The sequence below is a fragment of the Lacerta agilis genome, chromosome Z (genome assembly GCF_009819535.1).
Source record: "Lacerta agilis isolate rLacAgi1 chromosome Z, rLacAgi1.pri, whole genome shotgun sequence".
NCBI lineage: Eukaryota > Metazoa > Chordata > Lepidosauria > Squamata > Lacertidae > Lacerta > Lacerta agilis.
The window spans coordinates 2,703,394-2,846,479 of record NC_046331.1 but is presented as its reverse complement, the minus strand read 5'-3'; the positions used below and the strand labels follow the sequence as shown (position 1 = coordinate 2,846,479).

At 46.8% G+C, this 143,086-nt stretch overlaps 3 protein-coding genes across 7 annotated transcripts in view; 1 reads left to right on the top strand and 2 right to left on the bottom strand.

Moving 5' to 3' along the window:
• Positions 1 to 26,967, bottom strand: part of FPGS (folylpolyglutamate synthase) — a 41,274-nt gene extending 14,307 nt beyond the window's left edge. Inside the window, exons 1-7 of one of the 3 annotated variants that reach the window (XM_033137436.1) lie at positions 26,877 to 26,967; positions 13,746 to 13,874; positions 13,495 to 13,548; positions 4,841 to 4,905; positions 4,141 to 4,255; positions 2,744 to 2,821; positions 790 to 851 (exon numbers count right to left, since the gene is read on the bottom strand). In XM_033137436.1, coding sequence (XP_032993327.1) covers positions 790 to 851; positions 2,744 to 2,821; positions 4,141 to 4,255; positions 4,841 to 4,905; positions 13,495 to 13,548; positions 13,746 to 13,874; positions 26,877 to 26,939 — 566 coding nt within the window. In that variant the 5' untranslated portion in view covers positions 26,940 to 26,967. Of the gene's footprint in view, positions 1 to 789; positions 852 to 2,743; positions 2,822 to 4,140; positions 4,256 to 4,840; positions 4,906 to 13,494; positions 13,549 to 13,745; positions 13,875 to 14,398; positions 14,572 to 24,724; positions 24,794 to 26,876 lie in introns of those variants that run through there. The other 2 variants (XM_033137437.1, XM_033137435.1) reach the window with 2 other exon arrangements.
• Positions 26,968 to 30,988: 4,021 nt separating this feature from the next.
• Positions 30,989 to 43,934, bottom strand: CDK9 (cyclin dependent kinase 9). The gene is made up of 7 exons (XM_033137780.1): positions 43,718 to 43,934; positions 39,934 to 40,015; positions 38,004 to 38,094; positions 34,680 to 34,846; positions 34,336 to 34,507; positions 33,168 to 33,316; positions 30,989 to 31,640 (listed from the first exon to the last, which is right to left on the bottom strand). Exons 1-7 carry the CDS (start codon positions 43,906 to 43,908, stop codon positions 31,275 to 31,277), a joined length of 1,218 nt encoding a protein of 405 aa, XP_032993671.1. The 5' UTR covers positions 43,909 to 43,934; the 3' UTR covers positions 30,989 to 31,274.
• A 29,440-nt stretch (positions 43,935 to 73,374) lies between these two features.
• On the top strand, positions 73,375 to 142,058 carry SH2D3C (SH2 domain containing 3C). Of its 3 annotated transcripts, XM_033137484.1 has the most exons (12): positions 73,375 to 73,468; positions 78,706 to 79,972; positions 103,221 to 103,260; positions 128,775 to 128,903; positions 130,200 to 130,648; positions 134,401 to 134,525; positions 135,681 to 136,252; positions 137,634 to 137,749; positions 138,129 to 138,300; positions 138,988 to 139,099; positions 140,051 to 140,257; positions 140,708 to 142,058. In XM_033137484.1, exons 1-12 carry the CDS (start codon positions 73,432 to 73,434, stop codon positions 140,881 to 140,883), a joined length of 3,402 nt encoding a protein of 1,133 aa, XP_032993375.1. In that variant the 5' UTR covers positions 73,375 to 73,431; the 3' UTR covers positions 140,884 to 142,058. The 3 variants fall into 3 exon arrangements, with proteins under 3 accessions (XP_032993375.1, XP_032993377.1, XP_032993376.1); XM_033137486.1 differs by lacking the exons at positions 73,375 to 73,468; positions 78,706 to 79,972 and adding an exon at positions 85,308 to 85,375; XM_033137485.1 differs by lacking the exons at positions 73,375 to 73,468; positions 78,706 to 79,972; positions 103,221 to 103,260 and adding an exon at positions 114,507 to 114,730.
• The last annotated feature ends 1,028 nt before the right edge of the window (positions 142,059 to 143,086 follow it).

Sequence of the window (143,086 nt, the reverse complement as noted above, 5' to 3'; positions counted from 1 at the left end):
ATGAGAATAGGGCTGCTGCAAGCTAGCCCACAATTCCTGCAAGTTGGTGCTATTGCGCTACATGGGGCAGGCGAACCAGCTCCAGAACTGCCTGCATTTCTCCTAGTTGCACCAGAGGAAAGGTGTACCAGCAAGCGTGGTACCGACTGTCCAATTTGGTTCCTCCCTTCCCGAAACTGCCAGCACCAGCAATCATTCTCCATCTTAAGTTACGTAATCTTGTCACACTCTGGTGCCTGAACTTGCCTGTCGTTCTCTTCCTTCACATTTGTTTTGCCTTTTATGCCATGTCCCTTAAGACTGTAAGCGATTATATATAGTAGTAGTAATAACAACAACAACAACTAGCTGATATGCTGAAAGCCAGTGTGATGCAGTGAGCAAAAGACTGAGAGTCCTGGGGCTGTATCTCCACTCAGTCATGAGCCTCAGTTGGGTGGAACTGAGCCAGGAACAGTCTCTCTGCCTAACCTACCTCACCGGGTTATTGTAAGGGTATAATGTGGAGCGGGAGGGCCATGTGTATTCATCATTAGCCCCTTGGAGAAAAGGTGGGAAAGGAAATAGATGATGATGATGATGATAATAATTATTATTATTATTATTATTGTTATTGTTATTATTATTATGAAATGGGGCACACACACCAGTGAGAAACTGCTTGGCGAACTGTGCCCACTCATTAGGGAAGCAAGAAACTGCTTAATATTCTTTTTTTCTGAGATGGCATTCCAAGCATTTCCCAGCAAGAAGATGACAACCATTTCGAAGCACACACACATGCCCTACCTGATAATATTGGTGCAGTCATATGCACCACCAATGCCAACTTCCATGACTGCTAGGTCTACCTGGGAAGAAGAAAGTTGCATATCAGCAAAGTATGTACACAGAGCAGGAAGACTCCAGGGGAAGTTGGACTACAACTTCCATTGTCTCTGACCCCTGGGTCATGCTGGCTGGAGCTGATGGGGGGTTCAAGAGATATGGAAATCCTCCAAGCTGGGGGAAGGTTGGCCTTAAAGACACCTTCCGGGACTAATGAGAGTTGGTCTCCAGCAACTTCTGGAGGATGCCATATTGGTTACCCCTGCACCATAAAGTACAGCATGGAATCTCAAGGGGCAGGACATCCTTTATCCCTCTCTCACTCTAAAAACTGGATACACCTCAACAACATTATAAGGAGGGTGGCCACATGACCTTCCCTACAGAGGACAGTCCTCTATTTGAAAGTGTCATCTGTTGGGGGGTTGTCCAGTCAAATCTGATAACTAAGGTAGAACAGGTTAGGGCCTTGAAGTTATAGTTAGCACCTGGACAGCAGACTAAGCAACCAATCAATCAATCAATCAATCAATCACACATTCACAGTCTTCCACACTAAGGTGAGTTTTCCATTAAAATTACAGCCATTATCTCTAAAATTGCACTGACTCACATAATATTTGCATGTGCTAATATGTATGCATCTGTGCCCTCTTTTGTGGTGACAAAACATAAAAACAAGGCTCCTGTTCCAGGCTGTGCAAGCCATAAAGCAGGAGTACTCTTCTGAGAGGAACAGGGAGGAATGGAAATATTTTGCTGTAAATCCCATTTACCATGACTAGGAGCCATTGACAGGCTTCCATCTTCAACTAATCCCTGCTTCCTCAACCTCGGCCTTCCAGATTTTTTGAGACTACAATTCCCATCATCCCTGACCACTGGTCCTGCTAGCTAGGGATCATGGGAGTTGTAGGCCAAAAACAGCTGGAGGGCCAAGTTTGAGGAAGCCTGCAGTAATCTGTCTGATCTCCTTTTCTTTAAAGGGCCATGCTAGCAATGCCACCAAGCTCCTAAGGAACATAGGAAGCTGCCTTATACCAAGTCAAACTATTGGTCCACCTATTTCAGTATTGTCTACACCGAGTGGCAGCAATGTTCTCCATGATTTCTGGCAGGGTCCTCTCTCAGCCCAACCTGAGGACTTAACCTGGGATCTTCTGCATGCCTACCAAAGCACGACCACTTCCTCCATGTCCGGCACAGCACCTTAAAGGCTGAGATGCCACACTACTACTACTACTACTACTACTAATCTAGCTGGGTTTCCCTAGCCACTCTGGGCGGTTTCCAACAAAGATAAAAAATATATTAAAATATCACACATTAAAAACTTCCCTAAACAGGGCTGCCTTCAGATGTCTTCTAAATATCAAGTAGTTGTTTATCTCTTTGACATCTGGTGGGAGGGCGTTCCACAGGGCGGGCGCCACTACCGAGAAGGCCCTCTGCCTGGTTCCCTGTAGCTTTGCTTCTCGCAGTGAGGGAACCGCCAGAAGGCCCTCGGCGCTGGACCTCAGTGTCCAGGCAGAATGATGGGGATGGAGACGCTCCTTCAGGTATACTGGGACAAGGCATAACTGCAATGTATCCATACACCATGAATTTAAAGCACCATGATACTACTTTAAACATGGCTTTCACCAAAGAATTATGGGAGCTACAATTCCTAGAGTTCCCTGTGAAGGAAGGACTTGTTTTTAAACTACTCAGGCAACTCCAGCTCTGTGAGAGGAATAGAGGCCTCCTAAAAACTCTCACCTTTAACGGACTACAGCTCCCATAATTCCTTGGGGGAAGCCACAGCTGTTCAAAGTAGAGTCATAGTACTTTAAACATATGGTGTCAATGTGGCTTAGACCCAAAGGAGAGTCTCACTCTGGTCAGTGTTAATGAATGAGTCTGCAAGGTGTACCTTTTCCTGCAAGAAGACATGGAAAGCCATAATGGTGAGGAAACGGAAGTAGGCAGGCATGGCTGGATGTTCAGGAACCTTCGGAGAAAGCAAGCTGCGGGTTAGGAGGACTGCAATTCACCAATGGGCAATCTATGCCCCAAAACAAAGCCTCTCTTTGTTCACCATTAATCAGCCAAACTGGGTTTCCTTGAGATGTGCACTCTGGGCTCCGTAGTGCAGGAGACTTTCAAACTGTTGTGCATAGTCCAACAGCAAAGCTAGAATTAAATTTTTTTTCCCAGACAGTAGTCTTTTATTTTCATACAGCTATCCACTATGATAAAGTGCAAGTGTCTCTGCGTCCAGTCCCTGTGTCCGTGGGATTGCGCTACTGCGCATGTGCCCCACGGACAGCCGTTGGGACTTGGAGCGCAGAGACTTCGGGCGGCCGGGCGAAACTGTTGAAGCGGCGGGTGTGCGCTTGCGTGGACGCACTTCTAAGCGGTGACTTATACGAGATAAGCAAGAGCCGCTGAGTCAGCTCTGCGCATGTCCCCGACGTTGCTAGGGCAACAGGGACGCAGAGCTGACAAAGTTCCTATAACTAACATTGAGGCAGAGTCGCCTCTGAAATTCTGTAGGACAAACTATTTTTTTTATTTTTTTTTTGGAAAAAAAAACCACTAGTGTGATCTATACCATAGACCACATACGTTCTAGTGCCCATTAATTTAACGGGCTTAATGTCTATCTAGTGTCAATATAAAACCACCAAGCACAAATCTACCAAAGCATACAATTAAAAGTTTCTGTTTATTTAAATGCTTTTACAGCAAAAACAATCACAGAATTATGTGAACTATTTTCTCACTCAAACTTTATGCAACACAGTTCCAGAAATATTTTATAGCAACATTTTGTTAACTTTTGAATACTTTTATTTTATTTTTTAAAAAGAGGAATGGCTGAGATATGTTTTAAACAAATAAACCAAGATATTTTTTTTAAAATATACAAAATGGCAAAACTGACAGCTCTGAACCCACAAAATCACAACTCTAGGCAGAAATCTACTAATGGAAAACAATCATTTTGCCTTATTATTGCTTCTATTTCTAATGTTCATGCTGTGAGTGCCGCTGATGATGTAGCCTAAACACCACCATCCATGCACAAGACAAAGTGGATGAGCAGACCTGGGGAATCGCCAAGGTTTGCAACAGTACCAAAATAAACCCCCAACACTCTCTTGAAACCACCCCAAAACAGGCCAACCAATGAGAATGACAACTGACTTGGCCGTCTGGTAATGGAATGGAAGATTCTGGGGAAAGGCCATTGCTGACCATCAGGGACAGTGAACAGGAGCCCCTCACACTGCAACACTGGTGGCCAACAGGTTCTGCTTCACTCACCTTGCTCTCCTCCAACCGATTATACACTTGCCAGAAGTACTTGCTGAACAGCTCCTTGCTGATGGGCTGCCCATTAATCCGGATCCTCTCGCGTACTTGAACCAGATGTGGAGAACTTTGGAGACAGACAGACAGAGAGACAGAGAGGATTAAGCCCTAGACTCTGTGCTAATCCACCAAGTAGAGCCCAGATTATCACAGCTGCATTGCCTCTCCTACAAACATTGGTGAAGGGTAGCTGAGGCACGAGGTGGGGCACCCTCCTGACTTCAGCAGTGCTGTCGCACGCCAGGATGCAAAGCAGTAACAAGTTGGTAACGGGTGTGAAAGCATGCACATTTGTATCTGCTGCCACCCCAAAAGCTCCCCCACCCATCCCATCCCAGTCTCAGCAAGTGGCAGCACGGCCACTTCACATGCTGTCCCACCTGCTCCCTTAACAAAACTACGATTCCCCCAGTGGTTTAATGATCAACCCTTCTTCCCAGGGAGTCATTGGAATTGCAGCTCTGAGGGGGAATAGAAACCTCCTAACAACTCTCATCACCCTTGGCAAATTACAGTTCCCTGCATTCTTTTCTGCGGGGTGGAAGCAATGGCTGTTTAAAACTGGTATCATAGCGCTTTTAATGTATGGTGGGAATGTGAACCAAGAGAGGCCTAGCCTAGCTAGCCCAGCCCTCAACTCAGCAGTACCTACCTGTAGAAGCCAGTCTTTAAGCCATAGTTGCGAAGAATACGTTCTGTGAAGGCACATGCTGAACCCTGAGGTGGGGGAGAAGCGGGAAAGAAATTACCAAGTGGGCAAAGGCAAGAAGGGAGGGTGTCCCTTTTTCTAGCAGGAAGGCAGGCTCAAGTTCTACCCACACACTGCCGGTTAAAAAAAGAAATCCGCACAGGGACACATCTGCCTGGCAAGGGGAATCTGGACAAAATTGCTGCCCAAGACAACTCAGGTGATTTGACACAGGAGCCCAAGTAATACATGTACATAGCTACTCATTCAAATGGGGGTTCATTTGGAATTGCTCATTAACTTACACTGTGGGGGGTGGGGGAGGGAGAAAACGGTGAACCATCTGGCCAGTTTAAAGCCTGTAAATCAACCACCATCTAGATGTTTTCTAACCACCCCACCTTTCTAGGACTTATCTGGTGCTTTTCCATTCATGAACTCTTCCTTTTGACAAAGGGTATTATTCCCATTTTACAGTTGGAGAACTGAGAGATAAAGATTTTGCCCAAGGCCAAACAATGGGTAGCCCTGATAATAATAATAATAATAATAATAATAATAATAATAATAATAATAATAATGTGATTCTGGTGAAGGGCCGACAAGAAATACAACACATAGCAACAATATTATATCCTGTCTTTTTGTCACCATAATCATAAAACACAACACTGGGAAAACTAGAAGCACTAAAAATGTTTGGAACGTTTTGCTTAAGAGCGGCATTTCTTAAAACAAAACAGCATCTGGATTAAAAGTCCTCCAGATGCTGATGGTTAGACATGCTGGTTGGGGCTGATGTGAGTTTTATTTTAGCAGCATCCGGTAGTATCACATTTGCTACCCCTTGTATACACACGCTTTGGAAAAAAATCCAGGTCTGCATCCAATCACATAGAAAAGCCAGACTAAGCTCTTCAGACGAAGGCTGGGCGATGTTTGGTTTTCAACATTGCGATATATAACCAGCTAAACATCGTTATATACCAACATATCACGATGTCTGAAATAAGAATGAAACTATATAGCAAGGAGGTAACCTGCTTTTTAAAAAAAGCCTTCCTTTGTAATATGGAGAGAAGCTATTCAGGGGGGAACCAACAACATAAACACCAGGAAAATAAAAACAAAAACACTCCCCCCAACCCAGTTTCATCGCTAGTGGGGGTGGTTGAGAGGGAAGAGAAGGGAAGCGGGGGAAGCACATAAAGCAGCACAGGGTTCGGGAACAAATGTGTGAGAAAGCAGAAGGGCTAGGGGAGAACTGAGGAGAGCTCAAGCGTAAGGAGAAGAAAATGGGAAACATAACGGAGGGGGGGCATAGACACGAGGGAGACACAGACAAAATAATCTTTAATAAAGGATTTCCTGTACGACCCCTGTACAGGAAAAGTTCCAAAGTGCCAAATCTGCCTGGCTTTGTGAAGACGGCCTAGGGCTCTGGCAGCATCCCAGAGCCCTTGTGACGCCCTCCCAAAACCAGACAAAAGGGATTTTGTAATTTTCCATAAAATGGCACCCTGTGAGACCCATATTTGGTGCCTCCAAGTGGATCCTCACAGTTATGCGTCTCAATTTTGCGGCATCTCAGCACCGCTTTCAGCTCGAGGGAGGCAGTGCCAGGGCTCTGGCAGCATCCCACAGCCCTTGCGCCGTCCTCCAAATGCCAAACAAAATGGACGGGACTTTCTAATCTTCCATAAAATGGCGCCCTGTGGAGGCCAATATTTGGCGCCCCCAAGTGGATCCTCACAGTTATGGATCTTCTCAATTTTGCACCACCTCAGCACCACTTCTGGCTTTGGGAAGGTGGTGCCAGGACTCTGGCAGCATCTCAGAGCCCTTGCACCGTCCTCCCAATGCCAAACAAAATGGACAGGACTTTGTAATCTTCTATAAAATGGTACCCTGTGCAGGCCAATATTTGGCGCCCCCAACCGAACCGTCTGTTTTGTGCCAGCTTGCCTCAGCACCGTGTTGATCTCCTCTTCCCTAAACAAAGCGCCTGGCTCAGGGTCCAAGAGTCACTTCCCGCCACTTTCTAGGCACCCCAGAGCCCTTGCACTGCCCTCCCAATTCCATACAAAATGAAGAGACTTTGGTAATCTTTAATAAAAATTGTGCCCTGTGCAAGGCCAATATTTGATGCCCTTGAATGGATCTTCTTGGTTATGGATCTTCTTGGAGCCCTGTGCAGGAAAATTGCAGATCTCCCGCACTGCGGCAAGCAAGGCGCCTGGCTCCAGGTAGGAGGCTCCAGGATCCTAAAACCCTTCCCTCCTCCCCAAAACCCAGTGCAAGACCAATATTTGGCGCCCCCAAATGGATCTTCTCAGTTATGGATCTTCTCAATTTTGTGAACCTCAGCACCACTTCTGGCTTGAGGGAGGTGGTGCCACGGCTCTGTTAGCATCCCAGAGCCCTTGCACCGTCCTCCAAATGCCAGACAAAATGGAGGACTTTGCAATCCTACATAAAATGGCGTCCTGTGGAGGCCAATATTTGGTGCCCCCAAGTGGATCCTCACAGTTATGCATCTTCTAAATTTTGCGGCACCTCAGATTGGAGCTGTGCAGGAAAACTGCTTAATCAGCTGAGCAAGGTGCCTGGCTCTGGGAAGGAGGCTCTAGGGCCACCTCAGCTGGGCACCCTGTGCAGGATAACTGACAGATCCCAGATCCCATACTGTGGCTAAGCAAGGCGCCTGGTGTGCACCTCAGCGCCACTTTCGGCTTTAGGAAGGCAGTGCCTGGGCTTTGACAGCATCCCAGAGCCCTTGCGCCGTCCTCCCAATGCCAAACAAAATGGAAGGGACTTTGTAATCTTCCATAAAATGGCGCCCTGTGGAGGCCAATATTTGGCGCCCCCAAGTGGATTTTCTCAATTCTGCAGCACCTCAGCACTACTTCCGGCTTTGGGAAGGTGGTGCCAGGACTCTGGCAACATCACAGAGCCCTTGCGCCATCCTTTCAATGCCAGACAAAATGGACAGGACTTTGTAATTTTCCATAAAATGGCGCTCTGCAGAGGCCAATATTTGGCGCCCCAACTGGACAGTCTTAATTTCGCACCACCTTGCGTCATCACCCTGTGCAAAGAAACTTCCAGTGCTCCAAATCCTGCATTGCGGCTAAGCAAGGCACCTGGCTCTGGGAAGGAAGCTGCAGCGCTCCAGCAGGGTCACAAAGCCCTCCGTCCTTAGGAGACACAATACACTTGCAGCAAAATAGCAGAACCACGGTTCCTGAATGAAATGCATGCGCACCCCCTCCCCTCCTGCTGCTTCTGTCCAGGGGGTAAGGATTGTTCTGTGTTCACACAAACCCCTTCCACATGAGAGACAGGTTTTGGATAAAGTGAGAGAAGGTATGGCTCTCCTGAGGTAACAAAACAGAAGCCCCTAAAAGCCCACAGCTGAAGGACAACTTTGTTTCTCAGAAACCATCTTTAGAAGAACCACAATAAAGCACAGTAGTCCCATTGTACATTTTCGTACAATTCTGGGGCTCCACCACTAGAGGTGCAGTTAGGGTTTTTCGGTGGCTGAAATAGCACAGCACTATGTAAAAATGAGAAAAGAATAGTGGACTGGAAACAGCATTAAGTACCTACAGGAAAAGCAGGGCTTGTATGTACTCTCCTAGATAACAGAGAAGGCTCTGCTACTTGAAATAGCATGGAGATGGACAGACTGAAATGAGCATCGGACATACAATGAAAAGGGCTGCACGAGGGCTGCGCGATGTCTGGTTTTCAGGATCGTGATATATCAACAGCTGAACATTGCGATATACCGATACAGAACGATGTCTGAAATAAGGAGGAACTCTGTAGAGACAGACCGGGTAATCTCCTGGCAACTGCTACTACTCAGGGGTCTAAAACTTACAAAAATTAACTTCCCTTTAACATATTGCTACGACTGTTATTTTATAGTATAGGTGATTTTTAAATTAGCACATTTTTTCAAAAATTAAAGCTGCAAGAGTACCAGTAATTAGTAGCATAGATGTCAAAGGTAAGGTGAGAAAATGTTCCCTAATAGATACGAGGGAGAGACAAACACAGAGAAGGGGAGAGGGGAGGAAGGAGCCATTGGCTGTGAAATATTTTAAACTGTTTTTTAATTGTTTCCATTATTTTAATGTAGAGATTTAATGGGGGTGTATTTCTTGGGGTGGGGGAAATTGTGAAATGCTCATATGTTAAGTTTGTATTTGTATTTCTAGCTTAGTTATTTATAACAAAATAAAAAATAAAAAAATCCTTCCAGTAGCACTTTAGAGACCAACTAAGTTTGTTCTTGGTATGAGCTTTCGTGTGCATGCACACTTCTTCAGATACACTGAAACAGAAGACACCAGACCCTTATATATAGTGAGAGAGTGGGGAGGGGTATCACTCAGAAGGGTGGTGGGAATGGGGGATTGGCTGATAGGTGTGGAAAACCTGTTGGCAACTGTTAACGACTGCAATTGGTCTTACAGGAAAAAGCAAGGGGTGAGATGGCTAATGACTTGGTTAGACATAGCAGATGTTCTTGCTCCTGCTTGTCTACCAGGTTTCTCTTATGCACAGCAACCCAGGGCATGTGAGCGGGAAGAGGGGTTGCAGTGATTTTTAGGAAGTTACCCCTTGCTTTTTCCTGTAAGACCAATTGCAGTCGTTAACAGTCGTCAACAGGTTTTCCACACCTATCAGCCAATCACCCATTCCCACCACCCTTCTGAGTAATACCCCTCCCCACTCTCTCACCATATATAAGGGTCTGTTGACTTCTGTTTCAGTGTATCTGAAGAAGTGTGCATGCACACGAAAGCTCATATCAAGAACAAACTTAGTTGGTCTCCAAGGTGCTACTGGAAGGAATTTGTTTATTTTTTATTTTGTTTTGACTATGACAGACCAACATGGCTACCTACCTGTAACTTAGTTATTTATGTTAGTTAAATTATAAAAGTTATTTAATGGGAGAGGGACAGGGCTGTCCCAGGAGTGGGTCCTAGCCAACACAATGTCTGGGGCAGTTTCCACAGGGGGGATGCATTGGGACACCCAATCTTAGTGATCAGGGCCAGAAGAAGGAGTTGCTCAAGGTCCAGACCATGTCATTACCAAGGAGGCAGGTTTAGTCACTGCATCCAGGTCTGGTCCTGACCAGAAGGATGCAGGTGTCAACAAGGGAGTCCCACATGACCTTAAGCTGCTGCTGCTGTGCGATGCCAGGTCAAAGACTCCTAAGACCACTGCCATCCATAGTTTGATCATGGATGGAGGAGTTGACCTGGCATGCATAACAGAGACTTGGTTAGACACAGCAGATGTTCTTGCTCCTGCTTGTCTACCAGATTTCTCTCATGCACAGCATCCCAGGGCATGTGAGCGGGAAGGGGGATTGCAATGATGTTTAGGAAGTTATTAGTTATCGCCAGGTGTTCTATTAGGGAGAGAGACCCAGTTTTCTGAGTGCATGTTGTAGAACTTGGGCAATAGCAGCAGTACCTCAGGTTAATTAGTTCTAGAGGTCCGTTCTTAACCTGAAACTGTTCTTAACCCGAGGTTAAGCTAATGGGGCCACTTTAGCTAAAGGGGCCTCCTGCTGCCGCCGCGCTGCCACCATGCAATTTCTGTTCTCATCCTGAAGCAAAGTTCTTAACCCAAGGTACTATTTCTGGGTTAGCACAGTCTGTAACCTGAAGCATCTGTAACCTGAAGCTTCTGTAACCCAAGGTACCACTGTACAGCATTCCTATTGTGGACCTACCTCCTCGCTATACCAAAGATTCCCTGCCAGAGCTGCTTCGGATCATGACACATGTTCTCCTGAAGACACCCTAGTTTGGTTGTCCTGGGGGATTTTAACATCCATGCTGACATAACCTTACAAGGAGCCTTCGTGTAAAGCATAGCCTCCATTGGGACATCCCTGAATAAGTTTGGCTTGACTCATAGCCATGGACATGACTTAGATCTGGTGTTTTTACCTCTGTGGACGTGGGTGATCCGACACTAAGTTCCAGTGGAACAAAAGAAGTGCCATGGTCAGAGAACTTCCTGGTGCAACTGGACTTCTCTTCGACCCTTCCCCTACGCAGAGAGGCAAGACCAATTCAAATGGTCCACCCCCCACTACTTAATGGATCGAAATGGCTCCCAGAAAGTTGATTGCCTTTCAGTTGATTCCCTGGTGGCACACTGGAATGCAAACTGTCTGGTTCTGAAATGCCCTCCGATTGCATGGAGCCTGGAAGGCCCCGTGGTTTTCCCCAGAGCTGAAGGCAATGAAACAATCGTTGAGATGGCTAGAGAGACAATGGCGAAAAACTCATTCCAAATCGGACCAAACATAGGTTAGAGCTCAACATCTAGCCTACCAAGTGGCAATAGTGAGGACCTTCTTCACCACCTCTATTGCATCTGCAGAAAACAGTACTAGGAGACTCTTTCAGGTGGTTTGTAGCCGATTATAGTCCAGTCTCATATCTTTCATTCCTGGGCAAGATGATTGGGTGTCTGGTCCCTGAACAACTCCAGGTATGTCTGGAGGATGCAGACCATTTGGATCCCTTCCATTCGGGATTCAGGCCCCATCACAGGACGGAAACCGTCTTGGTCATGCTGGTCGATGATCTCTGGTGGGCTAGGGACAAAGGTGAAAGCTGTTTCCTGGTTCTGCTGGATCTCTTAACAGCTTTGATACCAATGACCATGGCATCCTTCTGGACCATCTAGGCAGGTTGGGAGCTGACGGCACTGTTATGCAGTGGTTTCACTCCTTCCTCTTGGGCTGTGTCCATAAAGTGGTGTTGGGGGTGAGTGTTCGGACTCCTTGGCGTTCACTTGTGGGGTGCCTCAGGGCTCTGTCCTCTCCTGCATGCTTCTTAGTATCTATATGAAGCTGTAGACAGAGATAATCTGGGGGTTGGGGCTGGGTGTTCATCAGTATGAGGATACCCAGCTCTACCTCTCATATAAATCAGAACCAGGGAAGGCGGTGAACGTTCTGTGTGGGTGTCTGGACACAATTGGGCGATGGATGGCAGTCAATATATTGAGGTGGAATCCCGACAAGACAGAAATATTAGGGGACGGAGGAGGGCCAGTGCGGGAAATTCCCTGGTCCTGAATGGGGTCACTGTGCCTCTGAAGGAACAGGTGCACAATCTGAGGGTCATTTTAGATGCACAACTGTCCATAGAGATGCAGGTCAATTTTGTATCCAGGGCAGTTGTCTACTTGTTCCATTTGGTAAACCAGCTGCAACACTACGTTCCTGTGCACTGTCTTGCCAGAGTGGTACATGTTCTGGTTATCTCCCGCTTGGACTACTGCAACGTGTTCTACGTGGAGCTGACTTTAAAGGTGACTTGGAAACTATAACTAATCCAGAATGTGGCAGATACACTGATGACTGGGAGCAGCCGCTGGAACCATATAACACTGGTTCTGGAGGATCTGCACTGGATCCCAGTACGTTTCTGAGCACAATTCAAAGTGTTGGTGTTGACCTGTAAAGCCCTAAATGGCCTCAACCCAGTATACTTGAAGGAGCGTCTCCACCCCTGTCATTTAGCCTGGACACTGGATCCAGCTCTGAGAACCTTCTCTGCGAGAAGTGAGGTTACAGGGAACCAGGCAGAGGGACTTCTTGGTAGTGGCACCCTCCCTCGGGACGCCCTCCTGTCATATGTCAAGACATTTGAAAGCGGTCCTGTATAGGGAAGCTTTTTAATGTTTGATGTTTGATTATGCTTTTATATTTCTCAGAAGCCACCCAGAGGGGCTGGGACAACTCATTCAAATGAGTGGGGTACAAATATTATTATTATAATAACAACAATTGTTGTTGTTGTTGTTGTTGTTAAAGAAGCTTAAACAAGAGGGCAAGGTTTATTTCTATTTTCTTTAACTCAGAAGTAAATAACCCAGTTTATTTTTCTAGCAGCAGCTTCCAGGAGAGCCCCAGCTGAGGGCAGCAGCAGTTCAAATGGTGGGGCTGGGCAGCAACTTGGGGGAGGGGTCTGGGGAGGCAAGGCTGAAAGGCCTTCCTGCTCTTGTGAGGACCCCCGCATGGCTCGGGTGTCAGAGATAGGCCAAAGAAAGAGGAAGGAAGGAAGGAAGGAAGGAAGGAAGGAAGGAAGGAAGGGGAAAGGGACTCCCAGCGAGAAGCTTGGAGCTGGCTCGGACTGCGTCTCCCTCAACCACCTACCAGCCTGGCGCCTGCACTTAAAACAAGAAGCTCATGAGGAAAGTTCCCAGGAAGGCTGCTTTCTCCAGCACCTGCTCTTGTGATTCGCTGCAGGAGGCAGAGGAGAGTTGAGGGGCAGCAGGAACGAGGAGAGGAGCAATGATCGAACTCACGATTTTCCCCACATCGTGATTTTCGCATAGCACATGCACGCATTGTGACCACATCAAATATTTTGAAACCATTACCACGAGGTGGACTTCAGACTGGTTCTGGACAATACTGATACATCGCCAAGCCATACTTCATTCAAACACTCTGAAACTGAGCACTCTCAGTTCCCCACAGCAAACTGCCCCACATTTCCCCTGTGTGCCAAGGCCTTTGGAGCTATTCCAGGTACTGCTATCCCCCCTGCAGCCCATTTCACCTTGCCCTTCGTCCCAGTGACGTGAATGATGTTCAGTTGATCCAGGTCTTCGACCTGCCGGAGAAAAAGTGAATGAACCTTTCAGTTTAGCTGTTCAGGTATTTGCCCCCCGCCCCATCTCATTAGTGCAGTCGGCAATGGCTGCTAATAGACAGCCCTCCCTCCCCCCCCCCCCATCTGTAACCCCTGAAAAATCAAGACTGCATTGCATCACAGCCAGGGGCCACACACAAGCTTCCCAACCTCCTCACCTTCAATCCGCTTCGTTCCAAAAAACCTTTCATGGCTTCCAGCTGTGCCTGGGGGTCTCCTCGCTCCCGTTTCACTTGTTCCAAGTAGCTGGCGTTCGTCTGGAGCGTATTCAGAGTCCGAATGGCATCCTAGAAGGCATGCAAGGCAGTGGTTAATTGCTTTCTCCATTTTGGTCAGCCTTGCAAACAACCACACAGCAGTTACTAGCCTGCAAAGACAGTTGACTGGCTGGCTGAGGAGGAAGAGGAAGCACTACTCCTTCTTCCATGGGAACAGAGGGAACTCGCTTGAACAGAGACCACAGGGTTCATTTACCTTACGAGTTGTCTACACTGCCTGGCAGATGCTCTCTAGGGTGTTCCCAGCCCTACCTAATGACCCCAAGGACAGAACTTGGGACCTAGTACAAGCAAAGCACATGCCCTATCCACTGAGCTACAGCCCACCAGCTTTCTATGCTGGGCATGGAAGGGAATCAGAGCACCCCACCAACCCACTCACTCGCCTGCACACAATTCCTTGTTGGCTATTGCAACCAGGCTAGTGCCTGATTGCAAGACCTGTTTTTCAGCCTTCCGTTATGGAAAACAAGAAATCAACCACTCCGGGTCAATGCTAACAAACTCCTCTCTGCCCCACTCCAAAAATAAACCTGGAATTGTGATGCCCCTGTCCACGGTTCCAGATTCTCACTGCGCACTCCAGTGGCTGCAAGAAAGCAGGGGGCAGGGGGACAGGAACCTCTTTTCTTAACGCCTGCTTTCCAGCTGGTCCTCTGCCTTTTCATATCCGAATTCTGCCACAGGCAGGACGAGGTGGCGGCAGGTCCGCTGGAGAATCCGCACCCTATCCCTCTTGAGAGAGGAATCTGCCTTCCTTGCTCCTCTGAACGCACCAGTAGTTCCATGCACGTGGCCAGTGTTTACCCCCCCCCCCAACAAACAAGATAATGACCTTCCTCTAGCTTATGACACATGTGCCTCTCCCTCAACAGCTCAATCACATGTCATGGGGCGTAAAGTACCAGTTAACGGAAAGCACATAAAAAAACAAACCCAGAAACAAAGAAAGCACAGGCTCCTCGTGCAGGAAGCTGGCACATTGTCAACATGGCCATCAATGAACTCCGGCCACAGAGCACTCGAAGAGCCAGGAGCTGGGGTCTCAGCAAAAAGTTATTAACCCAGAGACTATTAGCAAAGCGGCTGATGTGCTCAAAATGAGGGCACATTTAAAAAGGCAGCTAAGTAATCTTGTGACTGGAAGGAGGAAGAGGGATTCAAGAGAAGCATCAGAGAGGAGTCCCTGACCGAAGACAAAACTTTTATCTTCCCTCCAAGGCACTTTGGAAGAGTTATGAGGATTTTTGCAGGATGTGTTTAATTTATTACGTTATTTATTTCATAAGATTTATACACCACTTGGTTGTAAAAAAAAACAAAAAAACCCTCAAAGCCATTTACAAAAAAAGTAAAATCAAGGAAAAACCACAGCCAAACCTTAAAAAGTATACAGAAGTTAAAATAATAACAATAAATAATAATAAAATTTTAATTATACCCAGCCCTTCCCCGCCAAACCGGGCTCAGGGCGGCTAACACCAATAAAATCACAACAAAAACATAAAACAATTCATTAAAATACAGATTAAAATACAATTTAAAATTTAATCTAGACTGCAGCCTCATTTTTAAGTAGCCCACCAATCACAGCAAAAGAATGAAACATCAGGGTCAGACTGAGCCCAACCCAAAGGCCAGGTGGAACAGCTCCGTCTTGCAGGCCCTGCGGAATGATGCCAAATCCCACAGGGCCCTGGTCTCTTGTGACAGACCGTTCCACCAAGTCGGGGCCAGTACTGAGAAGGCCCTGGCCCTAGTTGAAGCCAACCTAGCATCCTTGTGGCTCGGGACCTCCAAAAAGTTATTATTTGAGGACCTTAAGGTCCTACCTGGGACCTACCTGGGAATACTAAAACAGATTAAAATTACTTCTACTTTCTAAGCATCCGGGTAGGCTTGGCAAGCACGAAAATGAGTATGGTGAAGGATCCTGCTTGAATTCAACAGGCCGGGAGTTCCATAGCGCTGGCATTGCCACACGAAGCGATTGAAAGATGGGCATAACCGGTATCTGGCACTTGTAGCAGCGCCAATTCCACTGAACAAAGCGAGTGGGCACAGGTAGGGTAAGGAAATCTCATGAGTAAACGGGTCCTAAGCTGTTTTGCTACCCAAGTTTTTCTTCTGTTTTACAGGGCACGAATTGCAGATTTTTGTATGCTTTTTATTGTAATATATGGATCCCCCCCAAAAACCCCACACATACTTTTATGCTATGCTTTATGCTTTTTTAAGTTTTGCAAGTTGCTTGGAGACTCTTTACATGGCAATCAGTTAACAGGCTGAACATTTAATAAACATTACCTTACAGGGCTTTTGTAAAGATTATCATTGGAAGGTAAAGGTAAAGGTACCCCTGACTGTTAGGTCCAGTCACGGACGACTCTGGAGTTTTGGCTCTCATCTTGCTCTATAGGCTGAGGGAGCTGGTGTTTGTCCGCAGACAGCTTCCGGGTCATGTGGCCAGCATGACTAAGCCACTTCTGGCGAAACCAGAGCAGCGCACAGAAACACCGTATACCTTCCCGCCGGAGCGGTACCTATTTATCTACTTGCACTTTTGACGTGCTTTCGAACTGCTAGGTTAGCAGGAGCAGGGACCGAGCAACGGCAGTTCACCCTGTTGCGGGGATTTGAACCGCTGACCTTCTGATCGGCAAGCCCTAGGCTCAGTTGTTTAGACCACTCCCAAAGTCTTCAAAAGTGCTTCACGGTCTTTTCCATGTTAATTCTCTGTATGGGTAGGTCAGCACTATTATTATACTTGGGGCCAAGAACCTGATTGGGAATTGCTTGCCTGATGCTGAGATTTGTAGTGGGATTCAGAAATTATGGTGAACAAACTCCATGAAGAAGGTGGTGTTGAATAACTGCCCCCAGGTGGACCAGAAGGAAAGCTCAGCATTCATTCTGTCCTTTTAATTAGCCTGAAAATGACTTAAAATGTTTACAGTACAGCTTCCCTTTCTGTCAAAATGATGTACGCCAGGGGCAGAAAATCAGCCCCAACTCCAAATCCCATCAGCCCCAGCCAGCATTGCTTAAGATGCTGGGAGTTGTAGTCTGACAACAGCTGGGAAGTCAGTTTCCCCAGGATACCCAGAGAACTGCCTCCTCCCACATGAATGCCAAGATCATCCTAAATTTGCCATCTTAAAAGTTAAATGGTAATGGACTGGATGAGAGCCAACAAACTGAAGCTTGACCCAGATAAGACTGCCTTTGTCGCGCTGGTCGATGATCTCCAGCAGGCTAGGGACAAGGGTGAAAGCTGTTTCTTCGTTCTGCTGGATCTCTCAGAAGACTTCGATACCATCGACCATGACATCCTTCTGGACTGTGTGGTGGGGGCTGGGAGCTGGGGGCAATGTTAGGCAGTTGCTCCGCGAGATGAGGGCCGAAACCCCACCATCGCCTTTGACTGGACTTAACCATCCACGGGTCCTTTGCCTTTACCTTTTTACCTTGGAGGGAAACAAGCTCCTTACCTTCTTCCTTCAGAAAAGCAATTTAAGTGAACAGGGCTAGAAGCATATTCAGAAACAGGCTGCATATCTCTTCTACAAGCTGCTGGGTAACGGGGCCGTCCACTGCTATAATAAGCAACTTCCTCAATTGCCTTGTAAGTGGGATACTGTACTTGCTGGCACAGGGATGTGGGACCTACTGTACGCACGCTGAGCTCACGAGGCAAGGGGGGAGAACAGGCTATTCCTGCGCTGCACTGGAAAGTGGTAGGACTGTGCGCTCAGTAGAAAGGCATTGCAGGCAAAAGGTCCCATGTCCAGTTACTGGATTCTCGAGGAAGGCTGTGGAAATCCCTTGCCTTAAACTCTGGAGAGCTGCTGCTAGTCAGTGCAGACCAGGAGCCAGCAAACTTTTTCAGCAGGGGGCCGGTCCACTGTCCCTCAGACCATGTGGTGGGCCGGACTATATTTGGGGGGGGGGGAGAACAAATTCCTATGCCCCACTAATAACCCAGAGATGCATTTTAAATAAAAGGACACATTCTACTGTCCGCGGGCTGGATTTAGAAGGCGATTGGGCCGCATCCAGCCCCCGGGCCTTAGTTTGCCTACCCATGGTGAAGACCAGGGGTCGGCAAACTTACCAGGCCTCGGGCCGGTTCCTCCGGCACCGATCGAGCGGCGGGCCGGAGGATGAGGGAGCGCGCGCCGATACGCTATTTCTGGTGCACTTCCGGGTCGGCGGAGCACCGGAAATAGCTTGTGCACATGCGCACGGGCTTCCTCCGACCCGGATGTACACCGGAAATGACGCTTGCGCATGCACACAAGCTATTTGTGGTGCTCCACCGACCCGGAAGTGGGCAGCCGCACCGCGCCGGTAAGAGCGGGCAACGGCAGCGGAATGCGGGGGCTGCCATGCGCCGGATAACTGAGTCCCTCGGGCCATATCCAGCCCGCGGGCCTTAGTTTAAAGACGTCTGGTGTAGACTATACTGAGCTAGATGGAACAAATGCCCTGGCTTTGCATATGGCAGCTTCAACCCATACAGAAGCAGGAGGGCTGGAATTTTATTTTCTCTTTAAGTGAAGGGTCATAGCTCAGTGGTGGAGCAACTGCTTGCAAGCAGAAGGCACCGGTGGGTCCCTGCCTGAAACTCCAGAGAGCTATTGCCAGTCACCAGGCTAGGCAGACCAGTGGTCTGACTCAGGATAAGGTGACTTCCTGCATTCTGGGGGGAAGCTATTACTCCCCCCGCACGCCCCACACAACCAAGCAGCAGCCAACCGCTCCTTCACAACATGCCACTGGTGTAGTGTTCTCTTGTTTTCCTTCTTATCTCTCCTCCCACCACCAAATTATAGGTTATGATCAGCTGGCGTGGCCTAATAAAGAAACAGATAGATTCAGTACTGTGAACGTTGGGTTTTGAGTTTCACCTCAGGCAGGCAGTCCTTTGGCCAGATGAGGGCATGCTGAGGGCCAGGGTGCTGCTGTGTCAAGTTTAAGAGGCCCCACAGAATAACACACACTGATTTACCGTACATTTGCACTGAGGCAGAGGTGAGGATGCAACTAAAAACGAACCATCGAACTAAACAATCTATCTACCTTATTCTTTCTTACTTAGCTTATATGACGATGTTTAATGTACACAAGATCATATCAGACTGACAATGGCTCTGTTAAAGTCTGTTCCTCCACCACCCGTGTCCTTTACAAGAAAAACAACACAATTATGTAAAACTTGAAATTTATCAGGCACTGCAGCCAGCTATGTAAAATGGGTACAAAGATCTCAGGCCCCAAGCACACATCATGTATTTATTATTATTTATTCAATTTATACCGTGCTCCTTCAGAAGCAGCCCCAGGTGGCAACCAGATCAATAATAATTCTAAAGACTTTTTTAAGACTTCTAAAAACAATTAAAAACATTACATTTCACTCAACTAAGTTTTCTTGACAGCAGACACACTGAAATTGATATATCCTAGTTTAAAAGGTAAAGGGACACCTGAGAGTTAAGTCCAGTCGCGGACTTTACAGGCCGAGGGAGCCACCGTTTGTCCACAGTTTTTCCGGGTCATGTGGCCAGCATGACTAAGCCGCTTCTGGCGAAACAGGAGCGGTACCTATTTATCTACTTTCACTTTTTGGCGTGCTTTCGAACTGCTAGGTAGCAGGAGCTGGGACTGAGCAACAGGAGCTCATTCCGTCGTGGGGATTCAAACCGCTGACCTTCTGATCAGCAAGCCCAAGAAGCTCAGTGGTTTAGACCACAGCACCACCCACTTCCCTATACCCTAGTTTGTCATACCTATTGAGTAGGGCCAATATCACTCATTCTCTCAACCAGGGATTTCGGAGTTACCATGAACATCGCAGCAGGGAGTGACATGCTTATAAAGGCAAGCTGATAAAGATGTCTCAGGTGGCAACAAGCCAGGAGCAGGCAATGTGTTAAAACCACTTTTACTTCTAGTTCTGGCCACATTCATCACTTTCCCGCTTCTCCTCCACCCCACCCAATTCACATGCAGGGCTGGACAGTGCACCGCTTAAGGATGCACATTTGGAAAAATACTCATCTGTGTTAAAAAGAAGCAGGAAATAGTTTCCCAGAAGCAGGCAGGAAAGGTAAGATATAAATGTAGGAAATTAAAATAAATATCAGCATAGAATGGGCCAGGCTAGATGCTCTCTTACTGATGTGTGTAGTTTCTATCTGCGGCGAGATTTATATTGGTTTGTATCCATAGCCCTATTGAAAGTAGAGCCATTGAAATTAATGGATCTGAGTTGTCCATTAATTTCAATGCTCTACTCTCAGTAAAAATTAGCTAGCTAGTCTCTCTTATTCATTGTAATAACAGTAGCAACTATAGGAGGCGAAACACCTCTGTAAACAAACAAGAGTGTGGCGGATAATGATATATATCAAATATATACAGTATATAAAACAAAGTCTATGGTACAATAAGCCAAAGCAACAATAGGGCCAAAGACAGAAAAAATAGGATTATACTGGAGCAGCAGTGAAATTATATGAAAAGACAGAACATCCAAACAGGGAAACTAAAGTTTTAGCAACATGTACCATGTTGAGTCTTGGCTGGCAGCTATCAGCCTTCAATAACCTGGCACCCTCCGGTGTTTTGAACTACAGTACTATTCCCATCATCCTCACTCAGCATGCTCAATGGTCAGGGATGATGGGGGGTGTTATCCAGCAACATCTATGAAGCCAGCTGACAAAAAGGCTGGACCACACAGAGCTAGTAGGATGGCAGTCTGGACCTGTTCTAAGGCAGCTTCCTATGGTCCTCTGCTCCACTTGAGAGGATAACGTGCTGCTGAGCTCTGATAGGAAAGTGAGCTCTTTGCTGTGTCTGTTGCAAAATAGAGCAAAACACAAGATCTACAGAACACTTTGCCAGGTATAAATAAAATGCAAAGGATACACCAAAATCACCTGGGTCCCCCCTGACTACCAAAACTCCGCTGACGAAGTCAAAATTACCCCCAGGAAAAATTGAGAAGGGAAAAGGGACTTTCCCCACTAATTTTACGGGGCTCCAGCAATGACCTCCACACTTCCTGCTTGAGCGTTATTCAGCCCCATCTAGCATGGGCAAAGGCCAGGGATTGTGGGAGTTGCAGTCAAGCTGCCTCTGGAGGGCGCTGTGTCGGCTGCCCATTTTAAAGAGAGAGCCAGTGATGGTATAGTGGTTGGAGTGTTGGACTAGGACCTGGGAGACCAGGGTTCAAATCCTGCTCAGCCATGCAGACCATTCACTCTCTCTCTCAGCCTAGCCTACCTCGCAGGGCTGTTGTCAGGTTTAAATGAGGAGAGGGATACCATGAGCTCCTTGAAGAAAAAAGAGGGATACTGTACGAATGGAAGCAACCCATCAAGCATACTTATCATAAGGTGCAGAAGGATACAGAATACCCTGGAGACGCCATTGGCCACAGGGTGACAGCACATGACAGAATCAGGGACACACAGGTAGACAATTAGGCCTGGACAATTTTTCAATATATTGTTTTAAGTCCACCCTCTCTCACCACCAAGGGAATGCAACAAGTGAATAGTAAGAGAACCCATATAAGTAACGCTGACACAACCCCCACTAAGTAAAAGAATAGAAGCATAACCACTGTCCCCCCTCCCCTCCCCTCCCCTCTTTCTTTCTTTCTTTCTTTCTTTCTTTCTTCTTAATTGTTTAAACCAGTGATGACCAAACTTGGCACTCCAGCTGTTTTGGGACTACAACTCCCATCATCCCTAGCTAACATGACCAGTGGTCAGGGATGATGGGAACTGTAGTCCCAAAACAACTGGAGGGCCAAGTTTGGCCATCACTGGTTTAAACCAATTCATGAACCAAGAACCTGTACATGGACCACTGATAATGAAACGTATGTTGTATAGATACTTTCCCACATTTATTATGCTATTTTTATGATATACAAATGCCATGAGAAAACTTGGTATACAGTACTTGTTTGTGTAACATTATTCTTGTTTATAAAACCCAATTTAAAAAAAAAATCCACATCATGATAGCTGTTTCATAACATTCGACCTGGAGATATATTGCTAATCATGTGGGGGAAACCGTGAAGCTGATTGTCGCTTTGCTCACAATTCCCGCAAACTGGCTGAGCTATCTCCTGCCTCCTGCAGGGGGCAGCAAACCACAACAGCAGGCGCTCACAAATGCAGGCAGAATGACTGGGAACTATCCTCAGAGCAGACACCAGGATTTTTTGTTTTAGAGCTAGGCTAGGGGCACCAGGCTGGTAGGTTATGTTGTTTAACCCTCTTTTCCTCCCTTCTCTCTCTGTGTGTGAGAATGCATGCACATGTGTCTGTGGCACCGCTGTGAGCTGCTCTGATCAAATCGATTAGGAAATCCCTTTCACCCTCATTCTACCTTCCCACCCTGCTTCTGGCAACTTTGTGAAGGGAGCGGAGAAGCCGGTTAGGCTTAAAAACAATTTTTTTAAAAACCACAGATCTGCTGCCAGCTCCCGCTTCACAAACCTGGTTAAATGGTGAATGTTTGCCTAAGTTAGATGCTGAGTTGCTCCCACCAGAACTACCCACCCAAGCTTAGGATGTGGGGGTGGTTGTTCTGGAAGAAAAAGTGGGGGTGTGGTGGGGAGGGGTATGTGAGATGTGGGGGGTGTTGGGCTGTGGTTTGTGTAAATTACTTAAATTAGTTGAAAATAATTTTTTAATCATATGTCTGTAATTAACATTAACATCTAATGCCCTTAAAACTGCATAGAACATTAAAATATTCTCCAGAAATCTTTAATGGTTTAGCTGAAGCATATCATTGAGTTTATTTTCATGTATGCATAAAATTTAATTCCCCCCCCCTCAATATTTTCCCAGATTATCTGTACTCACTATGATTAAAGTAAAATGTATGTGCTTTAGTAGCAGTAGTAGCGGCTGCCAGAACATCACCATGTTTGCTCTCCATCCTTGGTATATCGCAATGTTTAGGTAGTGATTTATCGCGATGTGGAAAACCAAATATTGACCAGCCCTGTGGACAATACCTGAAAAATCCGACTGACACAAGGGTGGCTAATCAGTGGCTGTCCAGATATTGATGAACTTGGGCAAAGGTCAGGAATGATGGAAGCTGTGGTTTAACAACATATTGGGGACACCAGACTGGCTGCCCTTTGGGATACAGGGTTTAAAACGGATGGACGGACACACACACAAAAAGGCATTGAATGTTTAACCCATAGCTGTAAACCTTTCCCTTTTTTGTGGGAAATTCCCTTATTATAGCAGTGGGAAACAGCAGGGAGGGTTGACAGCTATGTGTTAACCTGAAACAAGTGGCTACGGGGCGGGGGGGTGTGTGTGGGGAACCCTATGGGGCCAATTGTGGGGTGGGAAGCATAAAATCACAACAAAATTGACCACTGAGAACAGGGATGCTTCCTTAGAGCACTACTACTGCCACCTGAGTCCAAAATGTGCTTGCTAGGGGCTGATGGAAACAGTTCAAAACATCTGGAGGGCACCAGTCGGCGAAGGCTGAGTTGTGGGGCCAGCCAGATCAACAAAGCAGCACACCATTTTGCATACAAAAGCCCCCTCCCCAAGTTCAGTCCCTAAAATTGCCCCCTAAAAAAAAAAGCGGACCACAGACACCTGTTGCTGAGGTCTTAAGAACAGGGAACGTGCAACCCTCCTGGCGCTGCAGGACTCAAACTTCCTTCACGCCCTGCCAGAAAAGCCAGCAGCAAAGGATTGTGGGATTTGGAGTCCAAAAACATGTGGAAGCACATGCCTCAAGAGAGCCAGGTCTTCCGATCACCTGGCAATATCTCCCTCTCGTTTTTAAAAGTGATTTGCCTCTAACTCACAAACGTGTGCTCCAATTTTGCTTTCTTTTGTTTGCGGTTACTGTTTTATCTGTGGAAAAACTAATACAACTACCTGTTTCATCATCATCATAATAATAATAATAATAATAATAATAATACAGTAGTAGATTCACTACTATAGTTTTGTTCCTTCACTTTCTGGCTCGGAATCTACCACTGCACAAGAAAGTACAGTATAAAGTCGGGTCCCGTCCCCCGTCCCCCCCATGCAATACATTCTGCTTGGAAGGCAATTCATTCTTGGCGTCTGCAAGTCGCCAGGGCTGAACTTGAAAAATAAAAGTAAGGTAGGGCGACAGCCTATAAAACTAACGTAAAAAAATTAATATCCAGCACTAGAATTCACGAATTCCCCCCCCCCTCCTCACATGAACACACCAATAAAACAAAACAAAACAGGACTGCAGCCTAGAAAGCTAATGCAACGGAAAGAAATCGAATTAAAATTCGGTTGCCAACATTAGAAATCACTAACCGCGCGCACACCAATGAAACGAAACGAAATACTGTATAAAACAAAGCAAAGCAGGGAAGCAGATCAAGCAGGCGTCCACGCCGCGATCTTTTTGGCGCGTGCAAAAAAAGCATTCCTGCTTACTCAAGCCTGCCCGGACGCTTAGAAATGCTGGTGCAAATTTAAAACTGGTCTTTTCGTTGGCTTGTTTAATGTTTTTTTTTAACTTTCGCATGTTTCAAAAGCGGAGTCGGGGAATTGCATGTGTGTGTGTGTGTGTGTGTGTGTGTGTGTTTTACTGCCTTTCTCCGAGGCTACCGTTCCTTTGGGGGGTCGCTTGCAGCACTCCCCCTTCACGAAACCAGCCCACCGACCAAATAGTTGCAGCAGCAGCAGCAGCAGGTGCGAGAGTGAGAAGAGGACCCCCGCCTGCCCGCCGGCTGACGCAACCCGGGCCGGGCTTGCAAAAGGGGGGGGGGGTTCTCCGGCGCCCCGAGGGTGCCTCACCTGGTACTCCATCCTAGGCGCGTGGGCCGGGCGGGCGCTGAGCCACCTCCGGGAGCCCAGACGGGGAGCCTGCTCGCGAGGCGGGGGCGGCGGCACCAGCACCCGCTGCTGGAGGAAGGCCAGGTGCAGAGCGCGGACCCGGCGCGAGCCCATCGCAGGCGCCTCCCCGCCCCCCGCTCAACTTCCCCAAGCGGATCGTAAGCCGCGGCCGCACCACGCCGCGAAACCGTCCCGGCAGCGCGCAGGCGCGGAAGCGGCCCTGAAGCCGCAGCGGCCATCTTTGCGGGTGGGAGAGGCGCCCAGTCAGTATTGCGCAGAAGCAACCAGTGAAACCAACCCAGCCATCTTTGGGAGTGGCGATTCCCTTTCTTTACCCGCCCCCCCCCCCCCGCTTTAGATCAAACCAGGCGTAGAGGTAGGAAGTTGCAGAGCGGTGCGCGCACGGGCGCAGGGCTGTCACTCCGCGAAAAGATCAGATTAACACAAACTGGATTTTGTTTCAATCAAATCCGCAGTTTCGTTGTAAAAGAACCACGTGGAAACGCAAGATCTGAGACCCGTAACACAATTTGAAAATTTATTTAAGCAAGAAGGGGGTTGGGGGAAAGAAGGGATTGGTTTTCAAATTGTAGGCCCTCAGTATAATTATGGAACTCCTTAAAAAGATATGGGGGCTGGATATTGGCACACAAACTATTCCCAGGGACCGAATTAAAATTTGGGAATCGCAACCCTTAAAATCCTTAGAGAAAACTCATTAAAATCATTACACGGATGGTATTATACCCCTTTGCAAATGTCAAAAATGTTTTATATCACCTAATTCTTGGAGGGTGATAATATTGGTACATATTATCATTTACAGGAATGTCGGTTGGTGTGAGATTTTTGGGGTTTAATTTTGACAGAAATTAAACCATTGTTTGCTGCCCAAAATTAATGTTGCCAGATATTTTTGATGATATATTGTCAAAAGAATTGGTCTTATATATGATCTTGGCAGCATGAAGAGTGGTTGGAACTCAGTGGAAAATAGCCCAAAATCTTACACTGGATGCTTAGTACCGCTCACTCTGGGAAATAGCTATAATGGAGAAAATCAGACGTAATTTGAGATTTTGACAAGGACTAGAAGCTCCACACACTTTTTAGATGATTTGGCATTCTGAGTGGCGCTGTGGTCTAAACCACTGAGCCTCTTGGGCTTGCCGATCAGAAGGTCGGCGGTTCGATTCCCCCTGATGGGGTGAGCTCCCGTTGCTTGTTCCCACCTCCTGCCAACCTAGCAGTTCGAAAGCACCCCCAAAAAGTGCAAGTAGATAAATAGGTTCCACTCCGGCAGGAAGGTAAACGGCGTTTCCGTGCGCTGCTCTGGTTTCGCCAGAAGCGGCTTAGTCATGCTGGCCACATGACCCGGATAAACTGTCTGTGGATAAACTCCAGCTCCCTCGGCCTATAGAGCGAGATGAGCGCTGCAACCTCAGAGTCGTTTGCAACTGAACTTAACTGTCAGGGGTCCTTTACCTTTACCTTTTATGACATATACACCGGAACCAGCACTTTCAATACGACCTTCATCACAAAAGCCTGGCAAATCTGAAACTTGATTTCATGACCTGATACAAGTTGATATTCCTCTCTTGGGCTTTGTTTTTTTTTTTCCATCTCATGTGCAACTACTCATTCTACATGCCTATTTGATTGTTTTTCATCTTTTAATTTTTGCCTGTTGTTATAATTGTTCTGTTTTATATACATTATAAAATGAAATAATAATAATTATGCTTTACCCCCCACTCCACCTTCTGAGGTAGCCGGTTCTGCAATTTACACTGATACAGGCTATCTAACATCTCCAGATATCTGAAGAGCTGTCACATGGAAGACAACAAGCTGCTTCTTGCTGCTCCAGAGGACAGGACCCAAACCAACTGATTCAAATTGCAAGAAAGGAGATTCTGACTAAGCATTAGGAAGACCTCTCTGAGCAAGAGCCATTAGTCAGAAAGCCTACCAGTAACTATTTATTATGACCACAATCTGTTGTTGTTGTTTTAATCTCTAGGGGCAGATTTCACAATGGTGAAGCTTTTTTAAAAATAGATTTCACATTGTTCAGACCTCCACCTAGGTAGGATGAAGGCAAATTTACCTTGTATGTTTCTTTGAACTTTCTTCTTTCCATTATGACTCTCCAGAAGGAAGGTCTGATCATTCCTTCTGCCCTGTGGCAGAACGCGTGCTGGGCAGCCTAACAGCCCCCAAAACTGGTTAAACTACAACTAGACAGAGGTCACTGGAGGTTGCATTCGGTACAGAGTCTCACCCTGGGTTTGTTTGTTTGGTTGGTTAGCCTATGACTTGGATATGCTTGAGTCATACCCAACTACAATGCTACTCAGCTGTGCTTTTTAAAGACTGTCAGTCACATCCACACCATGGATTTAAAGAACTCATGCTGCTGCCTACCCCTCCCGCAACCTCCAGCACCCTTAGTGAGCTGCAGTTCCCAGGACTCTTTTGGGAGAAGCCATTCAGATCATCTCACCTCAGCCAAAGTCTCCTGAGCAGACCTAGGCAAGCCACTCTTCTCTCAGCTGCCCCACCCCCATCTACTAAGTAATAACACTGACCTACCTTACAGGACTGTTGTGACTGTCCAGGTCACAAAAGCCAAAAACTACAGCCAGGTTGCTGAGTGGATCACCTGGACAGGTACATATTACACCAGTGCTGAGGGAACTGCACACAGGACCATGTTTCGAGATCCTGTTGTTTATGCACGTAAACCTGAACAACTGGGGTCCAGGTTACCAGAAAGACCACCTCCCTCTGTATAGACCTGGAAGTTCACTTTGATCCTCCTGGGAAATTTTACTTGTGGCACTGCAGCCGGCAAAATACTGTATCATAGAGCATTGACCAGGCATTTTTCTGTTTCTCCTGTACTGTGGAAAACCATCACCTTCTGCTGGATGTGAAGTAGCAACCATCATTCCCTTCAGACTTCTTGAGAAAACTAACCTTTTTGTTCAGGCTTGACCCTGTTTTACAGGTTTGACTCCCCTCAACTTTTATTTTAATCACTTTCATATGCTTTCGTTTTTTAGTTTTTTTCGTTCATAGCAATACAGTGTGTGTGTGTGTGTGTGTGTGTGGGTGTTATAGCTATCTTACTGGTTTTGATTTCTTTTTGTCATAATCATAGAACCATAAATGTTTTTTTAGCTGTACACAACTTAAGAGATTTTTTTAAAAAAATAGTAAGCAATTTATAAATGATGAATGAATGTGATGCTCAGATTGGACAGTCATGGTCACAGGAACAAGGTTTCTCCACCAGGACAAACACTGCTGTAACCTGCTGCAAAATTCACAGTACCCATTAAGATTGAGTGAGAATATGTGTGTGTATGTGTGTAAGAGTGAGAGATATATGACCCTTTATTTCAAAACGCTGTAGTTAAAAACCGCAACTGTCTAGTTCAACTTCCCTTTTTCATCTTACAGGAAACTGTTAACCAATATGACCCAGACATAAAACCTTTGGAACTCAATGGTTGAGATATATTTAAAAACTATTTTAATCTATTTATTTATTATTGAATTTATATACTGCCCTATACCCAGGGGTCTCGGGGAGGTTCACAGAATAAAATCAAGATATAAAACTACAAAATACCTAATAAAAATAGAAAGCTTGAAAGCAAGCATTTAATATAAGAGCATATATAATTATTGAGGGTTTTTTAAGGCATATCTGAATCCCTCACATTGCATGGCCAAGAAGTGAGCATGACTGAACCAATACTCACCAGTAAACAGGCATGTTCCAGATCTATTTATTTTATTAATTACAGTGCTTTTTTTCTTTTAAAAAAATGTTTAGGGGTACTCTTATTTTGACTCAAAAAAATAACCGGGAAAGGAAAGGAAGCAGCCATCGGATGTGGTAACAACAAAACTGACCAATCACCGCGCTAGATTCCAACTCCTACTTCACACATTAAACGCCCGCTTCCATCCAAGACTCAGGAAACACTGACAGGAAATGAAACTGCCATCAGGGGTAGCAACGGAACTGGCAATTCACCATGCTAGATCCACAGAATGTTTAGGGGTAAGCGTCCCCCTAGGGGGAAAAAACTGTTTTACATTTGTGGGCCACCTTTCTTTCAAGCAGTATAGTTTGCCTGCTCCCCATTTTATCTTCACAACAACCCTATGAGAAAGCTTAGGCTGAATGAATGATTGGCACAAGGTCAACAGGCATTTGAACCCTGGTCCCTAGGTCTCTGTCCAACACTCTTTTTTAATTTTTAATTTATTTATTACAAACTTTATTACATATTAAAAATACATGTGACATATAAGTTGCATATTACTTCCTCCCCTGCACAAGGTGAGCGTTGTCCCACATTTCTCTCCACCCTGCTCAACCTTGCAAAGCAAACCTATTTGAAATCCTGAAACTTCCCATTGGCTTTGGCTGACTTGCCCACATTTTAAAACCCTACCACCCAAAGTCCATTTAGACCATCAAGTGGCCACAATTCCCAGCTGCTTCTCTCTTTTTTTTTTTGGAAGTGACAACAGCAGGGATTTGAGTAAAATGTTGAGGCACTATTCTGTCAGAGATGTGTAAGAAACTACCCTGGTAGCTAGTTTCATGTTCTCATCCAATCTATGTTTTGACATTTCAGGGAGAAGTACAAGCCACAGAGAAAATAAGCAAATGAGAAGCATTTGTCTACAGGTGGTGGTTCATTTTGATATACATTAACAACAACATCTTTCTTATTTATACCCCTCCCATCTGGCTGGGTTCAATAGAGAGGAAGCATTTGTTGCCACATAGAATAAAACCAGATTCCGAGTATATTTTAGTGCAGCAGTGTAATCTGGCAGTTTCATCTCCACCCAAAAACCAAAGGCAGAAATTCATGCCCTTTTAAACTAATTTCAGGCCAAAGATTATTATTTTTTTGAGAATTAATATACATTTTACAATACCAAATAAAGTCTAGCAGTATACCCATACTGTGGGTTAACTCCTTTTAAAGTATTCTAGTTGTAATTCCCTTAGAGCTGTGTGGAGTAGGATCTGACTGGCTGAAAGCCATCATCTGAGGGCTGGCAGGTGGTTGGATGTGATACAGAGGGGAGCTGTGTATACCTTCCCAGCAGGCCCCCTCCCAATATGCCCTCTTCTTGGCTGTTCCACTGGGCAGAACGATTGCAGTTGTAACTTCCAAGAGAAGAGCAGACAATCAGCCCTCTTCGTTCCAAACCACCTGATCAGAATGGTATTTATTATTGATTTCTTTTATCCCACATTTCCTCAGAGGAGTTCAAGATGACATACATAGTTGTTCCATTTTATCTTCACATCCACCCTGCAAGTGAGGTAAGCCAAGAGATTGTGTGTGTGCAGGCATGAGACGCGCGTGCGAACACACACACACACACACACACACAGTTATTCAACTCCAAAAGGGAGAATTTGTACTCCATTCTCTCCACACTAATCTGAGACCTTTAACTACCACACCACTGGCAATCTAAAAATTAAAGAAGCTCTTGCACAGTACCAGATATATATGCAAATACCTTTTATTACAGTTGAGCTATTTAGAAAAAGACCAGAACATGATAAAAGTATAATACAGGTAAGTATCCCACCCATACCCAGGGTGGAAAGTCATCAGACTTCTTGCCTTGTTAGGTCCATGTAAGTGAGCATTTAATGTCTGCTGTTCGGATTTTAAAATAATTAAAAAAGCTTGAAGACTACAAAATCCCTGGCACAGCTACGTAGTGGTGCAGCAAAAAGATCAGAATTCAGTGTTTCTCAAAACTGGGTCACCACCTGCTAGACCACAACTCCCATCATCTATAGCCAGCATGATGGGACTTGCAGTCCAACAGCTGGGGGCCCCTATATAAGAAACACTGGTTAGATGGCCATCCTACAGTGGCTCAAGGATGGGTCCACATTCTTCTCTGCCACCATGGGAAGGCTACCTCTGTTACCAAAGCCTGGGAGATCTGCAGCTTGCTTCCTGGCCACCCTAACTAACCCGCCGCCACAACGCATGTGTGGAGCTTGCTGGCAGAAGTGGACAGGCCCCACGGTATGATTCAAAGTCAGCAGCCATTATTGGACACAAGACCCTACCCAGTCTGCTCCATGCTCCTGCACACCAGATACACACTTTCCTAGCAGTGCAATTTCACAGAACCAATGAATTAAAAAAAGTCATCGAGATTGTTTCAGTACTTTAGAAATCAACAAGCACAGAAAAGCTGCAATTCAGTCTGTGATAGCCCAGCTAGGCAGAACTCCACACACCTTTCCAGTGTTAAATCTAGCCCTGCAGCTCATAAAACACTGGCCAGCAGCTGTCTTGTTCTCTTCCTACCAGTTTTTGTTTTGTTCATTTTGTTTTGTTTTGCTTTGCAACAGTAAAAAACAACAACAGCTGAAACAAATCATTTTCGTTATTCCAATGGAAACCAGTACTCCATTCTTGTTCTTGGTCCACAGCCATCAGAACACTCTGTCAAACTCTGTCTGATTGGTCGCCACTGGATTCCTGCCCTGATTGGCGGGCTGCTGTGGCATATGTCCACCCCTCCTCCTGGGAGGAGCCAGGTACTCGAACATGGATTGGTTATGGGTGGAGAGCATGTTTTTGAGATCAGAGGGCATAGGGTCGGACCAGAAGAAGTCGTGATTCAGGGCGTCATCACTATCTATCCTTTGGGCAGGATCCAGGACCAGCAGCTTGTCTATCAGATCCAGAGCATATGGGTCTTTGACGTACGCCTTTAGCCGCTCCTTCACCTTGCGCTTCTGCCCTTTCGGCAGGTCCAGCTTCTCATACAGTTCGTACTTATCCATGTTTGGCCACACCTAAGGAGTTACCGGACAAGGATTAAATCAAGAGGAAGGAGACTGATAACCCATTTCAGTTTCCAAGTGTCAAAAAGCCCCATCGGGGCAGGCAAAAGGAAGCACTCCTTCGAACAACCAAACTATAGTTTATTCCCACATGATGTAGCAACAGCCACCAAATTGGATGCAAGGCAGAGAGCTTTCTTTCTCTGCGCCAGGTTTTTCTGATGCAGAAACAGCCACTAAGCTCTCCACCTTGCATGGGGGACAAGGCCCGCTCAGTGCACCGCCTTCAAAAAGGTAGGGATGGTTGCAAGCTTCTGAGCACAATTCAAGGTGGTGATGCCTACGTCACATACCTGGTCCCCAAGGATGATCTGTCTCCATTATCAGCTTGCCTGTGAAGTTAAAACCTTCTTTGCATCCTCTTCCAAATGCCCCACCAGCAAAGGTGAGGCAGATTGCAAAGCACAAGAAGAGGCCCTCAGTCATGAAACCTTAACCATGATCACTCCAGAGAATAACATTTTTTAAAAAATCCTTAGCACCTTAGAGACCAACTAAGTTTGTTCTTGGTATGAGAAGGGTGGTAGGAATGGGTGGTTGGCTGATAGGTGAGGTAAACCTGTTGACTACTGTTAACGACTGTTAACCACCCTTCTGAGTAATACCCCTCCCCACTCTCTCACTATATATAAGGGTCTGGTGACTTCGGTTCCAGTGTATCTGAAAAAGTGTGCATGCACACGAAAGCTCATACCAAGAACAAACTTAGTTGGTCTCTAAGGTGCTACTGGAAGGTATTTTTTTGTTTTTTGTTTTGTTTTGACTACAGCAGACCAACGTGGCTGCCTACCTATAACTGGCACTCCAGAGAAGTTCACATATGTTGCATAACGTCTCCGAACCTCTATATTTTACCCTCCTTCGGATTTAATTTTAAAAACAGTACACAAAGCATAATTAGCTTGAATGTTGCGGTACTGTACAGCAAAGTGTTTTATCCCACAACAGAATCTGGTTTTCTCAGAGGTAAGTCCCACTTTCCTTGGTAAAGGTTCTTCCAGGAAAGCAAGAACAGGAAGGCAACCTTAAATGCTATAAATTATCCTAGGTTAGGAAAAATCTTTTTAAAAAAGAAAAAAACCCAGAAAGAGTGTATACATCTCAGAATTAAAATAATCAAAGAGTGGGAAGTATGTGAGGGCGTCTGCTGTGCTTTGCATAGAAAAGGCACCATGCTCACTCCTCCCCCCCTCCCCCCGTAAGCATCTCCCAATAGAGGCATAACCAGCTGGACAGCCTCAGTGCAGTGAAGAAGATGAACCAATTCTCTGACCCTATATAAGGCCGCTTCCTGTGTTTCTAAAAACAGCAAAGATTATGCCAGCAGTTTAAATATGATCCAGAGATTAAAATGCCATACCTACTAAATTCAGCTCTTGGTCAAGCATGTGGAAATCAATATCCCACCATGGATGGGCAGGATTTCATCACAGGTTGGGAGGGCCTCATTTTCTAACCTGAAAGATTAGAGAAACCTACCTCCGGGGTGATGCATCCACAAAGCTGGCTGATGAGAGTGAGCTGGTGCTGTTCTGTGTTTCCCTGCATGATGGGGCTTCGGGTCCACATCTCTGCCATTATGCATCCTGCGCCCCAGAGATCAATGGGTGGTCCATAATCCCGTTCCCCTAAACAGAAGGAAACTCATTAATCTCAAAGAAACTAGGGCTGGACAACACTGCTTCAAAAAAACATTACAGTGGTGCCTCGCTAGACGAATGCCTCGCTAGACGAAAAACTCGCTAGACGAAAGGCATTTGCTAGCGGAAGGCTGCCTTGCAAGACGAAAAAGTCTATGGGGCTGCCTTGCAAGACGTTTTTTTTTTTTTTTGCGCGAAAACCTCCGCGCTTCATTGCCACTTCGCTAGACGAAAAATTCGCTCTTCAAAGACACTCATAGAACGAATTATTTTCGTCTAGCGGGGCACCACTGTAGTTGCATCCAGTGAGTAGGATTAACAACCCATTGTGTGGATCTTTAAAGCCCTAGAAAACTTTCTGTTGTATTGCATTTTAAATACGGTTGTTAAACTGTGCCAAGAACTTTGGCTAGTAGGCGGGGCATAGATTCCTCAGGTAAACAAAAAGCACAAGTAGGCTATTTCATTACAATATATCAGCAATTAACAATGCAAATTTAAAAAAAACAAACAAGGTAAGTGAGCAATTCAAAACAGTCTTCTCTTTTAACAGTTTGTCTGTCGAACCAGAGCTGCGCATGGAAACGCCGTTTACCTTCCCGCTGGTACCTATTTATCTACTTGCACTTTGACGTGCTTTTGAACTGCTAGGTTGGCAGGAGCAGGGACCGAGCAACAGGAGCTCACCCCGTCGCGGGGATTCGAACCGCCGACCTTCTGATTGACAAGCCCTAGGCTCTGTGGTTTAACACACAGCGCCAACCACGTCCCATGTATGGGGAGTGCATACATATATATAAAGGTCTCCAGTGGCTGTGTGACTGGAATATAGCCTACTGAAAATCATTTCTGTTAATCTACCTGCACTCACCTCTTCCCTGCCCATCACTGGAATGCAGCCCACATGGGAATGCGGTTTTTGGACAAAAAAAAGCTCCTTTAAGAGGTTGAGGGGGAAAGCAGAAACAGGCAATTCTCCCCCCCCCAAAAAAAATATTATTGCCTACCCAGAAGCAGCTCCGGAGGACGATACCACAAAGTCACCACCCTGTTAGTGTAGCGATTGGGCTGACTGTTCTTTGCCAGGCTGAAGGCCCGAGCCAGGCCAAAGTCGGCCAACTTCAGAACACCATCGCGGGTGATAAGCACGTTGGCCGCTTTCATGTCCCGATGCAAGATCTGGAGAAGGAAGACAATTGGGGTAGGTGTAGAAAAAAGATTTATAAAAAGGTGCATTCTGAGAAGTCACAGGGCCAGCAGGCAGAAAATTCCAAAGCTACAGTTCCCAACTTCCTTCAGGTCAAGAAGCCTGGGAGTAGGGGAAAACCTCAAGCAGAGAAGACCCCCTCACCTTATTACGGTGGATGTAGTACAGGCCGTTCAAGAGCATCTGCATGACTTTCTTGATCTCCGAAAGTGTAAACTTGACGTGGGCATTGCTGAGGAGTCCGGCCAGGTCATGCTCGCAGAAGTCAAATACCAGGTAGATGCTGCCCTTGCAGCGGTTGTACGGAGAGGCTGTAGGAATTTAAAGGAAGCAGCTGCAATCACAGTCTTGCCTTCAAAGGCTCAAGGCAGGTTAAGGCACAAGGTTACAGCATCAAAAACCATCCGACATAGAAGGAAAAGATTTAGTACTGACGGATCAACCCAAAAATGCAAAGCAAAGTGTCTATCCTCCCCACTTCCCCAAATGAGAACAGATTCTGTCCCTCACATGCTGCCACTCTGCACAGCCCTCTCTCACAGAACCACCTCCCACAGGAGGCAGGTGTAGCTAACGTGGTGTCCCCCAGAAGCTGTTGGGAATGCAACGCAAACCTGCTCCAGCCAGTCTCACCAACAATCGGGAGGGATGGGCATGCCAGTACTCAAGACCAAAACACATGCAATATATACAGATTTATTTACACACAAAGCTACCTCGGACACTGAGCACGGCAACCTCTGGAGGGCACCATATTGACTTGTTTGTGTTGGCATCCATCTTGAGAGACAATGGAGTGTGCCTCCAGGGGTGAAGCCAAACCGCTGCATTAGCAACACCAAAGTGACCTCCCCAGGGTGCAAGCCTGGGCACTTTGTTTGTTTGGTTGGTTGTTGTTGTTATTTATTTGTGGGGGGAAGAAACACACCCCCTACCCTCCACCCCCTAGTTGTGCAACTTTTATATCAATCTCGACATACAACTAAATACCTGGTGGCTTCCCTTCCACCCTTTTCCTGGTTTCTTTATTTTTCTATTAAATCGCGTATTCCAAATTTTTAATCTTCGAATTTCTTCTTCTGTTAAATTCTATTAGATTCTATTCTACTGGATTTACTCAAGACCTGCTAGGTTATTTACTTGTTTATACTGGCTCTTAAAATATGCAATAAACATTTTCCAGTCCTCCTTACATTCTTTATTGTCTTTTTCTCTTACCCTGTTCGTTATGCCTGCCAATTCAGCATATTCAAGCATTTTAAACTTCCACTCTTCCTTGCTTGGTACCGTACTCGTTGTCCACCTTTGTGTCAATTAGATTCCAGCTGCAGTGGTGGCTTATAATATTTTTGTTTTTTGTTTTTTAGGGACTTCTATTACCATTCCCAAAAAGATTGCCTCGGGGTTTTTTGGGGAAGGTTATTTTGAATATCTTTTTTAATTCATTGCAAATTACTTCCCAGAATTCCCTGATTACTTTACAGGACCACCACATGTGGAAAAAGGATCCCTCTACTTCATTGCTTTTTCAACATTTACCTTTTTCTTTTTAAAAAAATTTTCGCTAGTTTGGCAGGTGTTAAATACCATCTGTGGGTCAACCTGTAATGCGTAACATGCTGTGAACTTCCTATTTACTGTCCATAAATTCTCCCACAGCTCATTACCAAAGTTATGACCCACATTTGTGCCCACTTAATCATACTTGATTTCACAAATTCCTCTTTTGTATACCACTCTAGCACAATTTGTGTATTTTTGACAATACTTCTACTTAAATCCCTTGTGAATTGGGATTTTTGTTCTGCAAATCCATTTTTTAAATCCATTTTAAACAGTTGGTTAATCTGGAGTATCTGTTAATTTTTTTTAGTTTTTTAGGATCTTTCAACCTTGGTTCCTGTTCTGTAAAATCTAGGATTTCTTTTTATGTCAACCATTGTTTGTCCATATTTGTCCTTTTCCTTGAAGTGGCTTCAATCGGTGTTTTCTTCTAATAGATTTTTATACTTTTCCCATACTCTGTATAATTTTTTTTTCTGATCACATGATTTGTAAAAGTTTTATAAATTTTTGCCTTTCCATACCATAGGCAGGCATGCTACCCAAACTGTATATCATGTCATTCCAGATTTCAACCTCTGATATTTTCCAACAATATCCAATCTTTTTATCCACCATAAACATGATGCCTCAAAGTAGATTTGGAAATTTGGTAGGGCAAAGCCTCCTCTTTCTTTTATATCAATCATGACTTTATGTTTTATTCTGGGCTTCCTTCCCTGCCAGATAAACCTTGAAATATTTTTCTGCCATTCTTTGAAGCAAAGAGTGTTGTCAATGAATGGGATATTTTTAAATAAGAATATCATTTTTTGGAAGGACATTCATTTTAATAGCCGAAATCTTGCCCAATAACAATAGTTTCATTTTTTCCATATTTCAATATTTCTCTTTATTTCTTTCCAAACCTTTACGTAGTTATCTTGGTAAATATTATAGTTATTTGTTGTTAACCAGATTCCCCAGATATTTCCCCCCCCCTCTGCTTTCCACCCAGACATGATTTCTAGATCAGGCATAGGCAAACTTGGCCCTCAGATGTTTTGGGATTGCAACTCCCATCATCCCTGACCACTGGTCCTGTTAGCTAGGGATAATGGGAGTTGTAGTCCCAAAACATCTGGAGGGCCAAATTTGCCTATGCCTGTTTTATATCATTTTTGCTTGGTTGTCCATATTTTTAACCATCATCTTGGTTTTTCCTTTATTTAATTTGAAAACAGCTAGTTTTCCAAATCTGTCTATCTCTTCTATCACATCTGGTATGCTCTTGCTCAGTTGTTCTAAAGTTAATACTAAGTAATCCGCAAATGCTTTTAATTTTAGTTTTGCTGCCCAGATGACAAGACATCACCACCACCCCACCACCACCACCCCCTGCTGATGTGATCCAAAGGAAAGCAGAGCAATGCGTTTGGCACCAGCTTGGCTGCAGGAGCTGCCGGAAGGAGGCGTACAGGCCCCATCCAACCGCCTTAGGGACTCCACTCTGAATTTGTGTAGGGTTTCCCCCTGAGCCTTTTCTTCTCCTGAAGATATCCTGCAAGGCAGTGCAGGTTTAAGATCAGAGTTTTCCTTCTCCTGGATGGGCTACCTTGCCAGGTTGATGAGCCCCATGTGCTCCTCACTTCCCTCTACAGCACATGCAGAAACCACCAGGACCCACTCCTGATACATATCTTTCTAGTGCTGCTGTTTTTAGATTCATATATTATAAGCAGTCTTGGAACACTTTTCTTTTTTTAGTGTGGAAGGATGGCATATGCCTAAATCTAACCAATCAATCGTATCAAAAGAGTTGTGGGATAGTGATTTCTCAATGCCTTGGATTGTGATTATTATCTCCAGCTTTCGTAAGAACCTGCCAATCATAAAAACTGCTTTTTTTGCAGCCACAATTCTTACCTTTGGTCCTGCAGATCTCAATGAGATTCACGACGTTTTCATGCTTGAGTAGTTGGAGGATTTTGATCTCCCGTAGGGCTGTGATGGGGAACTAAAAAATAACCCAGACAGTCAGTTAGAAAACTTTAACAAATGCTAGAGATCTATGCTAAACCATAGCCTATTATAAACCAGCAGTGCACTGGTTCACATTCCTATACTTTGTAACATGTTGCTCTGCCCTTACAGGAGCAACGAACCACAAGCTTTGACTTACCATGATATGCAAACTAGAAAACCTGGCTTGTTTGTTTTCAGGAAAAAGAAACATCCAGTGGTTAACAAAGTTTATTCTCGTTTTATTTATTTTATCTATGAATCTCTTCCCTTGAGGACTTCCAAATGAGTTTATAGTACAACAATGTACATGAAACAATCACATACATAGGAAAAACAACAATATATTAAAACAATGATTAATATTAAAAACAGTTTAAAAAACACCATGTAAATAAAAACAATTCATATTCAAGACAGATGCCAACTGGGACAAAGATTTTAAAAGGCTTGTTGAAAGATGAATGTCTTTAGCAGGCTCCAAAAAGATTACAGAGGAGGTTCCTGTCTGATATGAAACAAGAGGGAGTCTCAACGTGCCACCAACCTAAAGACTCCATTCTGACACTGTTTGGAATGGACCTCCTTACAGAATGGCATCTTCAATGTTAAGTTGAGTATGCAAGGAAGAAGGCGATCCTCTAGGTACCCTGGTCCAAAGCTGTATAGGACTTTGTACCCCAATGCCAGTACTCTGAACTTTATCCAGTAATTAATTGGCAACTGTTGAGGGGCCTCCTCTATGGGGTTTTGGCCAAAAGATTTGTTCCTACTTCTGCAAGCCTTAGGGTTCCTGCCAAGACTCACCCCTCTCTCCCACATGCCATTTGGACAACACAAGCATCAACCCCTCTCAGCATGAACACCAGAAACAGAAGGAATTATGATACAGCAGAATAAATCCACTGCTGCAAGATGGTGAGTGTTATAAGAATTTTAAGGTCACACACACATATATATAAATTAAATGTTCATAACTGTATATATAAACCACGTGTCTGAAACCCCAGATTAGGTCCTGAATGAATTGACCTCAATATTTCTCTGAAAGGTCAAGGTGGGAAATCTTCTCATGGTCCATTTCCTCACAAATCCTGTCTTAAGGGCACATTCAAGATATGAACAGGGTATGAGCCTGTGACCTGTGACCTAGAGTCAGGAATTAAGTAGTTATAATAACAAAAGAGTGGCCAAAACCCAGATAATGCAAACAGGTAACTTGCCAGACAGGAGATAAACAACGCACTCAGATTTCTGTTGGAGACCGCCTTTTCTGTGATGTAGGTATGATGTATTTGGGGGGTGGTCTTGGACTCCAGGGCGGGGAATTTAAAATGTCTATATAAGGGCTTGCACACATGGCTCTGGGTTCTCCACCAAACTCCTGTGGGGGGTGGGGAGCACCCTGTTGCAACAGCTTTTAATAAAGATCAGGCTTAACTAGCTGCCTTGATTTTCACTAGAATTCTGGTCAGAGTGCGTTTCTCAAGTGGGATCAGTCCTAAGAGCCACAATAAAACTTTCCCTTTCAGAGGCCAGGCAGGCAGTCACCTTTATTGTACATAGCCAAAGGTCTTTATAGAGGCAACATACTGCTGAATGGTAAACACAAGGATAATGTTCTGCATTAGGGCTTCCTGGAAGCATCTGCCTGACCACTCTTTGAAACACAACACTACAACAGATGCACACACAAACACACACCCCGATCCAGGTTTCTGCACCCAATTTTGCACCCAAATCCTGTTCCAAAAATGCACCTCAAAGCTACTTTACCTCCCATGCTCATAATCACCCACACCCACCCTTATCCCCCAACACAGCACAAACTTACCCCCTCTTTTTCATTCTCCATCAACACCTTCTTCAATGCAACTTTTTTGCCTGTTTGACGATGTTTTGCTTTGAACACCTCCCTGTAGAGAAAAGGGGAAGTGTTAAGATTCACCAAGGACCTGGAGGTATTTCCATCTGCAAACTTCCCAGAGACGTCTGGCTAACTCTTGCTGGATAAATGCTGACTAGAACTCCTGGGTTCCAGAGCAACATCTCTCAGAACACCAGTTGCTGGGAGACGAACAACAGTGCTATCTTCACGTGCTCAGCTTCAGGCCTAATCCAGCAGGACCTTCCTTATCTTCCTGTGCAGTCCTCATGTAATCCAACAGGGAAAGTGCAGCTACCCTCCTAAAAATAATAAAGCCCACACAAGTGGCAGAGTCTTGGGTCTTCTTCACCCAAGGTATACACACGACGAATGGCTTTTTTCAGCACATGTACATGGAGTGAAGCTGCCACTTGATGAGGTACCTTTGGAACAAACAGGCACTGTTCAAAAAGTGCTTGAGTTTTGTTTTGGTTTTTTTTGTAAAGTATGTGCGCCCGATGTAAGAAAGTGCATGTGGGAGAGAAGTTGAATCCTATAGTATCCTGCTGATAAGAAAAGGGAAAAAAGGCTTGAAACACTGGCAGATGTGTTAAGATGGTATCCTATGTCAGGCACATGGAAGGCTTTGCAGAAGGACACAAAACAACATGAAGAATCCAAGCAAGCTGGCACATGTTATTTGAGAGCAACTGGATGAAAGAACAGGAGACCACCATCAAGAAGGTACCGTCCCAACACTGCCTCGATTGGCACTTCTAGTCTAAAATTTAACTAGTTTTCCACAGGGTTTCTCAGACAGTAGGCCAGAACCCACAGCTGAACTTTCGGGGGGGGGGGGGTTGGCTCAGTGGTACAGCCAGCCCCCTACCTCCTCACTTACCAGTCCCACCTGTGGTGAAGGTTTTTGGTTTGGAAACCAGCAACTTCTTGCATGCTAAGTAAAGGTGACTGGAGACAAATAAATATGGGAGAGGGGTCTCTCTCCTCTGAGGGGAAAGGGCAAGTTCAGTAGTGTTGAGAGAATTTAGAAAGCAAGATGAAAGGTTAATAATAATAATAATAATAATAATAATACTATCTAACTTAATAAACAAACAAACTGGGAACAGAAAGGAAGGGGATATCAGAGGCAAGCTGCTTTAGGAGCCATTGAAATGGAAAAGTACTGTATAAGAGAAATGAGATTTTAAAAACTGGCAGTCTGAGTATGGGTGGGAATAAGGTGCAAGCAGAGTGTGAAAGGAGTCTGGCAGACAAAATTATAAGAGATAGGTAACTGAGAAGAGAGAAAAATGAAAGAAAAGGTCTTTGGCACTTAAAAGCTTGGCAAATTCTGCCTAAAATGGGGAAGAACGAGCTGCAACACTCCCAGAACAAATGTCTGTATTTGGCCTGAGGAAAGCTCAGCTTTGGAACTCCTTGTCACAAGGAAAATGCTGTGGCAAGTTATTTAGATGGATCCAAAGATGGATCAGATCAGGGGTTTTCAACCAGTGTACCATGGCACCTTTCTTGTGCTTGCTGAGTGCCTGGTGCTGCCTCCCAAGGTAAGGTGCTGGCCTCACATTCACCTTTGGCCAGTGTCCATTGGGCCACTAAAGCTGGGGGCATCTTCTTCCCAGGCCCCTGTGAGCAGCTAGGAGATAAGGGGTGGCAGCAGCAGCTGCTCAGAGGACTCCCAAGGAGAGGAGAGAGAAGGAGGCGGCTGAGGGAACACTGCACAAGGGAGGGTGTTCGAGAATGTGTGAGAGGCTGCCAGCTCTTCTGGCAAGGGATAACATAACTGGGCTCCTAGGCCCCACAGTGGTGCCGCAGAAAGAATGCAGTTGGTCAGGGAAGCTGTGGACTCAAAAAGGTTGAAAACCTCTGGATTAGATGGTTGTTGTGTGCCCCCCCCCCCCGGTAAGGTGGCTCTCATGCAATTTGAACCTGGGTCCCCTAAGGCCACATTCTGCCTCTTTCTATGTACTTGGGAGTGGAAAACATCAAACCTATGGTTATGTAAAACATAATAAACACACAAGATGAAACCGGCAGTACTATTGCATAAATGAAGTACACTATTCACTGTATCATATTATAGATTTCAACGGAAATAACTCATAAAGTTCAATGGAAAAAGCAACTGTTACAATGGAAACAGCAACGGTTACAAAGTACTGTAATCAAAATTAGGTTCGGCCCCAGAAGGGAGTCCACGAACCCGAGGGAGAGCCTCAGCAGGGCTCCCCTTCTGTCAAGAGCAAAGAACAAATAGAGACGATACAGAATCTCCCAAAGCAAGGCGATAGCCCTTTATTAGAAAACTGCTGCAGCAGGGTGTTTTGCAAGCAAAAAGACCCCCAACAATGGCGCACAAGCTCCTATATAGACTTTTGAAATTGCCCCCCTCCATACATCACAAATTGGGAGGGTCTGTTAGCAGTGATCTGAGCATCCTGGATCCTGCCCCCTGCCTCCTCTTGCCCTCCACCAAAAACTCATCAATTGAAGCAAAAGATATTTACATTTCCCTATTTCCCAGCCAAGTTAATCACACCCTTTTGTCTGGCACTCAGGTATCAGGATGCCAGAGATTATCACTCAGGCAGAGGGCTGCTGAGTAGCTGGAGGGGCAACCCCCCCCCCTTTGTTCCTGAGACAAAAAAATACTTGGTCAGTTGGGAGTCAAAATGGAGTGAGGCCTGTCTTCCTGCGCTGTTTTTCAGACATGTGGCCTTATTTGTTTTGGCACATTAATAATAAAAATTATATATAAATAAAGTACCTTAAAATTCTTACAACAGTACAATGTGACAAACTTAATCCGTGCTCAGGTGTTATACAAGTAAACACAAACTCATACACAACCATCATCAATTTCCAGATCTAAGGTAATAGCAATCCACAGATACAAAATTTGCTTTTTCCATTGAACTTTGTGAGTTATTTCTGTTGAAATCTATAATATGATACAGTATACTTCACTGCCGGCTACATCTCGTGTGTTTATTCCTTACTTGGAGTGGAGGCATAGCAAAATGCTTCCAGAAGCAAGACTTTCTCTCCAGCTAATCTACTTCCTGGGGTTACTAAGGTGATAAAATGCGGGGTGGGTCTGAACCACCTATGCTGCCTTGGTCTTCTCCAAGGGAAAAATATAATATCTGTACAGTAATTAATAAAGGCTGTCCGCAATCAGTGAAGGGAGCTGGTGCGGTGGAAGCAATTCAGTGTGTGAAGCAGGGGAGTTATTTAAGAGACACGAGCGAAGAACAATACTTTCTGAGGAGGGCAGCAAGGGGGAAACGTGGCCCGTGTCTGCGTGGGGAAGGGGCACCTCAAGCCGCAACTTGGGGAGGCAACTAATCAGGAGGGGTGAGGCCTAGATCAGGAAGAACAGAGGAAGCCAACCATACTGGAGGCCAGAATGAGCGCTAGGCAATGGGAGAGCAGAGGGGAGAGGAAAGGGGGCAGCCAGCCCCCCAGGGAAGTTTGCATGAAGGACGCCTGTTGGGACCCGTGTGCTAAGAGCCCATAAGAGAGGCGGTGGGGCTGGAGCAGCCTGATGGGGCGGGAAGTGGGGGAGCCTGTGGGGAGGTGGGGGCCCCGGAGCAGGGACCTGGGGAGCTTTTTCGGGGGTGGGGGAACCTGTTGGGGGGTGTGGGGGAGTCTATAGGGAGGTGGGTGGGGTGGGGTGGGGGGCTCCCCGCGGGGGGGACGGACGAAGGGCGCCCCGGCAGAGCCTCACCCGAAGGTGCCTTGCCCAATCTTGGCCAGCTTCTCGTACTTGGAGACCTCGTCGCAGTAGGGACACTCCACCGCGTCGTACTGCTTGGCCATGGCGGAGCCGGCGCCCCTGATCTCTTCTGGCTGCCGCCGGCCTCCGTCCGAGGGGCGCAGCGGCACGTTTCCGGGAGCGCTTCCGCCCGGCCGCTCCATTTCTTTGCGGGTCCCCTCGTCCCGCCGCCACCAACGCCACTTCCGGGACGCGGGGACTCGCTGCCGTGAGGCATGCCGGGCTTTGTAGGCAGGCGGGGGCGGGGCAAGTCCCAGGGAGTGGCCCGCCCAGCCCCGCCCCGCCGGGGAACTTGCAGGGCAGCGCGCAGGCCTCAAGAGGGAGCCAAACCGCCGACTATTATCAGGAAAGGTGGGGTTCAACAGGTAAAGATGAGATGGGGCGGAATAGGCGAACCTGGTGAATTTCTGCCTCAATTATTTTAACTCGGTACCCCCCCCCGCTTTTTCATAATTTGTAGGTGCTGTACCCTCTAAAGGCAGGTTCATCCATCCATCAGACAACTCTTATTTCTGTCTCCCAACCTTTGCTCTTGATGCTTTTGAATTCTGGTGCTGGAGGAGACTCTTGAGAGTCCCAATGGACTGCAAGAAGATCAGACCTCTCCATTCTGAAGGAAATCAGCCCTGAGTGCTCACTGGAAAGACAGATCCTGAAGCTGAGACTCCAAGACTTTGGCCACCTCCTGAGAAGAGAAGACTCCCTGGTAAAGACCCTGATGTTGGGAAAGATGGAGGGCACAAGGAGAAGGGGACGAAAGAGGACGAGATGGTTGGACAGTGTTCTCGAAGCTATCAATATGAGGGAGGCAGTGGAAGACAGGAGTGCCTGGCGTGCTCTGGTCCATGGGGTCACGAAGAGTCGGACACAACTAAACGACTAAACAACAAACCTTTGCTCTGTTTACCATCCAGCCTTGATTCAGAGTTTCTGAGAATGCCAAAAGCTATTTGTGACATTTTGATGGGCCAAATCAAATGAGTTGTGTTTTTTGTTATTTGTTTAGCCTGAGGGCTGCATTTCTCTGTGGGCAACTGTCATCCATTGTAAGCAGGGCCAGAGGCAAAAGTGGGTGTGGCCAGAAGCAGATGTGGGTGGAGCAATGGGTGTGAGTAATCCCTCTACTGTAGCCAACCATGGTTGGGAACTGGAGTTCAATCACACCTGGAGGGCAACATGTTAGCTGTCCCTGCTGGCCACACAAAAGCCAGAGCCCTGAGCCATGGCCTCAGAAGGCAGCAGTTACACTGGGCAGTGATACAGTAATAACTGAAAAAGATGCAGATATACCCCATTAACCACTGCATTCATAAATTAAAATATGTAAATTTTAAAAAGAAAAGGGTAACCAGGCTTTCTAATGCAATAGTATCGTGTTCCCTGCTACTCATTTGTACAATTAAAATGTGACTGCTGCAACAGTGAATGAGTGTATGGGGCAAATGATTCCCATTAGCTGAACTCAGAGTGCCTTGCTTACTGTCCCAGCACCCTATCCGGGGGGGGGGGGGGAACCAACCCTGATATTCAAGAAGCAGCTATTTTTTTATTCCTCTTTGCTGTAAATTATTGTACATGCCAATGGCACCTAATGACGGAGTCTAAGATATCACCAAGAACTTGGGGCTTTTTGGTTTAGAGAAATGGCGAGTAAGAGCGAGGTGCGACAGAGGTGTATGCAGGTGTGTATAGTGTGGGCAAAGTGGGTAGATAAATGTTTTTCTCCCTCATAACACCAGACCTCCATGGACATCCAATGCAGCTGAACGTTGGAAGGTTCAGGACAGGACAGACTTTTGTTCCTCCTGCAACACATAGTTGAAGCTTTGGCACTCGCTCCCATAGGAGGCAATGACTGCCACTGTGAATGGCTTTAAAATAATATTACAGACATTCATGGAGAGTAAAACTAACTTTTGGCTATACCTCCACTATTGGAGACAACATGCCTCTGAACGCCAGTTGCTGGGAATAACATGTGGGGAGAATGCCCTAGCACTCAGCTTTCCCACAGGTATCTGGTTGGCCACCAGAATGCTGGACTAGATGGGCCATTGAGGGTGGGAAGTCAACAAGAAACCCTGTGAAGATACTCAGAAAGATGATCTAGCAAACAGGATGAAGGAGAGGACTAGGCAAAGGGGAAATCCACATATAGTAAGCACTCAAACAAGTGTCTCTCTCCACACACAGAGAGAGAAACACAAAGACTCAACCATCCCTTGCAGCAGGAAGACCCCGCCTGTCTTCAATAAGGAAAGTCAGAAGCTCCTCTCCATCTGTGTTATGTATTGAAGTTCTCACCCTAGGCCACTAGGGGTGTTGTGTATATAGTTCCACTCTGCCCACCGTGACTGCAGTTCTCACTCAGGTCCACAACATGTAAATGAAGGATTGAGAGTGCCGTTCGCGGATTGGGTAGCTAGAGAGAGAGCTGCTACTGTTGCATGTTACTGAGTACTATATAAAGCAGGCTGGCTCAGCCCTTCAGTTCAGTTCTGTTCCAGCCTGAGAATAAAGAGAGCTGCTTGGAGAATCACTGTGTCGTCTGCTATGTCCACCCACTACTTAATAATCTGGTAAACTGTCTTCTAAAGCTGCATGTGCATGCTAACACTTCAGTATTTTTCATACCTTGACATTGTTTTATTATCTGCTGTGCTTCATTGTTTTAATCATACTTCAGAAAGACCATGCAGACATTTAAAAAGAAAAAAGAAAAGAAAAGAAAGCAGGAATGGGCAGGAAGTAAATCGGGATCTACTGGTTGACCACTGGGAGACTCACAGTAGATCAGCAAGGATTTCTGACTCTGGGGCCTGCTGCATAGATTATCAGTGCAATATATTAAAAGAACCGGGGGGGGGGGATAAAACTATGCAGTGTTGTTATGAACAACCACTGCAAGACAAATGCAGCGTAAGCTGAAATCAAGCCAAAGGAGGCTTGAACTGGGTTGAGGGGAGTTGGTCAAAACAGGTAGTTTGTGAAGATTTGCTGTTGTCGAGCTCTTAATCATCCATCAATTAATTTTGTGGAGTTGGGGCAGAAGGGTAAATGGCGAAAGGCACCGTGCCCCTGAACAAACATATCCCCTTGCAGAGCAAGAGGGAATTTCCATTTAGAGCAACACATAAGGCCAATCCTGGAATCGCTGGCCCTTCCCTGGGGTGGTTCAGGCTGCTTGCCGACTTCTTGACCCTTGGACAGACCGGTGCTCTGCTCTGCTGGTTGCCTAACCAACTGGCTTCCTTTCAGGCTGGGCCCAATCTGCTCACATTTCCTCCCCACTCCATCAGATCTTTCAGCTCTGATGCGAAAACAATGGATCAGTTTGCGCCCTGGACCAAAGGAAGTCTGGAATTCCTGTCATGCCCCAGCAGCTATCCAACATCTCTGTGGCACTGTGCCATCACGAACCTCCACACACCCAGAAAAGACTAGAGGGTTGCAGATGTACCCATATATCTCAGTCCGGTGGGCCTGTCTGGTGTTAGAGCACTGGATAGACAAACTATTCATTCCGATCCTTTGTGCAGCACGTCAAAGCATTCTAAGCCCTATCACTGTGGTTCTTACAACAGGGATAGAAAGTACCACTTCAAACCTCTTTATCTGCCCAGCAAGATGCTTTCGAAGGCCATGGCCTTCATCAGCACTGTTCCATGCTCTGAGATGTAGCTCAAAAGCTTGTGCCTCTTTGGGCTCTGCTACTGCAATCCCTTCTCTTCTCACGGCTGCTCTGATTCTGTAGAAAGCAGCTTCCTGTTTTCCACGTAAAAGGGGTGTGTGTGCCAGGTGAGCCTTCCTGGGTGAAACTAACAAAATGAATAACCCACACAAGTGACACTGACACAAAACCCCACACATACACTCAGTAGAAGAACAGAAGCATAACCACCTGACCCCTCCCCCTCTTCCCCCCTCTTTTCTTCTCAACCTAATACTGCATGCAACATCAATGTCTCACCAGGGCCATCTTAAGCATAACCGGTGCCATGGTGCAAAGATCCCTCCGGCGCCCCCCTCCCTTTCCCAGAATTTAGAACTCGGGGCCCAACTCACAAACCACCTCATAGCCCCGGGAGCTGCTGCCCACAGAAGACGCCGCCGATGTGGTGGACGCGGCGCGGCTGGCCAAACCACCGGAACCCCGCGCTCACTTGCGAGGCTCCGGGGCGCCTCCTCCTCCTCCTCCGCTGCCTGACGATACTGCCGGCCCTCTCACTGCTGCCCAGCGGCCCGAGGAGCAGGAGGTGGTTGCCACGCCGCCACCTGTGCCATGGAGAGTGGTGGTGGTGGTGCAGTGGGCACCGGTGACGCGGAGGAGGCACCTCAGCAGCCACTCCCGCCACGGGCAGAGGTTGAGGGGATTCCAGCAGCCAAGGGAGAGGAGGAGGCAGTGGCAGAGGAAGAGGCAGTGGAGGCTCGTCCTCGACTGCTGCCTCACAGTCGAGGAGCGGCTCCTCGTCCACCGCAGCCCGCGCCACCACCGCAGAGCGCTTGTGGGAGCAGCACAAGCAGCAGCGCCGATGCGCCTGCCTGCAGAGGGGGGGGCAAGGAGGTAGGAAGGAAAGATGATTGGCGGGGCGCAGCTGGTGGCATGCAGGGAAAGGGGAGGCCACTGGCAAAGCCGCGCAGCTCCCCCACTTGCTGGGGCGCCCCTGAGAGGCCAGCGCCCTGGTGCAACGAGCCACTAAGGCCTTTGGGAAAGACGGCTCTGTGTCTCACAACAAATGAAACTGATTTATAGAAAACACAGCCTGAAAAAAGGGACAGTACACTTACTTTTGTAAACTAAGAAATCTTTAATAACAATTATAAAAAAAACTAACAAAATGAATTTCGAAAGAAACAAATGTCAGGTTCTGCAGGAAGAACCAGCAGCACAAATCTAAGATGGGGGAGGCACCCGGCTTGCTAGGAGGACATGTGAAAAGGATCTAGGGGTCTTTGTGGAACACAAGCTTAATATGAGTCAATCCTGTGATTGCCATGGACTGATTGGACACAGAGGGATGGTGGGAGGAACCAGCTGCGGAAGCCCCCAGGGAAAAGCCATGGGACTGGTGGTGGGAAGACAATGAGTGGTCAGAGAAAGACTGGAGGAGGTGTCAGAAGCAGAAGAGGTAACAGGGTTTAGTGAGAAAGGAGAGTGTGTAACAGAAAGCAGTCCAGAATCAGAGGCAGAAGCTGAAGGTGGGAGGAGAGAGGGCAAGAGGCAAGGATGAGTGTGGCCGGTGAAGAGGCACAAGTGTCTCCCCCTCCAGTTGCGACAAGCTCTCCTCCACCCTGGTCTCCCAGAACCAGGAGAGGCATGAAGAGAGCAGATGAGAAGTGGGCTTCTCACAGGCACAGCCTCAAATTCTAGGCTGCATCATAGAATCTTATAGCTGGAAGGGATCCCAAGGGTCACCTAGTCCAACCCCCTGTAATTCAGGAATCTCAACTAGGTGGCCATCCAACCTCTGCTTAAAAAATTCCAAGGAAGGAGAGTCCACAACCTCCTGAGGTCCATTCCACTGTCAAACAGCAAAAGGGGGCACCATTACTGAAAATGCTTTCTCCCTGCTTTGCATTCTCCTTGAGATGTGCATCAAACAGAGATATCAACCCTCAGATGCTGATCTCCACTAAAAGATGGCCCTGGGCACATGCTGTATGCCCTATGACCATCCAAGCATGCCTTGCTGACACAGAGTGAAGAGGAAGCAAGTGGTGATGGACTCAGCACAAGCATACTCTCTGCTGTGGTTTTGTGGCCAGCCTCGTGGGTTTCACACCATTCTCACAGCGTGACATAGTCATTCTGGCATAGTGTTCTGGCTGCAGTAAGGCTGGCTAAATCTGCCAGCCAGGCTCTTCTTTAAAATTTTTTTATTTTGCTTTGATTTATATTTAGTTGCCCTGCAGATTATACTGTTGTGAGTTTGGGTGGGTGGGTGTCAGTCTGTATGATGCCCTGAGCCCTTTCCAGTTCTTGACTTCCTGGATCTGTGGGAGTGGAAGACCACATTCCATCATTCAAACCTGCCCAGGTTCTGAGATCTTTAGGCGAGGCCCTTCTCTCCGTCTTGCCACCCTTGGTGGGGATGGGGGAGAGGACCCTCTCAGTGGTGACTGCTCCCAGACTCCGGGACTCCCTCCCTAGAGAAGCCAGACTGGCTCCCTCCTTGCCATCCTTCCACATGCAAGTGAAGATCTTCTTGTTCCAACAGGGTTTTGGGAACTGATGGCTTTCAATAAAAGGACTGGCGCTATCTTTTATTGTACTGATCTGCATGTTTTAATAGTTCATATATATTGTTTTAATTCTATTAATGTTTAACTTTTTAAAGCTGTTTTTATTTATCTGTAAGCCATCTTCAGTCCCTGTCACAGAAAAAGGCAGAAGGAAGGAAGGAAGGAAGGAAGGAAGGAAGGAAGGAAGGAAGGAAGGAAGGAAGGAAGGTTTAAGGAAGCTTGCCAAACCAGCCCCTTCTAGGCATTCACTGTGGCTGACTAGTCAAGTGCCACCATTAGCATGGCCAAATAAGTTGCTCTGTGCCATGGGACAAATGCGTGGGCCTTCTCTCCCACACTTGGCTGGTAGAGAAGGAGCTGGTGATAGAAAGATGTGCTTGATCTGGCCTGGATCCAAAATTGTGATGAATGAAGGAGCAATATCTGTTGGGGTGTTCATGCAGTGAGCCCCTCCATCCTATGCTCAGAGTACATATATGTGTAAATAAAGCCACTTATCCTGAACACACAATACACCACCCTTAACTCCAAGGAAGCTGAACCTTGAGTGAGAGCCTGGAACCTGGTTTCTCCCACTACTTAGAGGTTGGGGTGGTGGGTAACAATAGCTGTATCACATTTGTAAAGTATAGCGATTTACTTTACTAAAATTGGGAATGCTTAAATGCATCACTGTGTGTTTAATTCTGGATTGTCCCCCAGTAACTAGTGTGATTGTTTAATTTTGATCACATGGGAGTGACTTGACTGTAATGGCTGCATCTCCTTGAAGACTGAAGAAGAGACAATGTTAGGGTTGCCATATTTTTACAAGTAAAATTCCCCCTAGACAGTGTTTACCTATAAACGCAATAAAGGAGAGGAGTGCTGATGTTTCTGTGTGAGTGTGTGTGACAGAAATAAGTAGCTACAGAAGTTGGTGTTCTCCAAAAGAAGTCTGCTGGAAGGAGAAAGTAGGAATCTCTCAGTCACATGCCGAAGGCTGAGTGCAAGTATTGGAAAGAGAGAAAGACACTGTTTGAATGTTTAAGGAAGAAGCTATAATCTTCAGCTAAGAAAAACTAAGCCCATGCTTGGATAAGCAGGTGAATGTACATACTTTGCATATATTATTCTTCAGCTATACGTTCTGCAGGTAAGAGAACCCCTGGATGGTTCAGTCCAGTCAAAGGTGACTATGGGGTTGGGGCGCTCATCTTGCTTTCAGGCCATGGGAGCTGGCGTCATGTGGCCAGCATGACTAAACCGCTTCTGGCGCAACGGAACACTGTAACAGAAGACAGACCGCACAGAAACGCTGTTTACTTTCCCATCACAGCAGTACCTATTTACCTACTTGCACTGGCATGCTTTCGAACTGCTAGGTTGGCAGCAGCTGGGACAGAGCAATGGGAGCTCACCCTGTCGCTCGGATTCGAACCGCCAACCTTCTGATCCGCAAGTCCAAGAGGCTCAGTGGTTTAGACCACAGTGCCACCCACTCCCCCTCTGCAAGTTTAGGCTTTTCTGCAAGTACCGGTATATAGGGTTTTGAATATTTTAATAAGTGTTTGGACATTGTTTTAATTTCAATAAAAGAGTCAGTATTGCATGTGATTTGGCTTCCTAGCTGCAATTTAGCTACTCTGCCAACAACATTGAAGTTCTAGAAGTGGTCAGCAGGAAGTGTTGGAGCCACTGGAGACATAGCTTCCTGGGAGGGTAGATTCCTGTTGCATACTGGGAGGACGAGGCAGCAGGGAGGTTGACTCAATGCAAACACACCAGCAGAGCCAGTTCTGCTGGTGCACCTGCACTGCACCAACCTCCTCACTCTCTCTCTGTTGGTTAGAGCATGGTGCTGATAATGCCAAGGTTGCAGGTCCAATCCCTATATGGAACAGCTGCCTATTCCTGCATTATAAGGGACTGGACTATATGGTCCTTTGAGTCCCTTCCAACTCTACAGTTCTATTATTCTTGCTCCTAATAAGGAGCTGATGCAGTGGCTCCACCCCACCCTGCAAACAACTACATCCAGCTCCCTTCTCCTCCGGCTTCCCTTTATCTCCCTTTGCTGCTGATACACTGTCAAGATGGGCTGGAATGACTGGCTGGTTTTAGTTACAGGTGGGTAGCCGTGTTGGTCTGAAGAAGTGTGCATGCACACGAAAGCTCATACCAAGAACAAACTCAGTTGGTCTCTAAGGTGCTACTGGAAAGAATTTCCTATTTTGTTTTGGCTGGTTTTGTTCAGGGCTGCAGGCAGTGGGGATATGAATGGAAGCTGGGAGTGTCATCCTATGTGGAAACCTCAGAAGTGATGTGAGGGCATGGGCCCAGGGAATCTCAGCTCCAGGGTCTTCTACACCAAGCCCTAGATCTCCTGTCTCTACCTCCCTTTTCCTTAGGATTATTATTATTATTATTATTATTACGCTGCTGACACAGTGTGGCTTTCCTTCTAAAAGGTTCCTGAATTTACGCAGGCACCTGTTGTGCAAATTTGTGTCATGGCATTATGCCTCAACCCTTTTAATGTCCTAGCAATGCTTTTGGACAGAGCTTGGGGTTTTGTTTTTGTTTTATGTCTGATAAAATAAAAGGAGGCAGCCGCAGCAGGCGCTCTTGATGGAAGCCAGTCAGGAAGTTAGGCTGTCATTCCCACTATTTCTGAGGTTCAGGCTGTGGAGTGATGATGGCTCTGCAGTTGAAACAGCACCATCAGCACAAAAGAGGGAGACATCACCAGACTCGGGGAAATCCCAAGATTTGCAGAAGTACCAAAAATATCGTTACAAAATTTGGGTGCCTCCCCCTTTCTCTGCTGAATCTGCTGCTCCAGGCACTCACGCAGGGTCTGTGTTCCTTTGGAGGATTGAGAAATGACAGGGACCGTCATACATTTGAGAATTGTGGTTTAGTCACCTATTTACACCTGGAGGGAGTCCAGACCTTGCAGCATGGTTATTTCAAAAGGGGCTTGTTCCCCACAACTGTGCAGCCAGCCTTCAGCCAGACTGCCCAAAGATGGATCTCAGTCTCTCTCCCCCCCCTTCTTCTTCCCAGAACCCTTGCCCAAATCTCTCTTTTCCTGTCCTCTCGGATCCACTTACCCTACCAACCTTCCATTCCCCCATCTCTGTTCACACCTCAGGGCAAGGGGGGGGAGAGACACAGTTCTCTTGCATTTCCAATAGCCCTCAATGACTCTCTATTGCAGGGGTCAGCAACCTTTTCCAGCCATGGGCCGGTCCACCATCTCTCAGACCATATTGTGGGCTGGACTGTATTTTTTTTGGGGGGGGGGATGAACAAATTCCCATGCCCCACAAATAACCCAGAGATGCATTTTAAATAAAAGCACACATTCTACTCATGTAAAAACACACTGATTCCCAGACCATCCCCGGGCCAGATTGAGAAGGCGACTGGGCCGCATCTGGCCCATGGGCCTTAGGTTGCCTACCCCTGCTCTATTGTTTCTCAATGGCCCTAGCTCGGTCAGGTCATCTGGCGTAGGCTAGCCCAGGAATTCACCTGCAGTTTGTATCACTCCCTTCACATCCCAAATACCGGTAATCAAAATTCTACCATTCATTAATTTATATGGTTTGGGGGGGTCTCCCCCCCTCTTTCTATAACACCATTAAGGGAGGAAAAAGAAAATTCTAAGGTGGGTGGGGGAGTGAGACCAGAGGAAGTAGGTGGGCAGGAGGTGGAATGCGAGGCCAGAATCCTGATGACAGCGCGTTCCACAGTGAAACTTTTTGTTTCTAGTCCCAGGGGTATTTATTCAGAGAGTTGGCATGGTGGGGACACTACAATCTGTAACAGCAGTGGGGTGTAGTGATCAGAGCGTTTGAGTAGAAGAGGGGAGATCCAGGTTCATCAGATCCCACTCAGCCATGAAGATTACAGAGTGACAAAATTAATGTCTTCATGTACGCAACAACAGAAGCAAGAATATTAGCAGCAAGTCATTGGAAAGGAAATTACATTCCAACAAAGGGGGAATGGTTAAATAAGCTATGTATTTGGAGTTAGCAAAACTGACGGACTAAATACGGCAAAAACCAAAGGCTATGATTCAGAGACAATGGGAATGCCTGAACGGATATCTAGGTAAACAGGGTCCGGGTACAAAAATTTGGTTGTGTTTAGATTAACCTTGCGGGAAACATAAGAATCCAAAAAAGCAGATAGTTTAAGGGAGAATTTAAGGAAGGATAAATAATGAAGGACAGAGTATTTTTGAATAAGACAAACAAGTGCTGTGTGGAAAAGCAGTGGAAGTCTTTTATTATTATTTTTTTAAAATATGATCCATATGCTGAGTTGGTCAAAGAGTGAAGGTGTAGTAATTCAGTGCGAAAATATGTACACACTGTAGAAAACAGTGCAAAAATATATACACAAGTTTATTTGTAGTATTGTGTACAATGTTGTGAATCATGCGTTTTCTTTTTCTTGTGTTGTTTTTTCTGTAATAAAGATTAAAATTTAATAATAATAATAATAATAATAATAATAATAATAATAATAATAATAATTTAAAAAGAAGATTACAGAGTGTTCTTGGGCTCACCACACTCCCACAACCTGGCCTACCTCACAGGGTTGTGAGAATAAAATGGGCAGGAATGGCAGCTACATACTGGACTCTCAACCCCTTAGAGAAGAGGCAATTGCTAAATGTAATTAAGAACAGCAACGCACGCAGATCCACTCATGATAATATCTCGCCCAATGCCAAGTGAAGAATCACATGCGCAAATGTTCCTACCTGTGCTAAATCCCCCCACATCTCAAAATGTCAAGGACAGTCCTAGTTCCTTCTATGCAGAGATTTTCTATCTCTGCATGTGTTTGTGGCGGGGGGGGGGGGAGCTGCAACCTGGTCTGCAGAGGTACTAGTCTTCCCCCCCTTCCCCCCTTATTTGCATGCTTTTTTTCAGAATTTATACCCCACCCTTTAGCTAAAAAGGCTTATGCACAATTCCGCTTCCCTCAGATTTAGATGAAGAGAGGCCCTGGGCTACTCCTCTTGTGAGGGCTCCCTCCCAATCCCCCACGCTCACGACTAGAAGAAAATGGAAGAGTGTTACAAACAAAATTGAGTGAAGCCAAGGATGATGACAGGTATTTAAAATTTTGCAATTTACTATTTTCTCCTCTAAAGGACATAAGATGTTATTGTTGAATACCATGGTGATTTTTTTAAAAAATGCATAAATGTTAAAATTAGCAATGAAAAACTTCTGCAATAACTGAACTTTGTAAACCTTTTGTGGAGTCAACATCACTTTTTAGGAAAATGAAGTTGTAATGTTATTCTTTTTTTAAAAAACACACACATTGAGTTTACAAATTATATTGCCTGGGAGGTGTAAATGATATGATCATGATAACTTGACAGTGTGGCACTTTTAGATTCTCATTAAGCAGTCAGTTTTAAAATACATATTAAGAAGTAAACTACAACCATCAAATACAGTAAGACTATTTTTTTCCCTCGCCTTCCTAATAGCAAAATCACCCAAAACTTTGTCAAAAGTTGTATGTCTATGTTTGTCACATTCAATGTACAGAAAGCTCAGTGCAGACCTCTATTGAGACATTGTGGCCTTTAATTCATTTTTAATTCTTTTGAGTCATGAAAAACTCCTCTCTCCCAAGCAGTTAGTGACCATAAAGCTAAGAAATAGCCACAAGATTACTTCCACATTAGGAAAGGCCATCTGAATTTTTTTATTGTACAGTGGTACCTCGGGTTAAGAACTTAATTCGTTCCGGAGGTCCGTTCTTAACCTGAAACTGTTCTTAACCTGGAGCACCACTTTAGCTAATGGGACCTCCCGCTGCTGCTGCACCACCAGAACATGATTTCTAATCTTTTCTTGAAGCAAAGTTCTTAACCTGAAGCGTTATTTCTGGGTTAGCGGAGTCTGTAACCTGAAGCGTATGTAACCCGAGGTAGCACTGTATATAATTTGATAAAGGTCTGTGTTATGTAAACCTATAGGTGAAAGTGCAAAATCAAGGGTCTTGAGAGCGGTTTTTGCCATTCGCCCCGCCGCTTTCCCCAGGACAAATCCACTTGTCGGAATACGTTTCACGGATCCGCCATGGATTTATATTTATTTGGTTATTTTATGAGGTTTTCGGGATCTATTTTTTGTATAACTACGCGCAAAAGTGAAAGTGAAAGCATGAATGAATAGTGTGGTTCACTTATGAGATTAATCCGCCTTTATTTTATAGTTCCGGTCATGTTCAAAGTTGTTAATGAGCGTTAAACTTGCTTCCCGCCTTTTTGGAGGGCAGCAACAGTGATTTTATTGGTTGAGACATTGATGATGATGTCACGTTTGTTCCCTAATAAAAGGCAGAGGCACCCCCGCTTAGGCACGTTCAGTTTTGGGTTAGGCACGTTCGTTCGTGCATTCTTTCCGTTTCGCTTTAGTTGGGTTTTAGTTGAAGTCAAGTTTAGTTTAAGGGATTAGGAGCGGGCTGGATGGGTTGGATGGGTTTTCTTTAGTTAGAGTTAGATCGCGGAAGATCATTCGGTTTAGTTTTAGTTAGGTTTCTTTTAGGTTTAGCCTAGGGCTAGGCTTGCGGAAGATATTTCGGTTTTAGTCTTATTTAGCTAGCCTCGCGGAAGATTGGGCGCGCAGGGACTTTAAGCTTAGGAGAACTTAGCTTAGGGGACGAGCCTATGCGGGTTCTGCCGAAGCCACTAAAGATACAACCGGCGTCTGTCTTCCTTTGGGGTAAAAGGGGGAGTAAAAGGCTTAAAGTAAAAATTTTAATTTCTTTAAGTTGGTCCATCTATTCAGAGTCAGGGTATATTTATTTTCACGAGGCAACTTTTCATTAAGAAGGCAACTAGGAACTCATACACCTTCGGAGTCATCAATTGGCTTACTCAGCTTCCTTCGGATTGTGAGACTTGGCCGGCGACCGTGCTCAAAAGCACGCGGAACGCTGGCCGCTTTCCCCGCAACTGGTACCTCGTGCATAGCCAGTCCAAGGCTGTGCACGAGGAGCTCCAGCAACCAAACCCCGACAAGTGGTGCCCCGTGTGAGGCGAAGCGTAGTCGAAAATCGCTTCCACGAAGACTCCGGTTAAAGGCAACATATCGGAAGTGGCTCGGAAACAGACGTTGAGAGGTGAGGTATAACGGCCCGGTTTATCCAGGATTTCGCTGCAGTAGCGCGAATCCACCGCTTGCCCAAAATAGAGTAAAAAATTGCCCCAAGGGGTCCCCGGGTAGAGCGGCAAGGAGTTTAGTGTAAGCCTACGGGCAGGGTAAGGTCTTCCCTAAAGCCTACGGGTGGGAAGGGTTTCTGGCAAAAGCCTACGGGTGCCAGGGTTTTCGGTCAAAGCCTACGGGTAGGGCCGGTGTCTCCCGAAAAAGCCTACGGGTGGGAGGGAAAGGTTTTCTGGCTAAAGCCTACGGGTGCCAGGTTTTTCGGTCAAAGCCTACGGGTAGGGCCGGTAGCCCCTAGTAGAAGCCCACGGGTGGGGGCGGAGGTTTTCTGGCTAAAGCCTACGGGTGCCAGGTTTTTCGGTTAAAGCCTACGGGTAGAACCGGTGTCCCCTAGTAGAAGCCTACGGGTGGGGGAGGAAAAGTTTTTGGAAAAGTGTTAAAAATGGGCTCCTCACTCTCAACTGCTCAAATTAAATTTTGTGAAGATTTATTGTACCTTTTGAAAAGAAATGGTCACCCTGTCTCTGAATCAGAAGTAGAGCTTTTAGTTAGAACTATTGGGGAAGTTTGCCCTTGGGTTCCTAAGGAGGGAACGAAAGATCTAGCTTCATGGGAAAGGATCGGGTTAGAATTTATGGCCAACCCGAAAATCGGAATTCCTGTGCAATTGGTATGGAGCAAAGTAAGAAACTGCTTCCAACAAATCGCTCCAAGAAATGTTTTGCTTAATGGAACAGTGAATTTAGGAAGTACTGTTCTTAACAGTGCCCCTGTGCTGCCGCTTGCGGTTGTGCCATTTTCGGCCCCCTCGCAGCAGCCAGTTCAGGCCCCGTTGTCGTACACACACTCGCCCTTGTCCAATTTGTCATTGCCAGATTCATTGCCGCCTGTGCTGGTGCAGCAGACGCCGTCGGCCTTTCAAGCCCCGCCGCGGACTGCCCCACCGCCAGTCGCTCAGCAGCCATCGCAGGCCTTTTACCAGCCAGCGATCTCAAGTCAGCAGCAGCCGCGGGCCTCGCTCCAAGCAACGGTCCCGCTTCCTCCATCGCAAGCCGCGCTTTTGCCAGCGATCCAGCAGCAGCAGCAGCAAGCAGCCTTTTTGCCAGCAAACCCTGCTGCCCTGCAGGCCGCGCTCAAGCCAGCAGCTCCAGTTTTTCAGCAAGCTGATTTTCAATCAACAGCAATCCAAGCTTCAATGCAAGCAGCACAGCATCAATTTACCAACCCTTCGGCACCTCCAATGCCAATGCAGATTCCGAGACAAGAGCAAAGCCAAACAATGATGATCCAGATGCCAGAACTTGCAGTACAGAGCCAACAACCTTATGCTCCAACTTCAAGTCAGCCATCTTGTCTTCATCCAACTTCAAGTCAGCCATCTTGTCTTCATCCAACTTCAAGTCAGCCATCTTGTCTTCATAGTCAGCCATCTTCAAGGCGTCCAGATGTCAAAGACTCTTTAGCGCCATCTAGTGGCTCATCATTTGGAAAGCATCAAGAAGATTTAAACTCACTGATGCCACCTACAGATCCAACAGCAATGCAACCCATCTGCAGAACTCAAGCTTTGGAAGCAGCTTTGGGACAAATAGACTTTAGTGCTGATCCAATGCACATCTTTCCAGTGATTCGTGCCAATGGAGGACAACCTGCAAGATATCAAGCCATCCCTTTTGAAACGCTACGTGAACTGCGAAAGGCCATACGCGAAAATGGACTTCAAGCTCCTTATACTAGAAGCTTACTTGAAGGACTGTCTACTAGTAGACTTCTGCCATCTGATTGGAAGTTAATACTTCGCACCTTCCTGTCGCCTACAGATGCTCTTCTGTGCCTGCAAGAGTGGAAAGAAGTAGCAGCCAGACGTGCAACACCACTCGCCACAGAGGATATGCTCACAGGATCAGGACATTACTCCAATCTCAATCAACAGCTAGCCATACCTGATGCTGCACTCGTCACCATAGCAGACATCGTAGTCAAAGCTTGGCGCAGATTACCCAATCGCACAGATGCCAGCTCAGTATCAGGATTCGCTGCAGTTAGGCAAGGTCCTAAAGAGCCTTATGGGGATTTCGTGGATCGCCTGATTGTTGCAGTGGAACGCCAGATAGAAGATCGTCATGCCAGAAACATGCTGACAAAACAACTCGCCTTTGAAAATGCCAACGATGACTGCAAGAATGCCTTGACAGCAGTTGCAGCTCGTCCAGATGCCACATTGACTGAGATGCTACGCGTCTGCCAGAATGTTGGTACCCACTCCTACAAAGCACAACTCTTGGCAGCTGCGGTACAGATGCCACGTCAAGACAGCTCTACGCCAGTCAAGAAGTGCTATGGGTGTGGAGGCGATGGGCATTTCTGCCAAGCCACCAGAGAGATGTCCCATCTGTCAAAAAGGATTTCATTGGGCGAATGATTGTCGTTTGAATCCACAGAATACATCACCTACCTCATCTCCAGTTCAGGGAAACGGTTCTGCGGGCCGCGCCCCGGCCCCGGTAAAACAATAGGGTGCAAGCTCAAGAACATCATAAAGATCAACCATTCCAGAAAGACGAACAACGCTACTCCTTATCCAGGTCCTCAGGAAAAAAGAATGATCCAGAGAGATGTCTACTCCTCAGATGTCCAGAGAAAAGATGTGACCTCTCCAGACATTCAGGTTCCAGAGGTCTCATCATCTGCCTTACCTATCCAAAGGGTTTCAGCAGAGAACACAGCATTCAGTTCACCTCCTGCTAATTGCCTCTCAGTTCCTACTGATGTCACCCCTGCTTCACAGCAAGCAATCACAGTTAAGTCTATGATCGCAGAATTGCCTTCAACGTTAAGAAAACATCCTACTGAGATCAACCTTGCAGCACCTGAGCTTTACTCACCCTCGAGTCAAGGTCAATCTGTCATTGAAGGACATTTGCCCTTGATGAAACAGCAATATCCAGGTAGCAACCCAGCTGATGATCACTTTCCATGTGGCCAAAGGATACAAATGAGTGAGCCAGCTCCCTCTTGTGGAAGCTTAAACATCACTCCGGTTAGCAATGTCCACACCTTTGTGTCACCTCCAGCTTTTAAGCTCAGCCCGCCACAACCAAACAACTATCAGGAACAACAACTTCGACTGCCTTGTGTCAAAGAAGAAGTTCCATCCTGCCAGTTTGATGCACGACTGACTGAATGCCAGCAGGTTCAACAGCATCAGCAACTTTTACCAACAGAAGAACCTCAAGTTTGCCAACTCAACGCAAAGCAGCTTCAAAGTTGCCAACTTCAGCAGTGCAAGAAACCTGAAGCCAAGAAGATGTCTTCAGACACTGCCAATGAGGAACAAGAAGCTTCTTCTGTCCCAGGTATACCACTCTTCTTAACAGAGGACTGTTACTTTTCAAATCCATGGTTTGCTCAGCAATTGCCAACATCCATTCGTGGTCCATTCCCAGACACCTCAATCTGCCTTATTCTGCCTAGGATGGATCGCCTCCCTGCCACAGTCACATTGACTGCAGGCCTAGTTCGAATCACAGATTCATCGCAGTTGCTGATTCCAGGATTCTCAACAGTTCCTTGTGTCCTCACAAAAGGTTTGGAAATTGCCAGACTCTATTTGCTTACTTCCATGCCTACAGCTCCTGTAGACTCTTTGCCTCCTCAGGCAGCAATGGCGCTAATCAAGATTACAGAGGAACGCCCGCACCTCGTCTTAGAAATGGGTGGACGAAAGATCAAGGGTCTTCTTGATACAGGTGCAGATGTCACAGTTATCGCCAGAAAGGACTGGCCTGACCAGTGGGCAACGACTGTCACCCAGGAAGTCTTCGGAGTCGGAGGTTTCGAACCCGCCCACCAGAGCGTGCATCCGATTACCTTCCAGTCAGACTCAGGCTCCATGGTGCAGCTCCGTCCACTTGTTATGGATGTGCCTATCACCCTTTGGGGTAGAGACTTATTGTCAAAGGCAAGAACTGTTGTCCATACACATTTTTGATGTGGGCCTTTGCATCAGCGCCAGTACATGCTCTTCCACTCACATGGAAGGAAGGACCCCCTGTATGGGTCGACCAATGGGCGCTGACGTCAGAAAAGCTCGCTGCAGCAGAGGCCCTAATCAAAGAGCTGCTACACCAGGATCGTGTGCAACCCCCTACTCTCCATCAGTACCTTATGGATAAAGCTCCACAGTCATTGACCTTAGAACTTTCCCTTGATAGTCTTAACGAACAGCACCAGTTGAGTTCTGGGCAGTTTGTCTTATTTTCCTACTGCCTAGGCCTTTTGTTTGCCTCTGGGCGGCCTCTGGTTCCTGGCTGCCTGGATTTGCTCCAGTTTTACTCTTTCTCACATTCACTGGCAGATCACTATGATTTGCTTGCTTAACCTTTTTTCCTCTACAGGTGTTCCTGTATCCCTCGTATGCAGAACTTTATTCAGGAACTCTTCCTATGTTCCATGAACTTTCCCTATCCTCCAGGATCGTATATGCCTGAGTAGAAGACGACCGGCAACTCATTCATCGTCTTCATCTTCCTCTCCAGTGTATTCTGCAGTTCTAAAACTGTCCTGTACTTTTATTGTATTTACAAAGCTTGTACTTTCAATTTTGTATGCTTCTTGAAATATCCGCCTCGCATGTTACATGTGTTTTCAATATAGCTTGGTAATTAATGATATGGATGTTTATGTATACAAAGCTTTTCTGAAATGGTTTCCATTTAGAGTGTCACAATTTTGATGATATGGAAATGTTTATGTAAGGTCAAAGCATCGTCTTTGTGCAGTTCTAGTCATAGACATATTCATGCATATATGTTTCAATAATCTTAAATCTCCACGTTGTGCTTACAAAAGTTGTAGTCCAAAATGTGTGTCTTAACGCTTATATACCTTATTTGAAATGCTTTCCTTTGTTCAAAGAATTGGTCACTCTCGGATTTGTTCAAGATATATATGTCAAGTCTGGTGGCATCCTACCCTCTTGGTACCCCTTTTTCTTTTGAAAAAACCCCCTCTATATGCTACCTTTGGCAGTAAACCAGGTTCCCAGCTTTTCCTTTCACTCTATTTCCTGCTGTTGATGGGAGACCCTTATGTAGGTGGTTTAAATCCCATCTCGTTTTTGCTGGAAACCCTTGTGTAGATGGCTTAAATCCTTTCTCATGGCTGGAAGACCTTTACTTAGGTGGCTTAAATCCCCTCTCTGGAATCGGACCCTAGTTCCCCGTTACCTGTGGTCGCTGTGGTAAGTCCAGAATCTACCTTCCTGAAAGTTCCCTCGATTCTGTAGCCCCAGAGCCACAAACCTTTTCTTTTACCTTATCCATTTTTCCTCAGTTTTCCAAATAAAAAATTAAAAAAAATGGGGGAGGGGTCTGGGTAGGCTATGAAGCCCCAGCTCTAGTTAAATTTTATTTTGGGTCCCGGATCGGGACCTCTCTTATGTTTGGGCAGTCGTTATCCGTTATTTTTAATTTTGGACCTGCATCAGGTCCTCTCTTGCGTTTGGGAAGTGATTTGTTGTTTTACGCTGCACGCGAAAGTATATATGCCTATGATGTGAATTGTTGTTTTACGCTGCATGATGTATATGCCTAGAAAGTTTATAGTGTATCGGATCGATCACCTTTTATGTTCGGCCAGTGGTTTGTTATTTTCATGACTTTATTGCTACATTATTGTACAAGTATTTACTCCTGTGAAAAGGTGAATATGGATAATGTTGGTAGTGTTTATATCAAAGTCTATATCAAAACAAATGGTAATGTTTATGTCAGATAAATGCTTATGATATCTCTGACCTTCTTTTATATAACTAAAACAAAAATAATTTAATTTAAAACAAAAAAAGAAAGATGATATGTCGGAATACGTTTCACGGATCCGCCATGGATTTATATTTATTTGGTTATTTTATGAGGTTTTCGGGATCTATTTTTTGTATAACTACGCGCGAAAGTGAAAGTGAAAGCATGAATGAATAGTGTGGTTCACTTATGAGATTAATCCGCCTTTATTTTATAGTTCCGGTCATGTTCAAAGTTGTTAATGAGCGTTAAACTTGCTTCCCGCCTTTTTGGAGGGCAGCAACAGTGATTTTATTGGTTGAGACATTGATGATGATGTCACGTTTGTTCCCTAATAAAAGGCAGAGGCACCCCCGCTTAGGCACGTTGAGTTTTGGGTTAGGCACGTTCGTTCGTGCATTCTTTCCGTTTCGCTTTAGTTGGGTTTTAGTTGAAGTCAAGTTTAGTTTAAGGGATTAGGAGCGGGCTGGATGGGTTGGATGGGTTTTCTTTAGTTAGAGTTAGATCGCGGAAGATCATTCGGTTTAGTTTTAGTTAGGTTTCTTTTAGGTTTAGCCTAGGGCTAGGCTTGCGGAAGATATTTCGGTTTTAGTCTTATTTAGCTAGCCTCGCGGAAGATTGGGCGCGCAGGGACTTTAAGCTTAGGAGAACTTAGCTTAGGGGACGAGCCTATGCGGGTTCTGCCGAAGCCACTAAAGATACAACCGGTGTCTGTCTTCCTTTGGGGTAAAAGGGGGAGTAAAAGGCTTAAAGTAAAAATTTTAATTTCTTTAAGTTGGTCCATCTATTCAGAGTCAGGGTATATTTATTTTCACGAGGCAACTTTTCATTAAGAAGGCAACTAGGAACTCATACACCTTCGGAGTCATCAATTGGCTTACTCAGCTTCCTTCGGATTGTGAGACTTGGCCGGCGACCGTGCTCAAAAGCACGCGGAACGCTGGCCGCTTTCCCCGCAACTGGTACCTCGTGCATAGCCAGTCCAAGGCTGTGCACGAGGAGCTCCAGCAACCAAACCCCGACATCCACTGTTAGTTTATTTTATTTTTTTTATTTATTGAATTTATATGGATTGCAACAAGATGACAACTTAAGTAAGTCTGGTGAAAAGTTCCCACGGTGCACTGTTCTTATAGGCTTGGGGGGGGGGCTGAAATTCTTCTTCAAAGACCTCCTTCACAGTCGCGTTCTCATAAGCAGGAGGGGGTGTGAGGGACTCCAGGTGTTCCACCCGCTCTTCAACACCTTTGAGTGCATGGGTATCCGAGACAAATCACTGCAGTTTGGGCGGTATGTGTATCTGAAGAAGTGTGCATGCACACGAAAGCTCATACCAAGAAGAAACTTTAGTTGGTCTCTAAGGTGCTACTGGAATGAATTTTTTATTTTTTGTTTTGTTTTGAATCCAGGCTTAGTACATAACAGAGAGAGAGGCTGGGGAAATAGGTTTAAAATGGAAACCTAAACCAGCTTAGGTTAGATTTCTTTTCAAAACTATAACTAGTATTTATAAAAAAAAAGTAAACAAAGGAATTGTAAGGCACAGAAAAATAATTATTTACCACTTTCAAAAAAGATACAAGGGAAAACTAAGACAAATGAAAGAATGTGAGGGGCGATATCAAGTTTATTTACCTTTCAACCAACAAGTCGTTGGTTGTGAAAAGAAGCACAGGAAAGGGTAGGTGGATATGAAGTCTGCTTCAAGCAGACTGAAGAATAAATACAGAAAATAGAAGGCTGGGATTTCTGTTGCCGAAGTTGCTGTTGTTATTATTTATTTATTTTCTATACCACCCTATGCTGGAAGATCTCAGGGCAGTTCACATAAAATATCAAATTCACAAAATCAAAACAATAGCAACTCAATAACCCCCCCCCCAAAAGAGAGCCAGCATTTTAAAAAGGGTATAGGTTGTAGATCAGGTTAGGCAAAGGCCTAAAGTGCATTCCACAGGTGGGGAACCACTGCAGAGAAGGCCACTTCTCGTGTTGCCACCCTCTGGACCTCACATGGGTGAGGCACACGAGGCAGAAGGGCCTCAGAAGATGATCTCAGGGTCTGGGTAGGTTCATATGGGAAGAGGCTGCCCTTGAAGTATTGTGGTCTTGAGCTGTTTAAGGCTTTATAGGTCAGCACCAGCACTTTGAATTGGGACCAGAAACTAATTGGTAGCCAGTGCAGTCGGAACAGGATACAATACAGCAATACAGAGAAATATATGAATGCTGCAGTGCTGTGAATAATACACAAATAAACAAGCTAAAGAAAAGCATTAATTGCATTAAACATTAAAAGCATAATTAGCAACATGGAACTGTCCCCTTCAATGGTAAGGCTGAAATGGTTGAGAAAATATTTGAAACTGTCTGGCCATTTTTACTCATACATAAGAGGGTGGCTGATTGTTCCACTAATGACCAGATAGGGCACACAAAATAATAACATCCCACATTTGTGAAACATTTTGGAATAGAGATCTGTACCCCTATCTCCTGTAGATAAAGGAGGCATGTAGCTCCCAGTTTTCTTTGCCTGGGGTGCAGATAGGTCTGTTTAATGCAGGAAACACGATCCATTATTCGAAATCTAATTTGACCAAAATTGTTTTACTGGCTTTTTGGTGAAAACTTGCATGATAGGGTTGATAGTTGCTGGGTTTCCTATATTTCAGAGAATTGGACTAGGTGACCCCAAGGTCCCTTCCAACCCCGCAAATCTATGGCTGTATGGAAGGAAATGTGTCTGCAAGGATTGGAGTAAGTATCTAAGGTTTTTCACCATTTTGTCGACCATTTTTGAGCAAAATTCAAATATGCTAAAGTCCAGCAAGCGTTTAGGCACATACAGATTCATATTTGGTAGGAATAAGCCTTGGCCATTTTTTCCTGTACATAAAGGGGAGAAAATTTTGTCTGTTAATGGTAAGGCTGAAACGGTTGAGGAAATATTTGAAACTGTCTGGCCATTTTTACTCATACATAAGAGGGTGGCTAATTGTTCCACCAATGACCACACGGGGCACACAAAATAATAACATCCCACATTTGTGAAAAAAAATTGAATAGAGATCTGTACCCCTATCTCTTGTAGATAAAGGAGGCATGTAGCTCCCAGTTTTCTTTGCCTGGGGTGCAGATAGGTCTGTTTAATGCAGGAAACATGATCAATTAATGCTGAGACTTTATTAGAAATCTAATTTGACCAAAATTGTTTTACTGGCTTTTTGGTGAAAACTTGCATGGTAGGGTTGATAGTTGTTCGGTTTCCGACAAATACTAAAAGTTGGATCCTTGCCAGTACTTCTGTTCCAAAGGTAATATATTAATAAACCTGGTGTAGCCAACTGCTTCCTTTGTCTGTAACATCTCTTTTTTCCAATAAATAAATATTTTATTGTATTTCGATTTCTTACATCCGCCATTATCTCAAACATTTTATACATACTTTTCATTTGTACTTGTTTTACAAATTAAATTCCACTGTATAAATTAATAAAATGTATGTACTCTCCCATATGTAAGCCTTTGTCTGTAACATCTCATTTAGTTACCTTCAACTGCAATCGTAGCTTCTATTAAAAAAAACTTTTGAATTATCAGAGGTGGTGATAGGTAAAGGTAAAGGGACCCCTGACCGTTAGGTCCAGTCGCAGACGACTCTGGGGTTGCGGTGCTCATCTCGCTTTACTGGCCAAGGGAGCCGGCGTACATCTCCCGGGTCATGTGGCCAGCATGACTAAGCCGCTGCTGGCGAAGCAGAACAGCACACGGAAACGCCGTTTACCTTCCTGCCGGAGCGGTACCTATTTATCTACTTGCACTGGCGTGCTTTCGAACTGCTAGGTTGGCAGGAGCAAGCCCTAGGCTCTGTGGTTTAACCCACAGCGCTATCTGGGAGGTGGCGATAGGCACTTACAATTAACAAGTGATCTCTAAATGCTCTATCGTAATTATAGCAGCAATACAGTTGTGTGTCTTCTGGCTGAAGGTCAACTAGGTGAGTATCTTGTGCTTGGCTGAGGAGAAAATCTCTGTTGTGTTCTGCCTGCATCTCTTTGTACAAAGATTCTTTCAGGTCGCAGTGAGAGGGAACATTATTTATTTATTTATTTATTTATTTATTTATTTATTTATTATTGTGATACATTATACAATTCCATTTACACATAACTCACACATACACATATAACACACATCCAATTACATTCATACAATTACAATAATACAATTATAATACAGTTACAATTCAAGCACCCTGAGCCGGTTGGAGAAAAGGTAGGCTCTAAATGGAATAATACATCAAATATGCAAACTACATATTCCAAAGAGCTTGTATTGAGCAATGTTGGTTATTCAATCACTTTTTCAGAAGAGCTGCGATCTTGAAAGCCTAATGCAGTCGCTCTCCGTTCTTCTACCTGGAAGGACTTCTCTTGTCGGGACACCACTGCAGGGGAGGCCCTTTCCTGTGCCATCACCACACAACAAGGTACATCTTTGGGTGGGACAGCCATCCTTGTTTTGTTCCAGCTCTTTTTTTTCCAGACCTCACAGAGCTACCTGTGCCTGAAGCAGATCTGCTCCATTGCCAAGTGAGAGGCAGTGTCAGAGCTCTTGATGCATCAAGTGAACATCTGCAGTGTAGGACTGAGAGATACCTGCGTCTTGACTGCACTGCTTTAGGTAACTGGCTGTTTTTGCTCCTGTGTCTGGAGGGGAGGGCTGCTGAAGACCCTAGTCTCTTCCAGGTGCATCTCAGTGATGCAAGAAATAGAATTTTGCAAGCCTTCAAGAAAATTAATGGCAAGTGAACTTCACACTCCACAATTCAGTGATCTTTTTCAGTACAATCCTTTTGTGCTGGCCTCTCCATTTCCCCCTGCTTGATCTCTTCACAGTTCTGTCCAAGAGCCCACCATATTCAGGTGAAGCCAGCTCTTCCTGCAGAAGTCAGGTTAGTAAGAACAGCTGTGTTCCATTTCTCTTGAATTGGCGGGAATGGGCTAGCGACAAGCTAATGAGTCCACATTGCTTTTCACAGACCAGCAAAAGGAACTTCCAGGCCCATGAATTCACACTTCAGAGGGACAAATGAAAAGGTGAGCATAAAGGCAGGATTTTAAGACTGGAATCAGTCTCTCTGTTCTGCCCTGCAAATTAATGGCAGTCAAAATGGCACTCTGTGCCTTAAATACATCTAGGTAAATATCCCTTGCAAGGGATAAAAACCTCGATTGTGTTCTGTCTGCAACTTCATAACTCTTAAGGGTTTTCTTTTTCCTGAGAGAACATTCTGCATTCAGAGTGTTCTCTCAGGTTTTGCTTTTCACCTTGTTGCATTGCCAAAAAAGAAAAAAGAAAAAAAGCGAAAAGGCGCTGGTGGTTGGCACTCCTGGTTTCCAGGACGGGGTTCAAGTCCCTGCGGTGTCCTTGCTTACTTCCAATGAAACCTCTTTCTCTATCTCTTTCTCTATTTCTCCCCCCCCCCGAACTAAATCAAGCTCTGTGCCACCCGCATCCCATTTCTCTGTATGAAGGTGTCCTCTATTTGAATGACCATGCATTCCAGGTCTGTTTGAAAGATACAGAAGGAAGAGCAGGGGCACTGAAGTTGCCCATCAACAGATATCACCTTGGCAGCAGACTAAGCATAAACACACAGGCCCCCGTCTTCCCCACTGGAGTAAGATGTATAATATTCCCATGTAGAATTATAGGGTGACCTAACACTTCAGTCATACTCAAGGTAATATAATATATCCAGCTAAGTCAAGGGTCAGCAAACTTTTTCAGAAGGGGGCCTGTCCACTGTCACTCAGACCTCATGGGGGGCCGAACTATATTTTGAAAAAACAACAACAATGAATTCCTATGCCCCACAAATAACCCAGAGATGCATCTATATATATAAAAAATGTTCCCATTGTGTGCGTGACACCACCTTGCTCCGTAACCGCTGCACCAAACAGCATCAAATTAGGACAAAGCGTAACATGACCATCGAGGAAGGATCTAGCATAATAAAAAATTTAAAAACCACACCTGTCATGCCTAAAATATAGAATAAAGGCAAAAAAAATTGGCGCACACATTACATGTCACCAGCAACAGAACTGAAGACTCCAACAGCATCCAATAGAAAGGTGGATTGCCTGTTGACGTCATCAGACCTGCGCCAAAAAGAAAACCCCGTCCACCATTTTATAACTGCCATCTGTAAGCACCCAAGGACTTTCTGACACAAACTGCTTAGTGGAAATGTGGAAAAAAGACGGAGTAGGAAGCAGGGCAGTTGCGGAAGAGAGGGGGGATAAAAAAAAATGCGGGAGCAAAATAAGCCCAAGGCTGCCTGGGAGGTCGCACTGAGTAAGACCGGCTCTGAGGGGATTTTGTCGCTGGGGTGTGTAATTTTGGGACTGGGATGGGGGAGAATGCTCTTTTTAATGGCGTAGAGCATGGGACTGCTTAATTGTGAGGAAGGGGGTGTTTGTGGGGGGGGTTGCGCTTTTACAGTAAAAAAAAAAAAGGTCCGCAGTAGGCCTCCATAAAGTGCCCAGTGCCCTCACTTAAAATGGCCGCCGCAACTTCGCATGATGAACACACACAGTCCCAAGTGATCAATACCACCAGACCGGCCCCTTGCTGACCCCTACTCTACAGGGACAGGGAAGAACGAAAACAGGAGCTTCCAGAATACTTTTGGGGTCAGAATTTTAAAAAGCAAAAAAAACCACAGCAATGCGTGGCTGGACAGCTAGTTTTAAATAAAAGAGCACATTCTACTCATGTAAAAACACCAGGCAGGCCCCACAAATAACCCAGAGATGCATTTTAAATAAAAGGACACATTCTACTAATGTAAAAACATGCTGATTCCTGGACGGTCCACGGGCTGGATTTAGAGGGCGATTGGGCCGGATCCGGCACCTGGGCCTTAGTTTGCCTACCCATAAGCTAAGTGATATTACTTAATATCATATATCCAGCTAAGGTTTTTGTCTGGCTGCATGCTAGTACTTGGCTCAGGCCGGATAGCTTCACTGCTGGCTTTTGTTGAGTGGTTGGTGCACAAAAGCAGTGTTTGGTCTTAACTTCATTACCAAAGCATTTTCGATTCTCTATCTCTTGCGCTTTCTAGCACCACTTTCAAATCTTTTACTCATGCTCAGATTAGAATCTAAAAATTAAAAAAAAAATTCGACTGGATAAACTTGGTGGGCTTCTATCACTCTTCAGTAGCTGCCACCACTCACTGACTCCCCTGTGCCTTTCTGGAGGGGCAGTGAGACCCCTCTGGCTGACTCCTGGGGTTTGGAGATGAAAACGCCTAACTTGGGGTTTCTCCTGCACATTTTGGGGCTTCTTTCCCCCTCCCAGGACCCTTCTTAAGACACTGGTAGTGGGCAGAGCACCAGACTAGTCTTTTAAACAAAGAATAAAGATTTTATTGACTAACAGGATTTTAAACACAAAAAGGCACTTTAAATCAAAAACAGAAAGGAAAACACTACCGGGCACAAATAAAAGAAGACAAAACGCAGTTCCTCTGTCCCTGAACCGATCCCTATACTTATTTTCCCTTGGGATGAGGTCCTGTTACCAACCTGCAGCCTGGCCTCCTGCCTTCTGCAGGTAGTTAATCTGGTTCCCCCCAAGGATCCCTTCCCCCTGCTGCCTTCCCTGATCCCCAAGGCCTCTCTCTGCCTGTGGGCCATCTCCATCTGCAGTGCATGCTGCAGGCACCAACAGGGCTCTGTGAAGTGTGGAAGATAGACTTCCCTGCCTGGGAGGGGGGAGGCCAGAGCCAGTCACATGTGCTTGCCCTGCTCTGTTCAAGCCGAGGAGGAGGGAAGGAACGGAAGGGACTTGGCAGAGCTTGCTTGCCTGGTCTATCTGCCCCAGCCGCCCCCCCCACCCACTCCCACTGACCACTACAGACCTGACCCTGCAGCTGGGGAAGGCTGTGCAGCTGGATGCTGCCCCTGGGCCTGCTGGCTCTGGAGTCCTGGAGTCTGTACTCTGAATAGTGGCACCAGGGACCTCCAAGGGGCAGGGGTTGTCAGTCTCATCAGGACTGGCCTTAAGGCACTTGGAGCAATGGGGTCAGTCCTAAGGGCCCCCCCTGCACCAGGGCAATCTAGATGGATTTTATTTATATCTCTTAAGATTCTGCAGGCTTGGGTTGTGAACTGGGGCCCCACAAAAAAAAATTCAAGTTGGGCCCCAGAGCTTTGAATTGGGCCCCACTGGCTGGCCCTGAGTCTCATAGTTGCTGGGCCTGAGTTGCCCTGCTCTTGCGTGAAGTCTTGGGTTTGCAATTTTGGGAGAGGGAAGACTGACTGCTGGGGGGTCAGGTGGGCTGGGGAGGCCCCCTAGATTTAGAGACCCTAGGCTTTAGCCTACTTAGCCTATACAGTGGTACCTTGGGTTACAGACGCTTCAGGTTACATACTCTGCTAACCCAGAAATAGTACCTCGGGTTAAGAACTTTGCTTCAGGGTGAGAACAGAAATCGTGCGGCGGTGGCAGTGGGAGGCCCCATTAGCTAAAGTGGTACCTCAGGTTAACAACAGTTTCAGGTTAAGAACACACCTCCAGGACGAATTAAGTTATTAACCCTAGGTAAAGGTAAAGGGACCCCTGATCATTAGGTCCAGTCGCAGACGACTCTGGGGTTGCGGCGCTCATCTTGCTTTATTGGCCGAGGGAGCCGGCGTACAGCTTCCGGGTCATGTGGCCAGCAGGACTAAGCTGCTTCTGGCAAAACCATAGCAGCGCACGGAAACGCTGTTTACCTTCCCACCGGAGCGGTACCTATTTATCTACTTGCACTTTGACGTGCTTTCGAACTGCTAGGTTGGCAAGAGCTGGGACTGAGCAATGGGAGCTCACCCCGTTGCGGGGATTCGAACCGCCAACCTTTGGATCGGCAAGCCCTAGGCTCTGTGTTAACCCACAGCGCCACCTGCGTCCCTTAACCTGAGTTACCACTGTACATAAATCCAGCACTGCTTACAGTCCTTAAAGTTGCAACCCATGCCAGTGGTTCTGGCTGCCTTGTTCCTGAGCAGTCCCTCCCCCCACAAGCATCCTCTCTGCCCCCACCCACTCACCCTCCACAGCTGATCAGATCCAGGAGCATCCAGTCCAGGAAGAGAGGCCAGCTCCTGCCATGATGGAGCCTGAGTCTTGACAGCAGTTAGAATCCCCATAGGAGGGGACTTGATGGAGTTGTCCTCTTGCCTCAGGGGCAGTTGTGCTTCTTCTCTGCTTCCACAGTTGGAGGCAGCAGTGCTTCTGAATACCAGTTGCTGGAGACCACAAGATGGAAGAGAGAGGGCTCTTGCACTCAAATCCTTTTTGCTGGTTTCCCACAGGCAACTGTTCAGCGACTGCGAGAACAGGAGGCTGGACTAGGTGGGCCACTGGCTTCTGATGTTATTATGAAACCTTTGAGAGCTGCAGCCGGTCAGAGTGGACAATATTGAGGTACAAGCACCAGTGTTCTGACTTGGCATAAGGCAGTTTCCTTTATAACTCCTGCCACGCAGTTGACCTCTCAGACAGTTGAGTTGATGACAGTTAGAATCAACACAAAGTTAAAACCTATAATCCTGTAATGTTGGAATTCCACCCATGTTTGGGTCTAGTTCCTTTTACATCTACCAGCCCTGAGGGAAAGAAGCAGAAAGACTCTCACATGGAGGATGGAGCAAGCTTGCTTTCTCCTTCTCCAGAGGGGAGAACCCAAACCAATGGATTCAAATGACAAGAGGGGAGATTCTGAGTAAACATTAGGAAGAATTTTCTGACAGTAACAGCTGTTGGGTAGTGGAATGGACTATCTCAGAAGGTGGTGGGCTCTTATTCATTTTAGGTTTTCAAACAAAGGTTGGACAGCCATCTGTCAGGGATTTGTTAGCTGTTATTCCTGCTTTGTAGGGGGATGGACCAGATGACCCTTTGGATCTCTTCCAACTCTACAATGTTGATTCTAAGTTATCTGGCCTGGACCTTCTGTACACTGACTGGCAGCAGCTATACAGGGTATCAGGCAGGGTCCTTGCAACCCTGCCTGGAGATCTGGAGATGCTGGGGATTGAGTCTGAGACCTTTGCATGCAAAACAAATGCTTTTGAAAGTGACAAGTGCAGGGTTTTGTTCTGTGCAGCTGAAAAAAAGGAGGTGAGGAAAAGATGCTGAATAGGCCTCTCTGTGTGTGCGTGTGTGTTTCTGTGTGTCTGTGTAGGCGGGTGTTGTGCAATGGCAGAGGAAATGTGAGCAAAATAGAAAGCAAGAGAAGTAGGGGAGGGTGTGGGAAAGGAAGGGAGGCTCAGTGCGGAAGGGAAAGCCTGATGAACGTTTACAACTTTTAGCACACTTCTCCTTCTAGCGGCACCCTGCCAGAAGAAGAACCTGAAAGATGGCTGAAAGCCAGAAGAAAGGAGGAGGCTTTAAAAGTAAGTAGCCAGCAGAGCAGCACAGATTTGGACTCTGTTGCTTGCTTAAATCTGAGTGCCTTGGAGGCTGAGCCTGAAAAAGACATCAGGAAAGAGGAGTTGTGCAGGGGTGACTTCTCCCCAAACCTGTGTGGTGGCTAAGTTGCCAACTCCCCCCCCCCCGCACCAATAGGGCTCCTGTGCTTTTGAAAACCAGTGCATGGCATATGGAAATCAACAAGAGAAGTTTTCTCCCATCCTGGAAGCTCTTGCTGCACCTGTGGTATTTTCACCTGTTTAAAGGCACAGGACTCCTGAAAAGCGGTTCCGAAACAAGAAAAGGCTGCATGAACGTAGGAATCTGCTTTATACGAAGCCAGGCCACTGGCCCATCTAGTTCAGCCTTGCCTATACCATGAGTGTCCAGTGCGGCACTCTCTAAATTCTGCTGCTTATGGCTCCCATCATCCCTTTCCTACTGGGGGGGTGATAAGGTCTGGAGTCCAGAAACATTTGAACAGCACCTGGTCTGCACTGACTAGCAGGGGCTCTCCAGGTTTTCAGATGAGGCTCAGGGATTGAACCTCGGAATTTCTGCTGGCAACACAGGTGCTCTGTCACTGAGTTGCACTCATTAAGGTTCCAGTCCTCATCAGGGCTGATGTAAATATGAACATAGGAAGGCTGCTTTATACCAAATCAAACCAGAGCCAATCTAGTAGACTAGTTCCAGTTACAGGTAGGTAGCCGTGTTGGTCTGCCATAGAACAAAACTAAGTTTGTTCTTGGTATGAGCTTTCGTGTGCATGCACACCTCTGTATCTGAAGAAGTGTGCATGCACACAAAAGCTCATACCAAGAACAAACCTAGTTGGTCTCTAAGGTGCTACTGGAATGATTTTTTTTTTTTTTTGACTAGTAGACTAGTGTTGTCTTCCCCGACTGGCAGTGGCTGCCCGGGGTTTTAGACAGAGAAGGAGATTTATCAGCTCCACCTGAAGATGCTGGAGATTGAACCGGGGACCTTTTGCATGCAACACTTCTGCTCTACCTCTGAACTACAGTCCTTCTGTGAGAGGCGAGCCCATACTGTTTTGTGGCGATTGCAAATGTAACTTGAGCGAACGCATTGTATTTGACATGAGCAGGTGTCAGCTGCTAGCTCAAGAGACGATGCACAGGGGTCTGGTGCCTTCATCTAGGAAGTGGGTAGATAATATATGTGCTGTCGCTTGTTTTCTTACAGTGGTCTAGATGCACCGCCACACACAGATGACAGTCTCCACATAACGTCCGGTGGGGCGGGGCAGACAATGCATCCATGTCACTGTTAGAAAGCAGCACACGCTACAGCTCAGATATTATCTACCCATGCCCTGGATGAAGGCATCTCAGTCCACTGGACCTCATTGAGACAAAACTCCACAGCAGGTTCCCCTCTCTTCCTTTGGATGCTGTGTGCCTTTTGCTACTTTCAGTGCCTTTCATTTTTGAGGGGGGAGGGATGGACACTTCCTGCTTTAAATGTGTGATCTACTTTTTTGAAGTTAACGGTTTTTGAACTTCATCAGAACAAACAGCAGATATAGTGCAGTGCAGATTTTGAATTAAACAAACAACAAATCCCTAAAGCTTCTGTGCCCAGGCAACCCACATTCTGCAACTAATAAAAGCAGACCCTCTAAGTGCCCCTATTTTCCTGGGACAGTCCCGAGTTTACAGAAGCTGTCCCAGTTTCTGATTTGATCCCAGAATGTCCCGCTTTTCCTTAGGACATCCCTATTTTCATCTGAGAAATGTTGGGGCGTATGGAATAATGTAAACCCCCCCCCCAACCAAATAAATAAGGAAGGAATAATTTTTTAAAGGAAGGAATAATAAGCAACTATACAACCTTTATAAGATATCTGATGGCAGCCCTGCATAGGGATTTGTTTTTAATGTTTAATGGGTAATAATTAATTATAATTAATTAATTATAATGGACGTTGCTATTTTCATTGGAGAAATGTTGGAGGGCATTTAAAAGCTGGGATGTACTGTGCCGACAAGGGCAGAATTATGTGCATTTGCACAAGGGATAAGAGCAAAGAAGTACAGTACCGGTATATTGCAGCCTCAGCCTTCAAAAATTGATCCACCTCCTCTCCCTTTCAATTTTTACCAGGTTTTATTGCCCTGGTCTTTCAAGGCTATCTTGAGTTTCTTGAGGACTAGAAACTAAATAATGGGGCTAAGGAGAGCAGAAGCTTTAAAGACACTGAATTGTGGCCCCAAGGGCACCAGTAGCACAGATTGCACTCAGCAGCTGGAAGGAGGTGGAAGATGTTAACATGCAATTACCGGTATAGCTAGCATGGAAAGAGACAGGGGTGCAGTTAATGGTTTGTGGGGAAGGGCGGGAGTCCCTTTTTAGAAGACAGTATGCATCACTTCATGGCCTGCTGCACCTGGGGGGCTCCTCCTGCTGACCTCTCTCCCAAAGACCTGCCCTGAGGCACAGCAGCTGCACTTGACGCCTCTAAATATCACTGCGGAGACTGAAGGAGTCACTCCTTGCGACTATAGGCATGTAATCAGTTGTTCTCTGCAGCTGGGCCAAGAGCCACACTTTCCCTTTGCAGCTGTTTGTGTTTTGCTGAGAGAGGAGGGAGGCAGCAACAGCAGGTGTCCCTTTGCATAGATTTCTGAGGCTGGTTGAAAATCTTCCCAGCCTTCCCTGAGGGATTGTTTATGCCTGTGTCTCCACCCAACACAAACCAGTTTAACAGCCACCCCCCATCCCACCCCCTGGATCTCTCATCTCTTGCCAGTTTGGTCTCCCTTCTTAGGCTTCTTGATTCTGGTATCTCTCTTGCCAGTGTGACAGGCCCAGCTGAGTGCAAAAGTAGTAGAGTGGAATGGAAGCACTTCAAGCCAGCAAGAGAATCTGTAGAATGTTTCTGTACAAACAACCCCAAAACCCAAATCCCCATAAGTAGAAAACTGGCACAGGAATGAACAGTGTGTTCAATTATTTACTTGCATGGAGGTTTTCGTTTTTTGAAATGTAGCAGATCTGTGGCGGAGGGACCCTCCTGTAGTGCAATTGTGCCTGGCTGTGCCTGGCTGCTGCTTCAAGCCCACCTAGGGATGGCATTGGGCAGGATTCCTGCATTGCAGGGGGTCGAAATAGATGACCCTCGGGGTCCCTTCTAACTCTGTGATTCTATAATTCCCTAAACAACACAAGTCATTCTACCACTTTAGGATTCTAATTCACTAGGAGAAATGAACAGACTGTCCTTGGTAAATAGGGAGAGTCAGTATATGAAATTGTGTTGTGGTCTTGTATATCCCCAAACATTTGTTTATTGCATTTTATATCCTACCTTTCTTCCCAAGAGCTCAAAGTGGCATATAAACTTCTCCCGCCTTTCCCCATGTTTCATCCTCACAACAACCTTGTGGTGCAAGTTAGGCTGAACGATAACAACTGGTCCAAGTTCACCCAATATTCCACGCTCCGTTAAAATAATACAAGTGTTAGTATTTTTTATTAAAATGTTAACCAATGTTATGGGGGAGGATCCTATTGCTATCAAGAGCAGGTGTGCTGAAATCAATGGCCATGGCTAACTTAATTGATTCATGGCTTACTTGGATACGACTGAGAGCGGTGGTGCCTATTTCACTGCTTGAGGCGAAACAGGAAATGCTGTCTTGCCCAGCAACTGCCACCACACTGCGCCCTGCTGGGTGGCACCAAATTCAGGCAAGATCGCACCCAAATCTCACCCAAAATAGGAGCCAGTGGCAGTGGTTCTTCCCTGCCAGTGATGGCAGTGGTGGGGAAGGCCACAGGAATGCCATCTGGGCATAGCTGTCAAGTTTTGGATTTGAAAATAAGGGATCAGCAGTCTCACCTATCCCGGGGACAGTCACATGTCAGTGGTGGGCGGAGCCAGAAGCAAAAGTGGGCAGAGCAGCAATGTAAACTCCAACCGGGCTCGGGCTCGGAGCGGAGCAAAGAGGAGGGCAGCCATGTGCTCCGCGCGATGGAGCCCCATCGTCTTCTTGTCTGATCCCATCAAAACAGGACAGGAAGCAGCAGCTGCACAAAGGCAGCCAGGCTCCGCCCGCCAGCTAACCCTATTGGCCGGCTGAGGGGCTCGGCGGCAACGGATAGGGGCTGATGCAGGGGGAGGAATACACCCCCCTGTAAGCGCGGGAAACGGCTCCCACTTGCCTTGAGGGCTGAGGCTTTTCTCTCCAAGTAGGCGAGGTCTTCCCACCCAGTCCCTGGCCAGCAGGGGAGGAGCTGCTACCATTAAAAATGGGAAATTTAAGGGAAATAAAAAATAAGGGAGAGCAGCGGGAAACTGCTTAAAATAAGGGAGAATCCCGGGGAAAACGGGATACTTGACAGCACTGCACCTGGGGCATGGGCATAACCTGGAGGGCAACTGCCCCCCTAAATCAAGTAAATAAATAAAAATACTTACCCAGTAATTAACTGACCAATTGCATCACAAATAATTCGGTTCTGCCCCCCTAACATAAAGCCCGCTCCCCTAACATTCCCCTAATCCTGGCTATGCCTGTGTCTGGGGGGCTGCCTCACCCTGCCAAATGGCTGGGCCACCTCTACCCCTTCCTTAATAATAATAATAATAATAATAATAATAATAATAATAATAACAATAATAATAAATTATTTGTACCCCGCCCATCTGGCTGAGTTTCCCCAGCCACTCTGGGCGGCTCCCAATCGAGTGTTAAATACAATACAGCATTAATTATTAAAAACTTCCCTAAACAGGGCTGCCTTCAGATGTCTAGGATAGCTGCTTATTTCCTTGACCTCTGATGGGAGGGCGTTCCACAGGGTGGGCGCCACTACCGAGAAGGCCCTCTGTCTGTTTCCCTGTAACCTCACTTCTCGCAATGGATCTCAGTGTCCGGGCTGAACGATGGGGGTGGAGACGCTCCTGGGGAGCTGCTGACAGTCAGTGTAGACAATACTGACCTAGACAAACCCCAATGGTCTGACTCAGTATAAGGCAGTTTCCGATGTCATTTGCTTCCTACGTTGCTATGACATGGACCCTGGTCTCCCAAGTTCTAAACTGGTCCAAAATGACCTAGCGAACTTTGAACGTGGGTCTTCCAAACCACAGTCCTAGTTTGATATTCTCACTGGCACTAACTAATACAGAATCTTCTCAAATGTGCCATCTCAAAACCACCAACCGTCTCCTTGCTTTGCTTTCTCCCAGAATTATTTAGGTTTAAAGGATTTGGGAGCTTGAGTAACATTCCACGGACATTCACCTTGCGGCGTGTCTCTGTGGCTCCCAGCACTCCACAGGCCCCTGGAGGGGGGCTCCTGTCCTCAAATGGCTTCTTGGCAACCTCCATTGAAAGCACGCAAGACGACTTGAATACTGTTCCCAAAAGTCCGTCCCCATACGCTCGGTCATGCGACATGTACAGCCACATGGGGACCATGCCAAGGGGCAGCTCCAGGAAGTCAAAGGCTAAGGCCAAAGACAAAGGCACACTCAAGGAGAAGGATCAAGATGCAGGGTCACAAACAGGCCTGGCACCTGCTCCCCACAAAAACTCTCCTTTCGTAGCTAAGGAAGCGAAGCAGAAGCAAAAATTGCCTCCAACCAAAGCCGACCACAGTGAGGCCCACACCCAATATGTCAGGCCCATCACCATGGTCAACTCCTCAAATTCTTTTCCAGAGCACAGGCAGGCTTCTGCTGCAGGACCCCCAAAGAAAACAGTGAGGAGAAAGGAGGACTCTCTTCAGGTGCCTGGGAAGTCCTCCTTCAAGAGAGCGCAGGACGACTTGAATCCTGTGCCCAAAAGCCCATCGCCACATGCCCGCTCATCTGATATGTCCAGCCATGTGGGGACCATTCCACGAAGCAGTTCTGGAAAGCTGAGGCAAAAGGCCAAAGGCAAAGGGGCCCCTCAGGAGGCTGAGCCAACCACCGTCCCGGAGCCCAGCTTGATAGCTGTGGCACCTTCCCCCAGAAAAGATGTTCCTATGATAGCTGAGGACGCAGAGCAGAAAGCAAAAATGTCCCCATCTGAACCCAAACACAGCCAGGCCCACTCCCAAACCATGAGGCAGGCTGCCGCGATCAACATCTCAGACTCTTTTCCTGAGCCCCGGGAGACTCCTGAGGGACCCAAAGAGAAGACAGAGAGGAACAAGCAGGACTCTCCCCATGTGCCCAGGAAGCTCACCTCTGAAACTGCACAGGACGACTTGAATACTGTGCCGAAAAGCCCGTCCCCATATGCCTGCTCATGCGATATGTACAGTCACATGGGGACCTTGCCAAGAGCCAGCTCTGGGTGGTCAAGGAGGCAGCCCAAAGAGGAATCAGTGAGGTGTGAGCAGGATTCTGTTCAGGTCCCCCGAAAAGCTGCCAAGGGGCATGCCAATATGGAAGCTCCCAAAGGACCTATCCTGTCTGGAGGGCGAGCGCCTGGAGAGGAAACCCTTCAAGAATGCTTAGACAAGAGGTAAGGAAAGAGAAATAATCTGTGGCTGAAGAACTGCGGTCAAGGAATGGTGTTGGTGTGAACGCTGCAGCACTCAGGTTGTATTTCTCTTGGATAGGGGCTGCCAAAGTGGCTCTTTCCAGATATGACTGGTTTCTGTCTCTCATCAGCCCCAGCCCAGCCTGCATGGCCAGTAACAGGATTATGGGAGTCGTAGCCCAAAAAACACCTAGGGGGCACTACCTTGGCTAGCCCTGTTGTGGGGCAAAACAGAGGCAGGTAACCTCCAGAGGCAGAAAGTGCTGTTTGAAAGCTCATCATTTGTTGTTGTTGTTCAGTCTGTCAGTCGTGTCCGACTCTTCGTGACCCCATGGACCAGAGCACGCCAGGCACGCCTATCCTTCACTGCCTCTCGCAGTTTGGCCAAACTCATGTTAGTAGCTTCGAGAACACTGTCCAACCATCTCATCCTCTGTCGTCCCCTTCTCCTTGTGCCCTCCATCTTTCCCAACATCAGGGTCTTTTCCAGGGAGTCTTCTCTTCTCATGAGGTGGCCAAAGTACTGGAGCCTCAACTTCAGGATCTGTCCTTCTAGTGAGCACTCAGGGCTGATTTCTTTGAGAATGGATAGGTTTGATCTTCTTGCAGTCCATGGGACTCTCAAGAGTCTCCTCCAGCACCATAATTCAAAAGCATCAATTCTTCGGCGATCAGCCTTCTTTATGGTCCAGCTCTCACTTCCGTACATTACTACTGGGAAAACCATAGCTTTAACTATACGGACCTTTGTCGGCAAGGTGATGTCTTTGCTTTTTAAGATGCTGTCTAGGTTTGTCATTGCTTTTCTCCCAAGAAGCAGGCGTCTTCTAATTTCGTGACTGCTGTCACCATCTGCAGTGATCGTGGAACCCAAAAAAGTGAAATCTCTCACTGCAAGAAGCTCATCATACACTCAGATAATGGGGCAGGGGCCTACTTTTTGCAGATCTTTTTCCTGACTTTAGAAGTGGGCACTGTTACAATATCAGGATGGAGTAGATTAGATCTTAGCATGTGTGTCCACAACGGCACACCTTCATTGCATGCTGTGTTTTTGAATGCTGTACTTCAGCTCTTGTGAGCCTGTGGTTCACTCAGTTCACTCCTTTGCTGTTCTCAGGGACAGAATATTACTTAAGATGGGAGCTGCCATGTTTGTTGTTACAATTTTTTCCCCTGTACATTTTTTTCTTCTCAAAAATTTTTCTTCTGAAAAGTGGGCACACGTGAGGAAAGCTGAACCTCTTCCCCACCTTCCTTCCCTTCCCACCTCAGACATTTTCCTTTCAGGCCAGCTCTGATATTGGAAAGCTGCCTCAGGGGTTGGGAGGTGACTGGGGAGGAGACACCCAAACCTCTTTTACAGTATTATAAAAAAAACCCAGGGGATGGGTCCCCTGCCCATACATGCACACCTGTCACTGGTGGAGAAGCGGCACAGTGGCACCAATTTTGGGCAAGATCTCACCGAAATTGCAAGAGATCCTGAGCACTCTGAAATATTTCAACCAATACTGGAGCCACTTCTGTGCTGGTGTTGGTGCAGGTGGGGTGCGTGTGGGGCTGCCGCCCTGGGGGTTTCAACTGCCTGTGGCAGCCGCCTCAATCTGCTTAATGGCTGAGCCTGCTCTTCTAAGTGGCAGTAGAATATAAAACTGGGGGAAAGGTACTGATTAGGAGCCGATCACTACAGATACCAATGGCATATATTTGAAGGAACTGTGTGAGAATTGGCTAGTATAGATGAATGTGATAATAAAAGATGGGTAAGGGACATAGCTCAGTAGCAGAGAACATGCTTTGCCTACAAAAGCTGTCAGGTTCAATCCCTGACGCAGGGCTGGGAGACGCCCCAGTTGAAATCCTGGATTACTGCTGGCAATAAGTGTTGACGGTGCTAAACAGTGTGGTGTAGTGGTTAAGAGCGGTAGACTCTGGGGAACCAGGTTCGCGTCTCCACTCCTCCACATGCAGCTGCTGGGTGACCTTGGGCTAGTCACACTTCTCTGAAGTCTCTCAGCCCCACTCACCTCACAGAGTGTTTGCTGTGGGGGAGGAAGGGAAAGGAGAATGTTAGCCGCTTTGAGACTCCTTCGGGTAGTGAAAAGCGGGATATCAAATCCAAACACTGCTGCTGCTGCTGCTTCTTCTTCTTCTTCTTCTTCTTCTTCTTCTTCTTCTTCTTCTTCTTCTTCTTCTTCTTCTTCTTCTTCTTCGTCCAAACTGGGCAGACCAACGCTGTGACTTGGTATAAGGCAGCTTATACCTGTGTCCCTACATGATGGAAACAGGGTAAACATCAGGGCTGGCTTTTATTTCAAACTGCCCTTCATCAGAACAGATTCTGTTTTATTGTGTAGAATGTGGATTTCTTATCATTCATGCCCAGTTATCAGATTATGAGACAAATATGGACCGTGCATCCTGAAGCCAGAGTTGTGAGTGCTTCTGTAATACTTATCATGAAGTGGGAATCACAAATGTTGTTCACTGGAGATTCAGGGGCCAAGCTTATTCTGTGTGATTTCTGGATGGTTCTTATTTTCTACATGACTGACTGTAAGAGGCATACGTGTGACAATGGTGTGTCCAGACTCCTTCACGGAATGTGCTTAGTGAGTATTCATTTTGCAAAAGGTTTGTGCAGAGGTCATATGATGTCTGCTCCTCATCAAGCATTCAGTAGCCTGCTACTCCATGCTCTAGTAACTTTCAGATTGGATTGTTGCAGTGCACTCTGCATGGGGCTGTCCTTGAGCACAACTCAGAAACTTCAACTGGTCTTTAGAACCCATAGAACCCGGTTCTAAAACAGCTGCATTGACTGCCAATTGAGTTCCATGCCCAATTTAAGGTGTTCATGTTAGTGCTTAAAGCCCTAAATGACTAAGGCCCCAAATACCTGAAAGACTGCCTCCTTCCCTGCAGTTTATCCCAGGTTTTAAGATCAACAGAGGGAACCCTCTTGGTAGGTCCACCTCCCTCAGAAGTCTGGGGGTGGTGGAATTCCCGGTGTGAGAGATGTGTCTGTCTTCTTCACAATACAGCTTCCCGTGAATACTGAACTCTTTACCCTGGTGTTTGGATCTGAGATGTGCACTTTCAGGGACTGCCCTATTCCTGTAATTGTAATTGTGTTTTAATTGTTCTTAATTTTGAATTTTAAGTTGTTGTAACCTTCCCTGGGACCAGCAGGTGAAGGGAGGTAATAAATTTGATGAGGAGGAAGATTATGGTATTTTTTCCTGATTGTTTGCATGTATGTTTGTATGCCTCCCCACCAATCAATTATTATCCAGCATTTTGAGTTCATTTCCCCATCTCATTCATAACCAGAAAAAGTATTTTAAAAAGAGAATCATAGAGTTGGAAGAGACCACAAGGGCCATCCAGTCCAACCCCCTGCCAAGCAGGAGACACCATCAAAGCATTCCTGACAGATGGCTGTCAAGCCTCTGCTTAAAGACCTCCAAAGAAGGAGACTCCACCACACTCCTTGGTAGCAAATTCCACTGCCGAACAGCTCTCACTGTCAGGAAGTTCTTCCTAATGTTTAGGTGGAATCTTCTTTCTTGTAGTTTGAATCCATTGCTCTGTGTCCGCTTCTCTGGAGCAGCAGAAAACAACCTTTCACCCTCCTCTATATGACATTCTTTTATATATTTGAACATGGTTATCATATCACCCCTTAACCTTCTCTTCTCCCGGCTAAACATACCCAGCTCCCTAAGCTGTTCCTCATAAGGCATTGTTTCCAGGCCTTTGACCATTTTGGTTGCCCTCTTCTGGACACGTTCCAGCTTGTCCGTATCCTTCTTGAACTGTGGTGCCCAGAACTGGACACAGTATTCCAGGTGAGGTCTGACCAGAGCAGAATATAGTGGTACTATTACTTCCCTTGATCTAGATGCTATACTCCTATTGATGCAGCCCAGAATTGCATTGGCTTTTTTAGCTGCTGCATCACACTGTTGACTCATGTCAAGTTTGTGGTCTACCAAGACTCCTAGATCCTTTTCACATGTACTGCTCTCAAGCCTGGTGTCACCCATCCTGTATTTGTGCCTTTCATTTTTTTTTTTTTTTTTTTGCCCAAGTGTAGTACTTTACATTTCTCCTTGTTAAAATTCATCTTGTTTGCTTTGGCCCAGTTCTCTAATCTGTTAAGGTCATTTTGAAGTGTGATCCTGTCCTCTGGGGTATTAGCCACCCCTCCCAATTTGGTGTCATCTGCAAACTTGATCAGGATGCCCTCAAGCCCATCATCCAAGTCATTGATGAAGATGTTGAATAGACTGGGCCCAAGACAGAACCCTGTGGCACCCCACTAGTCACTTCTCTCCAGGATGAAGAGGAGCCATTGATGAGCACCCTTTGGGTTTGGTCAGTCAGCCAGTTACAAATCCACTGAAAAAAGATTGATAGGGTCGTCAGGGGATTTTGACAGAAAGAGTGGAAATTGTTGGTGTTTGCTTATTTGTCCCAAGTCTGGAGGGAAATTAGTCCAGTGAATATGATCCATAGTCACTGTTTTCTGTTGTCATAATGATATGCCCGTTAATTACTTCCCCGTTTGCATTATGTTTCCTTTGTAGTGAAATAAATAGTGTGGAATAATGTAGTTATAACATAGTTAATTATGCAATCAATTACATAAAATTTCACCGTAGCGAATAGAGAGACAAATAATGTAGTTTGTTTGTTGTTGTCAGAAGTCAAACTGCAGCAGAAACAGAAACAATGGCATGTGAATGGAAATTTATGCCTTCTTGCATCCCTAGTTATGCCAGAGTGCTTTGATATATTTTAACTGCACAAGCTTAAATTTAACTGTGCAAAGTTTGTGTGTGTGTGTGTGTGTGTGTGTGTGTGTGTGTGTGTGTTTAAAAAGGGTAGGAAGGGACAGGAGATGCAGGGACCCAAGCTCACCCCCTAACAACACCCATTACTTTTTAATTTGCTCCTGTCCTGCCACAACCTATCATAACACCCCCCCTTCCCAACAGCTCTCTCAGAGAGACAGACAGTTTGAGTTTGTTTTCTCAGGCGGTTCATGTTATGGAAAAGCCTCCACGCAGGCTGCAGATGCCAGAAGTGTGCTAATGAAGAGGAATTTATCTCGGTTCTCAGGCCTCTGCCTGGCTCTGCATTCCAGGGAGGGAGGGAGGAAGGAAGGACATGGGCTTTGGGGTGGAGAGACAGAGACTAAGAGGGAGGGACTCCTGTTCACACTTCCACAAGTTCACTGCCGGCAGAGCAAGAGACTGGAGCGGCTGAGAAACCTGTGCAGTCAAGACAGTGAAGGGAGAAAGGCATATTTTCCTCTTGAGGTTCAACAGCACCAGGACAGACAATGACAGAAGTGGGCAGGCGATATCACACCAGGTAAGCAAGACCAGCGACCCTTTGGGCAGCCATCCTGAGAAGGAAGAGGCAGTTGTCCAGACTTGGAATATAGGAACATAGGAAGCTGCCTTATGGACCTCCTTCACTTGTCGTTGTCCACATGGACCGGCAGAATCCTTCCAGCATTCCTAGCAGAAAAGCACCTTTCCTAAGTCCTAACCAGAGATGCTGGGGATTCGGGGCGTATTGGGCATGCAAAGCATGTGGTCTGGCTGCCACCAAGCTATGTAGCACCCCCCTTAGTGACATGGGCAACTGAGTGTGCATTCCTGTTTGCCCTGCATCCAGTGTGCTCCCACCGCTGGCTCAAGAAGAAGTATATATACAGTGTTATTTTTTAAAATGAATTACAGCATTTTGATGCATTTCCCCACAATTCAGCTTCAAAACAAAACAACAACCTAGCTGAATGTTGAAAGCCAGGGATATAACCCGAGTCAGACCACCGTCCCTCCTAGCTCAATATCATCTTCTGTTCTACTCTGGGTTGCAACAGCTCTCTAAAGTTTCCAACAGGGGTCTCTTCTACAGAGGCCATGGACTGAACTTGGGACTGTCCACATGCAAACTATGTGGGCTGCTGTACCAGTGAGCTTCTGCCTGCCCCCATTTATATAGACTGCCTCCGCTTTTCAGCTGTATCAGGAAGGACAATAAAGTTTTCTGGCATACTCGAGACTGATCTGTGGTGGCATAAACATTATCAGGCAAAAGTCTACTTTGTCAGAGGCGTTTGTAGAATATTCATGCCCATACTTAACTTTGCTCTCAGTGTAGAAAAGTGGAAATGGTTGAGAGAAAGAGGAGTTGCAAAGGAATTTGGTTTAGGTATACTTCTCAATCTGAAGGTCAAAGGTCTTGGTTTGGCAAAACTGGCAGAGTGGGAACATGTCCACCCTAAATGAAGGCACCACACTGTACAAAAGAGTTGTGTGTTCCTCTTCCACCCTTCCTTAATCTTGGGATATGTGTGGATAATGTTTTTCTTACAACACTTGGATGTGATGGATGTCTAATAGCTAGATGAGATGCAAATTTAGATTCTTTGAAAAGTGATGTGTAGATATGCACAAAGATGGAAAGATACAGCTCTACCTATTACGGAGGAATGGTTGATAAAACTATTTGACTTAGCTGAAATGGCAAAGTTAACATGTTTAATTAGATAAAAATCATTATTGACATTTATTAAGAACTGGAAATTTCTTTTGGACTTTTCATGTGAAAGAGAAAATGAACTTGGATTTGAAGATTGAAAAAATATTGACTTATAAAAATAGAATAACTGATATAAAACAAATATAAAACAGATCAAAAACATCAGAAACAAAAGCAGTTATCGTAGTGATTTATATGTGTTGTATATGCAATAGAACACTGTGCCACCAGATGGCACTGTGGAGTCCCATCTTTCCCTACCAGATTTACCTCTTTAAATTTACAACGGGTTTAACTGAAACGCTTTTTTCATTTGTCTAGATCAGGGGTCAGCAAAAAATTTCAGCAGAGGGCCAGTCCACTGTCCCTCAGACCTTGTTGGGGGCCGGACTGTATTTTGGGGAAGAAATTGAATGAATTCCTATGCCCCACAAATAACCCAGAGATGCATTTTAAATAAAAGCATATATTCTACTTAAGTAAAAACACCAGGCAGACCCCTCAAATAACCCAGAAATGCATTTTAAATAAAAGGACACATTCTACTCATGTAAAAACACGCTGATTCCTGGACTGTCTGCGGGCCGGATTTAGAAGGCGATTGGACCGGATCCAGCCCCCGGGCCTTAGTTTACCTACTCATGGTCTAGATCCAGCCTGGGTCATGCCTAAATGTAACTGTTAAATATGTAGCATTAAGTGATTATTGTGTGGGCTGAGTCGTTGTGGATCAATCACCACAGGTAGAATTCTAATGCAAGCCAGATGAAATTCGCCGCATCTACCGGTAAGTCCCATGAAAAGCAGGGGGACCTGAGCTAGCAGCAACTAACTTCACCCACCCACTCCAATAGGACTCCTGTCATGCAGCTAACATTTCACTGGCTCAGAGCCATTTCCTTTTCCAGCGGAGACAGTTTGTACATTGGAGTCATCAAGCTGCTGAGTAATAAAGCTTTGAAAGATGGAGTGATGTGCATTCGTGAGTCAGCTAATCTCTCGCACACCAGTTTTAGCTGCGTGTTGGGCTGATGTTAGTGAGCAGCGTGCATAACTGAGCAATGTTCCCACGACTGACAGTTCTATGTAGGATTTTGTGCGCTAACACCATATAGCTGAGTTTTCCTCCCAAAGATCTATTACAAACTATGGGCTGAGGAAGCTGTTAGATCTGTAGTTATTGGATTCTCAGTTCATGCTGGGCCAGGTGGGAGTGGCTCTTGGGTTCTTTTGTGGCCCCTTAAGGACATCCAAACTCACCCTGCTAAGTAAGGTTGAGTAGCGGAGGGTGTTGCCTAGTTTCTGTGGTATCCAGGAGTGCCAACTTGGCCCCACGACCTTGGGTGCCCAGGGCTGTGGGTGCCATGCAGCATGTATGGCTCTGGCACCAAAATTTGTGGGTGCTTGGGCACCCGGGGAATTGGCACCTATGGTGGCATCTTCCTACCATTATAGGTCTTCCGGTTTAGATTCTCCACTAAGTTTTTGAGGAAGTGCAAACGTCCTAGAAACAGGGGCAGAAAGTCAATAAATTAAACTAAGCACCTGCCCTGAAGGGAGGTATACGGTTTCCTCCTTAGCCAGCTTATCTTCACACCATCATCAGGTAAGATCTGTGCAAAGCTGCATTGTCACCATAAAGTGCAATAGTGTACATTTAAAATTTACATGGGGATGAATCAAGAATTGTAGAGTTTGAAGGAACCATGAAGGTCTAGTTCAACCCCCTGCAATGCTGGAATCTTTTGCCCAGTGTGGGGTTCAAACCCACAACTCTGAGATTAAGGGTCTCATGCTGTACTGACTGAGCTACTCTCACTCCTATCTTAAGACCTATTCATTATTACCTTACATCCCATTGGTTTCAGGGGATCTATGCTAAGAACAACTTTGCACTGTATCCAATACATGTCCTTTAACTTCTGTAGATCTACTCTGAATAGGATTAACATTTGCTACAACCCTAAATCTGGAGTCAGCTCATGGTATATTTCTCCCCAGTGACCCAATAACTTCTACTTTATCTTGTCTCAGTAGTAATCTTTACAACAGCCCTCTCTGTAAAGTAGGCCAGTATTGTTATTTATTTCCATATTGGGATATGAAGAGCTGGTGCTTAGCTGGTGGTTTAACTGAGAACTGAATAATTGCAAATACAATATTTGGAACCCCGTGAAGGTAAACACAGGTATTGTACTTAAGTTGGGGGGGGGTGAGTTGCAGCCGAAAGGTGGCAGAAGGGGAAAGGATTGAGCACTCATTCTTCCCATGCCAGCACCTCTTCTCAGCTCTAAGTCAGCTGTTCCTCAAAGGAAGTGGGCTGTGGGAGTTTTGCTGCGCACACTTGTGTGTAATGTGTAGCTTCTTTAGCTACTCAACGGTTCTTCTTCATCCACATCCCATGTGGGAAGCTGTGGCAGGAGCAGAGCAGCAGAATGTTTCTGAAGATGGTTGGTACAAAGGCGAAAGAGGGTTTTACTAAATGCTCTCAGTTTAATGGAACCTCCAGATGCCCTTCTGTTGTGCATTTGTGATGGTTTGTGCTCATCATGATAGTATTGCGCTAGACTGATCCTACTTTTGTGCTTGCGCACGCAGAGGTTTGGGGGGTTGACAGACTGCTTCATTTCCAATCAGTGCATGTCCTGTTATTTCCTACCGAAATCCTGGAACTTTTCATACCACAAATGTTCTAGGTTGTTGCTGTTGTTCTGTCACAAGTCATTTTGGGGGCTATGGAACAAGAGTGCCCCTCCAGGTGGCAATAAAGCAGCGTAGGGAAAACCAGTCCTGGGAACTGTAGTTTGTTAAGGGTGCTGAGAGTTGTTAGGGGACCCTTCACAGACCCACTGAGGTTAAAGGCTGAACTAGATTTGATTACCGGTATATTCCAGTATCTAGCCCTTGTGGGCATTATCTTTTTAAGCTGGTTCTGGGGACTCTGAGCCAGATCAGGACTATCTCTCAGGGGTCTTTTTATTCACAGCAGATAGCAGATATTGGGCAGTTGGTTCCAGTTAAAGCCCACTGACTCACCCAGTTCCCTAGTGCCACAGTCCCAATTCACCTCCCTCCCCAGTGCTGGAAATTTGATTTTGAAAAATCACTCACAGGAACGTTAACCTTTTCCTTTCCCTCTTTCTCTGCCTTGTCCTCCTCCTTGCAGCCTACCCTTTCTCAGCCGTCTAGGGGGCTATATTTGTGCTTTTCCTTTGATAGTTTGTGCTGCTGGCTCCCTTAAGGGCAGCTCTCCCTCTCCCTCTCCCATAACCTTCAGGCTTGATAAAGAAATGGGCTGATGTTGGGCTGGGGGAACTGACCCACTTTTTCATCTGAAGACCGTTTGGGGTTTCCCTTCCACCAACGGCTGAGTGGCTGAAGAATCTCTCTGTATGTGTGCGTCTGTGTGCTGCAAACTTTAAAAAAAAATACTTGAGTCTGAGTCAGAGAGAGAAAGAAAGAAAGAAAGAGATTGGTTGTGAAGGGCAAGAGAGAGCTAAGAGTTTGTAGGTTGCTGTTTGAAAGATGCAGGAGGGAGAGAGAAACTTGGAAGTTAAACCTCCACGTGGCTAAATCCAGTTTACCCTCTGTAATCAAAAGACACACACATTTATTTTTTTAAAGTTAGTCCCCTTCATGAGTGGTACTGAACACTGCCTTTTTTGTCTGAAATGTGCTAACCTGCTTTACAGTGTTGTTGTGAGGATTGCACGAATGCCCGCAGCCAGCATGGCCAGTGGTCAGAGATTATAGGAGTTGTGGAAGGCCATGGGTGCCCCATCCCTGAGTGAAATGTTTCCAAAGGGTTCTTCCAAATCTCTTTAAAGGGCAAAACAAAAGGCTGTTCTCCAGGAACAATATTGGGATAGGTCCTTGGAATATGGGGAATCTTTTGGCCATAGGCACTTTCTCTTAGTCTTGAAGACAACATCAACATCTCCTATTCTTGTTACAGGTAGGTAGCCGTGTTGGTCTGCCATAGTCAAAACAAAATAAACAAAATTTAAAAATCCTTCCAGTAGCACCTTAGAGACCAACTAAGTTTGTTCTTGGTATGAGCTTTCGTGTGCATGCACACTTCTTCATGTATCTGATACCAAGCTGAGTATCTGATACCAAGCTGAGGGGCTCATACCAAGAACAAACTTACCGGTAGTTGGTCTCTAAGGTGCTACTGGAAGGATTTTTATTTTTTATTTTTTATCTCTTATCCTTGAAGACAAGACTAAACACAGTGATGTTGTCAATTAGCAGCTACATACAACCCTCTCACCCGGATTCTCTAGGGTTCGTCTCTAAACTCCCAACGCTTCCTGTAAGGAAATGTGTCTAAATTACTGCAATCACTACACAGCCTTTCTCACAAAACTTTCCCACAAGAGGTTTCTTCCATTTTTGCCAAGTCATTATGCCAGATAATTTCTCTAGGAACTTTCTAGCATGGCAAAATTGCTCTGTGATTCTCAGCTACAGTTCATCCCTTGTTTTCTGTAAGATTCGTTAAGCATTTGCTGGTCCTAAAGCAAAACTGGGCCCTTTCAGATAAACAGGCTGTTGTTTTTATCTCAGTAACACAAAATTGTTACTCTGCTCTCTAGTAGACCTTGCATTACCCCCAACATTAGTCGTGCAATCATGCTTTGTAAAAGCGGGAGTGCTTGATTATGGGTCTGCTGCCAGGGTTTAAAGGTGGAGTCTTTCCTCAGCTGGGGCCTCTGTCACAATCCTGCCTGGTGGAGAGGTCTCAGTTTCAAGGGAGAGACAGAAGCCCCTTAGATATGAGAAGAAGGAAGAAGGTGTGAGCATCAAACAGTATGCTGGCTGGGGCACGTGGTTCATTCCACTTGCAGTTGTAATCTACACCTCCAACCAGAAAATGGCTTTCAGAGGCGGATCATGCACAACTTCTTAAAAGGCAGGTTTACTTTTATTTATTTACTTTAATTTATATACACAATAATAGGCTGCTTTTTGTGGCGTAGTCAACCCAAGGCAGCTTACAGCAGTGCAGGAAAAAAATATGCACCCATCTCCCTGATTGTTCCAATGAAACAACTTCATTTAGGCAGTCTCATTGCAGCTGAAAAATGTCTTCCAGGTGTCACAATCATGCATCACACATCCACATTTACCATTGCTCTGTGCTTTCTAGGCACAGGTCTGGGTCCGTTACACTGAGCTGTTGCTTTTTTTTACCACTGAATCGTAGCAAATGGCAGTCTGCGGGAAACCCAATTGCTATTTGCTCTGAATTATCAGTAAAACATTTTTCCCTACCAAAAGAGCCAGGATGGAAACAAAAATAAAACAAAAACAAAAACAAAAACCCACTTGGATGCAGGCCTAGAAACAAGGCACAAGAGGGAGCGTGGATGAGCCTTTAGTCATGCCCATTCATTTCAGTGGGACTACTCTGAGCAAGCTTAACATTAGGTTCAAATGCCCCCCCCCCAGCTTTCACATGTTGCATTTGTTTCGGAAGGAACGGGAACAAACATGGAAGAGCTCTCAGAAAACTGCACAGGCTTTCACATCCTTGCCCAGAAGCACACCTGCTAGGCAGGGGTAGGCAACCTAAGGCCCGGGGGCCGGATCCGGCCCAATCGCCTTCTAAATTTGGTCCGCGGACAGTCTGGGAATCAGCATGTTTTTACATGAGTAAAATGTGTGCTTTTATTTAAAAGGCGTCTCTGGGTTATTTGTGGGGCCTGCCTGGTGTTTTTACATGAGTAGAATGTGTGCTTTTATTTAAAATGCATCTCTGGGTTATTTGTGGGGCACAGGAATTTGTTACCCCCCCCCCAAAAAAAAATACAGTCCGGCCCACCACATGGTCTGAGGGATGGTAGATCGGCCCATGGCTGAAAAAGGTTGCTGACCCCTGCTAGCTTGGCTAGCTGGTGCTCCCAGGCTGTAGAACCTCCTTCCAAAGGGAGTACTGTACTGGAATTTATCCCAGGCACTTTGACCGGCTGCAAAAAAAAAAGATAGAAAGTTTAGTTTCATTCAAGAATCCCACGGGCCATTCATTCGCATGACTCCCTGAATATTGCCACAAGCCGGCCTCATCTCAGGATGATGTCACAGCCAAAGACATCTGCTTACAGTTAGGAGACGGAAAGGGTTATTTATAGTATTTTCATTCTTCCCTTGTGGCAACTGAGTGGAAGTCCAAGTTGCGGGGGGGGGGGGGGCGCTCACTGGCACTTAAGATGTAACTGTTGCATTTCACAAGCTGAGGGGCCTTGTGCCTTGACAGGGAGTTCCTTAAGACCGTCTTAAATTCTGTTCCCCAGTTGCTCTCATGCTCCCAATTTCCTGCCTGGAGCCCCCACTCCCTCCTGCCCTGGAATTTTTCTCATGGTTCTCCCCAGTTGCTGTCCTTGCAGCGTGTGAAACAAATTTCCCCACCAGACAGCTGGCAGGCTCTGAAAGAGGAGCCTCCAAACCAAATGGTGTTTCAGAAAGCCTGTATTTGGAGTCAGTCCTCTGAAAATCACCTCGTTTGAAGGTGGCAATCACAGCCACCTCCAATATGTTTTCCCCACAGTCCTGTCATGAGCTTGTGTTGTGAATTCAGCTCTCCGATGGGGCAGCCCACCATGCCATTCTCACATTACCGGTAATTCTGTGTGAGAAGTTTGCAAATACTGTAGGTGCACTGTCAAGAGTTCATGGGCAGAAAACTCACGTGATACCATGCAGCTTTTGAATGCACTGCGGATCTTGCCCTGAAGCAGTGACTCGGCAGGTTGGCAATCTGCCTTAGGTATCTGTCCACAGAGGAGGTAGCTAGATTAGAAGCTATAATGTGCACATGCTAATGTATAAAGGTAAAGGGACCCCTGACCATTAGCTCCAGTTGCGGATGACTCTGGGGTTGTGGCGCTCATCTCGCTTTACTGGCCGAGGGAGCTGGCGTACAACTTCCAGGTCATGTGGCCAGCATGACTAAGCCGTTTCTGGCAAAACCAGAGCAGTGCACGGAAATGCCATTTACCTTCCCACCGGAGTGGTCCCTATTTATCTACTTGCACTTTGACATGCTTTTGAACTGCTAGGTTGGCAGGAGCAGGGACCGAGCAACGGGAGCTCACCCCGTGGCAGAGATTCGAACCTCTGTTCTTCTGATCGGCAAGCCCTAGGTTCTGTGGTTTAACCCACGGTGCCACCCGCATCACTTTGGTAATGTATAGGAAGTTTAAGTGGAAATACAACACATCTCACCCTAGTGGGGAAGACTGTTACCAGGTGAGCTGAGTGCCTGCTGAATGTGCTGTCCCCCAGATGCCAATGGTTGATGGGCAAATCTCCTGCTGTCGGTTCTTTGGGTTCTTTACCCTCAAAATAGGACGTGGGTGGCGCTGTGGTCTAAACCACAGAGCCTAGGACTTGCTGATCAGAAGGTCGGCAGTTCGAATCCCTGCGATGGGGTGAGCTCCCGTTGTTTGGTCCCAGCTTCTGCCAACCTAGCAGTTCGAAAGGACGTCAAAGTGCAAGTAGATAAATATGTACCGCTCCGGTGGGAAGGTAAATGGTGTTTCTGTGCACTGCTCTGGTTTGCCAGAAGCGGCTTAGTCATACCAGCCACGTGACCCGGAAACTGTATGCCGGCTCCCTTGGCCAATAAAGCAAAATGAGCGCTGCAACCCCAGAGCCATCCGCAACTGGACCTAATGGTCAGGTGTTCCTTTACCCCTTTACCTTTACCCTTAAAATGGATTTTGTTTCAACAGCCTTTCCAAAGGACCCTTGGACAGTTAAGTGCAGTCAAAGGTGACTGGGGGTGCAGTGCTCATCTCATTTTCAGGCCGAGGGAGCGGGTGTTTGTGCACAGACAGCTTTCTGGGTCATGCGGCCAGCAGGACTAAACCGCTTCTGGCGCAACAGCACACCATGACGGAAACCAGAGCACACGGAAAAGCCGTTTACCTTTCCTCAGCAGTACCTATTTATCTACTTGCACTGGTGTGCTTTTGAACTGCTAGGTTGGCAGGAGCTGGGACAGCAACAGGAGCTCACCCCATCGCGGGGATTTGAACCGCCAACCCTCTGAGGCTCAGTGGTTTGGACCACAGCGCCACCCGCATCCTAAACTATAATCCTATGCTCAAATATTTGATTTGAATTTGTTTGTTTTTTTAGACATGGCCATGTATATTTTAAGAACCCCAAAGTTAGAAGATATGATCTGGGTGTTATTGCTGTAGTAATCATAAAAAAGCTGACCGGTGTATTTATCTTCGAAGAAAGATAAGATGGTGCAATCTTTAATATTTAAACATCAGGTGCATTTGTGCGGCTTTCTGATGGGCAGGGGTCTCTCTAATTTCAACCTCATTTTAAAAGTTGCTTTTCCAGCTTTAGTGCCTAGTGTTTCCCTGTTCCCTGGAAACTGACACCCCTTGCTTCCACCTGAGTGTTCAGCTCCATTCAAAGCAAAAGTAAAAAGTGGTATTGGGCATGAAGATAAATGCTCATCCACAACTGTGCTTGTTCCATGCCTAGAAAGCATGAGGCCAAGAGGCTCTGGATCAAGGATGCAATGGCTGCTGTTTTTAAAAGGCACAAGTGTGCCAACCTTTGTTGCCGGTTGTAAACCTTGGAAGTACTGTAATCTAATCCACCCCCTGAGGAAAACCAGGGATCTTGCAACCACAGCACCTCAGTAAAAGAAACCTCTCAACCACCCTATAGCAGCCTGTTCCCCAACTGAGCAGCTTTTACTGTGAAGGAAGCTCTTCCTGATGTTTAGCCGTCATCTGCTTCCCTGCGAAGAAATTAGTCCGTGATGAGGTGCAGTGGGGCTGAGAGCAGCCACCCTTTGGCCCCAGCAAGCGTGATTGGAGGCCTTGTCTGGCTCCTGACCCCAAGATCCGGTGAGTTATTTTCAGTCATCTTCACCAACCATCCTTTTCCGCCCTGCAAGGTGTTCCTTCATGTTCCCGCCATTTGGGAACATTTCAGGGAAACAGATGGGAGGAGGGCCGAGCAGGACAGGAAGGGGCAGCGGAAACATGTGCATCTAGATCCGTGTGCTCCAAGCTTCCTCCCCATTCCCAAGGGAAGCTGGGAAAAACAAAAAAACACCCAATGCTGAGTCAAAATATGCGTCACCAGGGGACCAGTAACGCTAAATGTCAGTGCAACTGTTTATGAGCAGTTTAGGCCAACGGGGTGACAGAACCTGTCACTTTCAGTTGCTCACTATCTCTTAAGTGCCCAAGTCTTAAACTGAGGCCATCCTATTTCTGCACCAGTTTGTGATTTGTTTGTTTTTAAGTCCTCATAGTAACTCAGCAGCGTCTTAGTGCATGTTTCTTGTAGTATACACGTTGTTGTTGTTGTTCTTCTTGTTGTTGTTGTTGTTGTTGTTGTTAGAGGAGTTCTTCACAAAATTTGGAAATGTGTAGATTTCAAGGACATATTGTTTTGGGTAAATTAAAAGTAAAATGTGAAAGGAACAGGATTTGTCCTCTGTTCATGGAGAAGGAGCAGGCTTTAGGGGAAGAGCTGTAGCTCAGCGGCAAAGCATCTGCTGTGCACACAGAAGGTCATAGCTTCAGTCCCCCAGCAGCACCTCCAGGGAGGGCTGGGAAAGATTCCCTGTCTGGAACCCCAGAGAGCTGCTGCCAGTCAGAGCAGCGAGTACTGAGCATGGTGTCTGACTGAGTGTAAGGCAATTTCCTACATCAGATGCTTCCTGTGATGTGAACCCTGGTCTCCCATGTTCTAGTCTGACACTCTAGCCTTATAAACAAGTCAGACAATTGCGCCATCTAGCTCAATATTGTCTGCACTGACTGGTAGTAGCTAGACCTGGGTAATGTATTGATCAGGGCTGTCTTAATGAGATCGGCTGCCGTGGCGCAGCGATCCCTCCGGCGCCCCCAGCGTACCGCCTCTTTCGCTTTCCCTGAGCCTCTTTGGAATGCATCCTGAGCTCGGACTCTCGCGGCCACCTACTCGCTCGCCAGCGCAAGACGCGCGTCCGCAGAATCTCATTAACTCTTGGCGCTCCCGCGAAGGCGGGGGGGAAAAGACGCGGGAGGGGGAGAGCCAAGGCGGCACTTCCGGCGCTTCCTCCCGGCGGCGGGGTGGGCTCGGCGGATGGTCCAGAGCGCCACGTCGAGTGCAGACGAGGCGTCGGGTTTCGCTTCAGACGCTGCTGCTCCTGCTCAGCCATGGTGAAAATCAGCTTCCAGCAGCCGGCGGCAGGCTCGTGGGGGCGCCCCTGAGGGCCCGGCGCCCTGGTGCGCCGCGCCACCCAGCCCCTATGATGAGATGGCCCTGGTATTGATACATCACCCAGGACCGGTATGATGGCTGTTTCACCTGGCGCTATATTGCGAGTGACAACTGCCACTGCTCCTGAGTCCCTCTGCCACCAGAGCCCAGCGCGTTGAGGGAAAAACAAGCTGCAGCTGGGTGCTGGAGGCAGAGGGACTCAGGAGCAGCGGTGGCTTCACTCGCAATATAGCGCCAGGTGAAACCACCATCACACCCTGGTCATCATACAACTGAGGGAGGAAAAAGGTATATTGGGTGTGAACAGCTGCCTCAGCTGCCGTCATATCACGGGTGGTGGGGCGCCTCTTCCTCCCCGGAGAAAGAGGTAGTCCGCCCTTGTGAGGCAGAGGCAACTTGGCTACTGCTGCATGGCTGCCTTCGCCTGGGAGGGTGAAGCTCCCAGTGGGAGGATCAAGTTGCATCGGTCCCAGCCCTGCAAGGCACTGGGATGAAGCCACCTTAGTTTGCTCAGCGGGAGCAGCGGTGATTTCAACCCAGCGTCTCGTGGGGCTGGGGCCAATGTAGCTTGCTTCTTCCTCCCTTTCAACATCACAGTGTATCACCAGATTGCCAGGTCGTGATGTTTGGCTGGTGATACGCAGAGATGTTGGAAAGCTGACATTGCCCAGCCCTAGTAGTAGCTCTCCAGGATTTCAGACAAACCCTCTCTCCCAGCCCTATCTGGAGATGCTAGGGATTGAACATGGCATATTCGGCATGCATGTAGATAGACGGCCCTTCTCTAAGCCTTACCATCCTCCATTAATTTGTCCTCTCTACTTCTAGTCCTTTTTAAGTTGGTGGCCATCGCTACATTTTGTGGTACTGAATGCCACTGTGTGGAGGCGTATCTTCATTCTACCTGTTCCTAGTCTGCTAATGTTCAGCCGTCTTTTGAGGTCCCCATGTGGTTCTAGCATTATCAGGATGGAAAACCTTTCTCTATCCACTTATTTCTTATCCATGCATAATCTTGTAAACCCAGTGGTGGGGGAAGCCGCTTGGTCACCCGGAGCGGCAAACCTGGGGGCCTGGCGGCAGCGCTCACCGCTCTGCGGCACGCATGCACAGCCTTGCTGCGTATGATGCACGCCGCACATGCTGTGCGTCATACGCAGTGATGCATGCCCCCGTGCATCACACATGGCGCCACATACGTTGTGCACACCATGCATGGTACATGCCGCCATAGTGGCGCAGGTGGGCCCTGAGCAAGGCGTGGAGCGAGGCAGCCTCGCCCCGGAGCCTGCTCACAAACCTGCTCGGCAGCCTGCAAGCAAGTCGTGGAGCAAAGGTGCTCCACCCCGTGGCCCGTCTGGGGCCGCTATGGAGCGGCACGCATGTGCAGTGTGTGATGCATGCGCCATGCAGCGACGCATGAGCTGTGCTGCAACATGTGTCGCTGCATCCGATGCACGGTGCATGCATTGCACTTGGTGCATGCGTGCCGCGCCGCTTCATAGCAGCACCGGTGGGCAGGCCCCTGGCAGGCCACAGGGCGGAGCAGCCTCGCTCCACGGCTTGCTCACAGGCCGCCGAGCAGTTTTGCAAGCAGGCTGTGGGCAAGGCTGCCTTGCTCCGTGGCTTGCTCAGGGACCACCGGCGGGGCTTGGCTTGGGTGGGGCGGGTGCACCAAGTATCACCCCCCTCCCCTTGAATCTGGGACGCCCTGCCCCCATTGCCCCCACCTTGCTACCCCACTGTAAACCTCTACCATACCTACATTTTCTTCCAAACAAATGCTGAACATCATAAGCATTCCTCATAGGGAAGTTGCTCCCTGATCATTTTGCTCTGCACTTTTCCCTGCCTTTCTCAGCTCTACAGTATCATTTTGGAGATGAGATGAGGATGTCCTTCTCATTTGTCACCACACAGCAGCAGCACTGGTCCCATTAAATCCCTGAAGTTTTCTCCCTGGGGTATTTCATGCAAGAGAGCTAACAGTTTGACTGCCCATTTCCCCTGCTGGAGGGAGGGCTCACAAGCAGCTGTTGTGGCCTCAGCTGAACTCACCAACACCAGGATGTGTAGGCATTAACCCCGCTCCCTTTTGATTCCAACTTGCAGTTGACGCAAGTTCTCACAAGAAACAGCCTTTAATGCCAGAGAGCTGAGGCCGGGTGATGGCCTTTCTTGCTCCACTAAGTCAAGCGACCTCTGTGGGTCTGTGGATTCTGGAGTATGGGATACAAGTGCTAAGCATAAGAACACAAGAACAGCCTGCTGGATCAGGCCAATGGCTCATCTGGTGCAGCATCCTGTTCTCAGGACCTGAGCACAAGTGCCTTCAGTTTTGACCTTGGCTCGGAACCAGAGGAAAACACAGATACTGTCATCAAAGTGCTCCAGAAATGGGGGGGGGGGAGGCAGCTATTTAGTGAAAAGGCAAGCTAATAGATCCTGTCCTTGCTGTGCCTGACATGAATGGCCCTAGCAGGGCTGGATCAATACATTTTGCTGCCTGAAGCAAAGTATGAAATGGCATCCTCCCATTCCACATATAGAAGTAGAGCAGACTGGCAGTTGCATCAACACTGTGGTGGGATAGCCTTCTTTACCAGACCCAAGGGCAGCAGCCTGTCTTAGTGGGCTCAGGGCAGGTCACATAGCACATTCAGCTTTGTCCTACAAAATCTTGTTGCTGTTCCTTGACCCCCCAGCACCTGCCACTTGAGGTGGCTGCTGCACTCTGCCTGGTCCCTGGAACAAGGATGCCCAGGTCCAGCTCTAGTTTTCAGAGGGCCCTTATGCTAGGCACCCCTCATGTTCCACCTTCACTCAGGGAGCTCGTCTCTTCCCCAGCTGTTGCTCTTCCTGCTCATTGCCAGTCAGAGAGCCAATGAAGCAAGCAGGCCATGTCTTCCATTTATTCATTTGATGTATTTATGTCCTGCTTTTCTCCCAAGCTGGGATTCAAGACGGCTCCCAACATTTTGAAATGTAATTATAAAGTACAATGTAAAAAGAATATGTCAAAACACATTTAGAACCATATGGTTAATGTATGGTTTGTCCTAACAGCCACCCGGTGGCCATCATCACCCGCACCTTCATCTCCAAAGGCCTGTCTGAAGAGGAAGGTCTTAGCCTGCCAGCAGAAGGATAACAAGGAGGGAGCCAGCCTAATCTCTGATGGGAGGGAATTCCTCTATCTGGGGGCAGCCACAGAAATGCCCCTCTCTCATGTCACCATCATTCGTGGCTCTGATGTTCATGGGACCAAGGAAAGGTGCTCGCCCAAGGATCTTAGCATCTGGGCAGGTTTGGGCACGGAGATATGATTGTTCAGGTAGTCTGGTCCCAAGCCATATAGGGTTTAAAGGACATAACCAGTACTTTGAATGGCGCCCAGAAATGGACAGTAGCCAGTGAAGTTGTTTTAACAGAGGAGTAACATGTTCCCTGTAACTGGTCCCAGTCAGCAGTATGGCTGCAGGATACTTGACTAGCAGAAGCTCCCAAACCCTTTGCAAAGGCAACCCCACATGTTATAGTAGTCCTACCTGGATGAAACGAGGGCATGTGTCACCATGGCCAGATCAGGCATTCTGCTGGTTCCACCCCATGGAAAAGGAGAATAGATGCAGTGGGGTCTGCTGGGCTACGGGCCCTCAGCAGATACCTGGCCATGGTGTCTCTTGGCACCAGCCATCAGGAAAACAGCAGTCCACAGGGCACAGCTGCCTGGGGTAGAATTTACTACGTCCAATCCTGCTCTGGGACCTTTCAGCTCTAGTGTTCTGTCCTTTCAGCCTTAATTCCTCTCCAATCCTCTTAGTGATGTTAAGACCAGTTTCTGGAAAGATCAGGCACTTGGATGGAGTCAGGTAGCTCTGGGAAGTTCACACAACTATGTTGTCGTTCTTGCTGTATTTAAGAAGTGGCTTAGCTGAGCTTTGCCCTGCATTGAGACAATCCTCTAACAAAGCTAGTCCCTTCATCCGCCTGCTTCCCTCTCCAAAACTTGAAAAGCGCAGAGGTACTTAAAGGCAACTAAACACAGGACTTTTTAGTGGAATTGGCCAGGATATGGACTCCTGAGCCAAACCTAATTTGCAAATGAAGTTTGGTGACCCAGACCTCTTCCAGTCCCACCTTATCTTGGCTTTCATTCCCAGAGCTACCAACTCCCAACTTGCCAATGCCATCATCATGGTTTTAAACACAGGGTGATAGAAGTTTAACAAGCATGCACAAAATTTTAAGGGGTGGTATTGCTAGGGGATAGCCAAGGATACCTAAGACCAGATCTTTTTGCACAAGTAGGAAGCTCTGTTGATCTTTCCCTGCTTTCTTTAAACTTAAATTTAAAAAAGAAGCTTTGCTTGAAAGTCAGCTTTCCCTCTGAAAGTCAGCCTGAGTTTGCATCGTGCATATGAATTAACATCTGCAAATATAGGGTTGCCACATGTCTGGAATATGGCAGTCGAAAGCAGTGTCCCGGCGGAAATTGCTAAAAGTGTCCGGGAAAATTTGGATTATGGCAACTCGTGTTGGAAGTCTAGATTTTCCTATTAAAAAAAAAAAGTTCAAAAACTTCATTTTTATTTTTATTTTTTGCTCAGCAACTTTGGGCAAAAGTAAGAATAAGAAAAGCTCAACAACTTTTGTGTCCTGACTTTCATTTTTTGAAATATGGCAACCCTAGCAAATGTGTCATGGACCTCTTTGAAGCACCTGGCCCTGGTGTTTAGCCAAAAAGGCCCCTTAAGTAGCTTACAAAAAACAGTACTAAGACAGCCCATGAAATCAGGCTCACAATTTTTAAAGATATAACACATGAAGAAGAAGGAGATAGGAGGGAGGAAGAGAAGGAGGAGGAGTTTGGATTTGATATCCCGCTTTATCACTACCCGAAGGAGTCTCAAAGCGGCTAATATTCTCTGGGAGAGACCAGGTGTCAGGATGCTGTCGGCGGCTCCCAGCTGGTTGTCCAGGAAAGTATAAAGACAAGGAAAACTTTCTTACCATCCTTTTTTATTTCAATCTTTGCAGAGAGAGGCGATAGAACCCAGCCTCTTGGAAAATGGCGTTGTCCTCAGTGAATCTCCACCCCCTTCTTTCCCACTTCCTAATTCGTCATCATCATCATCATCACCTCCTCTGTGGGTGCCACTAAGTGCCCTCTGTCTTTGAGCTCTTTGCTCTCCTACTTTTAAGTCCCACCGGGTTCTGGGAGACGGAGGGTCTGGGATGCTTTCTAATGACGTGTCAGCCAGGTGTTGCTCTGGCTCTCCCATGATTCCCCAACTTTCCCCCTCATCTGCCTCTGAGCTGCTCCCTCCCTCAAACCCCTATTGTAAATCTACATTGTCTTCCTCTTCCTCTTCCCTGGAAGGGCCAGGATGGGGAGGTGGTCTCCACCTTTCCTCCTCTGCCCAGTCCCTGACACCAGGGTTCAAATTGCTGCTCAGCCAGGAAGCTCAGTGGGTGACCTTGGGCCATTCACTGCATCTCAGCCAAACGTGCCTCACAGGGTTGTTGTGGGGATTAAATGAGGGCAGAACCATGTACCTCACCTTGAGCTCCTTGTGGAGAAGGTGAGCTTTACAATTAAGTAAATAAAGTTAGTCAGTACAACCTAGGATTAAATGCACATGTTTCACTTCATCCAGCATCCCTTGTGAATGCACTTCCCGGCTAGCCCTCTCTTTGCTGCTCCCGAGTAGCCATCAGTGTGGGGATAACCAACTTCTGGGATAACCAGTAATCCTGGAGTGCCTGCTCCCACTGGTTATGATGGGTCCGCTGGTTATGAGGTTTAACTGAAGGTCGTGAGAAGTTGTCTGGAGTTCTGAAGGTTGTTACGAAGGTTTCTCAGAGGAAAGGATAGGCAGCGAAAAGAATAGCAAAAGGTGCGGCCAAAAGTAGGAAAGCGGCCAAATAAAAATAAGAAATAAAGAGACTGCAGTCAATGGTTGGGGTGCGCTCTCCCAACTACTCTCTGTGCATGTTCTTTCTTTGGTTTCTCTTTCGTTTCTCTCTGTGCTTGTCTCGCGTCCTCTCTCTTGTGTTTCTGTGCGCACTCCACACCGCTAACAGAGAGCAGGGGCCATTTATTGATAAACTGAACAACGTCATCATACAAACATAAACCAATCAGAGCATTGCATTAGTCTGTGTTTCCGGGCGGGAAACAAGCTTGCGGCCGTTACTGAGAGGCTTCCTGGCGCGCTTTGGGATCCAGGCATCAATCACTAGCTGGATCTCTTTTCTTCCATGCAGTAGCGCGGAAGGTTTTTGTGAAGCGACAAAGCGCGGGAAATCCCAAAAATGGATTCCCATACATCAGCGATGTTACCTCTGTTTTGGCATTTTCTTTCACCTATTTTTTTATGAGGCTCACTTTTGATTTCTCTCTCTCCTTCTCTAGGCACCAGGATGGACTGGGGTCCTGCAGTGAATACGTTAAGGTAGGAAACCAATTGCCACCCCCCTCCATTTCTTGCATTCCTAAACTAGGGCCATCTCTAAACCAAATAGGCCCCCAGGTGAGATGCATCTTTGACTCCCATCTCCATCTGCACCAACTCTTAAACAACCTTTTAAAAATAATAATAATAATAATAATAATAATAATAATAATAATAAGTGTGTTGAACAATATGCATGCATGATTATTCACATTTATATAATTTGCATATGTGGGTCTGATCATAATCACCCCCGCCCATAGGGAGTAGACCCATCAAAACGAAGCACCTCAGTTAGTCAACTTCATTGGGCCTCTTATAAATATAACGTGGTTGGGAAAGACCATTACTGCTTGTGTGAGCACAGATGTAAATATCATAATCATGGTATCTACAGTTGCATAGTATGAGGCCCCAGTTAATGGCTTTCCATGTTTATTTGATTGTGTTCCATAATTTTTTTAGCTGTTGCTTTATTTGTTAATTGCTCAGAAAATTAATACCCAGAAGGTGGTGCTGGGGGACCCCTGTTTGATGCCTTGGGGTCCCTCAGGGTTCTGTCCTGTCTCACGTGCTATTTAACATTTACTGGTACGTAGTATCATAGAATTGCAGAGTTGGAAGGGACTACAAGGGCCATCTAGTCCACCCCCTCCAATGTGTGGCTTGAACCACTGATCCTGAGGTTAAGAGTCTCATGCTTTACTGACTGAGCTACATGAAGCTGCTGGGAGTGGTTGTCCAAAGTTTTGGAGTTCAGTGTCAACAGTATGCTGATGACCTCCAGCACACAATTTGTCCTTTCCACCTAAATCCAGGGAAGCTGTCCCAGTTTTAAATCAATGTCTGTCATCAGTAATGGACTGGATGAGGGTGAACAAATTGAAACTTAATTCAGACAAGATAGAGGTGATTTTGGTCAGTTGGAAAGCAGATCAGGGAATAAGAATTCAGTCTGAGCTGGATGGGCTCAGGTCTGCAGTTTGGACATGCTCCTGGACTAATAATAGTGCTAACTATTATTAATACTAATAGCAAATTAAGTTCTCTCAGTCCTAATCAATAAACAACTGAAACAACTCCGCCCACAAAAGGGGGGGCTGTATCACCAGACTTGGGACCACAAGGTTTGCAGGGGGGGGGGAATTAACAGGGGAAACCCTAAGGGAGGGAGAAGCCCTGAACAGCCTAATGAGGACTGAGCATGCCCATTAGCAACAGAATATGTCAGTGCCGGATTTTGGGCTCTCAAATGTCAGTGGTGCCCTGTGTGATGCTAAGATTCTGTGCCCCCGCCGCCATGCCTCTTGTGCGCCATTCTGCAGCATTGTTGTGGCTGCACCAGTCCTGCTACCCTAAAACTGCCTCTGAATAGGCTGGCTGTGACTGACTGTTGGGTAGGGTGGCAAGGGCAGAAAACAGGGAAGGGAAGGGAAGGGAAGGGAAGGGAAGGGAAGGGAAGGGAAGGGGAGAAACTGGAAGAGGGCTGGAGTAAAACAACTGAGGCAGGGGGCTCTAGTCCTTGGGCGGAGATATCCAGACCACTGGGAGAGTGGAGATCCAGAGGGCTCTGCCTTCCTGTGCTGCTCATCCGAGGCAGCATCAGCTTCCAGGCTTGGCAGGGCTGAGCCCAGAAAGTAGCCGCACCTGTCTCCCACCTGTTAAGCACAGTTGGCATGACTAGTGGTCAGGGATTATGGGAACCAAAGCCAAATAACAGGGGTAAAGGTAAAAGTAAAGAACCCCTGGAGGGTTAAGTCCAGCCAAAGGCAACGATGGGGTGTGGCGCTCATCTCGCTTTTCAGGCTGAGGGAGCCGCCGTTTGTCCACAGACAGATTTCCGGGTCATGTGGCCAGCATGATGAAATCGCTTCTGGTGCACGGAGGACCGTGACGGAAGCCAGAGAGCACGGAAACGCCGTTTACCTTCCCAGCGCAGTGGTACCAATTTATCTGCTCGCGCTGGTGTGCTTTTGATTTGCTAGGGTTGGCAGAAGTTGGGACGGAGCAACAGGGATTTGAACCGCTGACCTTGCAATCAACAAGCTCAAGAGGCTCAGTGGTTTAGACCACAGTGCCACCCGCTCCCTTCATAAGCAACAGAGAAGGGGGCACAGGCTTTCCATTCCTGTCTAGAGGGATGAGAAACCCTACAAGCTGTTTCATACAGGGGAAATCATTGATCCGCCAGGCCCAGGTCCCTCGGCTCCAGCCTCTGCTTCTGCCTCCAATTCCGGACTGCCCTCTGCTGCAGCCTCTTCCTGCTCACTAAAACTAGTTACCTCTTCAGCTTCTGACACCTCCTCCTCCCAGTCTGCTCCCTCTTGTCCCTCCAACCACTCATCACCATCGCACTCTTGGGCTCTGAGTCTTCATCCTCTTGGGGTTCTCTTGGGGTATCCCCAGCTGGTGCCTCCCCTCACTCCCCAGCATCCAGGCAGTCCATGACATTTGCATTTGTTCACCTGAGGTGGCGGTGAAGGCCTAGCTGAGGTTGTGCTTACCCTTTTCTGTTGTGAATCACCCTGGGATCTTTGGGTGAAGGGCAGTATACAAATTTAATAAATTATTTGTATATGGCAACATTTCCCAAGCTAGTGGCTTCTAGATCTTTTGGACTACAACTCCCATCAGCCCCAGCCGGCATACCTGTGTTGTGCTGGCTAGGACTGTTGGGAATTTTAGTACAAAATGTCTAGAGAGCACCAGCTTGGGAAAGGTTGGTGTACAACAGAGTGTCAGTGGAGGTGACCCCTGTGGCTTTTGTAACGGCCCTGTTTGCTGAAGCCCTTTCTCCAGCTGTCACATGGAAAGGAATGCAGATCTCCTCAAATCTATCATGAAGTTGCCGCTTATCCGCCAGCAAACTATTAACATTCCTGAGGGTTGGTTAGGAGCCCACAATGGCACTGGCTAAACTTTGATCCTGCTGGTTGCCTGTGCTGCTAAGTTTATTGCAGGTCAGCATCGCTGGGCGCTGTTTCTTGCGTCTGAACTTCCAGTGTTATGTCCCGGGAATTGCTTGAAAATCCACCCAGAGGCTCAAAGCATGTAGTCAGCTAGAGGAATCCCTTAGAAAAATGTGCTTACCCTCTGATGTAAAAAAACCCCACCATTTACAGGTCTTTTTGAAACTTAAAACGTTCCAGCAAATAAATATTCAAACATCTTTTGGGTTACAGGAAGGGAGAAAGGTGACCTACCGGTATTTATTGAACGTTCATCCTAATTTTTCTGCAGGGAGGTTAGATGATGTTGTGCCGCAAAGCAAATGTTATCGCACACTTTCCGGTGCCTTTTACCATTACTCCAGACTTCAGACAGGTATTGTCCCAGAATCCAGACAGGTATTGCCTCAAAGGCAAAATATCAGCAATAGCCCAGCACTGCCACTGCTCCAATAACCAGATGCTAGCCTTATAGCAATATTAACAAACCCAGAGAACAATTTCAGCTACTTCAGTTGCCAGGAAATAAGAAGTGTCAAGAGAGTTGCCATTGCACTCATGTCCTGCCTGCTGGCCTCCCAGAGGCATCTGGTTGGCCACCGTGAGAACAGTATGACGGACTAGATGCAAAGCCCTGTGGTGGCCAAGCTCAACCCACATACCCTTCTCACACTAAGCCAGTGATTCTCAAACTTTTTTTTTCTGGGCCACACTTTCAGGATAAAAATTTACTCATGCCACACCATTTTTTTATTGATAAGAAATACATAGGAAAACGAAAAGAAACAACTCCTAGCAGTGCTTGACATAGAACACTTTATAACACGATCATGGGACATCCAGAAAGTTTGAAACAATGCAGCTACATAAGAACATGAATCCTTCCCAAAATATAATTATAAATGAGCCTCTTAAGTATGTCTACAAACTCATTAAGAGGTGTGAGCTTGCTTTTGCTGAGTAATCTCATTTATATTAGTATCGCTTGATCTTCTTGCTCTCATTATGAAAAGATATCTATCCATATTCTGCAAATGGAAAATAATTAATTTGATACTATGCTATACTGAAATGTTTAAATGTTTCTCTGGTTGCCCTTGAATCTTCCTGCCACACTTTCCATCTTCTCCTGTCACACCAGTGTGGCACACGACACGCCCTTATAGAATGAGAACCACTGTGCTTGGCCAATTGGATTTATATAAAAGCCATGGAGGGAACGAGGAGAAGGGGACGACAGAGGATGAGATGGTTGGACAGTGTTCTCGAAGCTACTAACATGAGTTTGGCCAAACTGCGGGAGGCAGTGAATGATAGGCGTGCCTGGCGTGCTCTGGTCCATGGGGTCACGAAGAGTCGGACACGACTGAACGACTGAACAAAAAGCCATGGATCCCAATCATGGCAAGAAGTAAAAAAAAAAAAAGAAACTGCCCCACCCTAGCAAAAAACAGGAGACTTTGCTCAGTCACCATCACCTGACACACACCATGCAAAGATATGAGTTGGTGTCCAAAATGGCAGCAACAGTAGTGACAATAAGCTCATTTGCTTAAAATCAGTACAGACTGTGGAACTCCTTAAGTTTCCTTAAGTTATTCACAAGAGTTGGTGGCAGCCAACAGCTTAGCTGACTTTCAAAGGGAAGAGAGGAGGTCTGCCAACAGGTATTAGCTATAAAACTAAATAGAACCTCCATGTTCAAAAAACAATTTACAGGTGAAACTCATAGAATATACTGTAATGGAAAGGTTCATTTCTTTCAGTAATTCAGCTTAAAAGGTGAAACTAATATATGAGATGGACTCATGACATGCAAAGCGAGATATGTCAAGCCTTTATTTGTTATAACTGTGATGATTATGGTGTACAGCTGATGAGAACCCCAAATTAACAATCTCAACTTTGGAGTTTTCATCAGCTGTACGCCATAATCATCACAATTATAACAAATAAAAGCTTGACGTATCTTGCTTTGCATGTCATGAGTCTATCTCATATATTAAACTCCAGTAGCTAATGAAAACAATTGCTTACATAAATGGACTTTTCCATGATATTCTAATTTTTCGAGTTTCACCTGTACCTGTGAAGACTGCCCTCCCACAGCCAAGTCCTACTCAGAGCAGACCTGCTGAAATTAATGAACCTAAGTTAGCCAAGTCCACTAAGGGTCTACTTATGAAAAGGACTAACATTGAATAACAGCCTGTGAGAGAGCTGTTGACCACCCCGTTTGTGGGCTTCTCAGAAGCATCTCTTTGATAATGGTGGGAAACAGGTTTCTGGACCAAGTGAGCCTTCAGTGTGGTGTAGTGGTTAAGAGCGGTAGACTCGTAATCTGGTGAACCAGGTTCGCATCTCCGCTCCTCCACATGCAGCTGCTGGGTGACCTTGGGCTAGTCGCACTTCTTTGAAGTCTCTCAGCCCCACTCACCTCACAGAGGGTTTGTTGTGGGGGAGGAAGGGAAAGGAGAATGTGAGCCGCTTTGAGACTCCTTCGGGTAGTGATAAAGCGGAATATCAAATCCAAACTCTTCTTCTGACTTTTGTTCTGCAAATAATTTTTTGTTCCGCAAAGACTATCTTCTATTTTTAGCACAGATGACCCAGCACTAACTATAATAGGCTCAATTCCCTACAGCTGTCTGAATATTAATATTCCTTTCTGAACCCCCTTGGGCATCCGGCTGGTCCCTTCTGAAAACCATACTGGTCTTCTGGGTGCTGAACATAAAAAAGTATACAAATCAGACACACTCTGCTTCCATCTCTCTTTCAGGTGTGCTTGCAGTGTCCTTTCCCCTGGGGAATTGCACTTGACTTGTTTGAATTAATTACATAAGGGAATGAGCAGTACTATTCAAATATTAACTGTGCCGCACATAGCCCTAGTGCTGGAATTTGTGGGTGCCTTGCCCTTTCATGGGCAATTTTGTGGGTGCTCAGGCACCCAGGTCCCCAAGGAGCTGGCACCTATGGGGGTGGGGGTGGTGAAGCAGCTCCTGGAAAGGGGGAAGGCAAGACAGAGCAGCTTCATGCTCCAGTGAAGAGCAGCCTTATCTCCTGCAACTGTAGGTGCTTTGCCCCAAACAAATAGCATAAGGTTGTGAGGCTGATTTGGTTTCTCTCATCATCATCAACAACAACACTTTTTGTACTCTGCCTTTCCATAGTAAACTACACTCAAAGCAACTCACAACATGAAGAAAATGTAAATCTCCCTCTATGTTTCATTACCTGTGTTGTGTTCTGATCCAGGTATATGACACACTCTTTCTATGCCAGATTCAGGTAGGTAGCTGTGTTGGTCTGACGCAGTCGAAAAATATTTTTTAAAAAATTAAAAAATTGTCCAGTAGCACCTTAAAGACCAGCTAAGTTTGTTCTTGGTATACAGGTGAAACTCGAAAAATTTGAATGTCGTGGAAAAGTCCATTTATGTAAGCAATTGTCTTCATTAGCTACTGGAGTTTAATATATGAGATAGACTCATGACATGCAAAGCGAGATATGTCAAGCCTTTGCTTGTTATAATGGTGATGATTATGGCGTGCAGCTGATGAAAACCCAAAAGTTGAAATTGTTAATTTGGGGTTCTCATCAGCTGTACGCCATAATCATCACAATTATAACAAATAAAGGCTTGACATATCTCGCTTTGCATGTCATGAGTCTATCTCATATATTAGTTTCACCTTTTAAGTTGAATTACTGAAAGAAATGAACCTTTCTACGATATTTAATTTTTCGAGTTTCACCTGTAAGCTTCTGTGTGTATCTGAAGAAGTGTGCATGCACACGAAAGCTTATACCAAGAACAAACTTAAGGTAGTTGGTCTCTAAAGTGCTACTGGATGCGGATGGTGCTGTGGTCTAACCACAGAGCCTAGGGCTTGCCGATCAGAAGGTCGGCGGTTTGAATCCCTGCGACGGAGTGAACTCCCATTGCTCGGTCCCTGCTCCTGCCAACCTAGCAGTTCGAAAGCACCCCCAAAAGTGCAAGTAGATAAATAGGGACCGCTACGGCGGGAAGGTAAACGGCGTTTCCGTGCGCTGCTCTGGTTTTGCCAGAAACGGCTTAGTCCTGCTGGCCACATGACCCGGAAAAACTGCCTGCGGACAAACACCAGCTCCCTTGGTCTATAGAGCGAGATGAGCGCTGCAACCCCAGAGTCGTTCGCGACTTGACTTAACTGTCAGGGTTCCTTTACCTTTTTAAGGTGCTACTGAACATAAAAAAAAAATCTTTCTATGCCAATAAAGGAGACTGATAGAGTGATTGATTGATTGACCAGGATAGCACCTTTGGTTAGAGTGTGGTACTAATAATGCCAAGATTGCAAGTTTGACCCCCGTAAGGGACAGCTGCATATCCCTCCATTGCAGGGGGTTGAACTAGAAGATCCTCAGGTCCCTGTCATAGTGGATAGTTCAATGAAGGTGTCAACTGATTGTGCAGCTACTGTGAAAGGGGCAAATTCCACGTTAGAGATAGGAAAAGAACTGAAAATCAAATGGCCAGTATCGTAATGGCATTATACAAATCTATGGTGTGACTGTATTAGGAATTTAAGTTTTTCTAAAAAGGGAACAAAGAGAAAGGGTATCAGAGCCTGGTGCAAAACCCTAAGAACTCAAACCCCCCTTGGACACCCCCTAACAATGTCCATGGCCCCATCAAGATAGGATGCTGTTTGTAGAGAGCAGCAAAATAAGGAACAAGCAGATCTGATTCCCTTGGGCTCAGTCTACCAGGAAGGCCCCACTGAAATCTACGAGGACAGTGACATTGAAATTCATTGTTCAGAAAATGTTATTTTCCCACAAAGGAGCATCAGTTAGGGAAGAGAGGCTACAAACACATATGCACCTTAAAGGTAAAGGTACCCCTGACCATTAGATCCAGTCACAGACGACTCTGGGGTTGTGGCGCTCATCTCGCTTTATTGGCCGAGGGAGCCAGCATACAGCTTCTGGGTCATGTGGCCAGCAGGACTAAGCCGCTTCTGGCGAACCAGAACAGCACATGGAAATGCGTTTACCTTCTCGCCGGAGCAATACCTATTTATCTACTTGCACTTTGACGTGCTTTTGAACTGCTAGGTTGGCAGGAGCAAGGACCAAGCAATGGGAGCTCACCCCGTCACAGGGATTCAAACCGCCAAACTTCTGATCGGCAAGCCCTAGGCTCTGTGGTTTAACCCACAGCGCCACATGCACCTTACTTAAGCTTATTGGAAGCTCCTAGAAGAATCAAGAGATGACGGAATTGGCAATATGTGCAAGAGATTGGAAAGCTAAAGAAGTACATTGATGCGTGCGCATGATGTATTATGCAGCATTGACAGAAGCTACTCAAGGGCAAACCTAGGATAACCCCTGCATTAAGTTTAATGCCTGCCATTATGCATGGAATTTTAAGATTGCAGTCTTCATCCAGCTTGGAGTCACAGAAGTTTTTGCATCTGCTGCCAAAAAGCAGGCGATGATGTGCTTACTAGAAAATTGGCGCCCCCAATGAATCTGGCAGGATACGTGGGGTTGGCAGAGGACAAGCCTCATAGTTAAGACGAGAGCTTAAAGCTGTGAAAGCGGGGTGGTAAGATTTTGTCCCTCCCTATACATCGCTGCCTTCTGCCCAGCAGGATAAATAAGATGGGGAGTGTTGATGGCAAGTTTCTTGGGACGTTTCCAGACTCTCACCATTTTTCAGGTGGGGTTCGAGCACATTTGGCATGTGCAGTTAAAGTGGATTTGGCACTCCTCTGCAACAAACTAGAAAACTCACCCAAAGTAAAGGAAAAATTGGGGGGGGGGTGTGAAACTGAGAGGGCCAGGATGTCATGAGTTGTTTAAAGCAGAAAAGTGTCTCAACCTGGTGCCAAAAGGATGACAAAGGAGGTACAAGGTAAGCATCCCTGGGAAGGAGGCTCCGTAACCAAGGAGCCACGATTGAAAAGGCCCTCTGGTTAGCTGCCACGCTTTGTTTGGCAAGGGCACCTACGCCCATGAAGGAGATCTTAAGGTTTGGCTAATCCCCTTTTAAAACTGCTAAGCTAATGGCCCTCACAAACAGTGGTGCAGTGTGGTAATTTTAGACTCTGAAAATCTGTTTTGAGTGCAGGCTCCAGGTTCAGCCCCTGCCATCTCCTGGTAGATGGGCCAATGATCTGACTCAGTACAAATCAGCTTCCTGTATTTTAATGATGGTCATGGGTTCATTTGCTTCCCAATGTGACAGCTCTGCTGATTTTATTTGTGGGTGGAGGGGGAGGCCTCTTGCTCATTCTGCTTGAGTGGGGCTCTGGACACCTGCCCCCAAATCCTTTCCATAGGCTTATCCAATTACTTACCTTTTCCAGGCTCATTCCAGGCACAGGTCTGTACTTAAAAGTTCCATGTTGATGGGTTGGGGGGGGGGGTTGCCCCAGAGCTTTCCCCACGAAAATCTGTTCTTTAGTACTCAATTGGAGCATATGCCAATTTGGGTTTTCTGAAATTTAAATAGCGGGGCTTTTTGTTTTTGTGAGGAAAGGTAAGTGTGGATAAAGCCTCACATCACAACACGCTGGGATAGTAGTGCATTCCATGTTGCCGAGTAGGCTCTCTCAGTCTCTGCACCCCAAAATGTGAGAGCCATGTTGTCTCTTCCAAATCAATTGCAACATTGCTAAAAAGATGCCAGGTGCAAAGTATTGGATGTTGTCACTGTTTACACATGCCATGCAGGAGTCAGCCTTCAGCGCCCTCTGCCATGTGGGTGCTTACTTATAATGCGCCTTATAATGACTGCCTGGGGTGGCTTATGTGGTTGGGCAGGCTCTGGTTGACAATGAAGGCAACAGTCCTCTCATTGATGATGGCATTCAGAGATACACTGAGATTCAGTAAACTGGAAGATCCATTTAGGTATCTGACAGACCTCTCCTCTGTGGATATGCCATTTGATAAGACAGTGCTGAGCTTGAGGAATCCAAAGTCTGACTTGGTAAATTCCAGCTGCTCCAGTTTAACTCAGCCCCTTTGTTCAGAACTCTGAGGATCATGTCTTGTCCAGGGCATCTTGCTGCTCAAGGCAAAGGACAAGATGCTGCCACCTCCCCTTCCACACATGGAAACTGACCAGGCTGGCAGTTGAAACGGGGGGGGGGGGGCTTAGTCACATTTTATTTTTAGCACTGCATCAGAACAAATGCCAATTGGGTTTTCTGTGGATTGCAGTTTGTTCTGATCTATAGGTAAAGAATGGATTTTCCGGGGGGGGGGGGAGCAGTAGAGCAAAGGCAAAACTGCTCGGACCTGTGTCCGGTAGGTGCAAGACAAGTGGACATGTGGATGGGCCCTTGCTTCCTCATTCTCATGGGCCAGTGTGGTGTAGTGGTTAAGAGCAGCAGACTTGTAATCTGGTGAACCGGGTTTGCGTCTCTGCTCCTCCACATGCAGCTGCTGGGTGACCTTGGGCTAGTCACACTTCTCTGAAGTCTCTCAGCCCCACTCACCTCACAGAGGGTTTGTTATGGGGGAGGAAGGGAAAGGAGAATGTTAGCCGCTTTGAGACTCCTTCGGGTAGTGATAAAACGGGATATCAAATCCAAACTCCTCCTCCTCCTCTTCCTCCTCTTCTTCTTCATATCCAGTGTCCCCAATGACATCTGAGGATGGGAGCCTAGTTTAGGGGGTGCAGGACAAGACAGGTGGCAGTCACAGCTCCACCCATGACACCTTACTCTCCAGTATCTGCTGCCAGAGGCAACTGCTTTCCTCTACCTAATGATAAGGCTGGTCCTGAGGAGGACTGTAATCTAACTTTATCGGAAAACAGATATGGCTCAGTTGCAGAGCACCTGCTTTTCTTGCGCAGGCCCCAGGTTCAATCCCAGACATCTCCAGGTGGGGCCACATGCATCCTCTACCTGGAACCCTGCCTGCTTGGCTTATGTTGCTTTAAAAACCTGCCTCTAGGTCCTAGACCCTTTGAAATGAATGACCCTAAATTAGCCATGTTCATAAAACTTCAGATGTGTGTGCTCTTGTTGCTCATATACACAGCCCTGCAACCTAGGCATTTGAGAAGCAGGTTTAAAACCACAAATTAATAAAAGTTCAGTGGAGATCAGTGACAGCAGGAAAAATTCAGTCCCAGGTTAAAGGGCGGGGGGGACGGGGGGACGGGGACCCTTTCAATTGCTTTGGAGGGTCTGTCCCATCACTCATCCCTGCTGCACCCCTGCCCTCCAGGAGAGGAAGGCGCTGGTCTGGGTGGCTGGGCTCCCTCTCCTCCCTCTTCCCAGCCCCGCCCCCACACGACAAGGGATGAGGTAATCTGGGAAGCCGCCGCGGCTGAAGTTAAAGCCCAGCCGCGGGAGCGATTGGAGCATCAGCCGGTTGCGCTGAAGCTGCGGCTCGTGTTGGTGCTTCGGATCTCCGACGGAGGAGCCATGACGGACCGCTGCAGCCTCTGGAGCGCCCTCTCTGCAGCCGCCTGCTGCTTCTACCGGGGGTCTTTCATGCAAGTGCAGGTGAGCGGAGCCCCGCAACCGCCCGCCCGCCCCCAGATCACCCGGAGGGTAGGTGAGAGGGCGTGGGCGCGCAAGCAGAGGGTGTGAGCGAGAAGGGGACCCCCCCCCTCTTTTGCTCGCTCTCATTCTGCTTTGGGGAGTACAGTGGGGGGGGCGCCCTCTCTCCAGAACCAGTTAGGGGGTGTAGACAAAGCAGGGTCTTCTATCCAGGGCCATTCTGTGGGAATGAGGACCCAACCCCCACTCTCAGAGCTAGCTGGGGTGCTTCTGGTTTAAGGGGTGCAGAGGAGAATTTCTTTCAATGAGAGCTCCTTTCATTCTTTGTGTTTTACAGAAGGAGTGGCATGTGAGGGGAGCCTCCTAGCCAGCACCTGGCTACCAGTATCTCTACTGAGGGTGTGTGTGCCAGGAGGAACCCTCCCCGCAAGGAGGGTCTCTGTCTAGCTTCAGGGTTACTGTTATTGAGGATATCCCCCGGGAATCCCCTGGTGTGTGTGTGTGTTTATTCATTCTTTCTAGGTGCGGGGGGGGGGGGAATCCTAACTCCACCCCAGTTCCTGATCTGTTTGCATTACATATGTCAAAATGAATAACCACTTCTAGAAATACCCGTTGGCATGGGAGGAAGTATGAGGTGCCCTTTCACCATGATTCCCCCCCCAGTGGAGTTCAGATAGAAAACTTTCAAGACCTCTCAGATCCAGAGGATTGGGGACCCTTTTTAGAGAGGTTCATTGTACATAGCCCCCCCCCCCCATGACACCAGCAGCAGCAGCACTGATGGGCAGATGGCTGCAGAACTTTTCCATGCTGAAGGAATTAACTTTGCTTTAGAGCATCTCTTAATATTCTCTAGGTGACACGTGTGTGTGTGTGTGTGTGTGTGTGTAAACTTTGCTTCTGCGGTCCCTGCGTTCTTTCCCCATTCATTCTGTGAGACAGAAATCTGTGCAAAGTATGGGGAGGGACAGGATTCTGCCTTTGCTCCAGGTTTGCAGTGGGTCATGATTTGCAAGGAGGTCCAGCCTTCTTGATCTGACCTGGACTTTGGGGACCCAGAAGCAGGGAATTCCCTACTCCCCACCCCCCACCCCCAGTCTCCTGGTCCCAATCAGCTGTGAAGAGTGGGGATGCCTTCTGCGAAAGAGGCTCAAACTCTTGGCAGTGCCAAAACCAAGGGTGTGTTGAGGGGGATACACCTGCTGGAGAACGGGGGGGGGGGGCCTCTTGCCGCAAGGTGAGCGAAAGTAGGTCAGAATCACCCCCACATGTATCTATCTTTCTGCTCTGTGCCAAATAAAGGAGAACGTGGGGATTGCACCAGTCTCCACTTCAGTTCACCAGGGGACACCCATTTTTTTTTTTACTTTTTGTCTCTCCCCCTGCCACCCCAAAATTGCTTACAGACAGCATCTGTTTTTGCTCTCGTGGGCTATCATGCCTGATTCAGTAGTACTTGTGGTTGTGGAGAGACTCTGATCCACAATCCCTGATTACAACTGGCAGGGCAGCTCCCCTGGGGTGCGTACAACCAGGTTGCCCAGCCCAGGATCAGTCTGCCAAGGTAGCTTGCTTTCTGATGCAGGGAAGATGCTTGGGTTGGGGTAATGCCCCATGACCACAGTTAACTTCCCTATGCACTTGCTGCCTGGTAGCAAGGATTGGGGGGGGGGTATTTTCCGCCTCCTGGCTTTGGAGATATCCAGAGTACTTTGCAACCTTTGATTCCTCCACTTTGCAGCAAGAGGAAGAATGCTTGGATCATGGAGCAGGGAGGCAGGGGTGGAGGAACAGATGAAGGCCTTGGAGAAAAGTGTTTTCTTCTCCAGACTGGGGTGTGTGTGCTTGTGTACCTGCCTAGGATTCAGACCTTTTATATATATATATATATATATATATATATATATATATATATATATATATATATATATATATATATATATAAGGTCCCCTGGCTCCACCTCTTTGTACAACCCCCCCCTTCATGGGAGAAATCATTTGATTTTATTTGGATTTCTGACTTCTAACAGCATCTTCACTTGATTTTCTGACTTCAAAATGTATTTTAAATATTGCAGCATCCCCCCCCCCGCCTCTCTCTCTCTGAGGGGGGAAATTGATTATTTGAGCATGATGTCATCCAAAGACCAGAAAGCAAAAGCACTAGATTTGCTTATGGTATTTGCCTCGCTCCAATCCAAGTGTGTGCCCATCATTCTTTTTACACACGCGCGCACACACACGCACACCTTGCCCTGGTGTGGTGGGTGGTCCTTCTATATCCTACTCCAATATGCCCCACCAATCATCTCTAGACACGATCATCTTAAAATTATTTATTCTCCTAAATAAATATTTTGCCATGTAAAGCAGATAACACCACCCACCCTGGCCCCAGATCAGTTCCTCGCCCCTAGTAACACTTTGGGCACTTAGAAAATGAATCACACCCAGTGCGCCTTGGGTGACTGGTGACAGTTGTTAAACAGAACCTCAAGATTCAGAGGCAGTCTACCTCTAGGTAGCAGTTTCTGGAATGGAGCAAACACTGAGCTGTTGTCTTCATGTCCTGCTTGGCTGGGAGGTAGGGTGTGATTGCCAGAAGTATCTGGTTGGACTCTGTGGGAACTAGACTGTTGGGCTAGATGGACTTTTGGTGCAATTCTACTGAGCTCTTACTGCTTTCCAAAAGGAGAAGTAGACAAAGGCAGCAGGCTGAGAGGCAGATTTTGTAGAATTTGCTTGGGTCTCCTACCCTGAGAATACTGAAGCAGTGTAGCTCAGAGGTAGAGCATCTGCTTTGTGTGCAGAAGGTCCCAGGTTCAATCCCCAGCATCTACAGGTAGGAAATGAAATAATTCCCTGTCTGAAACCTTGAAGAGCTGCTGCCAGGCTATGTAGACAATACTAAGCAAAATGGACCAGTATTGGTCTCACTCACTATAAGCCAGCTTCCTTTGCTTCTGTGACCTTGTCCAAAGGGTCGTTCTTTTATTGAGCTAGCTGGAGAGGCCAGGCTATCACATACAAATGGAGCCTCCACCTTCATTCGGCTTCTAGATGCAAAGTGCTTTTGTGTCTTGCTGGTGGGCTTCCTGGGGGTATCCCATTGGCTGCAGTGGTAAATACCATACTGGGCATAGGTGGGCCTCGGGTCTGATCCAGCAAGGCTCCTATTATGTCGTTTGCATTTCAGTTCTGGAAGTGCAGAGACAATCTTGTGTGTGCTAAAACAGAAAATGTGCAAAAAGCAGATGCCCTGTGTTTGAGCCTACACCTTATTCCAAGAGACTTTGATTGGCTATCCATTTATCGTGTTCAGGTACTGTACACCAAAAGTTAGTGACGTGGCTCCAAGGCATTTTGAGGCATAAAAGGCCAAATTGCTACCTGCCCCAACAAAATGATTGACCGTTTGCTGCCCTGGAAGTCACCCTGCTTCACTTTGCCCAATGGTAGGGCTGGCTGTAGATGGTGAATTGCCTGGTGGCCTTTCCTATGTCCCTGGCGGCTGCATCTTAGGCCTCTACCTGGGCAAAATCTTTTATCATGCATTGGCTTCCTTGGGTCCTCAGTTATAAGCACTGGCACACAGGTGCTAGTATTTTCCCTATTTTGGTTTTTTGGAGAAGGCCTTCTTAAAATCTGGTTGGTCTTGGGGCCTGTCATGCTATAAGGCAGAGTGAGTCCGCTGCCTCAAGCAGCAAATGCGGAGGAGCTGGGCCGCCATGGTGAGGTGCTGGAGAACAGAGATGTGTGTGCATTACACAACTGCCTTACACAACTAAAGCTAGCCTATAGCCTTCAGGTCTGCTGGAGAGTGCTGTCTCATCATCAACGCCACTGGATTTGGTACATGGAGGTATGTGGCACCATTCTGCTTGCCCCCAGGAAGCAGCATTCCTTGGGCTCCCAGGGTCTGTGACTGGCAGCAACTCCTCAAGGTCTTGGATGGACGGTCCCCACTGCCACCACTGCGGTTTCTCTGCCCTAGATCCTTTGAAGGTAGAGACTGCAGGGATTGAACCTGGGACCTTCTGCATGCAAAGCAGCTGCTGTACTACTGAATGGCCCCCTCCCACTATTGCCTAGAATCCAGCAGAATTATGTACACGTGAGACAATTGATTCCCCCCCCCTTGGGTATAAGGGTAACACCTCACCCATTTGGGGGTGCGTTGGATGCAAAAGTGCATCTCTCCAACCACCAAAGCTCATGTTACTATGGCTGCAGGTGTGCTTGGTCGAGCTGCGCATTCTTTTCCTCTTATGGCCTCCGGCCAAAACCTGTCAAGAAATATATCCTTGTGTCTCCTTCTTTGTGATCAAGAGGCTGGTGCTGGAAGCCTGTCACAACAACCAGGGCAAAGGTACCCAAAGCACTGCATGCCAGGGCCTGTTTTTAAAATATTGGTCTCTTTTGATTTTGATCAAGGTTTCGGAGTTGAATGGAGCATTGCAGAACTCCATCCAGGCAATGTAAAGGTTAAGAAAGGTGTATTAAGAGTGTGTGTGTGTGTGTGCGCGCACAAGAGCTTGAGAGAGCCACACCCCACCCACTACCCCCTCCTCAGACATTCAATCTGCTTCTAGGCTGGCTGGCTTATGTGTGCAGATTTTGTGCCCAAACTGGCATGCTGAACTCTGCATGAATGACTGGGGCCTTTCAAGCTGACAGCAGCATCTCTGCCTCTTCCTACCAATGGCAGCGCACCCGGCGCTTGAAGCAATTACATCATTGCTAGCCAATAGCAGACCAGGAAAGGGATGCAGCATTTGGAGTGAGATAAGGGATGGATAGATAGATGTACGTTATATTCAGCATACACCCACCCACACACCCATCCTGCATTGAGGTAGCTGAGTGGGTGGGATTGCACCAGCATCAAAGCAGGCATTGCTTTGTCCCCTGCTGCAGTTTAGTAGACCCCTCTGGAATATCTTGGGGTGGGGGGGGGCTGTCAGCATTTATTTATATGCAAATAAGAAAAAAGGCATTTAAGTAAGGAGTACATTCCAAGGACATTCACTCATATCTGTCTTCCCCACCCATGGCTGTTTGGTGCCTCCCCCCCCCCCACCCAATTTTCTCTTGGACCTTGAGTGTTCAACATTGTATAAAGCAGCTGCCGTAGCCAAACTGCCTTGCTTCTAGGCCTCCCCAGCACTTCCCACCCCACCCCTAGCAGGTTCAAAAAGAAGATGTAAAGCCCTTTGCCTTTCTTCACTGGCACATTCCAAAAGACGACTCTGGCCTCTTCATCGTGCCACTCCAGCTCCCTGGACCTCTCTTGAACCCTGGCTGAATGAGAGGAGGAAGCACTTGTTTATTCCTCATCACACAGAGAATAAGACTATGGGCCAGGTTGAGCTCCCACCACACCTCCCACAGGTGTGTGACTCTTCTCCCTGCCTGTTACAGACCTTCTTTAACGCGTACCAGATGCACAGAGCTCTTAAACAAGCACAGGCCATATCATGAAATAAAACTCCATGCTTTCAAATCCTGAGTGGTTGTTTGGCCCATTGTAAGAATCTTCCCCTCATGACCTGTGTGTTACCATTACTTACAAATTTCAGAAGAAACAACATAAATTTTAAAAATCCTTAGAGACCAACTAAGTTTGTTATTGGTACGAGCTTTCGTATGCATGGTGCTACTAGAAGGATTTTTTTTAAAATTTTGTTTCAACAATGGCAGACCAACACAGCTACCTACCTGTAATTAAATTTCAGAAGAGATGGCATAGGCATGTTCCACACCCATGCCACAATGTTCCACAGCTGGCAGAGAGTCTGTGTTTCTGAGAACTTCAGGCTTTTGAACCAGAAAGAAAGAAAGATGGGGGGGGGGGGCAGTCAACTTTAATTCTTTACATAGTATATGAGTGGAGTTTTTGTGTCAGTGACATGTGGATAGATACCTTATTTTTGCTGGTGGAGCAAGAATCCAAGAGAGCCCAAGGCATGGTTGGTTGCACTTGATTGTTGTAGTGTGTTTTGATTTTTTGTGTTTGGGGGTTGGAATATGTCATTGTCTTGTTGGCTTGTGTATATCAATATTACGTACAAGAAACCTGCAAAATAACCAGACAGGTAATAGAAACAGTTCCAGAACTGACTCTACTAAATATCTTCCAAGACAGTAATGAGCACCCACACAACAAGGAATTCATGTCACTCACTGTCAGCAGCTAGAAGTATCTTAACCTGACACTGGAGGGACCTGTCAGGAGCGTCTATGGACCAGTCGTACCAAACTGTACAGGAAACTGCCCTACTAGAAAAGCTAACTAGCTCAGAGATATTCCGCTGCTGGTGTCCCCGGACTCCGTTCATCCCTCCCTCCCTCCTTCGCTTTTCTTCTCTTCTTGGCCTTTACTACGCCAAGGTCATCCTGTTCCCTGCCTTGCCCTCAGTGGCAGTTGCCCTCCAGACTCCCTTATTATTCTCTGCAGGAGGTCCATCAGTGAGGCGGAGGGGAGGAGTGGTAGCAGGGAATAGAGCAGGCAAGAAAAAAATCCAGAGAGACAGCTGAGCTGAATGAGAGGAGTGGGGGGCGCAAATGGAATAACATGCACTCTGGCAGTCTAGATGTCTGATAAATCAGCACCCCCCTGTTGTGCCTTTTTTTTTGAGTTGCCTTGTTCAAATCTGACTGGGACAAATGGCCACAGAGTCGTCATTTTTTTTTTCCAGGTTCCAGAGATCAATCCCTCCACCCCCAATGATTTTTAGAAGTCAAATCTGGCTTGGTCAGAGAGACACACATGCTTCTTACAACCCGTCACTATTCAGTATGGTAAATGCATGCCCACGATCACTAAAGGCAGGTGTAGCACCTACCATTTTGGTTTATTGTGAAATATTGATAATGCAATACAGGGCAACTACGTCTCTCCTCCACCACCACCCTGCTGAATATATTGAACCAAAAGCAAACACATCCTCTTTGCTCTTAGATCTAGTGTCAGGCAGACAGCTGCAGTGTGGCAAAGAAAACCATTCATCCATGTGTAACACAATGTGGGGCTCAAACCCTGATCCCTTTATCAGAGTACACTGTTTTCATTTGCAAAATTCTATAGGGCAGAATTTGACTCGAGCCCTCCAGATGTTTTCAAGTATCAACAACCATCAGCCCCAGCCAGTGTAGGTTTTGTGGCCCAAAACATCTGGAGAAGGCACCAGGTTGGCAAAGGCTGTATGTTACTTGTTGCCCTCTTCTCATCTCGTCTCCTCTCCCTACACAAAACTCCATCCTCTCCCCAATTCTGCCTGGATGGGTAGGTCTGGACAATCTAGGCCCAAAATGATTCCTCTCTCCCACCCGCCCCCGTTCTCATACCCACAGAGAAAAGTTAGCCTTGAAGGGCTCCACCTTCCTTTGGAGTGTTTGTTCCAGGGGAGGAAGTTGTAGTAGAGGAAATATGGGGCTGCAGTAGCGGCAGTCTCCATGGTGACAGCATCAGTGGCCCATGGTCACCATGGGGGTTGCCATGGTGACAGCATCTGCTCTGGCCTAGACACCCCCCTGGGAGTGCCGAAGGGGAAGAGAGCGGGACCTGGGGTTACCATTTATTTTTTAATAAGGGTTCAAGCACACTGGAGGACATTGGGGTGGGAGGGGGTGAAGGGTGAGCAATGAGCCAGAGTTATGTGCACCTTGCAGAGGCCCCAGTACCCGGTTCTGATTTTAAGGATGCATCTCTGAGGCAAATCCCCACCCCATTCTGTTAAGCTCTCTTACCACTTAAAACCTGGGGGGGGGGGTTGCTTTAGAGTCCCTGAGAATTTAGCTCAGTGGAGAGGCTGCCAGACCCAAACCTATTACAGAGTACCCTTCCAGCTGCACAAATATGTTTGGGGACACCTGGCTTATTAGCTGTACACGTGAAAAGTAGGGCTAGGCAATGCACCATGATATATCACCAGCTACACATCACGATAGATCTGTGTCCAGTTCTGTCTCTAGTTCTGGGCACCACAACTTAAGAAGGTTATTGACAAGCTGGAAGGTGTACAGAGGAAGGTGACCAGGACTGTCAAAGGTCTGGAAATCAAGCCTCACAAGGAACAGTGGAGGGAGTTGAGTATTTTTTAGCTTGGAAAAGAGGGGAGGAGATATGATATCCATCTTTAAATATCTAAAGGGCCGTCACTTGGAGGATAGAGCAAGCTTGTCTTCTCCTGCTCCTGAGGGCAGGACCCGAACCAATGGATTCAAGTTACAAGAAAGGAGATTAAACATCAGGAAGGGCTTTCTGGTGGTAAGAGCTGTTCGGCAGCTGTTCAGAGGTGGTGGTCTCCCCTTCCTTGGAGGTTTTAAAGCAGAGGTTGGATGGCCATCTGTCATGTATGATCTAGTTGAGATTTTTGCATTGCAGGGGGTTGGACTAGATGACCCTTGGGGGTCCCTTCCAACTCTACAGATCTATAATTCTTTGATTCCCACCGAGAGCCACTGGAGGAGCTCTTACGAGTGTCTCTTCACTATTCATTATTAATATTTTTAAGACTGGATTTTTAGGGTTAGCTGCTATACAAAATTGTGCTTAGGTTTTCATAACTGCTCTTAACACTTTTGACTCTCTGTCATGCACTGGTTTTATTGAGTGTTTTAATGTGTTCTGGATGCTATTTCTGAAAGCTGGCAAAAGCACTTTGTGATACGGTAGCATAGAAAATCAATTAAGCAACAACAAACCAATCAACCTTGTAAGGTATGTGGCTACTTTATTTTCATTTTAGCCCAGCGTCATTTACTTCTTTTTAACCCCAGAATCCCAGGTGTCAGTCTGTCTTAAATTCAACAAAGCAAAAGGCTGTCCAGTTTTAGTGATCCTTGCATTTAAGTGCAGAAAAAATCTGCTGCTGAGTCAAGGTCTCACCTAGTCCAGCATTCTTAATACAGGGATCCTAGCATCTGGAAGTTGTTAGAAAAGACCTGAAAACATATCTGCAAAAGACATGGGAAGCTGCCTTATACTGAGGGAGACCCGTTGATCCCGCTCACTCAGTATTGTCCACACAGACTAGCAGCTACCTTCCAAGGTTTCAGGCAGGGCTCCCTCCCAGCCCTTCCTGGAGATGCTGGTGATGGAACCTGGGGCCTTCTGCATGCAAAGGAGGGGCTCTGCCAATAAGCTTCTCCTTCATTCTGCCACACCTGCCCAGAGCATCACCCTGCTACTTCTTACCCACCAGAGTCCCTGATTCAGCAGCGCTGAGACATTACATCATTGCCTCGCCTCTCCCCCAGGGAGAGGAAACAAGCGATGGGGAGGAGAGAAGGGGAAATGGGGAGGGTGGGATTGTATGTTTAAGGCTCAGGTGCATGAGGGCATTAGCGAAATGGGGCATTAGCGGAAAGCTCATCTTTATGCAGAAGATTCCCTTTTTTAAATCTGTCATTATTATTCATTAAACCAGCCGGCATGACATGCAGCGGGGCTAACCCTTTGTGGGGTTTGTTTATGCCTCTCTGCACAATCTGTCAGAAATATTTTGGGACTGCATGGGTGGGGAGGGGTGTGTGGAAGGACTAGCAATTTCCTACTAGCGCATTATTTCAGTTCTGATTTGCCAGCTGCTTCTTGTTGGTTATTGTTCTCTCTCTCTCTCTCTCTCTCTCTCTCTCACACACTCTCTCTCTCTCTCTCTCTCTCTCACACACACACACTCTCTCTCTCTCTCTCTCTCTCTCTCTCTCTCTCTCTCTCTCTCACACACACACACACACACACACTGTAGAATCCTTGACACAGTCGTATTAGTTTATCTGTGCTGGGAAGTGGCAACCTTGCTAACACACACACAGAGAGAGAGAGAGAGAGAGAGAGAGAGAGAGAGAGAGAGAGAGAGAAGCTGTCATTAAATCCCTACAGGGAGCTAAGGATTTGGAGGGCAAAGAACAAGGAAAACTAATAGGTAGGCTAGATCAGGCACGATTAGTTCAGGCCTGGCACCTTAATCCCATCTGCGCTGGAGTGATTTGGGACAGAGCCTTGCAGAAATTCCAGGGCTGGTTCACTGTTATGTACTGAACTGAATCCTAGAACAATAGGATCCAGAATGCAGCAGTCTGATTGGTCTGCAGGAGCCACCCAATCCAGCTCCAGGTGGAAGTGAATCAGCAACCTGATTGGCTAATTCTGGGCTATTCCTGTGGGCCAATCACGTGGGGCCCATTGTGTAAATAATGTATATATAGCAGGCGTTTTGGGGAAAGATTCATTCACTGCTACTATGAGCTGAATAAAGAGCATGAAATTCACACTTGACTCCAAGTATATTTCACTCAACAAAGTTCGGATCCAGTCAGTTCTGTATGGAAGGTATAAGTTTCCTTGAAAATTAAGAACGGGGCCAGACTGAGGGTAGGGAGGGATGTTGGCCATTTCGTTGTCAATGTTCAGGTCCACCAGGAAAAGGGCCTTGGTGGGCGTGGCAGGTAGGAGATGATCCCCCACTGAATATCAGATCTTTCCCATTGGAGGCAATGTTGAGGGCATGATCTGGAAACAAAGTGTGGTTAGGAGCTGGCTTAAACTCAGCCACAAATTCTTTTTCCTTTTGCCATTGATAAAGCCACTGTCTTTAGCCTTAATCTTCTATCTTTAAAGCACGTTGCAAGCAGGAGCCCTTTGGTAAATGTTGAGGACATTTTCCGTGAAAAGAATTGGTAGTACTATCTTAATAGTATCTCCTCTTTCCAGATGTCCTAGAGCAGGCACCCCCAAACTCACCCTCCAGATGTTTAGGGACTACAGCTCCCACAATCCCGATCTAACAGGACCAGTGGTCAGGGATGATGGGAATTGTAGTCCAAAACAGCTGGAGGGCCAAGTTTGGCCATGCCTGTCCTAGAGGCAGCTGAAATATTCACACAGCCACATATTTGAGGGGAAATGGAGATAAAACAGAGTTTTATCTAACTGGCATACAGATAATGGCCATGTGGTATTCTGCTACCTTAATACAATAGTTGGTGCATAAATGAGGCATTCATTGTTAATAATACTGTTGATCATGCCCATTGGGATTAATATACCTAGGTTAGTCATGCCCATTGAGTTCATGGGTCTGCTCAGAATGTGGCTAATGGTGGATACAAGCAACCTTTCGCCTGCAATTCCAACCATGTCTACTCAGAAGTAAGTCCCACTGAATTCAATGCTAAGTCAACACCTTCCTGCACTTCATCTTACTGACTGCAGACTGGAGCAATGTCTTTTTCTCACATCCTGTGCCCCATTTTATTGCTTAACAACCCAGCCTGAAGAAGACCTTTGCTCAAAAACCTGCTCACAGTGTTTTCATTTATCCTAATAAGAGGCCACTCTTGCTTTAGGCATGTCTAAATGGGTGTTACTTATGGGAGAGGTATAGAACAGGCTTCTGCTTCCCATTAATTCGAACCAAAGGCATCTTAAGTCGCCCCACTCTCCTAGTGTTGCAAAACCAGCGTGGTTTCTTTACAAGTGGTGGTAGTGACTTGGCTGAACTGAGTTGCCTAATGAGAGAGATCAGGGAAGGAACCACCTGCCGCTTGGTTGAACAGGGCAGAAGCCACCTGAGCCCCTTCCGCTGATGAGATCTTTGTTTCCAACCCTCCCTGCCACCCCAAATGAATGACTTTTGTTGAGCTTGCATCACCAATTCCCTAACCTGCTGAAAATCTTCAGGCAGACTGAAATAACCTAATGTCACAGGCACTGTATGTTTGGTTGCTGTGATGGGAGAGGCAGAAGGAAGATTATTTCCCCAAAGGGTAGCTTAATGCAAATGTCCCTCTTGGTACAATGAGTAAGGCGAGGGGAAGGGAAGAGGCATGCCTGAGGTTCCTGGTCCCCCCCCCCCATCAGTAGTGCAAGCAGGGACTGACTTTGGGGCAGAGGCTAGGGTCACAATCAGCAGAACTGGAGGGGGATGAGTAGAGAAATGCAGCAGGCTGCGAAATAATACACATCTCCCTCTAAAGAAGGTGCTCCCCGTCCCTGAATAAGTCTAAAATTACCTAAGTCCACCACTGGGTCCTTTGTGCACTCAAGCACACCAGTCAAGGTGCATCGCCTCAGAGTTGGCTAGCCAAGCTGATCTGTCAACTGACTCTTCTCTGCAGACAGGCCTTTCACAGCAGAAACCACTTCACAGCTCATGTTAGCTGAAGAGTCTGTTTACACTTGGCCTGGTTCCCAGCCAGTGGCAATGCCAGCAGCCACGTGTGAGTGACTGAGGCATTGCTCCTGGTGGCTGGTTAACCAGGGGCAGGACTCCTGCCGGTAAAGAGCCTTTGCCAGCAGCCATCCTGGATCACCACCCCTCCTTCAGGCAAGCTTCGGCCCTTCATTTTGCTTCCACGTTTTATTCATTTTTTAAAAATCATTCCCTTGGGCAGATTATTACAAGCACTCCATGGAGCTTGGAAACCATTCCAAAATTGGTAGTCATAAACATTGTAAGTAAGGGCCTACATTACAGCTGCTTTCCCTACCCTTACCATATATATGAGAGATACAGAAGAACATGGGCAGAGGCCTGCAGGATCAGGCTAATGGCCCATCAGGCCCAGCATTGTGTTCTCACAGTGGCCAACCAGATGCACAGGCAGGACCTCTCCCCTCGTTTACAGTAACTGGGATTCAGAAGCATTGCTGCCTCCGACTATGGAGTCAGAGCACAGCAATCATGGCTGTTAGTCATTGATTGATAGCGCTGCCCTCCGTGGATTTGTCCAGTTCTCATTTAATGCCATCCAAGTTGATGGCCACCATTGCCTCCTGGGGGAGCGAGTTCCCTAGTTTGACTCTGCGCTGCATGAAAAAAGCGCTTTCCTAAATATTCCAACTTTTAGCTTCATTGGATGTCCACGATTTCTGGTGTTATGGGAGAGGTAAATTCTTGTGGAATTCCAATTCATTTTTACAACATTTGTCAAAGTTTTAAATTTTATTTTTGAGTGGGCGTGTGGGGGTGGGCAGGACTATGACTTCGTCTCCTGGGCAATTGGATGAATTGCTTTCTTGCCTCTACTGTTCTCCTCTCACGTATAAGCAACACTGATTAGAGATTCAGGGGACCGTTCAGATATTAGATCGTTTGGCAGATGAAGCAGCTGATTAAAGGGTGCAGAAAGAGAGTCAGTGTCCCAGTGGTGCCTCAGCCATCAAGGTTCCCTCTTTCCACTACTCAGAAGAAGAGAAGAGGGCCTTTTTGGTAGTGACACCCATCATGTGGAACAGCCTCTCCTCTGTTCTATGCTTTGAGTGCTTGCTTAAAAACTACTTGTCCACTCGTGCATTTCAAGACTATCAGAATTGAAATGGTTCAGATATGTCCGTTTCAGTAAAATTGCCTTTCTTTGGATATTGTAGTACAGTCATACCCGTGTTTCTTCTAAAATAAGACACCGTCTTATATTTTTTTTCGCTCAACAAAACACAGTATGGCTTATTTTCAGGGGATGTCTTATTTTAACCGCGTCGCATCGGTACGCTGCATAGCCACGCCTCTCCAGGCTGTTTTAATGGGAGGTGCCGCGTCACTATGGCTTATTTTCGGGGTATGGCTTATTTTTGGGGAACGGCTTATATATCGCAAATGCATAGAAATCCTTCTATGGCTTATTTTATGGCTATGTCTTATTTTAGGAGAAACAGGGTACCTCAGGTTGAGAACGCTGTGGGTTACGTCTTTTCAAGTTGCTCTCTGCGCCGAACCCAGAAGTACCAGAACGGGTTACTTCCGGGTTCGGCGCATGCGCAGAAATGCCGAATCGCGACCTGCACATGCGCAGACACGGTGTTGCGGCTTGCGAACTTGCCTCCCGCAGGGTTCACGTTCGCAACCCCAAGTGTCCACTGTATTCTGAATTTTTTATTATTGTTGTCATTGATTTTATTACCTACCACCCAGTGTCAGGATAACACCTGGTACAGCTTGGCTCTGGCATACTGGTTGTGTCCACCACTGATGCCTGACTTGGTGGCACCTCATTTAAGTCTCAGTCTCTCTCTCTCTCTCTCTCCTCCCCCTCCCCCCAGTTCTCCAAGGAGAAATATATCCTTGACTCATCACCAGAGAAGCTCCACAAAGAGTTGGAAGAGGAGCTCAAACTCAGCAGCACAGACCTGCGCAGCCACGCCTGGTATCATGGGCGTATCCCCCGAGAGGTGAGGGGCAGCTGGAAGATCTCTGGCTAGAGGAAGCCCTGTGTGTCTGTGGGCTGTGCCTGTGCAACAGTGAAGAAGGGTGTGGGGTGATCTATGAGCCCTGTTGACTTTAGCTGGATTCTATCATGGCTGCCTGGGTCTCCTCATCCTCCTTGGTTTGGAGCAGGAGTGTCACAAAGGTCCTTCCTTTATACATGGGATTCCCCAACTGCACTTGTGTCCCTCCCTTGCTTCGTTCGCAAGCAGGATTCACCCTTTGGCAGGAGTGCCTTGTTCCTACCGACCTGTGGGAACCTGGCCTCCACTGCCTCCAGAGCAGGGTTGTTGCTATGGCTGTGACTCGTGGAGTCATAGGGGTGGATGTGGTAGGCCATTTACTCAAATCCCTCTGCTTGATGCAAAACATCCCGAGAACTAGCTCAGGGGAGGAGAACCTGTGGCCTTCCAGTAGTTGTTGGCATACATCTCCCATCAGCTCAATCAGGGACAATGGGAGTTGTAGTCCCAATATTTGGAGGGTCGCAAGTTCCCTTGTCCCAAACATTTGTGGGGAGATATCACACTCTTAGAGTGGAAAAGGCTGTAAACCAGATGCCAAAGATGTGCTGTTGCCCACAGAGCAACCACAGCACTGCAGGAATTATTGGGAGCAATGGCAATGCCCACCCTACAGGTAGAGGACACCTGTGTGCTCACTCTCCAGCAGGGAAAATTAGGATCCTGTCTCTGAGACTGGACAGGATACGAATCCAAGAGAGATTAAATAAACAGCCAATTATAGGAAACAAGACTGCTTTCGTTGTTCTTCAGGTTTAGCACCACTGATCTGAGGCACTTGCTGTAAAAAGATAGGACTTTCAGTTAACAGTCTAACTGTGTTTGGAAGAGGGCAGCACTCCAAATAGATGGGACTGATATGGGATACACGAGAATGATCATGCCATTGGGGAATCCCTCACCCCTGCCCCAAAGGCTAAAGCTTCTCCACCCTTTAGCCCAATAGTCCTCAACCTTTTGAGACCAAGGAGCCATCATTAGCCCAAACACGGTACCCTAGGAATCTGTGTTCCTGAACTTTAGTTAGTGGTGAGAGGACAGTGTTCTCTGCACATGATCAGAGACGCAGTTCTTCCCAACTCACCTTCAGATGGGAATCCTGATCTCTTTCCAAGACGAGAAGCTGTTGTTGTTGTTGTTTTTTTAAAAAAGCCATTCATCTGAGCAAACAAAGGGCCTCTCACTTTCTTTCAGGGCATTACAAATTTGCTTAAACAAACCTTCCATCTGGCCTTTCAGGTGTCTGAGAGCCTGATTCAGAGAAACGGGGACTTCCTGATACGAGACTCACTCACCAGCCTTGGGGATTATGTGCTGACGTGCCGTTGGCGGAATGAGCCCCTCCACTTCAAGATCAACAAGGTGATGGTGAAGTCCAACGAAGGCCGCACCCACATCCAGTACCTCTTCGAGCAGGAGAGCTTTGACAATGTGCCAGCCTTGGTGCGCTTCTATGTGGGTAACCGCAAGCCCATCTCTGAGCAGAGCGGTGCCATCTTCTACTGCCCCATCAACCGCACTTTTCCGTTGCGCTACTTGGAGGCCAGCTATGGACTTGCCAACGGGAAGCACAGCGGCTCGCACAGCCACTCCGGCCAGAAAGGGGGGCACATCAAGCGGAGGAGCATTACCATGACGGACGGGTTGACGGCTGACAAGATCACAAGGGGTGATGGGTGCCCAACCAGGTAAGCCTGTACAATGGCAAACTTGTTTTCCGCAAGAGCCAGTCTGCGTATAGCCAAAATGGCACTGTCCACATACAAGGAGGCAGCATCAGCATGCTTGGGGGAACTCCCAAGATTTAGGTAAAGGGATCCCTGACCGTTAGTTAGGTCCAGTCATGGACGACTCTGGGGTTGCAGCGCTCATCTCGCTTTATTGGCTGAGGGAGCCAGCGTACATCTTCCGGGTCATGTGGCCAGCAGGACTAAGCTGCTTCTGGTGAACCAGAGCAACGCGCAGAAATGCCGTTGACCTTCCCGCTGGAGCGGTACCTATTTATCTACTTGCACTTCACGTGCTTTCGAACTGCTAGGTGGGCAGGAGCTGGGACCGAGCAACGGGAGCTCACCCCGTCGTGGGGATTCGAACCACCGACCTTCTGATCAGCAAGCCCTAGGCTCTGTGGTTTAGAGCACAGCGCCACCCACTTTACAGACAGACAAAATGAGGTGGCAGAGCGATTCCTAGGGAGGGGACTGCCAAACACAGATCAGTGAGGTCTGAGCAAGTTCAAGAGGCATGGAATGCTAACTGTTGCAGGGCAGGGTAGGCAGAAAGCCAGTGGGAGAGGAAATGGAATGGAGCATCCTGTAAGAGGGTGTGGTTGGCTGGATGGCACCCTGACCAAAAGCACTGCATGCACCAACAGGTTGTTGCAGAGTCCCCTTGCGCATCCAGCTTTCTGTGTCGCTACTGGTTAAGGGAGACCAGCTATGAGTGTTATAGAACCACCCTTGCACTTGTGCAATTTCTACCGTGGATCTGCTCCACTCTGAGTGGTGGATTGCCTCTGGTTGTCTTAGCGGCTGTGCCTATTTCTCTCAGCCCCTCTAGTTGCCATTCTCTTCTCTGCTCTGGGTTGCATTCAACCTCAGTCCGGCTCAGAGGAGAGATGTAGAAAATGATGCACGTGGGTAACTTAGGCCCAATAGTTTTAATTGGTCTGTTCTGAGTAGAACTTAGTTAGCCACAACCCTCTGGTTCCAAGGGAGACAGTGATCATGAGCTTGTATCCTTTAACACCTGCTCAGAGACATACAGGGTGGCACTGTGATCTAAACCACAGAGCCTGGGGCTTGCAGATCAGAAGGTCGGTGCAAGTAGATAAATAGGTACCGCTCTGGTGGGAAGGTAAACGGCGTTTCCGTGCAATGCTCTGGTTCGCCAGAAGTGGCTTAGTCATGCTTGTCGCATGACCTGGAAGCTGTCTGCAGACAAAATCGGCCTATAGAGTGAGATGAGCGCCACAACCCCACAGTCGTCCGCGACTGGACCTAATGGTCAGGGGTACCTTTACATTTACTATAGACATACAACTTCAGGGTTCTTTTCTGGAGACAACTGCATGGAATTGAGGTTATTGCAACAGACACAGTTACTTAAGAAATGCCATTATTGCTTTTCTCACTTCTGGGAATTGGGAAGAACCAACAAATTACCAGTCTAAATGAATATAATTTCATTTCCACAAAGATGGCAGGCAGTGAGCTTGAACTGCAAGTACAGAAATATAAAACAGCAAGAGATTTCGCAATTGCAAATCCCATCAAGTACGCAGGCCCACATTGCCTGGGCCATAAACTGAAATGGTTCCTATTGAGGAAAAATGCCTTGGGCTGGCCCTGCCCCTAAAGAGCACGTGACTACAATGCACCAGTATTCCACAGAGGTGTACCCAGGGACGTCTTAGCCATTGAGGCTACTGGTGCAAGGCGCCACAGCCTGAGGAAGGGGCCTGCGCCCACTGGCAGTGCCGCTCTCGCCCATCTGTTCTCAGGCTGCGGACGCGGGGAGGCCGCCGTCAGCGAGCCTCCCATCGGCACTGCAGCCAGGGCTCCCTGGATAGCAGTGCTGCGCCGCTGCTTTGGCCGAGCAGGCGGAGGCGGAGCACAGCTGGCAGCGTCCCCACCCGCCCCTCCGGCTGCCCACCGCACCTGGCCCTGCCCAGCAGAGCGCAAGTTCGGCGTCCCCGCCCGCTGCGCTGCCCGCTGTGCCTGGCCCTGCCCAGTGGAGCGCGAGGGGCGCTGGAAGGATCTTCGCGCCAGGGCGCTGTATTTACTTAAGACGGCCCTGGGTGTACCTGGTGCTGGGTTTTTAACCCATAAAGGCCCAAATATTTTGGACCTTTCTCCCCTATGTACTGCATTGGAAGCTCCTGGTAGAGCAGTGGTTCTCAAACTTTTTTTCTCTGGGCCCCACTTTCGGAATAAAAGTTTGCTTGCACCACACCAATTATTTTGTTGATAACAAATACATAGGAAAACAAAAAGAAACAACTCCTGGCAGTGCTTGATTTATAACATGGAACACAACTACATTATACTATGATCATAAAAAGGTGAAGGGACCCCTGACCATTAGGTCCAGTCGTGTCTGACTCTGGGGTTGCGGCGCTCATCTCGCGTTACTGGCCAAGGGAGCTGGCATACAGCTTCCGGGTCATGTGGCCAGCATGACTAAGCCGCTTCTGGTGAACCAGAGCAGCACATGGAAACGACACTTACCTTCCCACTGGAGTGGTACCTATTTATCTACTTGCACTTTGACGTGCTTTTGTACTGCTAGGTGGGCAGGAGCAGGGACCGAGCAACAGGAGCTCACCCCGTCGTGGGGATTCAAACCGCTGACCTTCTGATCAGCAAGCCCTAGGCTCTGTGGTTTAACCCACAGCGCCACCCACGTCCTGTATGATCATAGGACATCCAGAAAGTACGAAACAATGCATCTAGATAGCAACATGAATCATTCCCAAAATATAATTATAAACAAGCCTCTTATATATGTACCTTAAGCATTTCTACAAACTCAGTGAGAGGTGTGAGCTTGCTTTTGCTGGGTAATCCCATTTATATTAGGTCTAATTTGAGAAAAACAGACTCTCGTCTCCTCGTCAACCCACATAAGCCTTTCTCTTTTCTGATCTTTCATATTTGTCAAATCCCTATTCACAACAATGTGCCATGGAGAACTGTAGAAGAATTGCTCTCATTTTGAAAAGATATCTATCCATATTCTGTAATCAAAGAAATACTGTACTATACCATGCTATACTTAGTGCTTTTTTCTAGGGGTACTCAAAGGTACGCAATAATAATAATATTTATTATTATTATTATTTATATCCCGCCCTTCCCAGCCAATAAACCGGGCTCAGGGCGGCTAATACTAATTAAAATCACAGCAAAAACATAAAAACAATCAATTTAACATAAATTGAAAAACACTGACTATACTATACGACACTGAAATGTTTAAATGTTTCTTTGATTGTCCTTGAATCTTCCTGCCACACTTGCCATCCTTCTCATGACACACCTGTGTGGCACACGACATGCCCCTTGAGAACCACTGAACTGGATAAATGATTATATGACCAGTCTGCCTTATGCAGAGCTGTTGTTCCCTCTATCCTGGAGTAGCTAGTCTGGTGGCTCCGTTCCCATCAGCCCCAGCCAGCAGAGCCAGTGGTCAGGGGAAATTGTTGCCGTAGTCTGGAGGACACCAAGCTGAGGAAGGTTGAGGGAAGATAAACCAGGTCAACTTGATGTGGGCGTTGTGCTTTTCTACAAACAGGCAGAGTCCCTGGCCGCTGCACGTCTTGCCTTACTCAAAGCAACGATGCCCACTTATTCCATGGGTCTGGCTCCTTAGTCTGGCCCTGCTTGGTCCTCTTGGGAGAATTTTGTGCCAACACCTTCTTTTATCCTTTGCCTAGCGTCTCCTTGCCACATCACCGAGACATCATCCGGAATTGTGCGGTCAGTGTGGATCAAATCCAAGATCTCCAGTCTTCAATGTCCCCCATCTCTGAGAGCCCTGCAACTGCAGCCTACAGCACAGGTAGGGATGGTTTTCAAAGAGCAGATAAAAATTAAATGGGGAGGGTTAGAGAAATATTCAGCGTATAATAAAGAGCAATCACAATGGCACGTGAGAACTTCTCCCTACTGTTTATAAAGCATTTTTGTCCTGGTCCTTAGCCCAAAACTTTCTGGTCCTTTCCAGATTATCTTTTATTAAGTCCTCCTACATAAATGGGATGCGTAATTGTTTAGGAGACTTTTTTGGCAGAGGTTGCTGCTGCTGCTGCTAATTTTTGTTTATCTTTATTTTGGTTCTTTAGATATACCGTATTTTTCACTCCATAAGACACACTTTTTCCCTCCTGAAAAGTAAGGGGAAATGTCTGTGCGTCTTATGGAGCGAATGCATGGTCCCTGGAGCTGAAGATCGAGCTTTTTCTTTTACAAAGAGAGAAGGGGGTGTTGATAGGCTGCTGCTTTACAGCTGATCAGCAAGAGAATGGGAGAGAGATAAGGTTGCTGGCTCCCTTTCAGCAGAGGAGGCTGTTGGTTTCCCCAGCATGTGACTGGCTGATTAGATTATCTGTCTGGAAACTGTAGAAAGGGCTTTGAGCTGCTCCTTTTGCAAATGGGTCTTTTTTGCTTTGCAAAAGCAGCAGAACAACAACTTTGAGCTGCTCCTTTTGCAAATGGGCCTTTTTTTTCTTCCAAAAGAAGATGCACAACTTTGAACTGATCCTCAAAAAGGGGGGGCTTTCCCCCTCAAAAAACGTGGTGTGTCTTATGGTCAGGTGCGTCTTATGGAACGAAAAATACAGTATGTGGGAATTGTTCAGTTTGGCTGTGTACTTTCTGTTGCTTTGTTTATTGTTTATGACTACTTTTTGTTATGTTTGTAGTTACATTGTAAACTGCATTGAGCATATTTCTAACTTTAGAAAGGCAGCATACAAATAAATGATAGATAATTTTTCTGAACAAAATTTGCAGGGAGGTTATATGGTGTCAACTATTGAGCGTTCGTTCTGATTTGATTGTGGGGGGGTTATACCATGCTATGTTGAGTATTTATTATCCCACACTTCACAATGCATTTTCTCAGTCACTTTGCTTATCACAAAAAGTCTAAATTTGTTTTGCTGCCTGTGTCCACTCTTACAATAAAAAACCCTTTCTCTACCTCTCTTTGCAGTTACTCGGCTAAAACCACAGACTGGCCAAGCTGGCAGTGGCATAACCCCGTCATCCCCAGTCATAAGACGCTCCAGTGAACCACAGCTGTGCCAAGGAAATGGTAGCAAGGCTGATCAGTCCGACAGCCCCCACTCTACCCCTTCCCATGGCTACTCAAGGGCCTCTCCTTCTCCCTCGGTCAGCAGCTATAGTGATCCGGACACAGGACATTACTGCCAGCTCCACCCTCCTTCCCCAGTTCAGTGGGACAGGCCAACTGCAGAGGGCAAACAGATCCCAGCCAAGAGCTATGTTGAGAGGCTAAAAGGAGACGAGGGCCAGAGGGGGCTTGCTCTGAATGGTTCTGATGTGGAGGTGGGGCCCAGGAAGAGGCTGGATCTGAACAGTGTGGGCTTTGTTGTCCCTGTTGTGGAAAGGACCTCCTCCTTCAACCCAGCTATCTTCCAGTCACTCCTTATCCCTCTGGAAAATAAGCCCCTGGAAATGGCAGTGCTCAAGAAGGTCAAGGAACTCCTAGCAGAAGTGGACGCCAAGACTCTGGCCAAACATATCACCCAAGTGGATTGCCTGGTATGGGATTTTTGGTTGCTGGTGGCCTCTTTGGGCTGCCTCTCGTTGAGAATAGGGCCAGTTAGTACCAGCTGTGCTAGTGGCTTATTGCCTTTGGACACTAGGAATTCTGTTTGGGTGATCAGCTCTGGGCTGACCTGCGCATTCGGAGAAAGCACATGTAGGTTGGTCACTGGTCTTATATTCCACATTGATATGATGTGACGATATGCCTGGGCCCATCTGGAGTCAATAGGAGGATTACCTCCACTGAATGATCCTGCTGGGAAGGGGTCCTGGCATAGAAGGAGGGTCGCCTGGTGGTGGTTGGGGCACTAACATGAGAGGGCACACCAGAGAGCACCATGCCAAGGGCCTCCAGGGACTTGTGCCCTGAGCCCCAATTCTCCCTGCCCCTCCGTAATACAATCACAGGTTCATAGAAAATTAACGGCTGTTAATTTAAGTCTCATTACAAAGGACGGCGCTCTCTGGGCTTTAAGTGTTTGCACTGTGGTGCCCGTCTCTCTTGTCAGCGCCAAGTGTTTATTCACTTGCTTGGCAAGCAGACCTACCAAAATTGTCCCAGGAGTAAGCCTGTCCTTGGCTGGTCCGGAACAGACTCTTATCTGTTCTTCCCAGGCTGAAGCCGACAGCCTGTCTCAAGAGAACTTTGCTGAGCCTGTCCCCAAATGTTTTGCACAGCAGCTGAAGTTGCCAGAGTGAGGGAACCTGCAGGAGGACAGACCCAGCTCTGTGACCTGTTTAATTATTGCCTGTTTTACAGGCATGACCTCGCAGTTCGAAAGCACGTCAAAGTGCAAGGAGATAAATAGGTACTGCTCTGATGGGAAGGTAAACGGCGTTTCCGTGCGCTGCTCTGGTTCGCCAGAAGCGGCTTTGTCATGCTGGCCACATGACCCGGAAGCTGTACGCTGGCTCCCTTGGCCAGGAACACGAGATGAGCGCCGCAACCCCAGAGTCAGACACGACTGGACCTAATGGTCAGGGGTCCTTTCCCTTTATACAGGCATGAAGGACTCTGGGAAAGGGAAAAATCAACACTGTCCAAGCCATTCAGTATGCTCCACACAGCTGGTGTGAGGAATTGTGAAAGGGAGGGTCAAGGCTCTGCGTTAGGCCCACTGCTGCTGCTTTTTTACAAAATTATTTTTAGTTTGTGCAAAAATGCAGAAAAGTGGGGTATAAAGCTGAAATAGCATCAGTTAAGAACAATGATTTGTGGTTGCAGAGATTCTAACAAGTAACAATTGTTTCTTCAGTGACTTTTTTAGTAACTAAAAATATCATCATCATCATCATCATCAGTCCTTTGCGTTGTGAAGATTCCTTTCTGCATCCAAGGATAGAAATCTAAACGACTTTCCCCTCTTTGTCGCAGGTTGCTAGGATACTGGGCGTTACCAAGGAGATGCAGAGGCTCATGGGAGTGAGCTCAGGGATGGAGCTACTCACCCTGCCCCACGGACATCAACTTCGGCTTGATTTGTTGGAAAGGTAGAGTTTGAGGGGCAAGCAAACAAAAGAGATGCTTTGGGCTGGGTGGGCAGGTCCCTCGTTGCTAAGCACAGCCCTGCAATGTCTGTCCTTCCTGCAGAGATAAGGGCTGCTGCCTTTTAGGCAGCACTGTGGAGATTAAAGGGCAGGAAATGTGAAACTGGGTGCAGAGTTTAGCATTCTGACACTCTGAGCTTTTGCTTTAAATAAAAAAACCTAGCCCCTAAGGCTCTTGAAGATAGAAACCCTTGCACAAAGGTTCTGAATGCCGCCCCAAGTTGCTGGCTGGGGGAGTAGAAATCTGGAAGCACTTCTACACCCCCTTCTTTGCTTCCAGCTGGCTTCCTCACTTCCTTCCTTCCCTCTTCTCCTTCCTTAGGTTCCATACCATGACCATAATGATTGCTGTGGATATTCTGGGCTGCACAGGAAGCATGGAAGAGAGGGTCTCCCTTCTTCACAAGACCATCCAGCTGGCTGCTGAGCTGAAGAGTACCATGGGCAACATGTTCAGTTTTGCTGCTGTGATGGATGCGCTTGAAATGACCCAGGTACTTGTGTGAGCACAAGCAAGTGGCCTTTTTCTTGGCCACTGCCGCCCCACCCCCTACCCACAGCTTGTATTTTTTGCTGATCTCTAGAATCCCCTGCAGACCCATCAGCAAATTGGGATACCAGCACCCCCGTAGAAGGAGTTTGGGCTTTGGATACGACCAGAAGCTCCATTAAACAGGTGCGCAAGACGCCCTCGCTGGCTTCTTGAGTGCTTCCATAGTCAGGCCTGAAGAACTGAAGCAGGACAGATGTGCAGTTTTGGCTCTGCATGCTGGAAGCTCAGCATGAGCCCCAGGCAGACATTGCAGTGGATGTGCAAAGAAATAAAAAAGTAGAGTTTCCAAGCTGTTACGTTTATTTGCATTACCGGATGATATCCAAAGCCCCTTTGAGAAACCATGAGAAGGAGTCCAAGGAAACCAGAGAGACACCCCAAATCACCATAAATCACCCCAGCAAACTCTCTCAGTACAGGGGCTTTGTAAGCCCGGCCAGGTTTTATCCAGTATCCCTTCCAGGCATAGGTTGCTCACCTGCAGCCCCCACTGTGTGTTTTGCGTTCTCTTTTTGTATCTTTGCCCCATGATCTTTGGGTGAAAGGAGGTATACCAATTAAATAAATAAATAAATAAATAGCTCTGCTTCAGTGCCCCTCATGTTTCCCTTTTCCCCTTGGCTTTCAGATCTCACGCCTGGAGCAGACCTGGATGGTTCTACGCCAGCGTCACACGGAAGGAGCTATTCTCTATGAGAAGAAGCTGAAGCCTTTCCTTAAAAGCCTGAACGAAGGCAAAGGTAAGCTTTGGAAGTAAGCTAGCCAACCCCCCCCCATCTTGGTGAGCCTGCCCTCAGGTTTCACTCCCGGTTAGGTTACGCAGCGTCTGCTGTTCTACTGCATCATCCAGTTTCACATGTTGCGTTTGTTACTTAACAGACATGGCCGGCTCTATGATGAGGCAAAGTGAGGCAGCTGTCTCAGGCAGCAGTTACTAAGGGGCGGGGAGTGGGCTGAGCTGGGAGTGCAATGCAGCCTGCCCCTGGAAGGCACAGTCCTTTCAGCAGTACTGGAGTAATATTCAACTACCAGTCCAGTTGGCTTCTATATATGCACTTGGAGAAGAGTGCCATCATATCTTTTGCCTTGGGCAGCAAAATGAAAGAAATGCTTAAGTTTCGAAACTAGCCTTGTATATTTATCTGTCTAGTGTTGCTTCTGTGAGCATTAGCAAATATTTCATAGAACTGTAGAATTGGAAGGGACCCCAAGGGTCACCTATTCCAACCCCCTGCAATGAAAAAAATCTCAGCTAAAGGATCCATAGCAGATGGCCAGCCAACCTCTGCCTAAAAACCTCCAGTGAAGGTTTGCTTTTAATTCTATGCTGTGGTCCAGTGCGCATAGCAAAGAATTTGCATTTGAGAGATGAGCAGCAGCCTTCTAGAATCTAGACCATCTATCACTATCCTCCTCTAAACCACTTTTACATTTTTCTTTAAGCACAGTGCCCAGAACTGGCCATAGCACTCCAGGTGAGGTCTGACTAATGCAGTACAGTTTCTTTAATATTGCCAGGGAAGGGTTGGTGGGCATAGCGGGATTAGTATAGGGCAGGCCAGGAACCTCAAACTTGTAATCAGAGTATTTTTGAAGGGCTGCAGCTAGTCAAAAGGAAAGAATGCAGGGCAAGATATGCAGTGACATCTCAGCTCCTCATATAAATAAATCCTTTTGCTTTCTTCTTCCAGAAGGCCCCCCGCTGTCCAACACTACCTTCCCACACATAGTGCCCCTCATCACACTTCTGGAACGGGACGCAGCAGTTCCAGAAAACCCCGAGCCCTGGGAAAACTTGGACAATGGTGTGGAGGTAGTCATGGCCCACCTGGAAGCAGCACGGATGGTGGCTCATCATGGCGGACTGTACCACACCAACGCAGAGATGAAGCTGCAGGGTAAGGAAGGCCATGTGGAACAAAGCTCAGCTAAGAGCATGTTGGGAAGACAGAGCAGTGTGTGCCCCATGGCCTGCTTTGCACTCCCTAAACTAGCCTGCAGCCTTCAGGCATCCTGATGCCAATGTTGAACTAAGGTTGATCTGCCTGTCAACTTGGCTTCTGCATGTGGAATGTAGCAGGGGATGGTGGCATCTTCTCCTTTGCCTTGAGTAGCAATGTTTGGGGTCCTCCTGGATCATCACTGTCGGTGCTGGAGTTAGAGTGGTCCAGGCAGTTCCACCCTACAAGTGTCAAAATGGGGTGCAAAACAACAACAATCCCCATATTTATATGGGTACCAGCCAGATGGAATTGTTGTCAAAATAAGAAATATTTGTGCCCCCAGACCCTTAAGCATTCCCATGTGGTTTCTCTCTTTGAACAAGCACACTTGTTCTCTCATTGCAGGCTTCCAGCCTCAGCCAGAGCTGCTTGAGATCTTCAGCACAGAGTTCCAACTGCGCCTCCTGTGGGGCAGCCGAGGGGCCGAGAGCAGCCAGAGTGAGCGCTACGAGAAGTTCAACAAGGTTCTAACAGCATTGTCCCACAAACTGGAACCGGCAGTGCGATCTAGTGAGCTGTAGCCCAACAATGTGAGCTCTGGGCACGAATAGCAAGGGAAGAGCAGGGTGCAAAGAGCTGCTTGCACATTCCTCTCTACATCAGCCTTGGTAGGATGTTGCCATTGTGGGAAGTAAATCTCAGGCTGGGCATGGGGAAGCCCTGTGGTTAGTTTCTGCCCATAAAAGCGTCTTAAGAACAAAGTAGCCAAGCCAGAAGTTGGCTGTAGTAAAAGGGCCTTTTCCTGCATGAGTTACTGACAATCGACATACAAACTGTATAGGGCTGGCTTCCTCTTTTTAAAGGCTGGCAGTGACATGGCTCCTCCCAGCTACCACAGGCGCCTTTTCAAGCAGTGTATGAAGGATGCTTTGCTCAGATTGGTTTAATAGCCAGAGTAAATAGCATTTAAGGCCTATAGCACGGTTCATGGCTGGTTCAAAAACTCATCAGTATGAGGTAGAACATTGCATCAACTTGCACCTGGTCAAAACTGACCTTTACACCTCACAATTGCATTTGAGTCCAGTGCAGAAATCTGGTCCCCTTGCTACCTTGCTGTTGAAGTATAATCTAGAATTGCCAGTCTCTCATCAGCTCTTTATTTTGTCCTCCATCAAAATTAATGAGGGCAAAATGGCCCCTGGCATATCCAGTCAGTGCTGAATGTTCACAGCTGTTCCTGCGTTCAGTAAGTTAAGCACGGGGTTTCTTCAAGGCCACAACTCCAGGTATTTAGCAAATAAGGGCCTTGGGGGGGTTTTAATTACACATAATGAGGAACACATGGTTGCTGCTGCTGACCGTCATCCCGTCCACCACTCCCTGACATTTGGTAAAAGCAACTTACACTCAGCATTCCTCATAATGCGTAGACAGACCCTCACACATGCCTCTCTCCTCTGAAGCTTATAATATGCCTGAGTCCCCATTTCCACCTTTTAACATCTTAAATTTTTGTTCTATTTGGCTTTGCTTCAGGGTTTGTTTGGTTTGGGGCCTTTTTCTGCTTGTAAATAAAAAGATCCACGTTGGGAGTGTGTGTGTGTGTGTGTGTATTTGTACTCAAAAGGGACATCTTGTAAATAATTACTTGCCTCTTTATTCCCCCCCCCTGTAAATTAATGTACATATACCATGGAGTGTCTTCTCTTGATTTTTGCATACAATAAACTTTTATGCTTTTTTTCTTCAAGAATTGCTCTTTCGTAGATTTCTTCAAATTATTTTATTTCTTTGTTTATTATGTTTTTAAGTTGCACTTCTGTACTCAAGTGCCCGTAAGCGACTTACACAGTAAAATATTTAAAATATGTTTTAAAAATAACAGCAACACACAAATGGGTATCTATCATCTGACAATGTATTTAATTTCAACAAGTCCAACACATCCTGCTTAAAAGATGGGTACAACTAAGGCCACTGGCATATATCACCACCCTCCCAATTAAAAACCATATGCCTGAGTAAATAGGAAATGTTTTGCCTGGTGCCTTAAAACAGCGGTGGTACCAGGTATGCTTCCCTGGTGAGAGCATTCCACAAAATTGGAACCATGGCTGAAAAGGTGCTGCAGCATTTTGTATTAGGATCAGGTCCATAACACTGCTCAACCACAATGTTCAGTTAGTGAACGTGGCCCAGCTGCTATTCTCTCAGCTTAACCTAAAACCATTGTGTGGACAAGCAGATAACAGCAGTGGCTCTGCCACTCCATAAAGGCTGGAGGGAATAAGGTTAGAAGGTTGCTCCCTACTATTTCTACATGTGCATTTGATCTCAAACCCTTGGTGAATTACGGACTTTCCCTGCATGCGAAGACAGGCTCCGGTGGGTTGAGTTGATGGGACCAATAGTGGGTGCAACTGTCAAGAAAGCGGTTTCTGCATGTGCTGTAGAGGAAGTAAGGGGCAAATGGGGCTCATCAACCTGGGAAGGTAGCCCATATGGGAGAGGGAGGAAAACTCTGAGCCTAAACCTGCACTGCCTTGCAGGATATCTTCGGGAGAAGAAAAGCCTAAGGAGTAAACTCTACATAGATCTAGAGTGAAATCTGTAAGATAGTTGGATGGTGCCTTGCATGCCTCCTTCCTTCAACTGCTGCGCCCAAGCTGGTGCCAAACTCTGCTTTCCTTTGGACCACACCAGCAAGGCCAAGGTCTTGTTGTATCGAAAGCCCACAGCCTCCATACATACTGCCCAGGCCTGCACCATGGGGAGGTTATT

Excerpts from the sequence above, each read along its gene's own strand:
- SH2D3C (XM_033137484.1), top strand. The coding sequence starts at position 73,432 with ATGGCTGAAAGCCAGAAGAAAGGAGGAGGCTTTAAAA. Across the intron at positions 138,301-138,987 it reads ATGCGCTTGAAATGACCCAG|ATCTCACGCCTGGAGCAGAC; the intron begins GTACTTGTGTGA and ends CTTGGCTTTCAG. Across the intron at positions 139,100-140,050 it reads AAGCCTGAACGAAGGCAAAG|AAGGCCCCCCGCTGTCCAAC; the intron begins GTAAGCTTTGGA and ends TTCTTCTTCCAG.
- CDK9 (XM_033137780.1), bottom strand. The coding sequence starts at position 43,908 with ATGGAGCGGCCGGGCGGAAGCGCTCCCGGAAACGTGCCGCTGCGCCCC. Across the intron at positions 34,847-38,003 it reads TGAGATCTGCAGGACCAAAG|CCTCTCCGTACAACCGCTGC; the intron begins GTAAGAATTGTG and ends AAATTCCTACAG. Across the intron at positions 34,508-34,679 it reads ACTACATCCACCGTAATAAG|ATCTTGCATCGGGACATGAA; the intron begins GTGAGGGGGTCT and ends TTCCTTCTCCAG.